The 120,905-nt window shown below is 48.3% G+C and overlaps 15 protein-coding genes across 15 annotated transcripts; 5 read left to right on the forward strand and 10 right to left on the reverse strand.

Moving 5' to 3' along the window:
- Positions 1–1,950: 1,950 nt before the first annotated feature.
- On the reverse strand, positions 1,951–7,769 carry LOC112892861 (probable RNA-dependent RNA polymerase 3). The gene is made up of 10 exons (XM_025959965.1): positions 7,501–7,769; positions 7,138–7,270; positions 6,469–6,552; positions 5,343–5,532; positions 3,962–4,178; positions 3,504–3,591; positions 3,291–3,432; positions 2,943–2,984; positions 2,772–2,843; positions 1,951–2,479 (listed from the first exon to the last, which is right to left on the reverse strand). Exons 1-7 carry the CDS (start codon positions 7,767–7,769, stop codon positions 3,355–3,357), a joined length of 1,059 nt encoding a protein of 352 aa, XP_025815750.1. The 3' UTR covers positions 1,951–2,479; positions 2,772–2,843; positions 2,943–2,984; positions 3,291–3,354.
- LOC112894886 (probable RNA-dependent RNA polymerase 4) lies at positions 7,730–9,906 on the reverse strand. Its single transcript, XM_025962723.1, has 2 exons — positions 9,471–9,906; positions 7,730–8,072 (listed from the first exon to the last, which is right to left on the reverse strand). The coding sequence occupies exons 1-2, from the start codon at positions 9,547–9,549 to the stop codon at positions 7,786–7,788; spliced, it is 366 nt and encodes a 121-aa protein (XP_025818508.1). The 5' UTR covers positions 9,550–9,906; the 3' UTR covers positions 7,730–7,785.
- Positions 9,907–11,560: 1,654 nt separating this feature from the next.
- LOC112894017 (casein kinase 1-like protein HD16) lies at positions 11,561–17,962 on the reverse strand. Its single transcript, XM_025961573.1, has 16 exons — positions 17,462–17,962; positions 15,834–15,968; positions 15,676–15,749; positions 15,477–15,546; positions 15,241–15,296; positions 15,086–15,157; positions 14,905–14,999; positions 14,739–14,805; positions 14,520–14,649; positions 14,200–14,418; positions 13,545–13,687; positions 13,299–13,473; positions 13,039–13,129; positions 12,413–12,570; positions 12,032–12,220; positions 11,561–11,932 (listed from the first exon to the last, which is right to left on the reverse strand). Exons 1-16 carry the CDS (start codon positions 17,549–17,551, stop codon positions 11,873–11,875), a joined length of 1,824 nt encoding a protein of 607 aa, XP_025817358.1. The 5' UTR covers positions 17,552–17,962; the 3' UTR covers positions 11,561–11,872.
- Positions 17,963–19,110: 1,148 nt separating this feature from the next.
- On the forward strand, positions 19,111–25,014 carry LOC112892108 (coatomer subunit alpha-3-like). The gene is made up of 4 exons (XM_025959185.1): positions 19,111–19,496; positions 20,172–20,666; positions 20,843–23,808; positions 24,553–25,014. Exons 1-3 carry the CDS (start codon positions 19,289–19,291, stop codon positions 23,785–23,787), a joined length of 3,648 nt encoding a protein of 1,215 aa, XP_025814970.1. The 5' UTR covers positions 19,111–19,288; the 3' UTR covers positions 23,788–23,808; positions 24,553–25,014.
- A 2,678-nt stretch (positions 25,015–27,692) lies between these two features.
- LOC112894391 lies at positions 27,693–29,060 on the reverse strand. The gene has a single exon (XM_025962088.1). It carries the CDS (start codon positions 28,865–28,867, stop codon positions 28,058–28,060), a length of 810 nt encoding a protein of 269 aa, XP_025817873.1. The 5' UTR covers positions 28,868–29,060; the 3' UTR covers positions 27,693–28,057.
- An 8,853-nt stretch (positions 29,061–37,913) lies between these two features.
- On the forward strand, positions 37,914–38,901 carry LOC112891380 (lachrymatory-factor synthase-like). Its single transcript, XM_025958222.1, has one exon. The coding sequence runs from the start codon at positions 38,034–38,036 to the stop codon at positions 38,637–38,639; it is 606 nt and encodes a 201-aa protein (XP_025814007.1). The 5' UTR covers positions 37,914–38,033; the 3' UTR covers positions 38,640–38,901.
- A 16,250-nt stretch (positions 38,902–55,151) lies between these two features.
- LOC112894116 (monoacylglycerol lipase) lies at positions 55,152–59,438 on the reverse strand. Its single transcript, XM_025961727.1, has 7 exons — positions 58,782–59,438; positions 57,213–57,251; positions 57,030–57,100; positions 56,638–56,702; positions 56,472–56,561; positions 56,147–56,239; positions 55,152–55,730 (listed from the first exon to the last, which is right to left on the reverse strand). Exons 1-7 carry the CDS (start codon positions 59,213–59,215, stop codon positions 55,314–55,316), a joined length of 1,209 nt encoding a protein of 402 aa, XP_025817512.1. The 5' UTR covers positions 59,216–59,438; the 3' UTR covers positions 55,152–55,313.
- A 3,376-nt stretch (positions 59,439–62,814) lies between these two features.
- On the reverse strand, positions 62,815–63,851 carry LOC112894444. Its single transcript, XM_025962165.1, has one exon. The coding sequence runs from the start codon at positions 63,619–63,621 to the stop codon at positions 63,055–63,057; it is 567 nt and encodes a 188-aa protein (XP_025817950.1). The 5' UTR covers positions 63,622–63,851; the 3' UTR covers positions 62,815–63,054.
- Positions 63,852–68,138: 4,287 nt separating this feature from the next.
- Positions 68,139–74,597, forward strand: LOC112894377 (phosphoribosylaminoimidazole carboxylase, chloroplastic). The gene is made up of 16 exons (XM_025962068.1): positions 68,139–68,528; positions 68,629–68,844; positions 68,946–69,057; positions 69,426–69,488; positions 69,567–69,705; positions 69,884–69,939; positions 70,424–70,497; positions 70,613–70,760; positions 70,837–71,010; positions 71,151–71,238; positions 71,312–71,425; positions 72,194–72,291; positions 72,399–72,516; positions 72,885–72,979; positions 73,620–73,726; positions 74,252–74,597. Exons 1-16 carry the CDS (start codon positions 68,344–68,346, stop codon positions 74,340–74,342), a joined length of 1,878 nt encoding a protein of 625 aa, XP_025817853.1. The 5' UTR covers positions 68,139–68,343; the 3' UTR covers positions 74,343–74,597.
- A 1,108-nt stretch (positions 74,598–75,705) lies between these two features.
- On the forward strand, positions 75,706–82,121 carry LOC112892862. The gene is made up of 2 exons (XM_025959966.1): positions 75,706–75,825; positions 81,555–82,121. Exons 1-2 carry the CDS (start codon positions 75,706–75,708, stop codon positions 82,119–82,121), a joined length of 687 nt encoding a protein of 228 aa, XP_025815751.1.
- A 2,099-nt stretch (positions 82,122–84,220) lies between these two features.
- On the reverse strand, positions 84,221–85,609 carry LOC112894431 (cytosolic sulfotransferase 5-like). The gene has a single exon (XM_025962146.1). It carries the CDS (start codon positions 85,467–85,469, stop codon positions 84,393–84,395), a length of 1,077 nt encoding a protein of 358 aa, XP_025817931.1. The 5' UTR covers positions 85,470–85,609; the 3' UTR covers positions 84,221–84,392.
- Positions 85,610–91,278: 5,669 nt separating this feature from the next.
- On the reverse strand, positions 91,279–99,038 carry LOC112893362 (homeobox-leucine zipper protein HOX29-like). The gene is made up of 18 exons (XM_025960651.1): positions 98,920–99,038; positions 95,320–96,155; positions 95,052–95,211; positions 94,843–94,952; positions 94,625–94,715; positions 94,444–94,539; positions 94,251–94,364; positions 94,072–94,155; positions 93,823–93,978; positions 93,662–93,736; positions 93,470–93,576; positions 93,187–93,379; positions 92,909–93,094; positions 92,738–92,815; positions 92,456–92,590; positions 92,008–92,360; positions 91,827–91,935; positions 91,279–91,735 (listed from the first exon to the last, which is right to left on the reverse strand). The coding sequence occupies exons 2-18, from the start codon at positions 95,520–95,522 to the stop codon at positions 91,430–91,432; spliced, it is 2,556 nt and encodes an 851-aa protein (XP_025816436.1). The 5' UTR covers positions 95,523–96,155; positions 98,920–99,038; the 3' UTR covers positions 91,279–91,429.
- Positions 98,987–105,900, reverse strand: LOC112893363 (thioredoxin-related transmembrane protein 2-like). The gene is made up of 11 exons (XM_025960653.1): positions 105,655–105,900; positions 105,504–105,548; positions 104,782–104,838; positions 104,527–104,596; positions 103,688–103,729; positions 102,580–102,653; positions 100,978–101,048; positions 100,392–100,477; positions 100,135–100,235; positions 99,373–99,430; positions 98,987–99,287 (listed from the first exon to the last, which is right to left on the reverse strand). Coding segments are annotated over exons 1-11 (816 nt in total). The 5' UTR covers positions 105,865–105,900; the 3' UTR covers positions 98,987–99,285.
- Positions 105,901–106,092: 192 nt separating this feature from the next.
- LOC112896004 (nuclear pore complex protein NUP35-like) lies at positions 106,093–109,950 on the forward strand. The gene is made up of 3 exons (XM_025964038.1): positions 106,093–106,712; positions 108,139–108,250; positions 109,336–109,950. The coding sequence occupies exons 1-3, from the start codon at positions 106,186–106,188 to the stop codon at positions 109,663–109,665; spliced, it is 969 nt and encodes a 322-aa protein (XP_025819823.1). The 5' UTR covers positions 106,093–106,185; the 3' UTR covers positions 109,666–109,950.
- An 8,587-nt stretch (positions 109,951–118,537) lies between these two features.
- Positions 118,538–119,811, reverse strand: LOC112895014 (ethylene-responsive transcription factor ERF035-like). Its single transcript, XM_025962876.1, has one exon. It carries the CDS (start codon positions 119,784–119,786, stop codon positions 118,710–118,712), a length of 1,077 nt encoding a protein of 358 aa, XP_025818661.1. The 5' UTR covers positions 119,787–119,811; the 3' UTR covers positions 118,538–118,709.
- Between the last annotated feature and the right edge of the window lie 1,094 nt (positions 119,812–120,905).

Genomic DNA, 120,905 nt, shown 5'->3' on the forward strand with positions numbered 1-120,905 from the left:
TCGATCAGGATCATGCAGGGATAACTACTGTCACTGTCCGGCCGATACGCTTCGTCCAAGATTCGCGCGTATCCATCTGAATTATCCTGGCTTGTCGATCTAGCTAGCTAGCTACCTCTCTGCTAGCTAGTAGGTCACGTCTGCTATCTCCAACTTGGGAGAGAGATCGATGGATCTAATCTCTGTTAAACCTAAAGATAGGGCCAGTGTTACCTCTCATCCTCGTAGAGCCAGGATCGATGAACTTAATTAAGTATATATGAAGCAATCTATATGTAACTGGACGAACCATTAGTATAATAACTAGCTGCCGATTCAATTCGAGTTGAGTGACGCAGCTGCAGCAGTTGATTATTCAAAGACGACGATGGATAGATGATAGAGATAGACGATGGCCGTGCATGCACGCCACAGCCGACAGGTTCCATCGGTGATCCATGTGTATCCTACGAGGAAATCTTGCCAAGATGCTGAGAGATCCATCGATCGGTCGGTATCCAGATCGATCGCAAAAACGATGGCTGCTTAATGCTGGACAATCCAACAATCTCCATCAATCCATTGGTGTCGCCTGTTTGGATCCTTTCCGGCTAATGATCAGCTAGCTAATTGATAATAGTCTCTTTTAGCTAGCTAAAGTATTAAAATCAGGATGGAGAAGTGATTCTGTGGCTGAAAATGATTCTCTCTAATTCTCTTTAAAATCAGGATGAAGAACCACTTAGAAGCTAGTTTTTTCAACTTCATAGTATTTTAATTCATTTCACAGAATCACTTCACAGTATCAGTAGAGAATCATTTCTCTCTGGAAAACCGTTTGGCAGAGTTTCTGCTGAATTTAGCAGAGAATTAGCCATGAGAGCTCTGCCAAATGCATCCTTACTGCTGGACAATCCAACAACCATCAATCCATCGGTGTAGATGTAAGGTAATCCTTGTGTTCATCTAGGTTTCTCCTAAGTCAGTTTTAACTATGGATGTCTAAGATTTTATATGGGTTATTGGTGACATATAATTGGCATTAGTAGATTTATTAGAAAAACACCTTCATGATACACAGCTACGACAATATATTTATTTTTACAGATTCTGTTACTCAAAGTGTCATGCCGATATCCTTATTAACAGACTTTATTTCAGGTCGGAAGAAGTAGTTCGTTCGGTCGCTATCTTTATCATGGAGTAAGTACCATTCCCCTTCCGAGAGATGTTAATCGAACTATTAGGAGTGTGCGGTTTCTGAGGTAAAAGTACACGTCGCCTATCGGATCCGACCATGATGTTTTCAGCTAGCTGTCGATTTGCGTATCTTGTGCGAAAGCAACCCGTGCCAGCTTGTTGGGGGATCCAGGAAAAGCTATCCTGCACTTATGTACAGTTGACGTTGACGGCGCACAGGCTGCTATGTCGCTGAAAGTGAGGTCAGTGTTAAAATTGAATTCCTGATTCCTTTGCTTATTGTGCATGATTCATTCATTGCATTTGAAGAAACAAAGTTTCTTGAAATTATTTAACATTTTTTTATGAAAAAATTATTTAACATTAACCCGTTGTTGAAGAAGCAAGGTCAAGACATGGTCCGTCGACGAAGGCCACCAAGTGGTAAATAATTGGGCTGCCAATTTGAAGCACGAACTGGGCCAAAGCGCTAATCCGGCCCTTCTCTCATGAGAATCATAGCAGAACATTTTGACGTGGGATTCTTCCTTTTTGTTTCTCTGGCCGTGACCCCGCTAGAACTTGCCATCATCAGGATTTCCATACGTATTCTAGTGCCTGGCCCCCCTGCTAGTGTGAGGTCCAAGTGGCAAATAAAACTTTGAAGATGCAAAATAAGATGCATGCCGTTATTAAGTGTCAAACGGCTCCATTTCATTCAGATTACAGAAGGTGAGGCTACAACTTTACTTGGTTAATTCCCGACCGAGAACAGAGGACATGGACATGTTCAGATTCAGACTAGTATATACATACACCATCAAGATCTTCCAGGAGCGACACATACCATACATACAGACTAGTTCAGATTCAGACTAGTATATACATACACCATTAAGATCTTCCAGGAGGGATACATACCATACATACAGTCCTCTGCAACAGATGCAGGTGAATTGTAGCCAATAGGTCTGCTGTGCATCGCCTAATAGCATCACTACAAAGTGCTGCTCCCACCATCAGCTTGACACACAAAATAAGGCATTCCCACTACGCAAAGCGCTAGGCGCTATGGGCGGTGGTTGTTCTTGAAAGCGCCCTCAAGAATGGAGAAGGAGCAGAGCACGGTGTCGCCGCTGTGCTTCAGCGTGTACAGCTGGCACAGCGCGCGGCCGGCCACCTTCCAAACGAAGCCGCACTTGCTGACCTCGTTGCAGGATGTCGCGTGCTGGTACACCACCTGGTACACAGCACAGGCCTCGTTGAAGAGATCAATGCGCTCCCTCTGGCTGTACTCAAACTCCTCGGCCTTGTACAGCATCTGCAGAATCCCACAAGCAGCAAAAAAAGTAACACCAGTAAATAGAATTTGAAAATAATTTTGGTGGGAATCATTTTATTGAATATTCCGATACATCAATAACACCAGAATCCAATCCTAATATACTGTGAAGACAGAAGTATCAAATTAACACAAAAGTTATAGCCAGCAGACCTGATAAATAAGCAAGATCTAAAATAAGGTAAGGCCCAAAGCAACCATTTCCTAACTGCTAAACCAAGACAAGCCTACTAAGTTAAAGGTCCAACCATGCAAAATTGATAAAACATACCCTTTTATCAGCTAGAACGGTTCCCTTTACTGCATTTCCATTATAGAACATACGGAACTGTATTAGAAGAGGCTAGAATAAAGACAAACAAGAGAAGAAATAAGAACTCATTAGTTAAGTCGTAGAGCACTTAAAATAACAGGTCATTCTATTATACAGTTCAGGGAATACATATGAGATGAGATATCGATGCTTCTCTGGATCCACTGTATCCTGTGAGGGCATAACCAAAATAAATAATAAGTACACAAGACTGATGAAATGCCAATGCTAGATTGAAAAAGGTCGGTGTTTAACTAGAGATAGCAGACATAAGTGTCAAAGGTGATAAATCTAATTACTTATTAGGGTGCAATATTTGAAGTAATTCCCTGCCTTATAATGGATAAATAGGTAACTGCAAAGCAACTGAACTGAGGAAAAGAGGTAGGACCAGAACACTATCAGTCTTCATACTAAGTGACACAAGAAGAGTGGGTAGCAAATTGATGAAAGTTTATGGGGATAGGGGTGAGGCACCTGCAGCTCCTGTCCCTTCAAAAAGTTTCCCTTGAAGACACTGGCCAGGCATTTCATAGCTAAATCAAATGATTAGGCCGGTCCCGTCAGTGTGTATTAAGGGCTCCCCATCATCATTAGTAACAATGTTACCATGTTCATCCTAAAAATTGTGCCAAAAATAAATAATATTTTTGAGAACCCACCTTAAACATCAGAGGAAAAGATGCATACCTTACAAGGTTCATCTTCAATTATTATAACATTAACCTCCGAGAAGTTAACATCTAAGGTGATAGTTTTGGATAATATCAAAGAAAACCTGTATCATTCTCATAAAAGAGCACATAAATTTTAGTAAAAAAAGTCGACAACGGGGAATTAGCGACAGCCAGAAACTAGGACAGAAGGATGTCCAACATTGTAATATTCCACATGCAGTAAAAGTGTAAAACTGAGAGACATAAACATAAAAAATGGTTTTCTCACTTGAACAAATGTTAAAAGTATCACCAAATCTAATCAAACTTCATGTTTCCATTGCAAATCACTTCTTTTCTCTGCAAGTCAAGCTCCAATCCACAGACTGATAGAAGCAGCTTACTACCAACAAGACATCTCCTATAATAGATCCCTAACAGTATCCATCAATTACAAATTACTTGGTAATAAGAGTAAATAAGAAGATTAACCTGGTCAGATATTTCGACACAGTGGGAGCAGTGTGTATGTGCATAAAGCGCCTACGAGCTTGATCAATTGTGCAACCAGAGAGGATATAGGGATAATCCCTGTCCCATCCAGACTCGGTGTGAACAAAAAAGCACCTAACAGAAGGACTGCATTTCTTGTTTTTTGCTTTCTTTTTTTCCTCTTTTTGTTTGTCCTCCTTCCCTCCATCTTTGCAGACTGGTAAAAAGGCAGACCAGTCAATCAAAACAACTCATACAACAGAATCAGCGAGCAGCTACTTAACATGAGACAGCAGTTCTAAAACAAACTTAGCATTCACTGTATGTAAAGCCATAGAAACTTGGTAACTAGTTCACTGCCATCTCGTTATCTAAGTTTGTATGTGGCTTCTTCCAAAACTCCGATTCATCAACACAGAAATATATTTCTCCCTGGAAACAGTACAGAATTTTTCTTACAAGAAAACAGGGCGTGCTACAATTTATTCCTTACTATGGTTTACAAGTAAAAAGGATGGGCTCACATGAGAACGCATTGAGATTGACCCAGAGAGAAAGAGGGAAGGAGGTAGAGAGAGAGAGAGAGGAGGGAGGGAGAGGGGAGGGGAAGAGGGGGGGGGGGGAGACTACAATAGCATGCATTTTGTGTTCTTTTTGTCACCGTGGCATCAGAAGATTGGATGCTACATATGATCACTGAACAAATTGGATTGTTTCATCACTAAACTTTCATAATGGATCACCCAAGGTCACTTGCTTGCTAACTTACTAATCACATAGACGTAGACACCACGTTTTGCGCCACTGGCAATTGGTTCACGTTAGGGTAGTGGGACAATAGTTTATGATCTTTGCATTTAACCTCCTAAGATATCCACAAATTAACTCATTTATTCAGCATTAGCATGACTAGGGTTCTTCTACGAGAGCTTGGGTACGCAAAGTGGCACACTTAGAACACAGTAACAAGGCCTAGAAACCTATTTGAGCGTAGAAGTTCGGTGACCTCCAACACAATTTACTCTTTAGACAATATAAAAAAAGTGATCGGTGAACTGTAGTCTGGACAATATTTAAACATTATGGTTCGAACTAAAAGTTATTCTATGGCATGCCATTTTTTTGTTAGCCTACAACTTCTCATAGGCCGTATTTCCAGTGGTTGCTGCTCACTGTAACTGTAGTAGTATAGTACTGAACCCGTTTTGCCCCTAATGCATACTGTATTTCGGAATAATTCGTTTCTGAAAGCTAGGAACTGACTTTAGTGTGCTTTCATGGCAGTGGTGCATTAAATGTGTCAGCAAAAACTAAGTAGTTTCCATTGAAATGGAGCTAAATAGATTATGCATTCCAAGAAAGAGCAAATTAACAAACTTACTCAAAAAGCGGTACCGACGCAGACCCAAAAGGATACCATCTTCAACAACCTGATGGTAATAAGTGCAGTAGATACCAAAGTTGTCATCACTATTCGTAAGCCCAGGTATATCAGCAAAGTTCACGATAAGAACATTGTCGTCACTAACAATCTTTTGCAGATAAGTTCTTGTATTGTCAACATATGGTCCCTAAACACAATCAAACAATATGAAGTCATAAAAACATATGGATATTGAAATTTAATGCTTAACATGAAAATTTGAGTAACTCAGCTCCAGTGGGTTGTAGAAATTAAAATGAAATGTTCAACAAAAGAAGCAAAACCTTTCAGTCCCAAGCATAGTAGGCTAGAGATTAAACCCGACATGAGCCAGCAACAAATATTTTTTTAAACAAAAAAGAATGATAATAATCGTTCTACCAAGCCTGTCTTTTTTTTGCGAAACATGCCGAAAATCTGATAATGATTATGTTCCAACATTCAATAAGTGGGAAAGAAATGATATTTAAACGTCACCCTCCAATGCCTTTTGCAAATGCCCTGATGACTGAATATGAAAAAAAGAGTGGTTCAAAAATTATTTGATGTGGCTAAATTGCACTCTTTTGGCTGTTTGAGGATGAGCCAAAAGATGTTATATATGACAATAAAAAAAATTGTAGAATCACATACAACAGTACTATGCATAGGGATGCAATTTTGTGCAGTTTCCTTTTTTGAAAGGTGCAAAATGCACAGTTCTAGAAAGAACTATTTGAAGAAAAACAAATCAAGTAATGAAGTATGTGATGTCAATTTGACCAGCAAAATATCAAATTGCTAAATTCATGTGCTGTATCGCAAACCAAAAAAGACAAGTAGTACATGAAGTGTGCAGGAATAGTTCATGGGGGACTACTCCTTTTTACAACTGATTTAACAATGAATTTATGTAATTATGTACCAAGTCTACGAATTTTGGGCCTTTCTGGAACAGTCCATTTTGCACTTTCACAACAGGCTTCTTGCACCCATAGGCCCCAACCAAATCTCCAAACAGAAGTTCAAAATAAATTGAAGAGCATGGCAGTACAAAAGAATATCGCCGGGAGGCGCTGGTAGAAGAGATAGGAAACTCACTAACCTTAAAAATTGTTACTGTGGAATCATGTCTTTTCTCAACAATGCAGTGGTACAGTCTTGTCTTGCTTGGGTCCCGATCAAGGTTCTGCAGGTATCAGTCAGCAATCAGTTCCATGATATACCTGCTAGCATTCTCTATGAAGGTAAAAAAGGGAAAGACAACACAGATATAATGATATGATTTGATTTATCCAGATGAAAACCCAGATTAATGCTGATCCTACACAGATTAAGCCAGGAGATGCACAACCAACGCTTACACGTTACAAGTAGGAACATCCATATTGCAAGAACGTTTATGATCACATTTCGTGAAATGAAGAAAGTTTTGGTGATCTCTTTTGTTCCCCTATAAGACAGCGTGAAACTGATGAAGACTTTCTAGAAGATAACAAGATAACATTCTCTTATAAATTGTTGGAGATCCAGTGGCATTACTGTGCCTGTGGTAGTAATAATGCCTGATGCTATTTCTTGTAATCATTAAATTAATCAAATAGACGAGGATTATGCTATACATATGCAACAGCATTTCATTAACAAGCATGTCATGCATGTATCTATATAGTTCGAGATGAAGCTAATTGAATCTGTATGCAACTACGAAATTGATTTTTATGTGTAGCCGTTGTTCCAAGGTAATGCAACCAAAGTTCCAAGGTGATATAACCTTTCTTCTATCTGATGCTGGTAGAGACTCGTGTCCAAATCTGCTCCAGATTTCTGGCTCGAAGCAATCCATGGGCAGAGACTTCAAATACCTTATGTAGTTTACATCCTCTATTACTTCCTCTAACTTCTTGCTACATGAACATAAAGAGGCACAATGGATTAGATCAATAGAGACTAACAAAGACAGGACAAACAAACAGAGCAAACATTTCAGAAAATGATAAAAAATAGTGTCTTTTTGGTCAATTTTATTCCATTGGATATACGAGTGCCAATCAAGTACCCCCTTAGAAGTTGAAAGCAGTAACTTATTTCTAACGATTATGTAGGGAAAAAGAACATAAACCCAATCAAGTCTTACCCTGCAAGGTACACATGAATGAGGAAAATCTGATCAAACTCTAACTCCCCCAGTGCTATCACTTGAGGGCTCGGATGGCTGACACGCTCCTCGGTTCTGGAGTCAGTTTTCGGTGGCGGTGACTCTATTGCCCTCAAACCATCCCCAGTAGCAAGAGAACGTGGTGTTGTGACCCCTAAGCTTCCTGATGGGCCACTCATTTGTTGAACACGCCTTGTAATATCCCTAACAGGGCTCGGAGTGTCACCCCGGGCAAGAGTATCGGGCATCTCATTCTCGTGGCATCTAGCTTCGGTTCTTCGACGATTTGCCACTGGTGAGAAAGGAGGCTGGTTCTGCAAGCCGCCGTGAGAGGTCCAAATCCGGCGGGCTCTCAACCTCCATTCCATCCAGGTCTGGAGCAATACAAGTACCTCTACTCTGCTCATTCTGCAATCTGCAAGGCATCTTCTGGACAGAGCTCGCAGGCTCGATCCATGCATGGTTTGAAAGACCGAGGGCAATTTCACGATCAGCGCTCTGAACCTCCATTTGACCATCGTTGTCGTACAGTGGCCCCGATATCGAATCGTCTGTTAGACGAAAAAAGGTATTGACGATTAGGAAAATGTAAGCAGTATAGCGCGAAATACACGGAAAAGTCACATGTGCAAATTACAAAGCATCAATCACACGAAAATCATAGCTGACCAGACATAGACGACGAGATCAATCACAATGGCTACCAAAATCATAGCTGACTAAGAACACGAACGGCAACCTCAAAGCACCCCTCATCGTCAGCATGGGCGGACGCAGCAGGGGGGCAGCCGGGGCGAGCGCACCCCCTACGCGCAGAAAGTCCACGGGTACCCCCCGTCGCACCACCTCCCGCTGGAACGTGTATTTGCCCTGGAGACTCGTACAGCTCCTGCTACTTTGTTTGTTGGGTCATAAAAATTGTATTATTGCTTGTTGGGCCACAGCCCACAGGCCAAGCCCCCAAAAGGCACTAGCCACGATCAGCCCAGCGGCCAGCCGCGTATAAGCGTATTCGATCCGTATTCAGCCACGATCGCACGACTCTCCGGCTCCCCCACAACGCACGATTGATCGGTTCAGTACTCTGGCGGCGGCGCGGCGCCGGGCGGCAGGATCAGGAGAGAACCCTACGGCTACAGGCTACGGCTGCAGATCGGCGGGCTCACGAGCGGCAAGACGGCGGTGATGTTGCAAAACTAGCTGAGAAGATGGTTGAAACAGGGAAAAATAGGACTTTCCCATTGGTCTATCGTCTCATTGAGCTAACATTGATTCTACCAGTGGCAACAGCATCAGTTGAAAGAATCTTTTCAGCGATGAATATTATCAAGACTGATTTAAGAAACAGAGTTTCAGATGAGTGGTTCAATGACTTGATGATATGCTACACCGAGCGGGAAATATTTCGAAGCCTTGATGATCGGATGATAATGGAACGCTTTCAAGCCATGACTAAAAGGAGAATGGCATTGCCCACTATTCGTATTACTACTACTTAATGATAGCAACTTAGTGAAACACAGGTATATTGTGTTTTTCCATTGTTTGCCACTATATATACCATTTTAAATGAACTTAATTTTTGTCCACTAGCACCCCCTCAATTTTGTTCCTGCGTCCGCCACTGGTCGTCAGCGGGAGTACACAGGAATGAGCAACGAAAAGCAGAGGTTTATCTGACAACGGAAAAGAGATAATGCACTTTCCACAAGCGAAGGAACAGCGTCATAATGCAGACTGATCAGGAAGAGAGCCTCCAAATAAGGGAGAAGACCATTCTCATTCCCCAAATTAATGCGATTGAACATGCGAAATAGTACTGCTTCACTGCAGACAAACTCACCGCAACTGAAACTCTGAAACTGAAAGTGAAAAGACCTCGAACTGACCAAAACCAAAAAAGAAAAAGAGCGTTGCCGCCACAAGGGTTGAGAGCGAGCGAGACAGACCTCGCGAGGCGGCGCGGAAGGGGGCGAGGCTGCAGGCGGCGCTCTCGGCGGTGGGGATCCCCGCGGCGGTGCGCTCCATGGCCTCCTGCTTGGCGAGGTACTTGATGAAGGCGGACAGGTTCCGCACCCTGGCGCCGGCCTCCGCGACCTTCCGGAGCACCCTGCCCGCCGCGGCGTCGCCGAGCTCCGCGAGCTGGCCGCGCGCACACCGGTCGTCGTCCTAGCCCAGGCGCGCCTCGAGGCGCGCGAGCTCCGCGGACACCGCAGCCGGGAGGAGCCCAAGCTGCGGCGGCTGGTGGCACGGCTAGGACTCCATTGTTGGAGCCGGGTGCATGTAGGGTTTAGGGTTCAGGGCACGCTCCCCGCCTTCCGCGGCGGTGGCGAGAGAGCTGTGTCCCGGCGAGAAGAACGGGGAGGGAGCGAGCTGGCTTGCTAGGGAAGCCTCTCCCGTCTCCCGTTGGGACTGGGAGACGAGGGAGTCAGGGAGACGAGGACGATCGAACGGGGGGTTTGCTGGCCGCCCGATGGCCGCCCGATCAAATAGGCACGCGAAGTGGGTACAAGTGTGCGCGGGGCCCGCATGGCAGCGGGAACCGGCATTGAGCCGTTGGACAGGTGGCGGAGTTGCCGTCGTGGCGCAGTGGCGCTCCCGTCCCGGCCGCGTGGCGCGGTTTCGGTAGGCTTCGGAATGTGCGCCGGCTTTACGACATGAGTTGGTTGCCGAGGCTAAAATTTTTAACCCGTAAAAAAAATTATTATTTAGAAGTATTAAATAAAATTTGTCTAAATTTTTTTTACGGATGCATGCTAATTCGCGAGACGAATTTAGTGAATCTAATTAATATATAATTTGCAACAGTGATGTTACAGTAACCATCCGCTAATTATAAATTAATATATTTTATTAGATTCATCTCATAAATTAATATAGAAGTTCTGCAATTTAAACTTTATTTAATACTTCTAAATAATAAAATAAAGTTTAGCGCAAACACCTTCGTTACTGTGCTGTCTCATCAATCGATCGTATCAGTACGGAGTATTCGTGCAGGAGCAATACTGTGACGGAGCGCTGCCTATTGCCGTGTAGGACACTCTTTGCAATTGCAAGTCAAAAGCTACTCGAGTAGGGAGTGTACTGGGGGCTCTCGGGCCTACTCACGGCACAGAAGCTTTGGCTAATTGGTTTTCAAGTTTGAAACAAACGAGCAGCGGGCGTTTACAACCAAACCAGCTAGGAGTGCTCGCTCACAAGCGTGCATCAGAGATACTCTGATGTCCATGGTTGGCTATTGAGTGTTGAGTTTAGGAAAGCTCCGACCGGCTGCGGTTCCTCCTAACAAAACGCTCTCCCAAACGGGTTCTTCCTGTGCACGGAGTAGTTCATTCCACGATCGATTGTGCTGTAACCAGCGTACAGAGACCCTTTTCACCCAAACGGGTAAACCCCGAATTTCACATACTATAATAATGGAATTAAATCACTGCGACGGCCAGTCCGGCTCCGGCACCGCCACTGCCTCGCCGACGTCAAGCGGGGGCCAGTACGAGAGGCGGTAGTCTCGTCGACGTCAAACGGGCCAGAAGGCAGGAGAACTGGGTTGCACCTGCAAGCCCGGTGGCAGACGGCATGGCAGCATGGGATGGATTCCTTCTGCTGACTCATGCGTCAACTCAAAGACCCATACGTAAAGTGGAAGGGCTACAAGTCAGCTCAGATTCAGAGTAGGGCTCCTTGTGAGTTGTGACAATTCAAGCTGTGCGTATGTTCCTTCTAACCAAGGCGGTCATTGGTTACTGCTTCGCGTTTCCCCTCGTACAGTCATAATTGCGTGACCACCGACCGATCCATCCGTGTCGACCCCGCGCTTAATCTTGCCAGCTTCCTCTTCTAACCAACATCTTCCAGATCTGATGTTGAACGAACGCAACACCAAACCGGCTGGGAGTTTCACAAATAAACCACGATCTGGACACATGACGGCACAACAGGCTGTATCTGTAATTTTGTAGCGCAACACAATTGTAACAAGGATAGACGAACCCAGGTGAGTGCAGCAGCATGAACAGCAAGGGAGTCGGCACGTCGGGGACTTGGGAGCCAAACAACCTTTAAAAGCTAACTTTCTGTACATGGCAACGATTCAGCAAGTACACCTACATTCTTTACAACATACTCTAATGCTTTGGATAATTTATACACAACCGAAAAAAAAAACAGACCACACTGTTCTTTGCTGCATGCTAGCCAAACATAACCAGCTTTACTTTCTCATATAGGTTACCTTTTGTTAGCTGCGGGTAAGTAGGTTAGCAAAAGTTTTGAGCTTCAAAATCCCCCATCTCTTATCATAGAACCACCTGTGGTTCATATTAGTATATCTTACTTGAGAAAACAGGCATCACGATACGGATCTTCCATAGCAAATGGAAGCAAGGTAGAGGTTCTTGGACCATTTATCCTGTAAACAGATTGATCAGCAGGTGGAAACAAATACAAAACCCCCTCCATGTATGGAGCTCACAGTTTCAAATAAAAAAAGAGAGGATCGTGGAGCCACCTTCACATGCTGGCTGGGGAAAGCAGATGTTCTCAGGGTCTCCTGCGTTTCATCAGTAGGCTTTCTCCTAGGGACACTCAAGATAAAGGCCGCCTGGTCCCACGTGGCAGCCGTTGCGGTGATGCGATAACCATTGTCCCAACGCATGTGGATGCCCTCACTTGGATATAAGAAGTCAAGCTCCACTACCTAAAAAAGAAATACGTCTGTTCAGGTATTTGCTTCAGGATTGGATCCTTTGTAATTCTCAATAACAAAATGTTACATTCTTTCCAGATTGTATTCAGCAACCAAGAATCAAGCAGATCAACCTCTGAGTTTGTTTGTTCTTTTCCATTTAAGGTTTCTGGACACCAAAATCAAAGAGACACTAGCGCATACCTGAGCACTGAAACCAGCATTGCGGGACATGACAACTGCCCATCGGCTCCCAGCCGTTGCCATAGCAGTAACATAAAAGCCCTCCTTCCATTTTTTGTTTATCCATTTGAAGGGAAATGAATCGCTTACTTTGTAGGACTGCTGCGCATATTGCGTTCCTGGAAAACCACACTGAGTCATTTCTTATTCATTTATACCAACAGAAAAAACAAATGTTCCAATACCCTCGTGTTTCCACTTTGGATAGTGCATCCAAACAAAAAGGAAAAAGAACATCTACAACTCTTGCCCATATTTCTAGATATAGCTTATTGATTATGTCAAAAAAATTATGTACAGTAGCTTATAGTGTTGAAAGCTTAAACACATCTCCATAGTGATTCATGAGGGAGTAGCGAGCGTGGCTCTTACAGTAGATGCTAAAGGATTTTTTTATATATAGTTTATATGCTAAAGGATTGGAAAAACAAACTGGAGCTAAAAAGTTGAGGGGGAACATGTGATGTCATATTTGTCCAGGAGATTCCTGAGATGAACCTTGTCACTAGATCATCATGCAACGATGATCCAGTCACCAAGTATGTTCTGAAGTCCAGGTGTCAAGCTGAAACATTGAGATTAATTACCTCTTGACATGATCACCAGAGAGCTGCCATTATTTGCACCGGCCAGTGCAGTGATATAGAAATTTCTCTCCCACTGCTCCATTATCCATTCCTAACATAGCACAGGCAAGTTAAAGCTCTAACAGCATAAAACAACAACATGCAAATGACAATGAGATATCACCAAGGATGTCTAATCAGTGACGTGTTGATATCCAACCATAAACAGAGAATAGTAATAAACCCAGTAATGTAACAAGAATTGATATTATATTGTTTACCTTGTGAAGAAAGTGATGAGAGAGTTCGTATACTTGAGATGTAAAACCAGTTCCAGCATCCATAATCAAAGCCCACAGATTTGAGCATGAGGCAACTGAACTAATAAACAAGCCATCTTCATTTCCCTTTTGAATATGCTGTAGTAATCTATTATCAGCTACATTGTAGTGGTACCTGATAAACAAATGCAGTAAGAAAATGGGAAATCTCTACTGTTATTGAGCAGATATATGCATCCAGCAGACCTCTGTTTCATAGGTCGACGGGCATTGTACACGCTAATCCACTGAGTTGCTGGCATCCCCATTCTGATCTTCTTCTTAGGTTGCTCATCATCATTTTCATCCACTATTAAGCGGCCTCTCTTCTGGCCAACCTGGTATACTAGCTGGAAATCCAATCAAGCATTAGTTATTAAGCAGATGACTTTTTATTACATGCATGCAAAAGGAGATAATTTATAACCTGCAGTCGAAAATTGAAAAAACATGGGGTCAACTATTGTACTTTTGCCAATTCATTATCTTTTCCACCGCATCCGTTAGGCACTGAAATCTCATTGCCCTTTACCCTAAAAGACAAATGCCTTAATATGGCCTATGATAGCATAACACAATATTTGTATTCTCATGTAAGCCATAGACAATATTTAGCACTTCACAGAATGAACATGAGAAAAGTGAGTTGATATCTATGGTATAACAGATTCCCCCAAAGTTTAAATCACAGGGTCACCACAATTCAGTGAACAAATATAGGGATTCCTGGAGCATAACTATTGCTAATATAAGCAATGGCTCCAGAACCAATGGAATCATAAATTACTTGGCGAAGACAGAGGACATGGATGCAAGTCCTTGGAGCTAATAAAAATAAACAAATCACGTAGGAATAATGTACCTTCTGAGCACCGTCTGTGTTTATCGGTCTTATGTCTGGATTTGGGCCAACAATGCCATCAAAAAGAGAAATGCACTTCGCATAGTTTGGTTCTTCGTCAAATTTCAAGTTCACGACATACTCAACAAAATGCCGGAAAGGTTGTGGGCAAATTCCACACAGAGACTCTGGGGATGTCGCCATCTTTTTCTTGCAGACAAGAAAACCTTTGTTCTCTCCCTAAATTGATTGAAGAATGGAACAAGTAATACAAAAAATTAAGAGTGAGAATAAATAAAGAATTGTGAGTCAGAATAAAAGTGACCTGAACATCGACTAACCTGGTATCCTTGCCAAGGGAGGCGACCACGGAGAAGAAAGATAAGTGTGTATGCGAGGGATTCAAGGTCATCTCTCCTGCTCCCAGTTCTTCCCAAGTGGGCATGCACACTAGCATAGCGAACAGTACCCCTGTTTATGAAGCAAAAGCATATGACAAAAGTATTACAATGAAGCAATGTGCGCAGTAAAGGACATCATACAAATATTTCCAACCAAACCTAAAGATATCAGGTCTCTGATCATATTCGACATGGTGCCCCGAACCAGCATCCTTCCATTTAGTTGCTGCACAAGTACAAAATAATATTTTATGAAGAAACAACATAAATAACCAAAAAGAACAACATAAATATTCGACATGAGTTGCATCTGATTACGGCTTACCCAGTCCAAGGTCAACAAGAAAAAGCTTCTTCTCATCTGGGGTACCAGGAGGACCAAGCAAGAAGTTCTCAGGTTTCACATCACCATGGACATACCTGCCACATACGCATCTTATAAAATACAGTTTCAAAACAACTATACAAGACACATAGTTCCATCTCAACAACAGAAAACGAATTACCCTTTAGAGTGCATCTTCTCCAGTATGGAGATTGCCTCTATGCCTATGCAAGCAACCATTTCAACAGACATTCTATAAAATACAACATTGGAAATGATGGAAAGGGTTAAATACAAATGGTAAATATTAATTATAAAAAAAGTGCAGATACCCACGAGTGGGAATTGTTATTCCAAACATCCCATAGGCTTGGTCCCAGCATATCCATAACCTGCATGCAGACCGAGCCAGATTAGTAAGAACAAAATTTTATTGATATTATTAAGCAAATAGGAACAAAAGAAGATTCCACAAAGCTACGAAAATACATGAGAAACTAAACTAAAAATCCTTTGATGCATATAATATCTACACATGCAAGTGAAACAAATATAAGTTCATTGTCCAATACCATGATGTAAAACTCAGCCTGCTTTCCTTTGTAGTGTACCCGTGGGACACCATGGTTTCCACTAAGGGTGCTGCGCCAAAGAGAGGTTTCAAATAAACAAGAGAGGTTAAATGTAAAACAAGAAATAACTAACACCAAAAAGAATACACAGAAAAAATATCAAAAGATAACTAGTCAGAATTCACGAATCAGTACGTACTTGTAAACTTGCCACTCATAAGGAGCTCCATAGTTGCAACCTTTGCTGGTTTGATGTTCAAATTTCAGCGCAACCTGACAGATATAGAGGTAAGAAAATTGATGGGACTGCACCTTTTCAGTTCCAACACCATGAAGCATTTATGGAGATGCAGTGACCTCTAAAGCATTTGAACCAGGGCTCCGATCACTGAGACGAGGGGCAGAAATACGTCGACCAACATATACTTGTCCAAATCCTCCCTTTCCAAGCTTCCTTTCAAGCTTATAGGTTGGTGAATTTCCAATTTGTACCTGTTTCAAGTGAGCATGTGAGCATCCGAAATAAATATGCAGATAGCAGAACAAATCATGCAACCACAAACACAACATGCCTGAAACTTAATTCTGTACCCCAGATGTACATCCAGGTAGTATTATAATAGCATGATGCAAAATACAATGAAGATGTAGAATGAATTGAGCGTATATTAGATAGATCATAGGAATCCTTAACTAATATATTTAATTTGTTCCTACAAGAAATGCTACAGTAGGCCAAACCCATTTAGCCATAAAACACCTTCTAAGATCTACCAGCGTGCTAATGGCTTTGTCTTGTTTGAAACACAGGAATTTCAAAGTGCAGCATAGTTCTCGCAGGGATCACAGGAAATTCTGTAAACAGAGTGAAAGAATTTAACGGAGCACTCTATTTACGTACTACTGACGATAAAAACGTGGATTCAGAAATGTAAGGAAGATCCATCACGGGAAGGGCAGAAAAAATAGTAATTACCGACTAGGGGAACCCAGGCTCCAACAACAAGTGTTTTTAATGCATGGTAATGAAGAATGTTCATTTTATTAATCTAATTTTACATGGTACAGATATGTGTGAGAACAGCTAGGCACAGCATCAACACCTATACAGCAGGATCAGTACATTTGTTGGCATGTCCATTCAACCATGTTTAAATGCATGGACAAGGTCTTGAAAGTACGAATAGAAAAGAGCATTTATTGTTAGGACGTTACTACCACCTGGGTCTACTAGTTGTTAGCCATTTCGCCAATCATTTCCTTGAAAGTCATGACAAATGCTAAACTCCATAATCCATATATGTCCACAGAAAGTGGCATGCCGACAATATTAAAAATAGCGACGCATTGCGACAATAATAAAACAGAAATTGCCTCACACAACACAAACTAAAAGCACCAAGTAACGACAAAAAAAGTCCATGCATCGTACATATTTGCTTCCAAAATAGCTAATTCATTATCCATGTGAATAAATATCTCCTACAACTTGTCAAACGCCAAATATGACGACAAGTATCCTGTTACACTAGCAAATATATGTTGCACTAAACCCAGCAGCTCCAATCTGAACTCTCATGATACACCATACATCACCAGCCAGATCTCTAGTGTAGTTCAGAAACTTGAATCCTACCCTAGGTTTAGATTTGTTACTTACAATAAAAAATATCAATTGGAGAGATCTTAAATATATATTCGTTATCTTTTGCAACTTTGTGTGCTTCTTAGTTCTTGTCCTAGATTCTCATACAAGATGGTCTCCCCCCTAATCCACCGCTAATTTGCCGTAACAGCCATCACTAACCAACTCAGTGTGCGACAAGCATAACATCTCACCGCCCTTGGGTTATCAATCGAACAGAAATTCGGCCGCGACCCACAATCGGCAGCAGTTTAATCAAGCAACACAACACTAAGTGCCACGCTATTTCCATAAGCATCTAAATTACGTCGAGAGAGCCCTGAAGGTATTTCGAGCTTACCGTCTGGGGCAGCGGCGGGGCGCCCCCGTCGTCGCCCGCGCCGGCGCCTGCCTTGTCCCCGCTCCGGCCGCCGCTGTCGAAGTCGTCCATCCCTTCGCCTCCCCCTCCCTCCTGCTGCTCCTCCTCGCGCTGCTGCTGCTGCTGCTACCGCGGCGGCGGCGGCGGCGGCGCAGCTGCTACAGAACCGGAGACCTCGCGGCTCGCGGCTCGGCGACTGGATTCCGCTGCCGCTGCCCTCCACGGCCTCGGCGCGCGCAACCGCGGGGCGCTGGCATCCGTCACGGGCTCAGCCCCACGGCCCCGCGTCCGGAGAGGAGATCGGGCGGGGAGGCGAGCGGATATCGGTTGAGGCGCGGTTGCACTGGGTTAGGGTTTGGCCCCCGGCGTCGGATGAGATGGCCGGCGAAGACGGGGGCGGTGGTCGGGGATGGGGAGAGCGAGGAAGAGGCACACGGCAGACGCCTCGGCAGCACGGGGAATTGGGGAAAATGAAAAAAAGATTGTAGAGTTGCAATACGAACTATTCCACGCGCTGTTCATGCTTCTGTAAACTCCGCCTACCCCAGGTGCTTACGTAGATAGAAAGTTTACGTCTTCGAGTAAGAGTTTCGTTCGCGAAGTCTACGGGTTCTCATCGTTCTTTCCTTTTTTGTTTTGTTTATATGAACCCAAAACAATACGAAGAATCGAAGATACAGCTTTCCAAATGGGGAAAGCAACGAGGCAATTCACCATTCAAGTTCTAGGCCCCTTCCTTTTTTTTAAGATAACTAGGATGTTTTTGGAAGTCGGGCTCAGCTCGGTTGGTCAGTCCGCGTGGGTGCGAGGTTGGCAACGAGAGTTCGAATCCCGCAGGTCGCGTTTTGTGAGGCGGATCGCCCGGAATTTAAATCTCGAGCCCCATGCCACGTTCCTCAGGGTGATAGGAAAGTAATGTACCCTCTGGTCTCAACTGGAACCCTGTTCTCTTAGCAACTATAAGTACATAATTTGAGAGGTTTCAAAAGAAGATTATGCCTCCGATGTGCCTTTTTGATTAGTATACAATGTGCACCTAAAATTCCATGGACTAGATCCTTTAAAAATCAACTGATGCAGTGGCGTGTTCCACGGTCTTAAAACAACTTTGGCATAAAAGTTGAAGCCCGATCTCATGAAAGCAATGTCTAGTCATTCTGCACCAATGCAAGTTATTGTGGCCCTTGTTTTTCAACCAAACAAAATCACTCGCATAGCTTCCATTTTCTCAGCAATTCGTTTCAAATCTTCCTTTTAAATCCTAACAAATTTGAAAAGGTACACGAATCTAGTAAAATCATAGAGACAATACGAGTAACCCGCTGAAGATGCTATTAGTCACCAAAGGATAAGAGGTGGAAATTAGTTTTGTCGATCCACCCAAGTTTAAAATCAAATGCGATAAGTTCAAAAAGAAAACACACATTTACGTTCAGAAAAAAAAAAGAAACACACGTGCGCAATACAAGGAGCAGTGTTGCTGGAGGAGTGAAGGACTTGAAGGAGCTTGAGCCTATCCGTGTCGCGTCAAATTCGTGCATGGGCCTGGTCGGGCCTCGGTCCAAGTCGCGTCAAGGCCCAAGCTTAGGCGAGCCCGATCGGCGACCAACTAACTAAGCGAACCTGCAAAGGAAAGCGGAAAATGCTAATACGTTCCCAGATCTCTCCCCTCCTCCGCCCCTCTTCTTCCGCGTCGCCCGCCCCCGACGCAGATCCACCCGCCACCTCCGAGGGGAGATCCTCCTCTAGTCCTCCCCTATTCTCTTCCGACTCCCCTGCTGACTGATCGTCTCCGGGGGAGCAGGGAAGATGCTCACCAAGTTCGAGACCAAGAGCAACCGGGTCAAGGGCCTGGCCTTCCACCCGCGGCGGCCATGGATCCTGGCGAGCCTCCACAGCGGGGTGATCCAGATGTGGGACTACCGCATGGGCACCCTCCTCGACCGCTTCGACGAGCACGACGGGCCCGTCCGCGGAGTCCACTTCCACGCCACCCAGCCGCTCTTCGTCTCCGGAGGTAACCCGCTAGATCCCTCCTTGCCGCGCCCGCCTGGTGCGCGATTCGTCATGGGCGGCTGCATTGTTGCGGTGCTACGAGTGTCTAGCCCCATTCTATCTCTCTCCCTCCCTCTGGTTGGGGCCGTACATGGCCTTAGATGTTTGTGCGATCCGGCGATTGTGTAATCGTGGGCACTTGGACTAGACTTGCACCTTACAATTTCTCTTCGATTAGATCTCGTTCAGTGAGAAGTGCGGTGGTTGAGAAAAATATAGTTTGGTAAAAGATCTGGTCCTTGTATATCATCTGTGCTTACGTTGACCTGTTTGATAAATAATTTCCTTAGTGCTTGATTTTCCTGTGACTGTAGTCTCAGTGAATCCAATAATCTTTTGAAACATGAGGTAGAATGCATAATGTCGCAAATACATTCTCATTAACATGCTTTTTTAGCAGAACTCTATATTTTGTTGAATGTTTGTGAAATAACGTGTACTACATGGAGCCCATAGGAATTGTCCGCTCAAATTGGAATATCAATTGCTATCAGAATAAACCCTGAAACGCATCCTAGCATGCTCTTGTTAACAACTACTCCGCCAGTATTTATCCCTGTCTACTTCACTTCACATGCTTATAATTTATGCCTTCCTTCTTAATGAATGCTTCCGATCTTGCCATGCATTACAACAGGTGATGACTACAAAATCAAGGTGTGGAACTACAAGACCCACCGCTGCCTCTTCACGCTCCACGGCCACCTCGACTATATTCGCACCGTGCAGTTCCATGCTGAGTATCCTTGGATTGTCAGTGCTAGTGACGACCAGACGATCCGGATCTGGAACTGGCAGTCACGCACCTGTGTCGCCGTGCTCACTGGTCATAATCACTATGTCATGTGTGCCTCCTTCCATCCCAAGGAGGACCTTGTCGTGTCAGCATCTTTGGACCAAACTGTGCGGGTATGGGATATTGGGGCACTCAGGAAGAAATCAGTCTCACCAGCAGATGACATTATGCGTCTCACCCAAATGAACACTGATCTGTTTGGAGGCATTGATGCAGTTGTCAAGTATGTCTTGGAAGGCCATGACCGAGGGGTCAACTGGGCATCATTTCATCCCACATTACCACTTATTGTTTCTGGGGCTGATGACCGCCAAGTCAAACTGTGGAGAATGAACGGTAATGCTGCAAATCCCTTCTGATATTTATGATTTTTTGTCACACACTGAGAATTCTATATAGTGATGTGCAAGCATTGTCTTTCTGTTAGTACTCATATTTTAATTAACCCTTAAAGATAGAGATGTGCAAGCATTGTCTTTCTGTTCCCTAACATTGGTCTTTTTTTTGGACAGACACAAAAGCGTGGGAGGTTGATACTCTCAGGGGCCACATGAACAATGTGTCATGTGTCATGTTCCACGCGAAGCAGGACATCATTGTGTCCAACTCAGAAGATAAAAGCATCCGCATCTGGGATGCCACAAAGAGAACTGGCATCCAGACATTCAGACGGGAGCATGACCGCTTCTGGATTCTTGCTGCGCACCCTGAAATGAATCTTCTTGCTGCTGGTCATGACAGTGGCATGATTGTTTTTAAGTTGGAGAGGGAACGCCCGGCTTTCAGTGTGAGTGGTGATACAGTTTTCTATGTTAAGGACCGGTTCCTCCGGTATTACGAATACTCCACACAGAAAGAGGTCCAGGTAGCTCCGATTAGAAGGCCCGGAACAGTCAGCTTGAATCAGTCACCAAGAACATTGTCGTATAGTCCAACTGAGAATGCAATCTTGATCTGCTCTGATGTGGATGGAGGCTCGTACGAGCTATACATTGTGCCCAAGGACTCGGCCGGCAGGTCTGATTATTTGCAGGAGGCAAGGAAGGGAGCTGGCAGTTCTGCGGTTTTCATAGCCCGCAATCGGTTTGCAGTGCTGGAGAAGAGCAGCAACAATGTTTTGGTTAAGAACCTTAAGAACGAGATTGTGAAGAAAACCTCTCTTCCTATTGCAACAGATGCAATTTATTATGCTGGGACTGGCAACATATTGTGCAAAGCTGAAGACAGGGTGGTAATCTTTGATCTGCAGCAGAGGCTTGTTCTCGGCGAACTCCAGGCACCTACTGTTAAGTATGTAGTTTGGTCCAGTGATATGGAGTCTGTTGCACTGCTGAGCAAGCATGCCATTATCATTGCAAACAAGAAGCTTGTCCACCGCTGCACACTTCATGAGACCATACGTGTGAAGAGTGGTGCCTGGGATGAAAATGGTGTATTCATATACACCACTTTGAACCATATCAAGTATTGCCTTCCTAATGGAGACAGTGGCATCATCAGAACGCTTGATGTCCCAATTTACATAACCAGAGTTATTGGGAACAACATCTTCTGCATAGATCGTGATGGAAAGAACAAGTTGGTAACAGTTGATGCTTCTGAATACATTTTTAAGCTTGCCCTTTTCCGGAAGCGCTATGACCATGTCATGAGCATGATTAAGAACTCGCAGCTGTGCGGGCAGGCTGTGATTTCTTATTTGCAACAGAAGGGGTTTCCAGAAGTCGCCCTTCACTTTGTGAAAGATGAGAAGACAAGATTTAACCTGGCTCTTGAGAGTGGAAACATCCAGATTGCTGTTGCTTCAGCAAAGGAACTTGATGACAAGGATCACTGGTACAGGTTGGGAATTGAGGCTCTGAGACAGGGAAATGTTGGTATAGTTGAGTATGCGTACCAGCGGACTAAGAATTTTGACAGGCTTGCTTTTCTGTATCTTATAACTGGTTACTTGGACAAGGTGGGCTTTATGTGTAAGATTGCTGGGCAGAATAACAATTTCATGGGCCAGTTCCACAATGCACTTTATCTCGGGGATGTGCGGAAGCGAGTTGAAATCTTGGAGAACACAGGGCAGTTAGCTCTTGCATATGTAACAGCTGCCACTCATGGGCTCACGGAAATCACTGACAGGCTTGCTGCTGAGTTGGGGGAGAATGTCCCTTCTCTACCAGATGGAAAAGCTAGCTCACTTTTGATTCCCCCTGCTCCTCTTATGTCGTGCAGTGACTGGCCTCTACTGAGGGTGATGCGTGGTATATTTGATGCTGGTCTAGATGCTACTGGGAGGGCAGATCAGGATGAAGACTATGACGATGCTGGTGGTGATTGGGGTGATGAAGACCTAGAGATTGTTGATGTGAACAATGTGGTGGAAAATGGAGATGTTGTTGACCACAGTGAGGAAGATGAGGTAAATGAAGAGGAAGGTGGCTGGGACCTAGAAGATCTGGAATTGCCACCGGAGACAGAGACACCAAAAGCTGCTGGTCCGGCCCGCTCCACTTTGTTTGTGGCTCCAACGCCAGGTATGCCCGTCAGCCAAATTTGGACACAGAAGTCATCCCTTGCTGGGGAGCATGCTGCAGCTGGCAACTTTGACACTGCGATGCGGCTGCTTAGCCGCCAGCTTGGAATAAAAAATTTTACTCCTCTGAAGCCATTGTTCCTTGATGCACATATGGGCAGTCATACCTTCCTGCGTGCATTTGCAAGTGCTCCAGTTATACCTGTTGCTGTTGAGAAAGGGTGGAGTGAATCTGCCAGTCCTAATGTGAGGGGACCACCTGCACTTGTGTTTAATTTCTCACAGATGGATGACAAGCTTAAGGCTGCATATAAAGCCACAACCGAGGGTAAATTCCCAGAGGCACTGAGGCAGTTCCTGAGCATCCTGCACACTATCCCACTCCTTGTGGTGGACTCGCGGAGAGAAGTGGATGAGGTGAAAGAATTGATTGAGATAGTGAGGGAGTATGTCCTTGGTCTTAAGATGGAAGTGAAAAGGAAGGAGATGAAAGATGACCCCATCAGGCAGCAGGAGCTGGCTGCCTACTTCACTAACTGCAAGCTGCAGAAGGTCCACATGCGGCTTGTCCTGACTAGCGCTATGGGGCTTTGCTTCAAGGGTGGGAACTATGCTACTGCAGCGAACTTTGCGCGGATGCTTTTGGAGAACAGCCCTAACGAGGCCCAGGCAAAGAAGGCTCGGCAGGTTGTGCAGGCCTGTGGGGATAGGAAAGATGGACGCCAGCTGAACTACGACTTCAGAAATCCATTTGTGGTGTGTGGGGCAACCTTTGTTCCGATATACCGTGGACAGAAGGATGTTTCGTGTCCATACTGTGGATCTCGGTTTGTGCCCTCGGTGGAAGGTGAACTGTGTAGCATATGCGAGCTCTCAGTGGTTGGAGCGGATGCTTCGGGCCTCCTCTGCTGCCCTACACAATCGAGATAAAGTGGCCTTGAGTCTTGACAGGTATGGTTTATTCAATCATCAAGGAATGTTTGCTTTTTGTGTGATCAATTTTGGTCTGGTGATAAGGTTTTGGATGCCGTGTGGGATTATATTCATTTGGGGAACAACACATTCAAATAATTTCTAGCTCTGCTTGTATGAAAAATATTCAGAACTTCTTGCGTGAAGTCAGTGAATGACATATACTGATCTGCCTAGCACTTCTGAGTTTCTAATTTGCTTAAAACACCTGAAAAAGAGTGGGCAAAAAATCGTGTGTTTTCATGTTGCCTGACACAATTTCTGCTGGTAGTAAATTTTTTAATGAATTGGAGTCTCTCTGGTGCATAGACAATGTGAAACTGATATTCATACATGCTCTGGACATTGTGCTGATAGTAATATTTTTATTCAATTGGAGTCTCTGGTGCATAGACAATGTGAAATGGATTTGCATACTGATTACTCAAGTTTACCTTGTGTGTTCAATCACCTCTTTGTATGGCTGCATGGAGTTGGCCGTATGTTGCTTTAATCTTGTACGATTCTTGCGCCTTTGGTTCCTAATTATTGCTGGTCTGTAATGGGATAATAGGGGAAGTTTTGGAGATTTGGATTCTCGTTCATGCATTTGATAATCCAGTTAATTGACAAGGTCCAATGGCTAGATAGTTTAGCATTTGATAATCATAGCTCTCTCTTAAGGTAGATCTTTGAATGTTTTGTTTCTGGTGAAAGTAATGTGTGTGCTTCTTGTCCCAACAGGTTGGTGACACCTACCACAAGCCTGATATTACCAAGCCAGCTGTGATGGTGTTTTTGGTATGGTGATGGTGATGCAAGAACTAAGGACTGGGTCAATAAGTTGCGAAAGGAACATATTTTTGTATTTAGTCGATTGAGAATTCCTCCACATTTTATGATGGTGTACCATGTTGGACTTCATTTTTGGTAACTGATTAGTTGGTTTTCTCGCTGCACATGTACGGGGGTGTTGTCTTGTGAGACTCTTGAGTTGTGACAGTATTTGGGTGGGCATTGGGCCGGTCTGGCTTGCAACTGCAGACTTTTAGGGCAAATTCATTCCCAAAAACTTGTTTCAATAGTATGTAGGCTAGCGAATGTGTGATGACCGGCTCGATGCTCCTGTACCTTCTTCCGTGTTTGAACAATAGTCCATGTGATTTTGATCACGACAAGAGCATGTATACATACATTCCTGGAAAATGTCTCCAACCTTGTTAATGCTCGAAATTGGCAACTGATTGGCCAAGCAACTAATTAGTTCATTTGGCTGTCGAGTATGCTGGTGTCTAGAGCAAAATGGTTTGAACAACTGATTTGATTTGGTTGGTTGCATGGACGGACCTGCTCTGTATGGTCGTGTGGAGCTTTACTCTAGGCTTTTAGCTACTAAACTAGACCCTAAATATCTCACCAGCCTGCATGTTCTGCTTCCCCTCCCTCTCCGGCGCCGGAGACGGAGCTGTGGCCTGCGAGCGCCCTGTCTCGCGTGCTCTGATCTGTAGCAGGGGAAAACGTCTGCTGCTGCTGGTGGGAAGGAGCCCGTGTACAAGTCGCGTCATGGGCCAAGTTTGGGCGAGCCTGATTGGCAACTGAACAAGAGCACCAAAAGGCCGAAAAGGCAAGCAGGGAAGGGAAGGGAAGGAAAGGAAAGGAAACCCGGCAGCTGCTTCTCGTCATCTCGTGCGCGCCAGCCAGCAGCCTCGCGCTCGTGCTCTCGCTCCACGGACCACGGCCGGCCGGGCCGGCGAGCCGTACGGCGAGGAGCCCCCATGGCGGGTGGCGACGTACGGCCCGAGGCGCATGTACACAGCAGGCAGGCAGGCAGGCAGGCGAGGCGAGGACACGCGAGGAAAAAGGCAAAAAGCGAGCGCGGTGGGGTCGCCAGGCATGACGGCTGCCTCGTGCCGGCGCGCCCGGGCCGGGTCACCAGAAAGGCGACCACGCTTGCTTAGCATGGGAGGTAATCGCCTCCCACCCTCTTGCTCGTTGGTTGCCCATCGGCGTCAGGGCGCTTGCCGTCTGCATGTCCGTTTGCTCACTACCTTCTTCTACTGGAACTGGACCAAACAATCATGGCAGCGATCATATCGACCCGACCACGCACGCACGGCGATCTTGACCTATCTACGTGTCGCAGCTCTAATCCACCAGCCAGTCCAGTATCAATTTACCACCGGCTCCCATCATATATTTCCTTCATATAATAGTATATATATTTTTCTCTTTTTTCTTAAGATTACACAATACAGCTAAGAGACTCATGAAGCACGCGCATTCACCCTCTATGAGCAATGTACGCAAAGTCTACCCTTATGAGCATCTTCGAAGATTGAGCCAGCGAATCCTTAAGATTGACGAAGTCACCACAGACGCCTCGCTGTCGACGGGAACGTCGCCTACCACTCAACACCGTTAAATCCTAAAAAATTCGCTCCCACGGGGAGTCGAACATATAAGAATGAGTAAAATCGGTCCTTAAACTTTCAAAGTGCACATTCATATCCTCAAACTTGCTAATCGTACCACGTGAATCCAAATCATATTTTTAAGTCATAAAGTGAGAGTGCTTCAACTTATGTGGAGCTTACATATGGGTCCAAATCTTATTTTAAAATTTTCTACTCAACTCTTATGTTTTTCTATTTTTTTCCAAAATTTTGTTTCAAAACTTTATGCCAAAATATTTTCTTTTCCAATATTTCCTCCAAAATTTGTTATTTTTTATTTTTTACAAATTTGCACATATGATTTTCTTGTTTTACAAATTTTTATACAGATCTTTTGTATTAAATATATTTGTATAGGTAAAATAGTATGAACTATTTTTGTGTGTATATAATTTTTTATTTGAACAAATTATATAACTTTTGATTTAGCATAAATAACTGTGATTTGGACCTCACATGATATGATTAGCAAGTTTATGGGTTTGAACGTGCATTTTGAAAGTTTAGGGATCGGGATGAAATCCCGAGCCCAGTTCAAGGATTGAAGGTACATTTTACTCTATAAGAAGAGTCAAAAGGCGGTGGAATTTACCCAACCTGCCAGACGGTGAGGTTAAAATCGATTTTAGACATTCAGGACCGGATAAATTTCCATTCAGTCCAATTTCTAGTATTGTTCTTTTCTATGAATTTTTTCAAGTATTATTGTATTGAGATTGTATTCTTCATGGAATGCAGGGAATACTATATAAAATTTCGCAACGGGTCTCCTATCATCACTATCTATATATATAACGGGCGATAAATCACTACTAGTATTCGTGTGTGGGGCCATGACGTGTCGGCAACTGGCACGAGTTAGTTACAGATGACGCTTAAACTTGATTAGCCTCTCATATAAAAAACCTTGATTAGCCTTTGCCTTACGTGTCCATCAAACATAACATTTCCACGATGGCAATTGGCAGCCCTAGAGCGATGCATATCCATCTATCCACAGCTTTAGTTTTACCCACCGTGTGTTGCATACGTGAACCGTACCTAAAACTGGGCCAGCACCTAACGCTGCATGCGCCAAAGAAATTTTTTTGTTTTGTTTTTGTGACATCACGTAGCTTGGCGTGACCCCTTTCAAAGAGGACGGAGCGACGACATCAAAAGTGCATTATTACTATTATTACTTACTCCAGTCAGATACTCGATGATCAATGATGTGACCAGCCGAGTTAATTAAGATGCTGCAACAGCATGAGTGTTCGAGTTGACTTGAACATGCAGGTACGTTCATGATCACGCATATAGGGCTTGCTGGCCTGCAAGTTTTTTTATTCCTAAGAAAAGGTGCAGTGTGTTCTTAGCTTTCATTTCCGGAAAACAAAACATCAAGTTCAATTTATCTGGAGAAAGTGTACCCAACTCAGCCGCAGCACATTGAAATGTGCAAAATTTACCATTTCATCTCGATCATATTCATATTCATATGCATATGCAGATACATAGTGTGACAGATCCACAGGAGTTCAGGGCTTATTAATTAGCTGCAACAGCACGCTAGCTATACTAGCCCTTGTTTATCTCGCTCGTCTCCTCACCGACCGACCAGCTTATATATCGAGATCGATTATCACGGACGAGGAAAGTAATGGAAAAGAAAGAAAAATTACACATGCAGGTGGTAAAACTCGAAACCCACATGACAGTGAAACAGTCGTCGTTGACACTATTATGTGTGGTGTGCATGGTGTGGCCACTTGCTTGGGACTTGGGAGCGCGCCCTCGTTGGGCAGCGGCGGGGGCTAGCCACGGCGGCGCACGCAGTTGTCGGGGGTGGCGTTGGCCGCCTGCAGGCGGAGGTTCTCGTAGAACTTGTTGATGAAGGCGTCGAAGTTGGAGTTGGCGCGCTCGTCGACGCCCTCCGGCTCGAGGGGGAACGGCGAGTCGGTGACGCGCAGCTGGCGGGCCCCGGCGGGGCTGCGACCGAGGCTGAGCGCCAGCATGGGCGACGGCGTGGCCCCGGCCGCGGTAGCCGGGGGCGGCGTCTCCCCGCCCGCCGCGCCCCCGGCCCCGGCCCCGGCCCCGGCGGCCTCCGCGGCGCTCATCATCTCGAGCGCGCGCGCCACCTGGGCGAAGTCGAGCCCGTCGCAGCCCCGGGCGGCGCCGCCGCCGCGCCCGCGGATCCTGAACGGGAACAGGGCGCGCACCGGCCCCGCGTACGAGTACGACGGCGTGGTCTCGCAGCTGAACTCCACGTCCCTGGGGTTGGGCGCGAACGGCAGGTCCGCGGCGGAGGCCGAGGACGCCGCCCCCGCGGCGCCGTTTCCAGTTCCTGCGCCGGCGCGAGCGGCCACCAGGTGGTGGTGGTGGTGAGCGCCGTGCGGGTGGTGCGCAGCGGCGACGAGGTTGCGCAGCGCCTTGCCGGCGAGCTTGCCCCGGCCGAGCAGAAGCTGGAGGTCCATCATGAGGCGCTTGCGGCAGAGGCCTCGGCGCAGCATGTGGAAGACGGCGCGGAGCACGCTCATGAGGCGCTTCCCGAACCCGGGGGGCTCCATGCCGCTGCCGCCGCCGGACGGCTGGATCCGCTTGTCGGGCTCGACGGCGAGATCCATGATGGTGCCGGGCTGGGAAATGCGCAGCGGGCGGGATCGCTCACGAACGAATCAGCGAGGTAGCTAGCTAGCAACCTCCGATACTCACGTGACACGAGCTCTGCTTCGCTTTCGCTTTGAGAGAGAGAGAGAGAGAAAAGCTTGGTGCTGAGCGCTGGGTGGTGGTGGAAGGAAGGAAGGCCGGGTTGATTTGCTCGGAGGCGGATGGAACGAATGGGATGAGGAGGGCGGGGGTCTATTTAAAGGCGGGAGCGGGTATGGTGGTGGTGCTGGTGGTGGTGGGCCGGTGTGGGGCCCACTGGCAGACGGGACTTAAGAATTAAGGAAAGGGAGAGGGAGCCTGAGCTGCGTGATGACAGGCTGATGAGCGAAGAGAGGGGCTCGCTCGATGCGCGGCGACTGACATGCGGGCCCGCATGCCAGTGACCAAGCTGCGGCGTGCCGTCGTTAAGCCAGGGGAGGGGAGAGCTGCGTGGTTCTGGAGCATGCTACGTCGCGCGCCGCCGCCGCCGCTGCCTGGTGAGCCGCCATTAGCCGGCCGGCTGACACTTTCCTCTTCGTGGCTAAGAAAGTGGTGGCCGGCCGGAGGCGCATGCAGCTAGCGTGCGCGTTTCCCCTCTCTCTCTCTCTCTCTCTCTCTCTCTCTCTCTCTCTCTCTCTCTCTCTCATCCAAAGGCGCTAGCTTTCGCAACATTTGGAAAGGTAGCTAGCTAGCTCGATCATTCATCCTAATTATTTACGTGAAAGGATGTTTAACCATTTTGCATACCCTGCTGCTGGTCGGAGGCTAGTGTTAATAACTAGCGATTAAAGTCGCCTTCGAGGAAGCTTCCAAAGACGACGGTAGGTATATATGTACTACTAGCGCGCAGTGCTATAGTAGTATACGTGTGCATGCTACTACACCGAGGGTGAGCCTTTGCAAGTTGCTAGTTCGACCCATCTTCTTTGCAGCCTGCATGCTTGAATCTTTGGAGATGCAGGCCGTGGTGGCTGTGCAAAACTTTGCTCCTGTGGTTCTGTCGTGTAAGCAGTCCATAGTCCACACGTTTAGGTCTGCACCAGCTCCTATTACTGAGTTAAACAACAGCGCCCCAATGCACAAGTGGTGAGAACGAAGCGAGTGTCAACTGGTCGAGAAGGCGTTGGAAAAATGAATCCAGCGAGTGAAAGCGGCTGAGCCGCAGGCCTAAAGCACGCACCAGCCACCAGCGTGCCGGCTTCGCCTGGCCAGCTCGGAACAGCACCCAGCTGCCAAAAAGAAAGGCGCGAAATTACCACCGGGATACGCCATTACAAACTTCAGCTTCAGTCATACACATGCCAGCATGCCGGTTGCCTCCGGAGAATTTTATTTTCCAAAGGCAGAAAGAAGTATGTAAACAAGTATAGGATGGTCGATCAGGGCTCAGGAAAGGGCATGCTGCCTGCTGCGGATGCTGCTGGCACGGACAGAGTACCTGCAAACTGGTTAGCAACACCGGCGTGTCTCATGGAGTAAACTATTGGGAGGAACATCTGTACGTACAAGCCGATAAGACCCAGCTTTATTAGGGTCGTAGAAAAGTAATCAAAGTATTGTGTCGTACACGCACCTGTATACGGAAGTTTCCATGCATGTTTAAATACTTTTCTTTGAGAGAATGGTTAAATGATACTTCTGTCATCAGCAGGAAAAAGGAATTGGGTTGAGGGGAGAGAGAAAAATATGAGGCATGCATGTACCTGGCAAACAGAAAGAAGCTTTGGAGAGAGAGAGATTGAGAGATGTCTTCCGCGTCCCTGTTTCCTAAGGCGGCATGCCGTTCTGCAGAATCCGCTTTAGCTTCCCTGTAACACACATGCAAACCTTTGATTCAGAGAGGAACAATACAACACGCATTGCTTCGACATCACATCTCAAGCCTAGACAAAATACAACAAATACAAGATCTAGACGTGCACCCGGCCCTTAGCTTTTCATTTGCATTTCCTATCGGCAGAGAAAGCAAAACACTATTCATTCGTTCCCGGTCTGCAGAAAGGAAGAAGAAAGATAGCTATAAATTCCGTGGCACGCAAGTGAAGAATATCTACATATGTTTATTTTCTTTGGCCGTTGTTCTTCACTTCTTCCCTTTTGCTTGTAATATAGTTGCATACAGCTATGGCGGCTTTGGGCAAAGTTGGAGGCACTCATGAGCTCGGAGCTCGAAGAGCAAGGGGACTAGCACTCTGCTTCTGCTGTTTTCTTCTTCCCCCTTTTTTCCCTACCCTCTTTCTTGTTGGGGTTTAGGGAATTCGTTGCCGACTTTTCTGGCTAATCTAGGGAGACCACTGTTTGGAGTGGATGCTAAGGAATGCATGCATGGCTCGTGAGTGCCTTTTGGCACCTGCTGTTAATCATGTCAGGCTTCAACATCAAATGACTGAAGAATAACATTTTCATGAACACAACAGCAACAAGATGGTCATTAAAACAATGCATACAATTAAGCTATTTAGTCAGACAAGCCTCTCTTAGTATATACCTGGTGCACCAATGCAAATATCAGCTCCAGCCTAATCAAGTGTGGGCTCTAATTTGAGTTCATGTGTTTAATAAACAAATCATAAGTTCATCTTCTATAATCCATTTCTGTCAATGCCAGTGCCAATTTAGAGTGTGACGCAGAAAAGATTTGGAAGATATTAGTGACGAAATTAGATGTGATGTGTAGCAGGCCTGGTGGGCAAGTGGGCTGGTGCTCCCCAACATGTGTCCCCTCATCATGGTGGGAAGTAGAGAAAAAAAGCAGCTCCGATCCATCAAAGACACAAACAAAAGCAACCCTAGTTTAGGACTTTAGGCACTTTGGGCCCTCTCAAAAACCAGGCTCATTTGCTTTTTCCTTCATCGATGTGCTCTTTCTTTCTTTCTTTTTAAATTTTTGATCGGGTATATAGCTAGTGCGGTGTAGTACTGCTTGATGGTAAACAATAGATACTACACCAAAATCCATTTTTCTTTTGAGAGACTCAAATAAAGCACACATATAAGTAGAACTTCTAAAAATCTAATGATCAAATGAAAAAGGAAATAAAGCTCTTGATGATTTTTTATGGGAAAAACAGCAAAAAGGAAAAGAAGTATAAAGGATTAGTCAAATGATGACCACTCCCTGAACGGCTGAACCCATATCAGGGATGGCTAGCTATATAAGACTTGAGTTTCAGATCTTTTCCCCTGTTTTTGAGATCACAGTAATGTAGTTGACATCTTTGCTAATTAAGGCCTTCCCTTTCATAATCTATCAGACAGTTAGTCACATTCACACATGCTTTGGTAAGAAGCTGCGACCGTGCAAGTACTAGCCAGAGAGTCCTCCTGCAATTATTGAAAGGCCCGGATCGTCAAACTGTAAGCCACTATCATCTGCGCCCCTTTCCAAAAGTCCCGCCATGAAACAGCGCAGAGAGCGGGATGGCGCCGCCGCCGTTTCCCTTGGACTCGCACGCACAGCCTTCCACGCTTGCCGTTCCATGGAAAACTCCAAGCAGCGGCCTGTGATTTTGTCATCTTTTCTCGAGAAAGAAACGTCCATGGTGGGGCACGCGTGCAGCATAAGCGCAGGCTGAAACAGGTAGCTTCACTGCTAAGAATGCCGGCCGGAGCAGCTAGCTACTGAAGCAGTGCGATCGAGTTAGGCAGGTCAGCAACTGACGACCTGTTACCACAAGAGCCGAAGGTGCTGCTGGAAACGTTAGCAAACAACCAGCAACGAGTTCATGCCTGATAGATTAATCAAGGTTAATTACCATCGCCTTCCTTTCTGAATGAACTTTGGTTTTAAAAGGATAACTTTGGCTGATCAGGCAGAGGTGAGAAAGGAGCTAGGCTGATACGCTAGCGTGGCTGTGCAGCAAGTGCAATCAGGCCTGTCCAATGCAGCCGCGAGCTTTGGTTTCCTCTTTGATAATAAAATCGTAACCGGCATGGCCAGATGACTTTATTAGCCTTCTCGTTTTGTAGTATGTGCAAGTGTGAGTATTCTAGTGGCACTTTGGTCCCTGTCTTGCTTTTGACTTTTTGAGGGAAAACCATTTCCATGCATTGAACCATCACCTATGCTGTGCTCTTTGATCTGCCTCTGAACCTATCGTGCTGTACGTGCAGGATTCTAGACTGGCGTGTTGCTATGCTGCAGATCTTGCTCGGTGAAGATCAGACTCCTGTAGTCCTGTATCTTGTTTGATTTTGGCAGCTAATGATTGAAAATAAGTGGACATAAAAACGTTAAAAACATCAGCCCAATGCTATGCAAGTATCTTCCTGTTGCTTGGCTCTGAACAGGTTATCTCCATTTGAAGAAAGGATCATCACAATACTACAGTGGGAAATTACCGAGAGACTGAACAAAAAGTAGCTGCAGAGTGGAAGTTGCATCGCAGGGATGTAGAGCAGGAGCGGAGCTACGTTGAAGGCTGTGGGTGCGGCTGCACCCGTAAAATTTCCATAATCACTTATAATTGCTAGATTTTTACTATGTTTTCTTCAGTTTCATAAATGTACTATGAAGTGCCGCACCCCCTTCTATTTTTCTCTAGCTCCGCCCCTGATGTAGAGTGAAGATGGTCGGTGGATGAATCACCGGCCACTAGAACACTCAGCTGGGACCCTCAGCACCGAGCACGCCATGGCCACCGACAACGTCACCGCACCGAGCACGAAGGGCCCGCAGGCGCCGGCCGGACGCCGGCGACGTGGCCTCCTGTCCATGTGCGAAGCTACAGTAGAGGCCAAACGGACTAAACGTAACAGAGCAAAAGCAATGCAAAGAAAGGTTTGTTACGAGAAAAAAGAGTATCATATAGATATTCAGATATTTTGTGTGGCCGTAACGACCGTACGTTCCGGTAACCTCTCATCAGTTGGGAGTGGACGACACGGGAACCAAACCGACCGTAGTGCCCTGCAGCCATCTCGCTGAATCAGCCGGCCCGCCGGCCATGGTCCACGCCGCTGACGGCTGACCGGAGATGGGGCCGCCGGCCGGCCGGGGACACGGTGGGAAAGGGCGAACAGGCTACGCGACGCCACAGACCACTGCGGCAGCGCCAAGAAGAAGGAGGCCCCGCCCGGGAAACTGAAAAGCGCGCGCGCGCGGGAAAGCCACGGGCGCGCGAAAGCTCCGCCATCGCCACGGCTGGAAAGCTCTCCAATAATGCAGACGGCTTCAGATCTCGCGCCCGGCCGGTCCAACTCTTCTCTCTTCACGTGTGTGTTTTGGGCTCCAGAAAAGGGAGGAAGAAGAAAGTGGGAGGAACGGATCGGAAAGCGGCGCGTACGGTCCTCATCTCCGTCTTCCTTCCTTTCCTTTCTATCCCCGGAGGAGGGAGGGGGGCCAGCCATGGCCATGGCGGCGGCTCACGAGTCACGTCGCAATTCAACACGAACAGCGCACGGGGGGCGGGGAGCTCCTTGATCCCCACGAATATTCCATCGCTGCTGTCTCAAAAAAAAATTCCATCGCTGCCACACACAAACTACTGCCCCCACAAGGCCACATGGGCCACTTGGCGATCCACCACGGGCCTGAAGAGCTTCTGGTCCACAAGCCTGTCCCAATAACCACTCGATCCATCGACGAATACGAGCTTCGGCTGCGGACGGCCCACAAAAGCGTGCAACAGTAGAAAAACAAGCCGCCTTCTGAAGTTCTGGTCCTTTCTGTTGCTGCTGCTTCTCCTTCCTTGAGCAGGGCGCAGCAGCAGCCAGCAGCCGGCCCTTGAATCCTCCACAGTGCGTTGCCTCCTCAGCTGCCGCCTGACTGATCCTACCACCAGGCACTAGGGTTTCCTAGGCAGGCAGGCTCCTAGCATTATCACGACAGCTGCACTGCCTGCGTGAGTGGCTGATGAAGACACGGTGCCACCACCATATGTCCTGATGTCCACATCCATATGACAGCCACAGCTAGCGATGAACAATCCAGACCGACAGCCATCCGCCGCTCCCAAGCAAGGCCGGCCACGCAGCGCAGGCCGTCTCCACTCCACCGCTGCCAGCGAGACGCCATGGCCAAGCAAGCAGGGAGATTTTTTCACCGGCGCCGGCGCCGTCGATCGATTTATTGCGCGTGATCAGCAACCGCAGACAGGCTTCGGCCCAGCAAGGCAATGAATGAGCTAGCCCACACGGGGCTGCGCTCTACTGCTCCAGAGATGGAGCGCGCGTCGAGCGGTCGCTAGAACGAGAGGGAAATGGCAACGGAGATCGGCAGCAGCGGAGGCGCCGGTGTACGCGTCGACAGCAGCTAGCCTGACGTTTTGTTTGCTCGTCGACTTGGCTGTCGAGGGCGATCCGTGTCGCCGTCGAGAGGCTCAGCAGCGGCTGTGCCCTGACGCCGACGCCATCGATATGATCTCCTTGCTGCGCTCGGTTAAGATAAGCTCCCACCCTCAAACCGCCATGGATGCCCAACGAGGTATGCCACAGGAAACCTGCATCTTCTTTCGTTCCGCCTGCGACCAGCTTAGCTTCTCTGAAAGTGAAAGCCTGTTTGGAACGATCTCAGTGTGAACGAATTTCTCGCGAAGACTGACTGATCGGCGGGTAGCTGGATATAGGCGATCTTGCTGGCCTTGTGGTCTAATAAACCAGCATGTACATGTGGTTGCTGCTGCTGCTGCTGCTGTTTTCAGACTTTGATTAGACGGGGACGTGGCAACGAGATGACTGGCCACTTGCTGTACCTCTCGAGGGCGCCCCTGTCATCTCCACGAAGCTCGAATCGCACGGCCAGATCCCAGCACAGTGGTCTCTACACTGCCAGGTCAGCAGCTGAACAAAGGCTTGATTTGAAGCCGTCCCGTATGGGCGCGAGCCCGTGCGCGTCGCCGATCCCCTGTGCCGAAAGGGAAGCGCAACCAGGCGTCTGCAGGGATCGCGAAAACGTCGCCCGGCCTGTAAACGTCGCGGGCCTTAAAGTTTTCAGTTGCGACGTTCCCGTTCGAAAATGACGGTCGCTGTACTGCACGCACTGTCGATCTCGCCGAGTGCGTTCTGTGCAGACGGTGTTCCCGTTTGGCAAAGCTCGCAACTTTGCAAGGGCATGACGATGGTGGCTGGCTGCTGTTTTTACTCCACAGTGAAACTGAACATTCATCCCGGTAGGCCAGTGCGTGAGCTGGTGATTGTACGGCGCCGGTGAGGTCATGCGTGGGAGCTCTGGGGATGTCAGCAATGGGCAGCGGCAAGCCAACAAGGCAGCAACCCAAGCGTGCGTTCGTTTCCTACCCTCTAAATTTTAGACCCATCGTATAAAAGAGAATCTTATTATTTAGAAATATTAAATAAAGTCTAATTATAAAACTTTTTGCACAGATGGATGCTAATTCGCGAGACAAATTTAATGAGCCTAATTAATCCATAATTTGCCACAGTGATGCTACAGTAATCATCCGCTAATTATGGACTAATATACCTCATTAGATTCGTCTCGCGAATTAGCCCTGAAGTTCAGCAATTAGTTTTGTAATTAAACTTTATTTAATACTTTTAAATGATAAGATTCTCTTTGATGTGACATCTCTAAACTTTAGACCCAGTAAACGAACACACGCCAAGGCCGCCCTGGCCTGCCATAACTCGCGCACGTTACTGCCAGTGCCAGTAGCACTGAAACGGTTGCAGACAGATTCCCGGTAATGAAATGGCCTGGACCAGCAAAGCTCGCAGCACTGCTCATCAGGACTGTGGCGCCGGCGTGCCACGCCATGGTCCAGCCTCCCCGTACGGCGCCGCCGCCCATGCCGGGCACCACCAGCGCAGCGCAGCCGTATGGATGAGTGGCCTGGACCAGGACCAGCGCGCCGTCGCGCGCGGGAGGCTTCATGGCGGCGGACTGAGAGAGGCCAGGCCGGCAGTACTAGGGGCACCACCGCACCAGTAGGCCACGGCCCACGGGCCACGGCTACGGGTGGGCACGCACACCACACCTGTACTGTAGCTTTCCCAGCGCCGCCCGCGACGCGCGGCGGCGATCGAGCGAGTAGATCTTGCAGCAGCGCAGTAATAGAGGCCGCTTCAAGCAAAACCCCGACGGCGCTCCACAGGCTACGGCCAGCTCGCCGTCGCTGCCAGCCGGAAACGGACGCCGGCCGGCGACGTCACGCCCTTACCGGCGACGAAGAGAGATGGGGATGGGGGGCGTAAATGCCGTCGCGGACGGGCGCTTGTGCGCTGCCGCCAATCAATGATTCCTTCCGGCGACCTACCGAGCCGGTTGGCTGGCCCAATCGCCGCATTATTATCGCCGGAGCAGCTCCGGGCAGGTCCTGGTTAATCAGCGATTGGGTCGATCCACCGATCGATCACCCGGTCGCGATCGGGTCGTGCTCGCCGACGTGTGATGACAGAGACGCGGGTCCTAGCTACCCCGGGCGGGCAGCGCGGCGCGTACAGCGACGACAAGGACGGGCGCGCTGGCTGGCTCGCTCGCTCGCTCGCTGCGCGGGGAGGGGTAGGTCCGCCCTGGCCGGGCCTGTCCATCTTGCCGCCGGAACAGGCCAAGCCAGGGGCGCGCCTCGCGGCGCGGCCACTTCGCCATGGCCCGTGCTGTCGCCGCGGGGCTGGGTGTGGTGTGGGTTTCACCGATCGGATTCAAGCGGGGCCTGTGCTGTCTCTGCTGCGCTGAGCTCACCGCCCCGTGGGCTCGGTCGGTCGGCCGGCTGCCCCGGCCCCGTCCTCTCCGTGCCTAGTGGTCGGTCGAGAGGAGCAGCAGTGCCCGCTACAAGTTCAAGTTCGTCGTGTACATGTCACCTTATTGTACCCATGACACAGCCACGTACGGACCGGACCGTCCGGCAGTACGTACGTGCAACCGCAAATCCGGACTGCATGTCCGTACGGACGGTACAAATGCAAGTGTTCGCGCCGTACAAACCATAACCAACCAACGTTTGTGTTGTACAAAATCACGGACCCGTGACACGTCGAACAACCCGACGTCCCGACCCGGGTGCCCGAGCGATCGACCTGAACCCAAACCCGAGCTGCACGTCTATAAATTGTGCAGCTCCAACACCAGTTCCCAAGCCGTGGGCGACCGCGCACACCCCACACGGCCCGACACGTACGTGGTTCTGCGGCCAGTGCTTGCACGGCGCAGCAGAGAGGTCCCAGCTCTAGCCCGAGCCCCCTGCGATGGCGGCAGCTGCCGACTCGTCCCCGCCCGCCGGCGCCGCCGCTAGTGGGGCGTGGGAGTGGGAGGGGAAGGTGGTGTCGCCGGTGGCCGCGGCAACGGCGGACGAGGCTTGGGCGCTGCTGTCGGACTTCCTGGCGTTCCACCGGTGGCACCCGCGCGTGGCGGCGTGCCGGCTGGCGTCGGGCACCCCGCGCTTGCCCGGGTGCGTGCGCTACTGCGAGGGCACCGTCCCCCTGGCCGGCGACGGCGCGGCGCCGCCAGCCGACTGGGCGCACGAGACGCTGCTCGAGTACGACGCCGAGCGCCGCTTCTTCCGGTACGAGATGAACGACAACAACATGGGCTTCGGCCTCTTCTTCGCCACGTTCCGAGTCGTCCCGGCCGCCGCGGGCGCGGGGTGCGAGCTGCGGTGGGAGTTCGAGTGCGAGCCCGTGCGCGGCACGCCCAGGGAGGCGCTCGTGGCGCGCCTGCAGGCCGGGCTCGACGGCATGGCCGCCCGCGTGCGCGACCACGTCCTGGCCGCGCGCGCCGCCGCAGCCTCCGGCACGGCCGCCGTGGCGCCGGCCGCCGGCGAGCTCAAGCTCGACAACTCCATCGCCGTCTGATCGATCGATCGCGCGCCCGTCCGTTTGTTCGCTGCCGGTGCTCACGCTCACGCTGTCATCGTCGTGGTTAAGTTGCTGTTCCTGTTTCTCTCGTCCGCTCCTGCATGTACGATACGTGAGCGTACGGCTAATCTGCTACTACCTTATCTCACCGTATAAATGTACGTACGTGTAGTGTGTGCCGGGAATAAATGTAGCAGCGGTTTTTAATTACTGTGCCCCTCGTATTGTGCCAGACATGGAAGTCGATGCCTGTTCCTCTCGTACGGAGTATTGCTTGTTCTTAAACAGAGCAGCAAAGTGTGTGTACTTGCAAAGCATGTGCGAGGCATGTGGCGTGCTGCCCTGTTGCCGTTGCCTGCTCTGCGACCATGATCGATCCACTGCTAATCCACGTCAAACGAAACCAAGCAAAGCGCCAAGAAACTAAATCTCACCGTATCCTTTTTACCCCTACTAATCGGGTAATTACCCACCGAACATGAGGTCCCCGTTGCTCACAGGTTGAGAGATGAGAGCATCACATCCGTAGAGTTGGTCAGTTGGATGCAGGGGGGTTGCGTTGGAATGTGCTGCTTCTGAACTGTTGAGCATGTGCTGATGATGGATCATGACTAGGATGAATAAATCCATTGCGTTGCGCAGTTTAAAATTTGAGCGGTCAACTACTGAGGCGACGCATGGTGCTTTGGCGCTCTTGACAATTTGGCGTTTGTTTCCTTCTGATTTTTTATTCGCTTGGTAGCCTCAACATGCGATGATGCAAGGAGAACACGATGGATCAGGATCAGCTCGACAGGGCTGCCAACATTTGCCGCTGCCACGATCACTCAGCCGGTTGTTTTTCTTAACGTGCTCAATTTTTCTCTTTCTACTTCAAAAAAAACAATATTTTATTTCTTCAAGGCGCGTACGCAACTTATAAACATTCAAGCTTTCTGATGTTTCGCAGATTATACCAAACATTGATATTGCCACACGCATATCTAGAGCACGAGCACTGCACGTATTTTGGGAGGTTCCGTAAAATTCGATCAATTTTATTTATCTCAAAGAAAAAATCGATCAATCTTGTCCTTCTAGAGCGAGAGGCGTGGCCGGGCGGGGTTGTCAGATCGACCGACGCGACGGCAACGACAAGAGCGCGGCGATCGCTTCACATCCCATCCAGAGGTCCAGCCTCCAGCGAGTGCCTCGTCCCGCGAAGCACCACACATGCGCGCGTGCTGCCAGCCAGCCAGCCTTTGGCGTGGCGCGCGTCGTGCCCACCGCTCGCCGCCGGGCAGTCGCCGTCGCAACTTGCGACGCTTGTGCGCGCCGCGGCGGCGGCGGCGGTAGTGCGGCTGGCGCACGGACACGTCTCCGTCTCGTCTCGCTGCCGGCCATCACCGGTTCACATTTCACCTACTGATCCTGTGATCCATGAGCAGATCGCCGGCCACCATGGGCGGCGGCGAGGCGTGAGGGTGCATGTCAGTAATCATCCTGGGCTGGCTGCAGTCGCTTTTAGGTCGATCGATTCGTCGTCTTGGGCTGCTGGATTACGTTCGCTCTTGGGCCTGAAAACATGTCCGTTTTGTTCAGTCCATGGCATTCTAAATCTCAGAAACAAAAAAGTTGGACCTAAATCTCAAAAGAAAAGGTGTGTACTGTGAGAGAGACCGACCATGGCTGCTTCTGAAGCAAATAATCCCTCTTCGTGTGTTAAGTTTTCTGTTTTCTTTTCCCTTTTCCTTCCATTCAGTTAAGTTCAGTTGGTCTTTGTCTTTCAGGTTAGTGTTAAGCCTTAGGGATCAACTAAGTGCTAGATAGCTCGGTGATTAACTAAACAATGATGGTACTTAGGACTAACCGAGAGTGAAACAGAGAGAGGGAGAGAGAGAGAGATATGGCGTACCTCCGGTCGATGAGCCGGATACGCCATTGCTGGCCATGGCGGATGTGAAGCCGAGCCGGAGTCGAGGTCGAGGATGAGATTGCGGCGGCGATGTGGTGCAGAGGCGGCAGTGCTTCCCGTCGCCTCAGCGCCCCTTAGATCGGATTGGGTTAGGGTTTTTGGTGGGGCTACAGGCGACGCGGTGAACCTCGTACCTCGTGCCTCGGCCCCCCACCTCTTGCTTTTATTTGGCGCTGCGCGACGGGAGCCCACATGCCATTGGCTTGGCTGTGCGCCCCCGATCAGGGCGCGTAACGGACTCCGGATCGGTCGTTGGACCGATCCGGGATGAGATCAAACTAACATTCTCCCCTTTGATCTCAACTCACTTACTCACTTCTTACGTCCGATTTCATTCAGATCAGTGCATCGAGCATGCCTCGTCTCAACAGTTATTACTGTTGGATTAACAGCCACAACACACTTTTCTGTTTGAAACAGAACCTTATTTTTGGGCCCTTACTGTCCACGAATCATAGGCTTTCCCGTAAACCCATGCCGACTAAGTGTTCTCTGAACACATTGGGTGGTAAGCCTTTTGTGAGCGGATCCGCTAATATTTTCTTTGTGCTCAAATACTCAAGGCTGATTATATGATCCTGGATTTGCTCTTTAACAACATAAAACTTTATGTCAATATGTTTGGCAGCTCCACTTGACTTGTTGTTGTGAGCGTAAAATACTGCAGGCTCATTGTCGCAGTACATCTTTAATGGTTTTTCTATGCTATCAACCACTCTTAATCCAGGTATGAATTTTTTTAGCCATTTAACCTGCCCCGATGCCTCGTAACAAGCTATGAATTCTGCATACATCGTAGATGATGCAGTGACTGTCGGTTTGGAGCTTTTCCACGATATAGCTCCACCTGCGAGAGTGAACACATAGCCTGACGTGGATTTTCTGTCATCCTTATCTCCTGCAAAGTCTGAGTCTGAATAACCCTCTATCACTAGGGATTCAGATCTCCTGTATGTTAGGGTGAGGTCTTTCGTTCCTTGCACATAACGCAAGGCTTTCTTAACCATTTTCCAGTGTTCTATCCCTGAATTACTCTGGAATTTGCCAAGTACCCCGGTGACAAATGCTAAGTCAGGACGCGTACATACTTGAGCATACTGTAGGCTTCCGACAGCTGAAGCATATGGTACCGCTTTCATCTGATCGATTTCATACTGATTTCTGGGACACTGAAATTTCCCATAACTATCGCCCTTGACTATAGGAGCAGGTGTTGGCTTACTCGCATGCATACCGTACTTCTTTAGTACCTTTTCTAGATACGCTTTCTGCGATAATCCTAAAACCCCCTTACTTCTTTCTCGGTGAATCTCAATTCCTAAAACGAATGAGGCTTCACCTAAATCTTTCATATCGAACTTTAAGGACAAAAATTTCTTTGTCTCCAATAGCAGATCAATATCACTGCTAGCAAGCAGAATATCATCCACATACAGAATAAGAAAAATGAATTTTCCATTCTTAAACTTTGCGTAAATGCAGTTGTCCTCCTTATTTTCTTTGAAACCAAACTTTCTTACGGTTTCATCGAATTTCAAATACCACTGTCTGGAGGCTTGCTTTAATCCATAAATGGATTTCTTTAGACGACATCCCATCTTTTCTTTTCCATCCACGACAAAATCTTTTGGCTGTGCCATGTAAACATTCTCATAAAGGTCCCCGTTGAGTAACGCCGTCTTTACCTCCATCTGATGTAACTCTAAATTATAATGTGCCACTAACGCCATTATAATTCTGAAGGAATCCTTGCATGAAATAGGAGAAAATATTTCATTATAATCTATCCCTTCTCTTTGCATGAAACCTTTCGCCACAAGTCGCGCTTTATATATTTCTATATTCCCTTTGGAATCACATTTTGTCTTGTAGACCCATTTACAGCCAACTGTTTTGGCTCCTTTAGGAATTTCTTCTAGATCCCAAACATCGTTGGTACTCATCGATTTCATTTCATCTTTCATGGCTTCCAACCATTCAGATGAATGAACGCTTCTCATGGTTTCTTCAAATGAAGTGGGCTCACCCTCCATCTGAATTTTCTCGCTATTATAGATTTCATAATCGTTCGAAATAGCGGGCTTTATTGTTCTTTGAGACCTTCTCGGTGCCTCAGCTATCGGCACCTCTTCTACCTGGGGCTGCTGTTGCTCCCCCTCATGTGCGGCTATCGGTTTTGTCGAATCCTGAAGGACAGGTTTCTGATTCTGACTCGTCGCCGCAGTTGGAGAACTAACAACAGGTGCTGACACCGTAGATGAAGCAGCAACAGGCAACACGAAAAATGGATCTTGGATCATCGGAGTAGGTACAAAAATCCGCTTCTCCTCAAGGTCAATCTTTCAAGCTACCGTGCTCCCCCTCATCATCTGATCCTTCAAAAAGACAGCGTGTCTCATTTCTACGAACTTTGTATATCCATTAGGACAGTAGAAACGATAACCCTTTGACTTTTCTGGATAGCCAATAAAATGGCAACTTACTGTCTTAGGGTCTAACTTTCCAATACTTGGATTAAATACTTTCGCCTCAGCTGGACAGCCTCACACATGTAAATAATTTAGTGTGGGTTTTCTTCCTGTCCATAACTCATACGGTGTTTTAGGCACCGACTTACTCGGTACGCGATTAAGAATATGAATAGCGGTTTTTAACGCCTCCATCCATAAATTAATCGGTAACGTGGAGTAGCTTAGCATACTTCTCACCATATCCATTAAGGTACGGTTACGTCTTTCAGCGACTCCATTTTGCTGAGGCTCGCCCGGTGTAAAGTACTGAGCTACTATTCCATTTTCCTGTAGAAACCTTGCAAAGGGTCCAGGAAAATTTGGCCATACGGGGTGTGTCGACCGTAGTACTTACCTCCACGGTCAGATCTTACTACTTTTATCTTAATATTTTGCTAATTTTCTACTTCAGCCTTAAAAATCCTGAATTTATCTAACGCTTCTGATCTTTCTTTAATTGGATAAATATAGCCATAACGCGAATAATCATCTGTAAACGTTATAAACGAATCATAACCGTCTATAGACTTTATGGGAAATGGACCACAGATATCTGTGTGCACTATCTCCAAAACCCCTGAACTGCGTTTGGCTCCTTTCTTTATTTTCTTAACGTACTTTTCTTTAATGCAATCGATGCAATGTTCTTCATCTGAAAAATCTAAGGGATGGAGAATATTTTATTTAATTAATCTCTCAATTCTCCCCTTCGAAATATGGCCTAAACGACAGTGCCATAATTTCGCTGAATTTTCGTTATCGCATCGTTTGCGCTTATTGCTTGCGTCGTTGGTCGTACGTTCAATACTCGTAGTATTGCTAACAGAATTCACAGTCTCATGCATAGGCAACATATAAAGTTTGTCTTGTCAGATGGCAAGACCAACACACTGACTATTAAATTGAATCTCACATTGTTCTTTGCCAAAATGGCAATCATAACCATCATCTGCCAAATATGATACTGAAATTAAATTTCTAGACAAAGAGGATACATAAAGAACATTATGCAACTGGAGTCTAAAGCCGTTCTCTAATTCTAACGTGAGTTAACAAACTGCTTCAACATCGGCTCTAACTCCATTGGCGACTTTCAGCCATCTATCCCCTCTTTGCAGCATCGTCCTTGTACTTATACCCTGCAAGGAATTAGCAACATGAACAGTTGCACCTAAGTCAATCCACCAAGTAGATTTAGAATAACTTACGTGCAGAGTCTCATCTATAAATGTGATAACATCCTCAGCTTTCTTAATTAAATGCTTTAGAAAGTCTGGGCAGTCTTTCTTGTAGTGTCCTGTCTTGTGACACCACATGCATTGATCTTTCTCAATGTGCGGTTGATCTTTCTTTGCACCCTTGCCTGAGTGAGTCGAAGAAGAAGAAGAAGTGGAACCTCGTTTGAACTGAGGTTTCCCTTGTGGCCTTGTGTATTTATCAGAAGAGTTGTTTCTGTTGTTATGCCTAACATAGTTGAGCGTGTCACCATGCGAGGCCTTAAGTCTTTCCTCTTCTTGCACGCACATTGCGATGAGCTTCTTTAGGTCCCATGTCTCTGGGCTGATGTTGTAGTTAACAACAAAGGTTTCAAATTCTTTTAGCAGGGAGGCCAGAACCAAATGGACAACGAAAGCATGAGGAAGCTCCATGTCCATAGGTTTGAGCTTAGATGCCATGTTGCTCATCTTCAGTATGTGCTCTCTCACACCACCGCCAGTGTACTTGTCATTTACTAACCTCTGAATCAGAGTTTGCGCATAAGCTTTTGAAGAGCCAACAAATTGACTCTCAACTTTCTTCAAGTACTCAACTGCGGTGGCGCAATCTGGGATTACTCCCCTGATACTGTCTATAATGAAACTCTTGATGACCATCAAGCACTTTCTGTTCGAAGAGTTCCATTTTGCTCTCTCAAGATCATACTTCATTTGAACATTTGCATGTTCTCTCTGGCGAGCTTGCCAAGCGGTAGAGCTCTCATCCGGGTCCCTGACCAGTTCCCCGGGACTAACGGGACACGGTGAGATGATAGCTAAGTCAATATCTGACAGTGCGAGAGCCACTTCTAGCTTCTGTGCCCATATCCCGTAGTTAGAACCATCCAACGGCGGTATAGCATTAATGAAAGTCATTGCATTAGATCCTAAAATTTAATCAAGAAAAGTGAGAACTACTTTATAAAATAATAATTGCATATCTCAATTCAACGTTGGTCAATATTAAGACATACAAATAACTGGCTGCATTAATTCTAAATCACCATTGGGCAGAATTAGAACAAATGCATGGAAACTCACTAAAAAATTATAATACTGCTATTATCAACGTTGGTCAGAAAATAACAATATTATAACTGAAGAAAACAGAAAACTGACTCCTTTAATTATAATGTCCCGTTGGTTCTAAAATAATTAAAGGATAGAACTTAATTAAATTTGTAGCGGAAAAATTAAACTATACTTACTTTCAAAAACTTTCTGACTTACTATCTCTCTATAAAATTTATCACGTTGGTGCAAAATAAAATAGAGATGAAACCATACAAGAAATGGCTAAAAGGGTTTCTGAAAAATTACTTAATTGGAAAAGCTACTGTTCATCTGGTCCAGCCCACATGGTGGCCTATCACGGCCCAGTGCGGCCCAGCCCAAACGCGATCAACTGCGTGTGGGGCGCTGACCTGCGCACCAGGCCGCAACCTGGGCCTGGGCCGGGAAAGCGGCGCCCCGCCTGGGCCAAAGGAAGCCCAGCTGCGCTCCGAACTCCCTTCGGCCGTTGCGGCCGGAACAAAATCCCGGTCCGCAGCCCGCTCCCCTTCAAACCCTAGATTCACTTCCCCCGCTCCCCTTCGGCCTCTCCTTCTTCCTCCTCGTGATGGCGACCGAAGGCGATGGCGCCGCCGCGGGCCTCCTCGCCGGCGAGTGCGCTCGCCTGTACGTGAGCGCGCCGCCGTCGAGTGGGCCCGAGGTGCCTAGCTGGCCCGCGCGCGACGGCACGGTGGAGATCCGCGAGCCCGACAAGCTCGGGATGTCTTGATCCTTCGACGACGGTGGTCCGCCGGGGCTTCTGAGCCTCGGCGTTGCTATCCCGTGGAGCAGGGAGCTCCCGGTGGCGAGGTAAGTCTCATTTCTTGCCCGGTTAGGGTTAGGGGTAGGGTTAGGGTTAGGGTTTAGCACGGGGTGCTTGGGTTCTTTCACCCCGAAAGGGGCTCAATCGTTCTGTTCTTGCCTTCTTGCGAGTTGATACGAAATCCTCTCCTTCTAATTGCTGTTCAATGTTCTTACCCGAGCCTAACTACACTTAGTTAGGCCTACTGATACCATTGTTAAGCCTTAGGGATCAACTAAGTGCTAGATAGCTCGGTGATTAACTAAACAATGATGGTACTTAGGACTAACCGAGAGTGAAATAGAGAGAAGGAGAGAGAGAGAGATATGGCGTACCTCCGGTCGATGAGCCGGATACGCCATTGCTGGCCATGGCGGATGTGAAGCCGAGCCGGAGTCGAGGTCGAGGATGAGATTGCGGCGGCGATGCGGTGCAGAGTCGGCAGTGCTTCCTGTCGCCTCAGCGCCCCTTAGATCGGATTGGGCTAGGGTTTTTGGTGGGGCTACAGGCGACGCGGTGAACCTCGTACCTCGTGCCCCGGCCCTCCACCTCTTGCTTTTATTTGGCGCTGCGCGACGGGGGCCCACATGCCATTGGCTTGGCTATGCGCCCCCGATCAGGGCGCGTAACGGACTCCAGATCGGTCGTTGGACCGATCCGGGATGAGATCAAACTAACAGTTAGCAGTAGCTAGTTCAGTTAAAAGTTGTTTGGAGCCACCATGGCCATTAGATTCCGGTTGTTCAGGTCATGTAATTCCCCCTCCATAAATAAGAGAGCAATATATAGAAAAGTTGTATCTTTACAGTGCAAACTTCAGTTGAGAGCTTACAGCTTCTACTGGATACCGCAACCTTTACTACTTCATCGATTTGGAGAGAACTCAACTGTCTGTGATTTAAACTCTGAATGGCCTCCTGTCAGAGTCACTAGCTCAACAGCGACAGTCTGCTAAAACTAGCCCCAGCAAATCGGCAGATGGGTTTTGGTTGCACAATTGGCTCGGAGGAGCCTCAGGTAACTGGAGCCCAAAATGAACAGCTGATGCGATACGGCAGCCGGAGCATTGTGGAGCCTCTGCCGGGCTCGTCATGCTACTCTGAAAGTGGTTCATTGACACATGTCGTTGCCATGGCAGTGCTATTAGTCAGAGATCTCCTTCTGGTTCGTCCAGTAGCACCCGTGTCTTCAAGCTGATCATGTTAGTTTGATCTCGACCCCGGATCGGTCCAACGACCGATCCGGAGTCCGTTACGCACCCCGATCGGGGGCGCACAGCCAAGCCAATGGCGTGTGGGCCCCCGTCGCGCAGCGCCAAAATAAAAGGAGAGGTGGGGGCCGGGGCACGCGATACGAGGTTCGCCGCGTTGCCTATAGCCCCACCTAAAACCCTAGCCGATCCGATCTAAGGGGCGTTGGAGCGACGGGAAGTTCCGCCGCCGCTGCACTGCATCACCGCCGCCGCCCTTTCACTCTCGTCCTCGACTCCGGCTCGGTTTCTTCATCGCCATGGCAAACAATGGCGATGCCGGCTCATCAACCGGGGGTATGGCACATCTTTTCCATCTCCCTCCCTCTCTCTGTTACACTCTCGATTAGTCCTAAATTGCTATCTTGTTTAGCTAATTACCGAGCTGGCTGACACTTAGTCGATCACTAAACTCTAACAATGGTATCAGTAAGCCTAACTAAGTGTAGTTAGGCTCGGGTAAGATTCTTGCACAGCAATTAGAAGGAGGGGATCTCAAATCAACTCGAAAGAAGGCAAGAACAGAGAGATTGAAACCCTTTCGGGGTGAAAGAACCAAAGCACCCCGTGCTAAGCCCTAACCCTAACCCTAACCCTAACCGGGCACGAAACGGGTCTTACCTCGACACCGGGAGCCTCCAGATCCACGGGATAGCACAGCTGATGCTTAGCAGCTCCGGCGAACCACCGTCGTCGATGGGCCGCGACATCCCGAGCTCGTCGAGCTCGCGGATCCCCACCGTGCCGTCGCGCGCGTGCTAGCTAGCCACCTCGGGCCCACTCGACGGCGGCGCGCTCACGTACAGGCGAGCGCACTCGCCGGCGAGGAGGCCCACGGCGGCGCCATCGCCTCGGTCGCCGTTGCGAGGAGGAGGCAGGAGAGACCGAAAGGGAGTGGGAGAAGTGCATCTAGGGTTTGCGGGGGAGCGTGCTGCGGACCGGGTTTTGTCCCGGCCGCAACGGCCGGACGGCCATCGGATCTGATCCGACGGCCGCAGAGAGTTAAGGGGAGCTGGGCTCCTTTTGGCTGAGGCGGGGCGCTGCTTTCCCGGCCCAGGCCCAGGTTGCGGCCTGGTGCGCGGGTCAGCAGCCCCGCGCGCGTTTCACCACGTTGGGCTGGGCCGCACTGGGCCGTGTTGGGCCAAATGAACAGTAAATTTTCCAGTATTTTCTCAGAAACAATTTTAGACATTTCATATATAGTTTCATCTCTATTTTATTTTTTACCAACGTGATAAATTCAATAGAGAGATGGTAAGTGAGAAAGTTTCTGAAAGTAAGCATAGTTTAATTTTTCCGCTGCAAAGTTAATTAAGTTCTATCCTTTAATTATTTTAGAACCAACGAGATATTATAATTAAAGGAGTCAGTTTATATTTTTTCTTCCATTATAATATTGTTATTTTCTGACCAACGTTGATAATAGCAGTATTATAATTTTTTCAGTAAGTTTCCATGCATTGTTCTAATACTGCCCAACGGTGATTTAGAATTAATGCAGCTAGATTTTTGCATATCTTAATATTGACCAACGTTAATTTCAGATATGCAATTATTGTTTTATAAAGCAGTTCTCACTTTTCTTGATTTAAATTTTAGGATCTAATGCAATGACTTTCATTAATGCTATACCGCCGTTGGATGGTTCCATCTACGGGATATGGGCACAGAAGCTAGAAGTGGCTCTCGCACTGTCAGATATTGACTTAGCCATCACCTCACCGTGTCCCGTTGGTCCTGAGGAACTGGTGAGGGACCCGGATGAGAGCTCTGCCGCTTGGCAAGCTCGTCAGAGAGAACATGCAATTGTTCAAATGAAGTATGATCTTGAGAGAGCAAAATGGAACTCTTCGAACAGAAAGTGCTTGATGGTCATCAAGAGTTCCATTATAGACAGTATCAGGGGAGTAATCCCAGATTGCGCCACCGCAGTTGAGTACTTGAAGAAAGTTGAGAGTCAATTTGTTGGCTCTTCAAAAGCTTATGCGCAAACTCTGATTCAGAGGTTAGTAAATGACAAGTACACTGGCGGTGGTGTGAGAGAGCACATACTGAAGATGAGCAACATGGCATCTAAGCTCAAACCTATGGACATGGAGCTTCCTCATGCTTTCGTTGTCCATTTGGTTCTGGCTTTCCTGCCAAAAGAGTTTGAGACCTTTGTTGTTAACTACAACATCAGCCCAGAGACATGGGATCTAGAGAAGCTCATCGCGATGTGTGTGCAAGAAGAGGAAAGACTTAAAGCCTCGCATGGTGACACGCTCAACTATGTTAGGCACAACAAAAGAAACAACTCTTCTGATAAATACACGAGGCCACAAGGGAAACCTCAGTTCAAACGGGGTTCCACTTCTTCTTCTTCTTCGACTCACCCAGGCAAGGGTGCAAAGAAAGATCAACCGCACATTGAGAAAGATCAATGCATGTGGTGTCACAAGACAGGACACTACAAAAAAGATTGCCCAGATTTTCTAAAGCATTTAATTAAGAAAGGTGAGAATGTTATCACTTTTATAGATGAGACCCTGTACGTAAGTTATTCTAAATCTATTTGGTGGATTGACTCAGGTGCAACGGTTCATGTTGCTAATTCCTTGCAGGGTATAAGTACAAGGATGATGCTGCAAAGAGGGGATAGATGGCTGAAAGTCGCCAATGGAGTTAGAGCCGATGTTGAAGCAGTTTGTCAACTCACGTTAGAATTAGAGAACGGCTTTAGCCTCCAGTTGCATAATGTTCTTTATGTACCCTCTTTATCTAGACACTTAATTTCAGTATCATGTTTGGCAGATGATGGTTATGATTGTCATTTTGGCAAAGAACAATGTGAGATTATATCTAATAGTCAGTGTGTTGGTCTTGCCATCCGACAAAACAAACTTTATATGTTGCCTATGCATGACACTGTGAATTCTGTTAGCAATACTACGAGTATTGAACGCACGACTAACGACGCAAGTAATAAGTGCAAATGATGCAACAATAAAAATTTAGCGAAATTATGGCACTGTCGTTTAGGCCACATTTCGAGAGGGAGAATTGAGAGATTAATTAAAGAAAACATTCTCCATCCGTTAGATTTTTCAGATGAAGAACATTGCATCGATTGCGTTAAAGGAAAGTACGTTAAGAAAATAAAGAAAGGAGCCAAACGCAGTTCAGGGGTTTTGGAGATAGTGCACACAGATATCTGTGGTCCATTTCCCATAAATTCTGTAGACGGTTATGATTCGTTCATAACGTTTACAGATGATTATTCGCGTTATGGTTATATTTATCCAATTAAAGAAAGATCAGAAGCGTTAGATAAATTCAAGATTTTTAAGGCTGAAGTAGAAAATCAGCAAAATCTTAAGATAAAAATAGTAAGATCTGACCGTGGAGGTGAGTACTACAGTTGACACACCCCGTATTGCCAAATTCCTGGACCTTTTGCAAGGTTTCTACAGGGAAATGGAAAAGTAGCTCAGTACTCTACACCGGGTGAGCCTCAGCAAAATGGAGTCGCTAAAAGACGTAACCGTACCTTAATGGATATGGTGAGAAGTATGCTAAGCTACTCCACGTTACCGATTAATTTATGGATGGAGGCGTTAAAAACCGCTATTCATATTCTTAATCGCGTACCGAGTAAGTCGGTGCCTAAAACACCGTATGAGTTATGGACAGGGAGAAAACCCACACTAAATTATTTACATGTGTGGGGCTGTCCAGCTGAGGCGAAAGTATTTAATCCAAGTATTGGAAAGTTAGACCCTAAGACAGTAAATTGCCATTTTATTGGTTATCCAGAAAAGTCGAAGGGTTATCGTTTCTACTGTCCTAATGGATATACAAAGTTCGTAGAAACGAGACACGCTGTCTTTTTGGAGGATCAAATGATGAGGGGGAGCACGGTAGCTCGAAAAATTGACCTTGAGGAGAAGCGGGTTTTCGTACCTACTCCGATGATCCAAGATCCATTTTTCGTGTTGCCTGTTGCTGCTTCACCTACGGTGTCAGCACCTGTTGTTAGTTCTCCAGCTGCGGCGACGAGTCAGAATCAGGAACCTGTCCCTCAGCATCCGACAGAACCGATAGCCGCACATGAAGGGGAGCAACAGCAGCCCCAGGTAGAAGAGGTGCCGATAGCTGAGGCACCGAGAAGGTCTCAAAGAACAAGAAAGCCCGCTATTTCGAGCGATTATAAAATCTATAATAGCGACGAAATTCAGATGGAGGGTGACCCCACTTCATTTGAAGAAGCCATGAGAAGTGTTCATTCATCTGAATGGTTGGTAGCCATGAAAGATGAAATGAAATTGATGAGTACCAACGATGTTTGGGATCTAGAAGAAATTCCTAAAAGAGCCAAAACAGTAGGCTGTAAATGGGTCTACAAGACAAAATGTGACTCCAAAGGGAATATTGAAAGATATAAAGCGCGACTTGTGGCGAAAGGTTTCACACAAAGAGAAAGGATAGATTATAATGAGACATTTTCTTCTGTTTCATGCAAGGACTCCTTCAGAATTATAATGGCGTTAGTGGCGCATTATAATTTAGAGTTACATCAGATGGATGTAAAGATGGCGTTACTCAACGGGGATCTTTATGAGAATGTTTACATGGCATAACCAAAAGGTTTTGTCGTGGATGGAAAAGAAAAGATGGGATGTCGTCTAAAGAAATCCATTTATGGATTAAAGCAAGCCTCCAGACAGTGGTATTTGAAATTCGATGAAACCATAAGGAAGTTTGGTTTCAAAGAAAATGAGGAGAACAACTGTATTTATGCAAAGTTTAAGAATAGAAAATTCGTTTTCCTTATTCTGTATGTGGATGATATTCTGCTTGCTAGCAGTGATATTGATCTGCTATTGGAGACAAAGAAATTCTTATCCTCAAAATTCGATATGAAAGATTTAGGTGAAGCCTCATTCGTTTTAGGAATTGAGATTCACCGAGAAAGAAACAAGGGGGTTCTAGAATTATCGCAGAAAGCATACGTAGAAAAGGTACTAAAGAAGTACGGTATGCATGCGAGTAAGCCGACACCTACTCCTATAGTCAAGGGCGATAGTTATGGGAAATTTCAGTGTCCTAGAAATCAGTGTGAAATTGATCAGATGAAAGCGGTACCATATGTTTCAGCTGTCGGAAACCTACAGTATGCTCAAGTATGTACGCGCCCTGACTTAGCTTTTGTCACCGGGATACTTGGCAGATTCCAGAGCAATCCAGGGATAGAACACTGGAAAATGATTAAGAAAGTTTTGCGTTATGTGCAAGAAACGAAAGACCTCATGCTAACATACAGGAGATCTGAATCTCTAGTGATAGAGGGTTATTCAGATTCAGACTTTGCGGGAGATAAGAATGACAGAAAATCCACGTCAGGCTATGTGTTTACTCTCGCAAGTGGAGCTATATCGTGGAAAAGCTCCAAACAGACAGTCACTGCATCGTCTACGATGTATGCAGAATTTATAGCTTGTTACGAAGCATCGGGGCAGGTTAAATGGCTAAAGAAATTCATACCTGGATTAAGAGTGGTTGACAGCATAGAAAAACCACTAAAGATGTACTGCGACAATGAGCCTGCAGTATTTTACGCTTACAACAACAAGTCAAGTGGAGCTGCCAAACACATTGAAATAAAGTTTTATGTTGTTAAAGAGCAAATTCAGGATCATACAATTAGTCTTGAGTATTTGAGCACAAAGAAGATGTTAGCGGATCCACTCACAAAAGGCTTACCACCCAATGTGTTCAGAGAACACTTAGCCGGCATGGGTTTACGGGAAAGTCTATGATTCCTGGAGAGTAAGGGCCCAAAAGTAAGGTTCTGTTTCAAACGGAAAAGTATGTTGTGGCTGTTAATCCAACAGTAATAACTGTTGAGACGAGGCATGCTCAATGTACTAATCTGAATGAAATCGGACGTAAAAAGTGAGTAAGTTAGTAGAGATCAAAGGGGAGAATGTTAGTTTGATCTCGACCCCGGATCGATCCAACGACCGATCCAGAGTCCGTTACGCGCCCCGATCGGGGGCGCACAGCCAAGCCAATGGCGTGTGGGCCCCCGTCGCGTAGCGCCAAAATAAAAGGAGAGGTGGGGGCCGGGGCATGCGACACGAGGTTCGCCGCGTTGCCTACAGCCCACCTAAAACCCTAGCCGATCCGATCTAAGGGGCGCTGGAGCGACAGGAAGTTCCGCCGCCGCTGCACTGCATCACCGCCACCGCCCTTTCACTCTCGTCCTCGACTCCGGCTCGGTTTCTTCATCGCCATGGCAAACAATGGCGATGCCGGCTCATCAACCGGGGGTATGGCACATCTTTTCCATCTCCCTCCCTCTCTCTGTTACACTCTCGATTAGTCCTAAATTGCTATCTTGTTTAGCTAATTACCGAGCTGGCTGACACTTAGTCGATCACTAAACTCTAACAGATCACCCACCCAGAGCGAGTCACCCGGACTCACCGCAGTGTAATCTGGAACAAATCAATCGCGTAGATGACAACGGAGGTCCGCAGCAGCGACTTGGCGCGGTTCTGCGTGATGATGTTCACCGGGATACGCGTCGGGTTCCGGTCTGCAACACTGATGCAAAAATGACCTGACCATCACAATTGATTGGAAGATGATGCATGGCGACGTGCGGAGATGCGTGCAGATGCTTACTTGGAATTCAGGCGAGCTTGAGCGTGGCCATCCGGAGCACCTTGGACACAGATGAGCTCCTGGGGAGGAGGACGAGCGCGGTGCGGTTCACGGCGGGGTCAGCGGCCACGCGGAGCGCCTCCTTCGCCTTGCCGTCGATGTCGGCCACGGCGATGACCACGATGGGGTCGTGCCTCCGGAAGATGCCGCGCACCGCGGGGAGAAGAACGTGCGGCTCCGGGCATGGTAGAAACGGGGATACGCCCGGTGAAGGGTGATGATTCTGGCCGGCGGCGAAACCAAACAAGGTGGCCGCGTCCGCGATGGAGGAAGACACTGCGAGACGGTGGCGGCCGCCGTGGAGCGCAGTTGCGGCGAGGCGAGGCGCGGTTGCCTCCTAGGTGACGCCAAGGATATGCCGCAACGCTCTGGGGGCCGCCCAGCGGCGCTGATCGCGACGGCGCGGCGAGCAGCAGAGCGCGCGCGGGGAGGGTTCGGGGTGGACGGTATTCCATTTACCGTCCAGGCTTGGGTTACGGTAGACCGTTGGATCCGGAGTCTGCGGCCACGATTCGACTGGATAGTGATGAGCAGAGTTGCTTGGGCCAAGCGGCGGCCCAGTTACTTAGGCCCACCTTTTGGTTGAGCCCAACAGGGAGATCCGGTCTGACGTCTGCGTGGCTCCCCGTGGCCCGCCCGTGCGAGGTGCATGGCGGCGGCGCGGCCGTGCGAGAATGCAAGAGGTCGACCCCGCTGCGCAGCTTCCGTGCGGCCAACGGACAAGCTGTCCGCCGCCGGCGTGGCAACAGCCGTAGGTCCTTCTTTCCGGTCCGTGATCGAGTCCTTGCATTGGCTCGTGTTTTTCTCTGTTCTGATGGCCTTCACTGTTCCGATCGATTTGGAAAAAACCTCAACTGCCTGTGATCCAAACTCTGAACGGCCTCCTGTCAGAGCACTTCAACCACCTGCAAGTCAGAGCTCATGTCTGGCTATAATGTTGGACACAACGGTCACCAGCTCAACAGCAAAATTGGCAGAAGGATTCAAAAACCACGAATGCATGCTCCTCTTTCCGTTATTATACTGAAATAGTTACAGAGCACAAATTTGCATCCATCTAGGCACACAAATCACCCATAGATACCACTTTCAGAGAAACACCACCAATCAAGAACGCGAAAACCACCGCGCAGCTGGCCCACTCACACCGTCTGCCGCCGGAGCATCCCGTCCATCCAGCCGATGATCTCGGCCCCGATCTCGTCGCGCTCGGGCTCGAAGAGCAGGTCGTGCAAGAAGCCGTCGTACAGCCTCAGGTCCTTGTGCCTCGACGCGGCCTCCCTGTGTAGGTCCTGCGAGGCCAGCGGGTCCGTCACCCGGTCCGCCGTGCCGTGCAGGACCATGAACGGGACGGTGACCTTCTTCAGGTTGTGCAGCAGGTAGGAGGAGATGCGCAGGATCTCGTGGCCCGTCCGGACCCTGATCGGCCCCGTGTAGACCAATGGGTCAGAGTATTTTGCGAGCAGCGCGGCTGGGTCGCGGGACACGGGGATGCCCCTCTTGTTCGCTCCTTTGAACTGGAACTTGGGTGCTACTAGAGAGAATATCGGTGCCACAGCCTGCATGATCCATTGAAGCCTCGGTTAGTCTGAACATTCCGATGAAAACAGAACGTAGTACTGTGTCAGAAAATGCCGGCGCTGATGATGAAATCAGGATCAGAGCTTACTACTGAACAGTTTGTTTTACCCGAGGATGCGGAAAACTATGTACATGCCTTGCCTCAAGTGTTCTTTTAAAAACAGATATGTACATGCCTTGCCTCAAGTGTTCTTTTAAAAACAGAGTCATAGCGTATATGCTTGTGTTTTAGTGTTCAATAATCTATAACCGTCACTGGCCTTAATCAACTTTTTTCTTCAATGATGTATGCTGTGTTATTTGGGAAATGCACAACTTGTTGTTGATCTGAAGAGCGCTCATGTCATGTGTACATTAGTTGTGAACAAACAGGAAAACGGAGTAGTTGCATTACCCCAACAATAGGATGGGCAGGTTTCACACGCAGAGCCGGTGATGTCAGGATGATCCCTTCCAGTTTCTCTCTGATATGAGGGTACAAAGATGCCTGCCAAGTTGTGAGCTAGTGATGAGCACAATGAAAGAAGAAAGAAAACCAAGCGTGTAAAATGAGAATCTGCAGCCAAACCATTTTTCAACCAGGCTACTTTGTTAAGGTTTTGCACCATTTCTCTGCCCGTCATGGTATCCATTGTTCACAGGCCCAGAGAAATTGGGTCAGTGTCTAAACCTGGCCTAAATAGGGTAGATAAACACTGTTCAATTTCATAACTGCGTACCTTCAAGACCACAGCTCCGCCGGTGGAGTGACCAAGAAGAAAACAAGGGACCCCAGGATTCTCCATCATAATTTTGTTGAGAAGCACTTCCTGTTTGCAGGTAATAATGTCAATCAAGTATTACATCAGGAACAGAAATAAGAATTAGGCAGAAATAGAGACTCACTATGTCTTCGATAACATAGTCTAGTGAAGGCACATAGCCGTGCAGGCCATCACTTCCACCATGCCCTGTCATGTGTAGCAAGAGTTAGCCTGTTAACGTTTGATCCAGACACTAAATAGGCATTATCACAGGGCAAACTGATTGCAAAATGAACTGTTAAAGTTACATAGCTTTACAGCCTTGCTAGCAAGAGTGAATAGTTTATAAACATGGTGACATTAGCGATAAAAAATTAACAGTAAACAGAAAGAATCAGGTAAGGTCTCTAACTAGCTTTGAAGCTGCTCGATCTTCCATTCCTTGTTTCTAAGTGCAGCACCAATCTTTCACCACACCATACGTATCTCAGGTAGCATATGCATGTTCAGAATACCCAAAGCAGTGCTCCTTACCTATCCAATCCATGGCATATACTCCAAAGCCACATGCTGTCAGCTGTTCAGCAAAGTGCAAATACCTTCCACTGGAAATGCAGGATCAATGGTGTTAAATTATGCTTTTGAATACAAGGGAAGTAGTGCATAGAAGTACAGCACAAATCTATGACAAAAAGGGACTCAGCATGGTTTCCTAACCTGTGTTCATTCAGACCATGTATGATGACCAAAATGCCCCTGAAGTAAGAGAGGAATGGCGAATCAGTGAAGCTTCCAAAGGAAAGCAATCGCATAGATGTGTCACAATGGGACATATAATTAGCACTGGAACACACGTTCGAAGGTTCAAAATTGACATGTCCAGAACAACATTATCAGATGGTGCAATAATACCAAACAACCAAACATAGTTTAACCAGATACAGTACGAGTGGTAGATTACCTAAACTGGTTTCCTGCCTTTTTTTTTTCAATTCTTGTTTGGTGAACATTTGACTATGGTGTCACAAAATTGAGAGCAGAGATCATGCAACTAGGCACAGAGGCATGACAAGAACTAAGTTGCAAAGATGATGGGGATAAAAGATAGCATCACCCAGATTTTATTAAAAATTCTATGCCTTTTCTTGATAGCTAAGTTGTCCTGAGCCAGAAGCCCTTATCATTCTGGAAAAAAGCATGGACGACTGTGAGATATGATGGAGCAAAAGTTGCAGACTTGGAGACAAGGCACCGTTTTCATTCTGCTAATCCATTGCACTTTAGTTGGCCATCTAAATTCTAGAGTTCGACATGAATAAATCTTCTTTGTCCTCCTTTTCACTATTCATAAATCGCTTGCTGTTCCAGAAAATTCTATGTATTCGAGGTTATCACAACTTTAGCCAATATGCTCGGAATAAGAATCCATGACAGGTATATGTAGTCAAACAGTTCGGTTTTTAGGAGGACAACTCATGTGCAAAAGCATGACAACCAATCCATTTGACCTTAAAGCCAGCCAACAACCTAACATCAACAGAACTAGAATCAAAGTGAAGGCAAAGATGGCGTAATGAGCAACTTCAATGCAAGCCCAGGCGGTGCGATGAATGCAAGCGAGAACACTGACGTTGCGCAAAGTGGATGTACCCGACGTGAACTGCACGGCACGTCTTTATGCTGACTTTTGCCAGGCTAGGATAGAAGTAACCGCAGCAGAGCTCTACAGAGTTTGGCTAATGGCATCAGGTGTCGTGTAAAACACTCTTCTTTGGTGATCAAAACCCTAAATAGGTGTTCATCGCACTCTGCTATTTGCTATTTGTACATGAACAGCTCAAACTCAAAATATCGAGGCCCACAATAGCCAATTATCGTCACCAGAGGCAGAAAACCAAGGAGTAAGTTGAACAAGAGTCTTTGCTTTTCAATAGAAAATGATAAAAACTTCACTTTCTCCGGGATCATCGTCCATGAACAAAAATTCGCATAAAGTTCCCAATAAAATGCCGAAAGAAACTTCGATAATGTAAGGAACACACACGGACAGAACTGAAACGATGCAAAATATTCAGAGTGGGCGGCCAGTTTGGGTAAAATCACAGCCACAAAGTACCCTGCCCCCACCACCCAGCCAATGAAATGAAACAAAATAAAATTCAGAAATGCCTGCGGAGAAAACGAAATCTCCAGAAACAAACAAAAAAGGGGGACGGCCGGACGGCCAATTCCACAGCCGGAACCACCAAGGAAGCCAATTAATCGCAAACGCGGCGGCGCGCTCACCTCATCTCCTCGGCGGCGGGCGCCCAGAGGCGGCAGAAGAGCGCGTTCCTCCTGGCCCCGGCGACGAGGAACGTGCCCCACCTGGTCCCCTGCCCCGCGCCGGCGCCCTCCGCCATTGCCACCTCCTCCGCGAGCGCCCTGCGGCGGCGCACGTCCTCCTCCTCCGCGGCCTGCCGCCGCCGCCGAGCCTTCCAGGCCCCGGCCACGGCCCCAGCCTCCGCCGGCGACGCCGCCGCGGCCTCGGACCCCGCCGCCCGGCGCCGGCGCAGCCCGCCGGCGAGGACCAGCAGCCAGAGGAAGAGCGCGCGCAGCGCGACGGCGACGCGTAGCAGCGCGCGCCGCGACAGCACGGAGCGGAACACCGGCACGATCCGGCCCGTCGCGCCCGACGTCATCATCACCCCGTCCCCGCGGCCGGCGCCGCCCCTCTCCATTCTTGCCCGCCGCTGGTCCTAGTTCCCTTCGCTGTTCCTCCTCTCCTCCTCCGTCCTCCCTTTTACTTTTTCTTCGCGGGTTACGCGGTCGCGCGTATTTATAGGAAGGGTCGAGGGAGGAAGACGACGCGCGGCTGGCTTCTTCCTGGAATTCGGCCTCGCTTGGCTCTAGTCGGTTCGCCCTCTCCCGGTCTCGTCGTCTCCCCCGTTCGTTTCGGCTTTCGCCTTCCGTGGAAGCCAATTTGCTGGAAAAGCCGTCGGCTGGCCGGTGGGCCCCACACGCGACCACTGCACCGCTGCTGCTCGCTCATGCCACGACTCATGGCGACATGGACCCATGTCCGAGCTCGAACTCGAATTAAACCATAGAATTTTCATCGTATTTTGCAGAGAAGGGACAAAAAAGGAAATTATAGCTGATCATCCAGCAGGTGTCTAGTGACATGATGTGCAACTGTTCAGAACAAGAAAATTGAAACCGAGGTGCGTGAACCAGCGGCGTCTACAGGTACCAGTCCAAGCGAGAGGTCGCTCTCTCTCCGCCGGTGCCAGCCTCTGCCACAGTTATTGGCGCAGCACACCGCACCGATGCGCAGCTGAGCGCGACGCCGACGCATGCGACCGATGCCCTCGCCGTCTCCCTCTCCCTGGCGAGCGGCGACGACCGCCCAGCCACACGCCGCCGCCGGTCGGTCTCCAAGTGTCCTGGGCACCGACGACTCGGCGAGCCCGCCGCGCCGTGCGGTAACGATCAGCTCCGCCGAAAGCGAGGCGCGCGCAGCGGTTAACACGTCGTCGTGGGACCCGCGGACGATGCGTGGCCCGGTGGCCGCCCGCTCGACCCCTCTCCGGCGGCGAACGCCACGACCGGATCGGAGCGGAGGAAAAATTGGGTGCCGGATCGGTGGCGGTGGTAGATCCCGGACCGGGAAGCGAGCAGGGACCGGCCGGCACCGCACGAGGAGGGGATCTCGGGGTGATCCGCATGCAGGTGGAAGCGAAAGCAGCGGCACCGGCCGGGCGTGATGCCGACGGCACCGGGGTGAGCGGGCGGCCGAGGGGACGACCGGACGAGGCCACCAGCGGCGGCGAATCATTGGGAGGCAGCTAGCTAGCTAGGCATGTGCGACGCGGGACGCGAGTAATTGCAATGGCATGTCGCGTGCACCACCCCGGCCGGCCGCCCGGGGGGGGGGGGGGGGGGGGGGGCGGGGGCGTGCGGTGCGGGGGCCGGCCATGCGCCCTTCCTCCCATGCCTCGCTCGATCGCCTGATTCCTGGACATGGACGGACGGGCGCGCGTGATGACGTCGCCGCCAGATGATGATGGCGGCGGATGAACGAAGAGGCTAGGCACAGGCAGGCAGGCACGCCCGGTGCTCGCTGCAACTGGATCGGTAGCCGGTGGCGTGCCGGGTCCGATCCTCGGCGAGGCGTGCGGTCGCCAAGGAGCAGGGACAGTTGGCGGTCGCGAAGCAGCAATCATCGGCAGCGGATCAGCTGGATGGGCTACTCTACTTGTGAAGCAACTCCAGTTTCCAGGGGAGAGAAGGCCGGTTCGGAGAGTCCTCGCCGACGAGGATCCTGAGGATAGGATAAGATCCTCGTCGCGGAATAAACTTTCCTTGATGGCTTCATCCCGGAAGATGGTCAACGTGGCGGGTCGACGACGATGATACCGGCGGCACATGGACTTGCTCGCAGAGCCACGCCTTATTTGTACATGCTTCGAAGGCCGCCTGCAAATGATAACTGAATAGCTGAACGCGGTCAGGGAGAGGAAGGGAAAAAAAGAAAAAACAGGGTCGGAGAGGATTGGTAGGTAGCTAGTTGTACCAGTGCAGGGGAGGTGCCTGCCCATGTTCCTCCGTGGCTTGGCTCAACAACCGCGGCGGGCCTCGTGTCCTCGTGGTGGATCCGTCGCGTCCGGCACCGGCCACTGGTGAATTTTTTTAAAAAAAGGGTTAAAAAAATTTTAAATTCAAAAAAGAGGTGCCGATTTGGAAAATTTCTAAAAATGGGTACTTCCCGCTCATCCAACGGGCGGGAGGCGTGGGGCCGGAGGTTCCCGCCCATCCAACGGGCGGGAGGGGCCTGTTCGCGAATAAGAAAAAAAATTTATTCGCGAAGAGGGACCTCCCGCCCAACCAACGGGCGGGAGGTCCCTTTTCGCGAATAAGAAACTTTTCTTATTCGCGAACAGGCCCCTCCCGCGGCGGCAAAGGCATCCCGCCCGCCCAACGGGCGGGATGTGCCCTTTTCTTATTTTTTATTCGAATTTATATTTTATAAACTATTTAAAATTCATATTTTTTCAAATACAAAATTTTTATTCACCATACTCTCGTGTAAATCAAAGTTGTGTAAATTATACGAAATTAATCATGTAAATTAAAGTTGATTGAAATGATAATTATAAAGGACTTACAGCTCGAACTGGCGGCAGTACCGCTGGACGCTGCATGCGATGCTGCAGAGGTCGATGGGCCAGCTGAGTATATGTGGGCGGACGCATGAGATGAACTGGAGGCCCCCTCGTCATCTCTGCTGCAACACGCCAGTGCACGTAACGCTCGCGTCAAGTTACCATGAATCCGACGAAAGCTCTCTTTGTACTGTGCCTCCGGTACACGTACTCCACGGTCAAACAACGTGATCTGAGATGCAGCTTCGACCTCCGTGCAGTGGATCAGATCGATCTGCATGAGTAATGAGAAGCAGAGTAATATTGTTATTGATTTTTTTAAAAAAATTTATATGTATACAAAAGAGTATGGCAAATAATTCTTGTATTTGAAAAAAATATGAATTTTAAATAGTTTATAAAATATAAATTCGACCAAAAATAAGAAAAAGAGCACATCCCGCCCGTTGGGCGGGCGGGATGCCTTTGCCGCCGCGGGAGGGGCCTGTTCGCGAATAAGAAAAGTTTCTTATTCGCGAAAAGGGACCTCCCGCCCGTTGGTTGGGCGGGAGGTCCTTCTTCGCGAATAAATTTTTTTCTTATTTGCGAACAGGCCCCTCCCGCCCGTTGGATGGGCGGGAACCTCCGGCCCTACGCCTCCCGCCCGTTGGATGGGCGGGAAGTACCATTTTTAGAAATTTTCCAAATCGGCACCCCTTTTTCGAATTTAAAATTTTTTTAACCCTTTTTAAAAAAAATTCGCCACTGGTCAGCTGACCAGCCAACGCCGGACAAGCCAGGCCCATCAGGTTCTAGCCAGGGCCCATCAGTAATTTATTGTAACGTGGGCCGACGGCCTAACTCCGACCAAAAACCACAAACAATTTCGTGTACGCGCCCACGAGCCAGACGTGCTTCTCGTAGTGGCAGGCTGGCAGCCCGAAACGACGACGACGTCGAAGGAAAGGCAGAAGATAGCTAGGGGCGATGAGGAGCCGGATAAAAGCATTCATTCGAAGCCGATGTAGGAATAAGAAACGATGAGGTTTGCCTTTCTCTTATACAAAGTTGTAGGCCAATAGACCATCATTCGAAGATCCAATAGTTAGAAATCTGATAGATTTAATTCACAAATATGTTGGTAGATATCTAGACAAACACACAGAGTTTCTATACGATGGCATGAATAGATTGGATATTCACAATTTTTTTATCAGTATTTAATATTTATGTGTGTATAGTACAACCGAAACGTCTTACAAAGCCACGAAAAAAATTGTTCTCCTAATGAAAATTGAAAGATAACCGGTTATTCACCTAGCAAAATGCCAGAAACTGCAAACTTAACTAGCATGTTGATGCATGCTACTACAAAAGATACAAGCCCATCCATGCCCAGCTAGCTAACGAAGCTGAAGCCAAGAAGGAGCCGCAGCTCAGTTGAAGTCCTTGGTTATGGCCGGGATGCAGCTGGAGCTCCTGGCGAGGGCGCCGCCAGGGCCGTGGTCCCTGGGGCTGTTGGACCTGGACCTCTTCCTCAGGATCTCCCGCATGGCCTCCGTCTGCATGAGCACGGGGTTGGCGCGGCCGACGCGGTTGAAGCGACCGCACACGGCCATGTGCGCCGCCAGCGCCTCCTCCGTGCGTCCCCCGTGTCGGCTGTCGGCCTCGCCGTTGACGGCCTCCGCGCACAGCCCGCACACCCAGCGCCCGCAGTAGCGCTCCCGGACGCGGCGCACGTACTCGGGCGTGCACTCCTCCTGCATGCCGCAGCACTCGCACCGCGCGTCCTCCACCTGCTGCTCCGTGATCGCCGGCAGCAGCTGCTGCGGCTGCGGCTTGGCGTCGGCGGCCTTCCTGTCCCTGGCGAGCTCCAGGGCCAGGTCGGACATGGCGCGCTGCAGCCCCTCCATCGAGATCCTCCTCGGCTTCGCCTGCCGCCGCGCCGCCTTCGGGGCCGGCGCCGGTGCGGCCGCGACCGCTGCGTCCCCGTTAGGCGCCATTACTATCTCCGTCGATCTGGGTCACGCACCGAATCAAAGATTACTCGCGTATTAATGCGGAGAAAGATGTAGCTAGCGATCTCTTGTTCTTGTATCAATCAATACGGCAGAGAGAGAGAGAGAGAGCTGGCTAATGATGATGAGGTGATGGCTGAACAGCCAGTACGATTTGCTAGCAGTTTAGTATGATGGCACGAGCACGATGCTTTGCTCGAATGCAATGTGGATTATGGCGGTGTACAGAAGCGACCTTTATATACAGCCGAAGCTACCAGTGCACCGAAAAAGTGCAAGATTAGTGGAGGAGATGCGTCGTTAGCTCGTGACACGATCGAGCTGGAGATAAGAAGGAAGAGGAGGGAGAGGGCCCGGGGACGCCTGAAAGCCCTGGATCGCTCGGGATCTGCGGCTGGGATCGAATCTGCTGGCGGGCTGGTACGCATCTCATGTCCATCTCGGTGGGCTCGTGAGCGAGATGGTAATGTTTTGCTCGATTTTTCCTGTCCATGCATGTGTCGCAGTAATATTACGACCCTGTTGATTAAGTTATGGGGAAAAACATTTCATTAATTCTACTGGAAAAGGAGAAGGTGCTGTATGCTGCGTGGAAATAAATAATGGGGGCGCTTTGGTTGCTTCTCGCCCTCTCCGGGGTCATGCACACGAGCAGCAAGACAGTGATGCGTGAACCATGCCTGCTGTACCTGTACACAATATAATCAGACGTGTATACTTGTGCAAACGAAGGTAGATCAAATATTAATTTTATGGGAATTGAAACTGAAGAAAATTAATAAAAACGGCCAATTCCATGCCAAACAATTCACGTTTCTTTCTTTTTTCTTTTGCCAGGGCATCCATATTTCCATTCCCCCCTCATTATGAAAATATTAATATAGCCTTTTTTTTGGCTAAAAAATGACCATGCTACTACTCCACACATATGCGGGCCGGGAAAAAATCGCATCGAGGCCGGGAAAAGCAAGTTCTCTGGCCGGAGCCCGGGCAAGCACGGGCGCCGCCGCTGCGTCCATATGCCGTGGCACCGTCCAGTGCAACGACATCCACAAGCTTCTGCCGCCGGTGACTCAGCGGCGAGCCGGCGGCAAGTGCCCCGCACCGTAGCATTGCGCGAAAGAGATGGCGATCGATCGAGGCAGGCGGAGGCTCACGGGAAGTTTGGGCGAGGCGATCACTGCCGGATCGGGATGCGCCGGCCGAGCCTTTTCTTCCTCTCTTTTGGGAGGAGGTTGGCTGCACTTTCACTGTGCCGCCTGGCGGACTCGCCGCGTCCCTCTCATCTGATTTGAGCTGCCGTGCTTCATCATTGGAGGGCTCATCATTGAGAGCTCAAGCAACTTGTGCGCTACTAAAAGATCTTGTTGGTTAGGGTCTTCTCTTGCTTCTTCTTCCCCGTGCCTCTGGGCTCCTTCCTTCTTCATTTCTAAGCCTAGCTGGGCTAAGACTAATGCTATGTGAGGCCCGTCCAATCCTCTACTCTCTCTGATAGTCTGATCCATGCACGAAAACTGTGTGTTCTCGTGAATTCAACGGGAGAAAGTGGCCGTTTGGTTCCACGAGGCTAAACTTTAGCCTTTCACTTTTAGTTTTACTTTAGCTTTTTGAAGAACCAAATAGGAGGGCTAAAAGTGCAGTGCTTAACTTTAGCCCTTTAGCCCTTCACTTTTAGTTTTATTTTAGCTTTTGGAGAACCAAACAGGAGGGCTAAAAGTACGTTGCTAAACTTTAGCCTCTAGTAGCACTTTAGCTCCTCCAAGATGGGCTAAATGGGGCTAAAAGTGGTCTTGGATGACAAAAAACTCTCTACCTTTCCCATCCAAGACTTATATGGCATTAATTAGATGACATTAATTAAGGGCAAATGAGTCTTTTGTACACTCTAAGCTAAACTTCCCTTATATCCGAACAGCAAAAGGGGCTAAACTTTAGCCCTCCATTTGAGGAGCTAATCTTTAGCCCTTAGACTAAAGTTTAGCCCTTTGTATCTAAACACACCCGAAGTCATGACAAGCCGAAGTCATAACGAGAGTACTCCTCTCAGTTGGTAGAATTCGAGATAAAGCATAGCATATAGATCAATAAATACAGTAGGAATTTAAATGCCCCACCGCAAATCTCCTTCTAACTATATGCATCGCGTCCTAGAACCTCACTTTACAAAGAAAAAAAGCGAGAATGCCTACTAGAAACACGATTCTATACTTAGAGCATCTCTAAGAGTGCTCAAAATCTACTTCCACTAACTTAATTTTGGATGTGATCAACAAATATAGATTCCAAGAGTTCCTAAAATCAACTCCCAATTTATTCGCGCACCCAAAACACGCAGCACCAGGAGGCAAATTTCCGCCAGGTCCCCACGCTCCCTATCGCAAGTTCGCGCCACTCAGACACCAAAATCGACCGCGCACGGCATCTTCCGCCGCTTCCATCGTCCCTGCGCGCCATTTGCCTCTGCATCGTGGCCACTGTTGCATCGCCTCCCTCCGCAAATGCCGTGCTGGTCAAATCACACTCGTCCTGGTTCCCGTCGCCGCCTCACATGCTGTCGTCTTCTTCGCTCCCGTCGGCACCCAGCGTGCTCCGAAATCGCCATCCGGCCTTCAACGTGTGCTTAGAATTTGATCTTCTGGTGGCACGGTGTCCGCAGCGCTCTGTTTTTTTTTCTTCTGGAGCCGTGGAGTCCTCGGTCGAGGACGTTGTTGCTTGAGGAAAAAATCAAACAGTTGGGCCACGTATGGACGATACGGCAGGAATTCAATTTTTTAGGAGTTAATTATTAGGAACTGTTGGTGAGGAGGGTCTTTTTTGTTCCTACTAATTTTTAGCAAGGTCTAGGTACTAGACTGTCGGTACATACAGACAGGGGTACCCTTGCTAGGGTGTCCAGGTCCTTAAGAACTCACAAATACGTAATCTCCCCCTCGGCTTCTGGGGGACGTGGCATACGATCAGGGTCTGACAGCTGGGACCGTGGTCTCCGGACCCTCCCCGAGCTGCCCCGGGTCAGGGGTCTCCGCGTCCCCAGGAAGGTTGGAAGAGCCCTCGGGTAGCTCCTGTGGACACAGTCTCCTCAGAGAGGTCCGGGGGCGCCACGTGTGATGGTCCGCCCATCACAGGCCAGCCCGCTTCGACCGGCCTTGGGGGCCCGGACCCCCCTTCCCCCGGGAAGAGGTCCGGCGCTGCCATGTGCCGTCCTGCTGAGGGAACGGGGCTGGCCCTGCCGCGTGCCTGCGGCTGGAGGCCCCTTACGGGTCACCTCTCCACCTACCAGCATTTAATGCGGTAGCTGGGCCGGGCGCGCCCAAGTCAAAAGGAGCAGCCTGCCACTGACACACGGGACAGGTAGGCTGACACTACGGTAAGACCGTCTGTTTTCAAGGCGGCGCGTCGTATCACCGTGCACAGTGCGCGGACTGTGTACAGTCCCATCACGACGCTGCGCGCGTGATGATGGCCTGTAATAGGCGAGTCAAGGCGTGCGCTGTAACAGTACGCACACAATGGGTCAGCGCTGTTTCACCGCCTGGCGGGAGGTTCCATCCCAACAGTGACAGCACGACTTCACTGTTGGGCAACGCTGTCACCGGACGCTGTGCAAGATAAGGCTGTACACGGCCATATCCTGGCTGTGGATACGCACATCAACTTCTCGATCGAAGAGGACTACGGAGAGGAGCTCGAGGAGATGACCTCCGTATCTCTCGTAGAACAAGCTCCTGTTGGCCGGACCCACATGTCGGGGTCCCGCGCAGTGTAAGCACTCCCCTTGGACTATAAAAGGGAGAGTGCACTCGTTAGAAGAGGGGGTTCAGATACACAGGCACAAGTCCAGGCTAAGTTCCAGGCAGGCTTACACAATCAATACAACACCAAAGTGGACGTAAGGTATTACACTCCGGCGGCCCGAACCACTCTAAATCTTTGTGTCATTCCTGCGCTCATCTGTCCACCGATCGAGCGCCCCTAAGTCTCCTCCAAACCCATCCTTAACTAGGATGAGGCGGGTGCTTTCCGCTACCCGGCTGGAGCATTCCTCTGACATAGACACTTTTAGAGATGCTCCTAGGATCCATTGGATCTACCCAGTTTCATCATATTGGATGTTTGATAGCAGTTAGAAGTATTAAATAAATGTTAATTATAAAATTAATTGCATAAATGGTGGCTAATTCACGAGACGAATACATTAAATCTAATTAATCCATCATTGGCGTATGCTTACTTGATCAAAATACGGACTAATTAAGCTTAATGGATTCGTATCGTGAATTGGCCTTCATTTATGCAATGCTTTTGTAATTAGACTATATTTAATACTTCTAATTGGTGTTCAAATATACAATGTATGTGAGACTAAAATTTAATCCCCCTTAGAAATCACCCAGAAATTTACCAAGAACAGCTTTTCTCTCACTTTTTGTTTGAAATTCATGCAAAGATTGTGCGTCGCGTTTGCGTTGCGCAGGGAATCCAAACCGTAGCCCGTAGGGGGCGGACGCGGAAAAGCGGATGCCTATTTGTTGCGTTGCGTTGCGGAGCGAGCGGCGGCCACGCCCATCAAAAGCAACCTATCGCTTTCAGCGCCGCCGCCGCCGCGCCTGCGACCGACCGTCCCTCACCTCTCTCTCCCCCCGCACCTGTCCCCCTCCTAAACCCCCTGCTTGAACCCTACCCACCGGCCCGCCTCCGGCAGGGAGCATGCGCGCCAGGCTCCTCAACGCCCCGTCGGCCGCCTCCACCGCCTCCTCCCTCCCCTCCGCGGGCGCCCGCCCGCGCCGCGCGGTCTGGAGGCCCCGGGGCCCCGCCGCCGCGCCGCCGCCGCCGCCGCCGCTCTCACTGCGCGCCCGAGCCTCCATGCAGCCCGCCGCGCCCCTGCCCGAACGGTGAGTGGAGTCCCTCCGCATGGCACCAATTCGCGCCGAGTGCGATCGATGGCCGGTACGTGTGGGTGCGTGATGTGATGATGCTCGTGTTGTGTTCCAGGCAGGGCGTCCCGCCGGTGCACGGCGTGTCCAACACGGTGGTTGGGGTGCTGGGGGGCGGCCAGCTGGGGAAGATGCTCTGCCAGGCGGCGAGCCAGATGGGGATTAAGATGGTCATCCTGGACCCCCTCCAGGGCTGCCCGGCGAGCTCCGTTTGCCACGAGCACGTCGTGGGGAGCTTCAGCGACGGCGACGCGGTCCGGGAATTTTCTAAGAGGTAGGCGAAAGCTGCTATCCTATCACGCTTTTGTTTGGAGGTCGTATCTTATGCAATGTTGGTGAACTGCCGTGATTCATCCTTTTTTATTCTTCTGTTAGGTGTGGGGTCCTTACAGTGGAGATTGAGCATGTTGATGCCGCAACACTTGAGAAGCTGGAAAAACAGGGTGTTGATTGCGAGCCCAAAGCCTCTACAATCACGATTATTCAGGCAAACTTTTCCTGATTCTGCCAACCATCTGTTCATTTTTACTGCTTTGAGATTTTAAACACAAAATATATATAGCTTCATAAGATGCTGTATCTAGCTCGTCAGAGATGAAAAATATAATTGCAGCTGCACATTCAACTGATTTGCGCTATGCAAACTGTGAATGCTCTAGCAAATTATTATTGGTTCAATCTCTTGATCATTCAGAACCAGTCGTATCACACAATGTAGTTAGCTGTCGTTTGAGTTCTAGTTTAGTAGGTTCTATCTCCTGGAATTCGTTCTCTTCAGGATATCCTTTTGAACAACTTCATTTATCTGAACATGCAACGTTTGATCTACTGATAGTTCCATACACTCAATTGCAGGACAAGTACAGGCAGAAAAAGCATTTCTCAAAATTTGGGATCCCTTTGCCTGACTTCATGGAAGTAATGCACCAACTTCTAACGAGTTGATTTTATCGTAGCTTCTACTGTCACTATATAATTCGTGGTTTTGATTTGTAGGTAGATACTTTACACAGTATAGAGGAAGCAGGGGAAAGGTTTGGCTATCCTCTAATGGTAAAAAGCAAGAGGTTAGCATATGATGGTCGAGGCAATGCTGTTGCCCAAAAGAAAGAGGATCTATCTTCTGTTGTTGCTTGTAAGGGATTTAGGTTTCTTCTTTGAATTCTAAAAGCTGCACTGTTTCTCTGTTTGAACTGTTTACTAATTTTGAAAATTAGCTTATTTGGGATGCTAGTTTTGTGTCCTTGATTAGCCATTAATCCGAGGTCCATACTTTTTAATTTATTGTTTCTTGGCATTCTTACTTTTTGCAGCGTTGGGTGGGTTTGAGCATGGATTGTATGTTGAGCGATGGACTCCTTTCGTAAAGGTTAGTTAAAATTCAGTTTTATTTGGTTAAGTAAAAAATTGAAATCTTTGGTTGTCAATATTTCGTTGACATCCTGCAGCTATTTTGATTATCTTATCCTGCTTGATCCTAATGGTGCAACTCATCTGTATGTTTGGTAAATTGAACCTCTTATTTTTTGGCCCTCTTTTTGTATTGAAAGATCGTAATAGCTATTTCTCAAGCCATGCTAACTCCCTGGTAGTACCATGGTGGTTTCTGCATATGCACATTATTCTTGGTGCTTGTTCTCGCTCTTCCATATATTGATGAAATGAACACGAACATAGGATGTGTTCTGCAAGTTAGCCAGAAGATATTTGTTTGCTGAAAAATAAAATGTCTTAATGGATGTCATGTTAGGATAAGAAAGACTGGTTTAATTACAACATTTGTTGTTTTTTGGGCACCATAAGGTACTTATGCTAATTACTGTTTATTTGATTTTGTTGTCCTTTCGGTTTAGGAGCTTTCTGTAATCGTGGCAAGGAGCAGAGACGGTTCTACAGTCTGCTATCCTGTTGTTGAAACCATACACAAGTAAGATGTTCTTTTTGTAATGATAATTCGCCATGTTTTCTTGCTTCCTTTCGTTTGCAGTTTGCTCTGTCCTTTTGAGTTTTCGAAATACAACACGTTTGTTTGGAACTTCCAGGGATAACATCTGTCATATTGTTGAAGCTCCTGCTGAGGTATCTGCCAAAATAAAGAAATCAGCTACTGATGTGGCTGAAAAAGCTATCAAATCATTAGAAGGTGCTGGTGTGTTTGCTGTAGAGTTATTTTTAACAGAAGATGATGAGGTTTGTTGGTTCACCTACCTTTATTTCATAATTTAATCCTCCTGGAGCATTGTTGACATTTTTCTCCATTCACTAGATTTTATTGAACGAGGTAGCCCCTAGGCCTCACAACAGCGGGCATCACACAATTGAGTCATGTTACACCTCACAGTACGAGCAGCACTTACGTGCCATTCTTGGAATGCCCCTTGGTGATCCTTCAATGAAAGCACCTGCTGCAATAATGTACAACATCCTGGGAGAGGATGAGGTAGTTGATTCCATATTCTTTTGTGTTCACTTATCATTACATTTTGGACTATATTGAACATTGATTAGGCTACCTTAGCAGGTCTCAAGGTTCTTATTGTAATTATTGTAGTAATATGTTGGACTTTGGTTGTGCTATAGGGTGAAGCAGGATTCTTTTTGGCTCATCAGCTAATTGAGAGGGCATTAAGTATTCCAGGTGCATCAGTTCATTGGTATGCAAAACCAGGTTAGTTCAATCTACACAGTCAACTCCTAAGTCAAGAAGTCAGAAAGTGATGTTCAGAAATTTGTTCTTTCAGAGATGCGAAAACAAAGAAAGATGGGTCACATTACAATTGTGGGACCTTCAAAGGCGAGTGTAAAATCACGCCTGGACAAGTTGCTGCAAAGGGACACGTATGACCCCAAAAAAGGTATTACATTCACTGATAAAAGGTATCATTTCCACCCTATTAGGGCTCATGCAATGGTGGTAGGATGAGCACCAAACCTCCCAAGGGCTGGCACACTTTTCACACGAGCTACTGTTCACTTATGCCGTACCACGCTACTGTTCACGCCAGGCCCAGGGTGGGCTTGTTACATTAGAGATTAGATTCAGTCAGATTGATTTATTATTCCCCTTAATTCTAGAGATAGGTTTCTTAAGGGTACACCCCTTGCTGAGGTTGCAATTTCCCCTGATCCCTTGTTTGGCACTGTCATTGACACGCATGCCAGTGAGATACAGATGGCAAATAAGATATGACACATTTTGCAATGGCTAGTAAGGGATAGCCCCTTTCTTAAAGGTCAAGTCGTCCCCATTTATATATGGATGGGCTTAGATCCCCTTTCATCTGGCAATATAAATGTTCTTAGGAGATTCTCTTATATCCCTGCCATTGTGGTGTGCCCTTTGTTCGTCAGCATGGTTACATTGCTTGGGTAGGCCATCTAAAGGATGCCCACGATGCAAAGAACTCATTTGAATTAACGTGCATGTACGCAGCAAACCTTTATGACACTCGCTGTTATTGTTTAATCTGACACCATGTAATTTCTTTGCTGTTTATACTTGCCACCGTGAATTCTTCATGCTTTCTTATGCCATTTCCATATTCCTTTATTTTGGAACAATCTTTCACATTTTCATTCTAGTTGATTGAAGGAGTGCTGAAACAATGTAAACTTTATTGCAGCTAGCCCTCGTGTTTCTATAATAATGGGGTCTGATTCTGATCTTAATGTAATGAAAGATGCTGAGGTGATATTAAAAAAATTTAATATACCTGTTGAGGTTTGATTTCTGAAATCATTCTCTTTCTAAGATAACCTGCTTTCATACCTAGTCAAGTTTGATGAAAATGTAATTATTATAATATGATGGATATCTGAATATTGCAGACTACAATTGTTTCAGCACATCGTACACCAGAGCGGATGTATGATTTTGCTAAGTCTGCAAAGGACAGGGGTGTTGAGGTCATAATTGCTGGCGCAGGCGGAGCAGCTCACTTACCAGGCAAGTATCAGTTGACAGAAAAACACACTCCTGAATTCACCATGATATTTTGTTTAAACTTTCAAGGTCAAATCCTGTGTCTGTTGCTACACCTCTTTTTCTTATTGTGGCAATTAGGTATATGCGATATTTTAATTGTTCAGTATTCTACTGCATTTTCTTAGAACTAAGTAATGTGGAAGGATGGTATATAGCTGGAGCATTTCACCATTTTATATTCCACCAATTATCAGTTATGTGCTGGAGAGTCTGAAACATAGTATTTTTTCTGGATGAAATGGGTTTAACATTAAACTGTTTGACCTCCATATGCATAGAGCTTACGATTCGTCATGATAAATCAGATAACATCAACTGTGTTGTTGCAGGGATGGTAGCTTCGTTGACTTCTCTTCCCGTAATTGGAGTACCCGTCAAGACTCAGTCACTTTCGGGACTTGATTCCCTCCTATCTATTGTGCAAGTTAGTGTGTTACAGTTCTTCTATTTAAGATTCAAATTGAAGTTTGTGCCATAGAGATTTGATAATCGTAGCTGTTATTCAGTGCACACTCTTCTCATACATTCAGATGCTTTGCTTTCGCATTTTGTATTGTACTATTGTCTGGATTCTTCCATTTAAGGTCTGATCATTGAGGTTTTAATTTTGCATTTATCATTTCTCAATGCGGCTACAAATTTTCGGTTTTAATGCAAGCATAGAATGTTGGCGCTGCAGTCTGAAACATGTCTTTCTGCTTGGGACTTTCACCTCACAATGAAAGGTGTTAAAATTTTCAAGCCTGCTACATTCTTTTGTAGACTTGGACAGCACCATTTACTTTTATCGCACTGTTTGGTGAATGATGTTTGACATCTTGCAGCTAGGCTCTCACAGGGCCTCAATAGAGCAAATGACACCTAAGGGTGTCAGCATGCTAATGAATAGGCATTCCAGAGCACCCACATAAACGAATCACCAGTTTAGTTAAATTACTGTTGATCATTTAGTTCTATAGAATGATTAGTTTTGTCATCATCTTTTGTGCATGGTTGTCCTTTGTTTTTCACTACTTATTTCTTATGGATGAAGTTGATCGTTGATATTCTTACCACTTCCACAGATGCCAAAAGGTATTCCTGTTGCGACTATTGCTATTGGGAATGCTGAAAATGCAGGCTTGCTGGCAGTTAAGATGCTGGCGTCAAGAGATCCTGAGCTTACGGACAAGTATGGTTCTTTGTTACTATTGTTATTTGCATGCAAATTTGTAGTTCTGAATGATGCCAGTGCAACTGTCTGCAGTAGACCACTAGTAATATCTGCGTCGCGAGCCTGTTTGGGGTTGGTCTTGCTTACATTAATTCTTCAAATCTTTGCCACTGCCTAGTATAGTAGTATTGGAGAACTGCCTGCTATGTGGGGGCTATAGATAGTGTGATTTCCAGTTGATCAAGTTGCCAAACGCCACAACTAATTGATGTAATCAAGAAAATAGGCCAGTTAATTGTATTGGTCATTGATTTTACAAGAACAGTATCAAATATTGTGTCTACTGTCTACATTCAGATGAAAGACTATCCACTCGAAATTGGCAACGAGTTGATAGTTCTGCATGTGTTTACTGTTTGGGATTTCTCTAACCACCCTTTTCCAAATCCTATCTAATACTTGGTTAATGCGCACTATGAGTAGCAGTCATTTCTCCCTTTGATGCTGTTATGCTATACCATTCTGACCTGTTATTTCTTGCAGGGTGCTTAAATACCAGGACGATCTCCGGGACATGGTCTTGGAGAAAGCAGAAAGGCTTGAGAACATAGGCTGGGAGGAATATCTGAAGTGAAAGGGGCGAGGACCAGGGTTTCGAGGAACATAGCTGACGGCTAAATTCTGGTGGCATTCTTTCACATCCAATTTTGGCGGAGCAATATGGTCCGAAGTTGGGGGAGATAATAAAATCCTTTAGTTCGCGGTCTGCAATTCTCGAGCTAACTGTGCTATCTTCAGAACTTGTCCACCAACCCGTCAGGGAACGGATTTCTTAACAAAACGTGTGACTTGACTTTTATAGAGGGAAAATGGTTGGGGTGAAAGCTCAGAGTACGGCGCCCGACTGTACCTAGCAGTATTACGTCCTGCGTCCTGCCCAAGGAGAATGACTGTTGCACAGGCGTTTGGTAGAGCTGCTGCAGCATGAGCCGCGCAGCTGGGCAGTGCGGCAGCAGCCGGCGAAATACTGCATCTAGCATGAACTGGAATAACAGTAGTCTGGTGCCAACGGGGGGTGGCGCGGACGGGAGGGAGAAAGAGGGCGGGATCCATCTCGCCGGGCGGGAGCGGGCGCTATCGCCTCGCTCTCACCCGCGTTGGCAGGCGCGTGCGGGCGGGAGCCAGGCGGTGTGCTGGCGTCGGCGTGCGCGGGCGAGAGGGGTGGGGCGGGAGTAACGTGGCGTGTTTCGATTGGTCCACGCGGACTATCCGTTGAACTAGCCGTTATTTGACCGTTTGAACTCCAAAAAATTTGAAAAAATTGCAAAAAATTTCAAATTTCATCCCCAACCCCCCTATAAATACCCCACCCAGTTTTCACTCCTTCCACACCCTATTTGAGCTCATTTCTCTCCTCTGCAGTCCGAAATCTCTTCCACCATGATCGGTTGGTCTCCAAATTTCCATATCTTCACCGATCTCTTGCAGCCGACGGGTCACAAGCATCTCCCCAAGATGAGTCTTCTTTGATGCATCGCTGCTCCGATGTCAATTCTTCGCCGCAACCCCGGGCATTATTCCCCCTGCTGCACCTCCGGCTCCGGAGGCACCTCCATCGCCATATCATTATTCGTACGGTCCGTACTCGTACCCACCACCTCCATATGCTCCACCTCCAGGCACAAGGAGCGGGGCTGAAGGTCTGTACCCACCACCTTCGTACGCTCCACCTCCATACGCTCCACCTTCATATGGTCCATACCCATCACTCGAATGACTCTATCACCGGCAACAACCAGACCGATTTGAGTTTTTAGGGCCAAATAGCGGAGACCTTCAACTCTACCACGGATCCATCCCGTCATCGCACCGCGAAGCAACTGAAGGATCATTGGAACGTGTACAACCGCGAGGTGACCCTGTTTAATGGATAGTACATCCAAGAAGAAAGAGTACGTTAGAGTGGAGCAGACGATGCAATGGTCATGGAGGGAGCAATGGCGAGGTACGAGAACGACGCGAAAGTGATGACAGCATTCAAACGCCATCATTGGTGGAGAGCTGTTCGCCACGAACCCAAGTGGGCAGCGAAACATGATCCTGGCAGTGGATCCGATGTGAGTAGCAAGAGAACCCGCCTCGGAGTTTCGGGTGAGTACCAGCTCCGGCGGAACAGAAGACACCGAGGAGGATAATGAGACTCGTCCAATAGGCCGTGATAGGACCAAGGCGGCTAAGCGCAATGGAATATAATGAAGTCCCGATCAACCGCGAATATGGATGAAGCAAAAAAACATACTCATTTTAAGGCCGTCAAGATGGTGAGTTTGGACTAGATGAGGATTCGGAGGAGGATTAGAAATTTTTTAATTATTATGTATTTTTGTTATTTTTATTGCGATGTAATTTCCTTTTTTAATTATGATGTAATCGGTAATTTTTTTAGTTGAATAAAATTAGTTTATTAAATTATTTTGCGTACGCGAACAAAAGAGAAGTGAAAGCTAGCACCGTAACCTGTGCATTGGAGGGGTGGGGTGAGAGCTGACGTGGCGGGGAGATATCTCTCCCCACCACTTGACTCAACCTAACAACTAGCAACTTCTATAGAAACAAGTTGCTAGTTCATGTGATACTGGACATCATGAATGATTAGGACGAGCTGCGATCAACCGGACCTATAGAGCAGTAGACATCGCCACTCGATGGCTCCATCAGAAACACGGGTATATTAACACTGTGTCTTGCACGAACTGGAATAGCCACAAAAAGGAAGGCATCATGAATGACTAGAGCGCGCCGAGCTTGCCGTCGTCTCGGTAGTGGCTGGCGAGCTCGACCTTGTCACCTCACGAGGTTGCAAGGCTTGTAGCGCAGCAAGGGACTTGTCCTTGTCGACGATGACAGAGTCGCTGCACGCGCCGGCGAAGTCCAGCGCCAGCTCGTGGCCTCACAGCATGTTGAAGTAGTACGCCGACAGGTCGTCCACCACCGCCTCGTGCACGCGCCGCCACCCCACGCCCCGGCGGCGTCCATCACACACACGCCGTGGACGCCCTCGACGCCGTTATCTTGGAGCTCGATCTCTTCCATTTCTAAAATGTTGGAGCTCTCCTCGTCGCGGATGTGGAACGCGCACAGCCGGAGACGCCCGCCCGCCGACCCCAGGGAGGCAGGGATCGCCACACGCGCCCCTTGGAGTCCTCCGCCTCGGGCGGGTGGCGGACCACCGTCGCGCGGCCTCCTCTCGCTGGCACAGCCCGTAGAAGCACGAGGCGACGCGGATTCCCGGGGAGGCGACGCCGAAGACGTGTGTCGTGTCCCACCTTCCCATTGGGGACGACAAGGTCTCCACGCGCAGGCGACGGCGACGAGCGCGGACGAGGAGCACCACGGTGATTCGGTGAAGGAGACCCGCCCGGTCGCGCGTCGAGGTCGTAGTGGAGGTCCGAGGACGCCGTGTCCCGCGTCGGTGGGATGGGTGAGGATGGGAGCGCGAGCCAGCAGTTGGCGAGCCGGAGAGCACCGCGACGGCGACGGCAGGCCGGCGGATGACGGATGAGCCTATCCGAACCCGGGGGCATTTTTGCAAATAATCGGATCGCGATCCAAATAAGGGGTCTATTTGTAAAAATACAGGGGGCTAAATACATATATTCGGATCGCGATTATGAATCGAGATCCAATTTAGGGGTTTATTTGCAAAAAGGGGGCTATTTGCTAATATGCATATATGCAAAAATTCTGTGCCGGCGACATGGAAGCCGGCGGAGGTCGATCGCGCGGCCGCCGGCGACCTCCGGTAGTACAGCCACCGTGCTTCCCGCGCTCTCCTCCATCGAGTTTCTCCGGATCCCCTCGCGCGCTGACGCCGCTTCTGCCCAGGCCACGCAACGGACAACGGATCAAGCACGCCGCCGCCATGTCCGAACCTCCCTGTGCCTCGCCGTCGCCGGCTGTCCTGATCTCAAGCGCACGTGTGCCGCAGTCCGCAGATCGGTCGGCTAGGTGACGGTGGTGGAACCTGAAGCTATACTTTGGAAATCAACCAGGATCTGCCTCTGCGATTTCGAAGCTAGAAAATGGGAAATGAGATGGCCTGCTCGTCATCATCTATCCTCTTCCCCTCATCGCCCGGCGCCGACAGGCCCAGCCACCGTACGACGGTGAGCCCGACGCCAACCACACAAGCTGGCCGGCGGAAGTCTGCGTAGCAATCAATGGTGAGAGCGATTAGCGAAGGTAAAACAGCGACATCTGAAGGCCTGGTGAAGTTATCCTGATCCCCTCCAAAGTGTAGCACTTCATTAAGAATACAACCACACAAACACGCAATGCCTACATATGCACACAGTAAAGACAACATCAGTACAATGTTCTACGGACAAGAAAACAAATGAGAATGGCACAGGAATTATATGCACAGTTTAAATCAAGGAGATAGTCCAGGATGCAGATGAATTGTTAAATAATGACAACACAGCTAAACGGGACAAAACAGCAGTGCAATCCAGCAGGCTATTAGCCTACTACAAGCAACATGAAGTATATTGGAGAACAAATTAAACTAAAACTGCTACCATTGGAACAGGTAAAACTTGCACGAAATGTTCAGACAGGAATCTCGATCGAGTCCCAATCCAGGGCGCACAGAACGACCTCCTGGTTCTGGATAATGTCGTGAAAAACTGCATGCACATGAGCTATTTGTATTAATTTTTTTTGTCGAATACGCAGTAGAGTTGTGCATCTTTCTGTTGAAATGAGGAGGGGGGGGGGGGGGGGGCGTAATGCATGGACGATGGTTCATTTCAGGACATCGTTATCCTGATGCAAAGATGTGTGTGTTTGCACACTTGCGGTCTATGAGCGATGTAATTAGGATTCTAGATTACTTTTGCGCTTTTGTGACACTGCTTTCCAACTACTACTGGCCGGCTGCGTTGGGGTTATCTCTAGAATGTCCGGACAGTGTTAGCAACTGGCCACTTGATGTCATCATGATGATGATGATAGAGGCAGCTCCGTTGGGTAACGTTGTTCTCTTTTGCTCCACGAGTACGTTGTACACAAGCTTAACTAATTTCACGCGAAAGTCTGGTATCACATAGCCTTTGTGTTTTTTGGACTACTAAACCATATTGAAAGAAAAAATATTACACCAAAATGAGAAACGTCAGCGGAGTCCTGTGCCTGGAGTTGATGATATAGGAGAGCTTCTTCCTTCAGAGAAGATTTCAGGCTTCTGATAGTATTGGCTTCAGAGCAGATTTGGCAGAGTATTGGCTTCAGAAGTTCAGAGCAGATTTGGCATTAAACTTTGGGAAAAACGCGCACACCCTCTCACCTGCACAACCCCATTTTATTGCAGAGTATTGACTTTGACAGTGGTTTTGCTGTGACGTATGGAGTTGGATGTAATCTTTTGATGCTCTTGTGTCGTGCTGCGCTAGCAGCTGCTGTTGCACTCTGCGGTTTGCCACACCTTATAATATATCATTCAGGTTGTCCGCTTGCCCGCTGTAGTTTCCCTAAAAACTTATATCATTTGCACAATACACGCCTGCTGCATATCTACATGTGTCAAACATACAGGACTATATATCTATTGGCATAAAGTGATTAGGTGTACGTGTTCACGGGGGCGGTATTGCATATCATGGCCTCGATCTGCCCTCTGGTGCTTACTTGCTCTGGGGATGTAGCTGCCTTTGCTGCTGCATTGTGGGCGAACGAAGTGCACGTGTTATGGCGCGCCTGACATTGCTTTATTACATTACTACGTAGCACTGCCTCGTTGCTGCCCATTCCGGCGATCGATCGAGTGTGGACGCGACCTTTACATCTTTATCTCCCGTAGGCTGCACGGGAGCATCGTGCATGGCTGCTTGCCCCAATTGAGCACTTCATCTACTCTAGGAAAACGATTGAACGGTGTTGATAGATCGATTCGGAAAGTAGTAAAAAAAAAAAGATGGATTCGGAAAGAGAGCAGCAAAAGAGTGCATGGATGCAAGCATACAGAGTTGTTCTTCCTTTTTCCTAAATAAGAAAATGTCTAATTTGGACACATACGCACGTATAGGTGGTGAGCACATACGTATTCCTACGAACGTGTGTAAGTACATAGACCACACCCCTTATGAACATATCAGACAGACCGAGCTCAAAGATCTTAAAATTGGTGAACTCACCGTATAGCATACGTGCTTCGCTGTCGAGGGCACATCGTCTATCATTCAAAACATAGTATTGTTTACTTCTGAAATAGAACCATAGGATCATATGTGCTAAATTTAGAACTCGAATTCTAGTAGACAGGTACCACCATAGAGATTCTAACCGACCTGCCTAGAGCAACGCAGTTTGCAAGCTAGGCTAACCTAGCCACCTGTAACATAAACCACCCCACAAATATATATACACATGTTTCTTTTCTTATGAGCAATTATGTAAGCTAAAACAGTCCTTAGATATCCAAGTATGGACGATAGTTTAGCAATATGATTTATGCATACTCCCTCCGTCCTGAAATATAAGGCATTAAAGGACTTAAAATTTGTACCCAAATATAAGATATTCTAGGTTGTAGTTATTCCTAGCCGGCCATAAAATCAGCAAAATAACAACCAAATAAGATATTAAATAGAGATACATACGTCATTTTTCTCATCTCCTTAATCTATTATGAAAATACTAGAATGTCTTATATAGAGGAAGTATGCTTGATATGTCATCTTTAATATAACTACATGGCCATCATTAGATATTAGCACCACTTTTTTTGAGCGAACCTGCCTTAGCACGTATTTATATTAGCACCACTTTCTTTTCCTGGTCTTTTTACATGCATACGCCTTTTGCAAGATGCATGCATGATTGCCCATAACTCTGCTAGCTACTACTAGCTAGTGTCTAGTGTGATGGAAACAGCAGCTGCAGCCTGCAGGCTATAGTTTGTGTGGGATGCATGAATCCGATCCTACGAGCTTCGCTTTGCGGCGCCAGTTGGGGGTGTTGGACAGTGATGCATACTCACAAACTGGAGATCCCCTGCTGTCTCCCTCTACCGAAGATTTCTCTTTCACATGCAAGATGTTGCCCTGGATTAGCAGAAGCTGGCCGCATCTATCCTCGTCTGCAAATTTTCTTCTGTGGTGCAACTAGCTTGGAGCACAAGTTGCAAAAAGGCCATCCAAGTTGTGGTTTCTTTGGGCACTACTTGTGAGCAGACACTACCATGCATGCCATCTAATAAGCCTATAAATATGATCTAGGATAGCATCCTGCCACCACATACTGCTTCCATCCTAGAAACTTTTTTGTATGACAGACAGAGAGACACAGTGGGAAACCACAATCATCTAGACCGAAACGAGCGAGCTCCAGCCTGCGGCAAAGGTAAATTCTATCTTCATTCTCTCTTGCTGTCACAGAACCTGCACCATAAAATTAAACCTTAGTTGAACACCGATGTGTATGAAGCTAGATGAGTATAATTGGGGGCACATTAGATGATAAGATAACACAGGAGGGAGTATATACATGAAGCCAAATTGGGCTTTTTTAAGAGTTTATAAGACGCATGCGTATGATCATTACATTGCATAATTGCAGAGTAATTGCTGAAATTGCGAATGAAACAAGGTGAGAGCTAAGCAAGCACACGGCAATGATCACCAGTTTAGCCTTCCTTTAGCAGTAGTACGTTTCGGAGAGGCAAAATTATCAGAGTCGTTTGTGTTTGGAAGAGTTGGAGCTTTTTTTTTTCTGGAATTTGGCATAGATGAAATGGATAAACACACGAAATTTGATATGTAAACTCTTCATATTTTTTGTATTTCAGATGGAGAGCCAAGATCTGCGACGGGCCTGCTCGGAAATCGCAAACAAGCTGGAGAAACTCGTCACGGCAGGCGCTACGACGACCAGCAACCCACGCCCCGACGTCGCCGCGACCGCCTCAGCGGCCAAGGCTGCCGCCGGCTCCGATCAGCAGGGGGCGGTGGAGACGGTGCGCTGCGCGTGCTGCAGCGTGGGCGAAGACTGCACGGCGGCGTACATCCGCGGCGTGCGCGCGTCCTTCTGCGGCGACTGGCTGTGCGGGCTGTGCGCGGAGGCCGTGAAGGAGCGCGCGCGCCGCGACCCGGCCGGCGGCGTGGCGGCGGCGCTGGGCGCCCACGAGGCGGAGTGCAGGGACTTCAACGCGACCACGAGGCTGAACCCGACGCTGTCCCTGGCCGGCTCCATGCGCCGCATCGCGCGCAGGAGCCTGGACCGGAGGACGGCGTCGTGCCAGGAGCGCGGCAGCGCGACGGCGTCCAGGGCGGCGGCGCTCGCGAGGTCCGCCAGCTGCGACCCGCGGTTCCTGGCCGATGTGGTGGACGAAGCTTCCGGGGACCGGCGCATATGATCGATCGAGCTCACGGCCGGCGGCGAGCATGCGTGCGGCCTTCTAAGTTGTTACCCATCTATAGGCCTCGGCCCTTTGCTAGATTCTCCTCCTACCTTGGTTTGTATGAATTTCATGCTGATGCTTGAATGTACATGGGGCATGCATCTTCACTTTGTCTGTCGGTGCTCCTTTGAAGAGAGAAATCCATTGTATTGTGTAACACCAAATTACTCGGGCTATCACTCATTCACTCACACTAGTAAATAACTCACAATTATCTTTTGCTCTATGCATTCCAAGAGACCATCTGCCAATTAGTTCTATGTAAGAAAAAGGGGCCTAGCTGTAAAACAGACTCCTTTTTTCAGATCAAGCAAACAAGAGCTGTAAGATAAAATAGATGGAAAAGTACACCCCGGATGGCCATCAGCATTAAACGGCCCAGAAGTTGCCAAGCCCACTACTATTTCCTGCACAGGCCCCAACGGAAGTCTGAGCGCGCCCAGTAGCACACGCCCTTGAGCACGGCCTGCACATGAAGCCCAATAGCCCACGCCCTCGGTTGCTCTGCCTCTCTTCTTCCTCCACCACACGTCCACGCTTCCACACACTTCTCTCCCTGCCCGGTGGTCGGTGCGGCCGGCGGCGGGTCGCTTGGAGCCATGGATGGATGCCGCCCCCCACATTCCACGGTTTTGCCGCACAGGTCAGAGGGAATGGACGCGTCGTCAGCAATCGCCCTCGACGTCTGGGTGTCGCTGCTCCTTGCAGGTTGCGCGCGCGACACAGTGCCCGTATAGAGAGCGCTCCATGGCCGCCGCCGCCGCCATGCGACCCTCCCATCTCGTCTCATACTTTATCTGCCTCTCGTCGTTTGGGCGCACGGGCGGCGAATGGAGTGCGGTGTACGGCCGACTCGGGGCACGAGGTGGATGCCGTCTGATCACGGAGGCGGACCGCTCGGCCCTCGGGGGTGTATGGCCGGATTAGACCGCCATGGCGAGGTCGCGGCCGCGCGCGTCGGAGGGGACGATGTGAACTTATCAGAAACCCCCTAACTATATCCAGAAAACCCCCTACTGTGATCCTACATTTTACAGAAATCCTCCTAAATCGGATCGCGGGTTTTACGTAAAATATTGAATCGATTATTTATATAAAACCCCCTATTTCGTGCTTGCTATTTCCTTCCCCAATGGCGCCTGCGACGGCCGACCGGTCTTCAGGGCGGCGAAATGGCGAATGCACTTCCGGTTCCAGCTCTCCACGTCCCCTTCCACCGACGGACGTAGCCTCACCTCCTGCTCGCTCCCGAGATGCTGCTTAGCTCAGCGCTGGCCAGACTTCGATCGCTGGCGGCACTCTGGTGGTGGTGGATTTCTCGCAGAGGAGCTGTGGTGGGCTGGCCACAGGCGGGGGACGGGGAGGAAGCCAAAGTGGTGCTCGTCGGGCGGATGCTGCTCGGTGCTCGCCTGCTCCTGCCAACTCCTCTCTGCCACGCCTAGGTCTGAATCTCACTTGGCTCAGCGCTCGCAGGGCCGGCTTGGGGGGGGGGGGGGGGGTAATTAGTACATATTCTATTTAGTATAATAAGTTTTTAAAAGTCCATCGCAAACCTCGTGATGCCATAGTAATTTTTTAAAAGTCCATCGCAAACCTCATAATAGTTATTATTTTTTAATTTTTTATTACACTATTATTATATGTTTTATGAGCTATATATATTGTAAAGTAATTTTTATTATTCGTACTATATACTGTAATTTTGTAATTAAAAATTAGTTCAACAGGTTTTTATTTTTTTATATGTTTTATGAGCTATACAGATTGCAAAAGCAATTTTTATTATTCGTACTATATACTGTGATTTTGTAACAGTTCAACAGACCTTTTTTTTGGCTCAAGGGCCGAGCCGGCCCTGAGTGCTCGTCCATCGAATTCACCATTCTCGCTAGCTAGTTGCTGTTCTTGAGTTGCAGCACCGGTGGCCTGATAGAACTTTTGCCATGATTATGTGACTCCGACGTTACCAGAATCTACAACTTTGATGACCTTTGCTTCATCCCTGAATCCACTGCCAGATATCAGTTTCCTCCAAAAGCTTAGCGAGAAGAATGTAACCTGGCATTGTGGATGCCTGAATTTTTCAGGTAACTATTGTTTTTGCATATCGTACACCAGAGTGTTGTATGATTATGCTAATAATTCTTCTAAAGAGATCATAATTGCAGGAAGTTTATCAAACAAAAAAAAAGCATGAGCAGGACCAAGCAGTAGTAGCTCTCTCGATCACGCTGACCCGGCGAAGGCAAACCCAGATCCTCGTAGCGCATCGTCGACGATCCGATCCAGCCTCCGCGCCATCTCCGGCGTCATGTGGTTGCGCCAGTTCCCGGCGCCGCCCTTCCGGAAGAAGGCCTTGTTGTCGATGGGCAGCTTGCCGCTTCCACTCCGGTTCACCTCGGCGCTCTTCAGCCCGCCCAGGCTGCACAGCTCCACGATGGCGTCCACCGCCCCTCCCTCTTCCTCCTCCTCGCCGGAGAAGCCGCACCCCATGAACTCGGCCAGCTTCCTGAGGCTGCTCCGCGGCGCGAGCAGCATCTCCTCGTACCGGAGGAACAGCACCCCGCCGGGCCTCCGCACGCTCTCCTCCCAGTACTCGCGGACGTGCCGCCACTGCGGGCCGCAGATCGACCGGCCCTCGCAGAAGAGCTCGAACGCCTCCCGGAACGCGAAGCCCTCCGCGTCGGCGCCGAACGCCGGCGCCGCCTTCCTGGTGAACAGCCACGTGGAGACGAGCGCGTCCTTGGGGTCCCGGCAGACGTAGACGATCCGGCACTCGGACCTGACCCGCTCCGGCAGCAGGGAGTAGGGAAGGTGGGTGGCGAGCGTGCGCGGGGAAGGGAGCGCCTCGAACTCGTCCCCGAGGGCGCCGCCGGCGTGCTCTCCCGCGAGCGCGAACTCCACCTCGAGGAACCTGACGAGGTCGTGGGGGTTGCTGCGGCGGAGCGGGTGGCGGTCGGGGTCGGACGGCGGGTGCGCGGCGCGGTTCCGCGCGGCGAAGGCGAGGGCCTTGAGCCACGTGGTGCCGGACTTGGGGAAGCTCGCCAGCAGCACGTCCGTGGGCCGCGGCGTGAAGCGGGCGCGCAAGGCGGGGACGCCCGCCGCCAGCGTGATCTCGGGAAGCCAGAAGCCGTTGAGCTGGCGGAGCGGGAACGGCGGGCACCGGGTCTCCAGGGGCAGCGACTCCAGCGCCGGAGCCACCTCCTCCTGTGCGGGCGGGGAAGGCGGAGCCGCCGTCGCCGGTGCTGCGCCTTGCTGCTGCGCGGCGGCGTCCTCCTCCTCGTGCGCCGCCCCGGAATCCATCGTGTGCGTGCGGTGTGCCGTGTGCGTGCGTCCGTCTCTAGCTTCTTGCTGACTTGCTACGGACTTCCAGTTACGTGCTGCCGCCGCTCGCAGAAGTCATGGACCTGATCCCAATCTCTTTCTTTTTTAGAGAAAAAAAAATCCGATCTCAATCTCCATATCATGCATTTTTTTAATAATTATCTCCATGTCATGCGTTGGGACCAGGAAGGCCCTGGCATTCATTGTGCAGACGGGCATCGGTCATCATGCTGCCAACCATTCAGCACACCGCTGAATTTTGGGAGCTCCCGTACGGTCGTAGCCCTAGTGATCCATGTCCCTAATGATGCCATCCATGCCCCTAGTGATGTGCTGGGCAACTTCTGGGCCGTTGAATGCTGAACAACAGCTCCTGGTTGTTTCTTGATGATTAAAAAAGACGCTCTTCAGAAATAGAGTCTGTTTTGTCTTTCGAAAAAAGAAATAGAGTCTGTTTTACAGCTAGGCCTCCCTTTTTGTTACATACAGCTAAGTGGCAAATGCTCTCTTGGGAGGCACAAAGCAGAAAGAAGCAGGGGCGGATCAGAGGGTGCAGGGGATCGAGCTCTCCTACCACCGTGGTTCCTATGGAAGCCCTCACAAATTCTGAAATTTTGAGGAGGAAGAAGAAGGAAGAAGAAAATTTTGAGGAGGAAGAAGGAAGGAGAGGAGGGAGGAGAAAGAAGGAAAAGAGAGCCCCTAGTCTTTAATTCTGGCTCCGGCCACTGGAAAGAAGGTAACTGTGAGTTACTAACTAGTCTGAGTGACCGCCCAGGTAATCTCAGTACCATGCCGTTGCATTGCCACAAGTCGCTGACACACCTGGCAACTGAGCTCGATCAACGCGGTCGGTGACGTGAGCTCATGCATTTCGTCGAACACCCCGCTCCGCGTGCCTTCGACGCCACGCGCGGCGCCCAGGCTTCATGCTCTCGTGCCCCTCCCACGACGTGTTCCTGCGGCCACCGTTCTCTGCGCTGCTGAGCCCGCTCCCTCGTGACGATTTGCAGCATGAGAAGGCAGTTCCGCCGGGTAGTGCGCCTCGCCGCAAGGACACGCCATCGGAATCCGGGACGAGCACTGTCCGGGCCTGCCTTCCGCCGCTGGTGTCACGGCGCGGCGCTCGCTAGAGGTCGGGTCAGCGCGTCATCCAGGGAGGCGGATCCTCTGGCAGAAGGGGAGCGGGTGCGCTGGGCAGGGCGGCGAGCGAGGAAGAAGAACAGGAGCTTCGTGGCCAATCTCAGCCGCACAAGTCCGATCTGACGGTTGATAGGGGCCCAGAGGGTGGACGGTATCTCATTTACCGGCAACCCCTGGGGACGTTGTCTCGCTGGACGACCGCCGGGTCACCGCTGTTCCTCGCGCGCTCGCCTCGCTTCCCGCGTAATGGATGCCTGGTCGTGTTCCCGGTGAATGGAGCCTGTGCGGAGAAGGCCCTTCCCGTCCACGACCGCCGTGCTTCCGAGACGCGCGCTGCGTGTCGTTGCGAACTCTGACCAGCCCGAGATGCCATGCCACAGGATCGTGTTCCCGGAGAGGACAGTGTGATTCGATTCCAGCGGTGGCGCCGGCGCCGGCGACGCGGGACCTTCGCCAGTGTTTACTCTTTGCTGTGCCGAGTTGCTTGATCAGTGTCACATCTCTTCTTGTTTTGAGTTTTGGCAACGCCAGCTCTTGTGGCTGCACGTTTTTCGGAACAGGCGAACCATATCTTCGCCGCCTCCGCAGGAATTGATGCCGCTGTCTCGCCGGAGCACCGCCCTGCCCTGGTCGTTCCATGCGTGCACACCTCTCGTTCGTCCTACCGGAGGTCGGGCATCGGCACGAGGAGCCCATCTCCGGCCGCATTCCTCCAACCTGTGGACGGCCTGCCGTTGGGGACGAGAGGACAATGGCGACGGCGAAGAAACAGGCGCACCGATGCCTGTCCGGCAACGCATTGCCCGCAGCTTTGTGGCAAAAAACAGTGCCAGCCCGGTAGCCTTCCTCTGCTTTTCCTATGCTCTTCTTGTCGCTCGTGGATAGGAACAGAGAAGCCAAAGAAGAAGGGATTGGACAGTCAAGTTCTCTCTCTCTCTCTGTCTCTCTCTCTCTCTCTCTCTGAATCGTTCTGCAGTGCCGGCAAGGACGGACCATCGGCTGATAGACTGGTACACAGACTTGACACTTGATTGTGGACATGACCATCGAATTCTCAATTCTCTGACTGTTATACTATTTGGTTGTGGACATGATAATGGACGGACCATCGGCTGATAGACTGGTACACAGACTTGACACTTGATCATTTGGTCTCAACTCCCAACTGCAAAACCATCCGTGCAATTCTTTTACATGAAAATCTCAGTTGTGCAAAGCAGTCAGCAGAATGCCTGTGTAGCTGTACTTCGTTATGTTAGCATCGACATTTTTTCCCTCCTTCATTTTTACTGTGGAAGTTCTGCTTTGACGCTAGATGCAGTACCAACATCCCTGCACTCTTCCACAGTGATTGGGAAGATAACTGAACAAACCTCTGAATCTCTTGCTGATTCAGAAATTAGAAGCGGCTTCACTTGTTTAGCTTTGTACTCTGATGGCATTTTCATGACCTCATGCTCGAGCATGACCTGATGGCTGATGTGAGCTCTTCTTGAGGAACATTGGGTTGACGATGCTACGTTGTTGTCTGCAGTCTGCAAATAAGAAGAACTCTCATGTTCATCAGCAGCGTTTTACAATAAACATTTCGTTCAGGGAATAGGAGTTCAGCCCCATCAAACGTTTCATTGCAAGAAGTCGCTGACACACCTGGCAACTGAGCTCAATCAATGCCATCGGTGACGCGAGGTCACGCATTTCGTCGAACACCCCGCTCCGCCTTCGACTCCACGCGCGGTGCCCAGGCTTCATGCTCTTGTGCCCCCACGCGGTGTTCCGGCGGCCGCCGTCTCTCTTCTCTGTGCTGTTGAGGCCGCCGTCCCTCATGTAATTTACAGGCCAATCTCAACCGTACAATCTCGATCCGACGGTTGGTAGGCACCCCGGGGTGGACGGTATTTCATTTACCGTCCACCCCTGGGGTCGTCGTCTCGCCGGACACCGCCGCGTCCCGGCCGTTCCCCGCGCGCTCGCCTCACCTTCCGCGGATTGGAGGCCTCCTGGAGGTCTGGACGTCTGGTATCGCCTCCCGGTGAACGGAACCGGCGCGGAGAAGGCCCTCCACGACCGCTGCTCGCCAGCGCAAGACGTGCGCCGTGCGTCGCTGAAGCTCCGGCCAGACCTTGTGCCGATGCCGTAGGCTGTGCTTGGATGCGAGGCTGCTGCATCGTGTTCCCGGATAGGACGAATTGATTCGGTTCCAGCGGCGGCGGCGGCTGTTCGCCGAGCTTGTGCCTGGCTTGCTGTCAAGGTCTCCGCTAGTTTTGAGTTTTGGCACAACAGCGGCTCTTATGGCTGCTCGGAGAAGGACAATCGTGCGAAGCAACCGCATGTTCTCGGGAGGAATTGCGGCTCGCCGGAGCTCTTATCACCGCCGCTGCGTTCTTGGGAGGTGCCGCGGCTCGCCGGAGCTCATCTCAACGTGGCGACCGTGGCAACGGGGTCGAGCGAGGGAGGGGAAAGGAGGTGTTCCTCCTGTACGCAGTTATCTACGCAGATCCTGGCCGCACGTGGCCGATCCAACCGCCACGGAGAACCCAGGGTGGACAGTATTTCATTTACCGTCCACACCCTGGTCGTTATTTCGGCCGCAGATGGCCCCGGGCGCCGCTGTCTCGCCGGAACGCCGCCGTGTCCCGGCGTTCCGCGCGTGCTCCCCTCCCGTTCGTGCAACCGAAGGTCCGATCGCGCCGCCTCCGTGCACGGCGTCGGCACGAGGAGCCCATCGCCGCCCGCGTCGGGCATTCCTCCAGCCGCTGCCGAGAGCCTCCGAGAGGCTCATCGATGGTGGCTATTCGCTTGCGCTGCCAATGGGGACGAGGGGTCAACGGCGACAGCAAAGAAGCAGGCGCGCGCGTGTGTCCGGCCGCGCATTGCCTGTTGTTTTGCGGCGAAACACAGTCCAGCCGTTCCGGCTTCGCGCCTGTCTTCCACTATACTACTGTTTATTATTTTAGTTTCATTCTTGTCGCTCGTGGATTTGAACAGAGAAAGCGGAAGAGAAGAAAACCTCCACAGCATATGCTTCTTCTTCTTGCTCTGCTCGGGGAGGTGCTGAATCCCAACACGTTTTTTTGTTGGATCATTCACTTAGCCCATCGGCTAATGCTTTGGATAAATTTGGCCTTCTATGCCTGTATCCTCGTACTGATTCCCTGTTCGGTCTCTCAACTCAAACGGAACGTTTCTTCAGAAATCCCTCTCTTTTTTTTTAGTTTGTATTTGCCTTCATGATTTGCATTGTTCGTCCATCACCGCACAAATAAAGCTAAGTTGATATTCTCTCCATAACCAGATGCGTTGATGGCCAGGTCACAAGTACGCATGCTCAGAAGGCCGTACGAATGCTCGCCGCCGGCCGTGAGTGGACTCGATCGATCATCTGCGCCGGTCCCCGGAAGCTTCGTTCGTCAGCGGGCAGCGGTCCAGCAACCATGTTGTATGATCTGCAGAAACAATGGTTAGTGGTTACCTGAAAAATTCAGGCATCCACAATATTACAATCTTCGTGCTAAGCTTTTGGAGGAACTGATAATCATGGCAAAAGATCTATCCGGCCACCGGTGCTGCAGCTCAAGAACAACAATTAGCTAGAGAGAATGGGAATGGATGGTGAACTCGATGGAGGAGCCCTGAACCAAGTGAGATTCTGACCTAGGCGTGGCAGAGAGGAGTTGGCAGGAGCAGGCGAGCAGCATCCGCCTGAGCGCACCGCTTTGGCTTCCTCCCCGTCCCCCCGCCTGTGGCTAGCCCACCACCGCTCCTCGGCGAGAAATCCGCCGCCACCAGAGTGCCGCCAGCCACCAAAGTCTGACCACCGCTGAGCTAGGCAGAAACTCGGGAGCGAGCAGGAGGTGAGGCTACGTCCGTCGGTGGAAGGGGGCGCGGAGAGCTGGAACTGGAAGTGGATTCGCCATTTCGCCGTCCTGAAGAACGGTCGGCCATCGCCGTCGCCATTTGGGGCAGGAAATGGCAAGCGCGAAATAGGGGGATTTATGTAAACATTTGATCCAATATTTTACATAAAACCCCTAAATTTATGGGGTTTCTGGATATAGCTGAGAGTTTTTTTGGAAACTCCACATCGTCTCCTCCGACGCGCACGGCCGCGACCTCGCCGTGGCAGGCATGGCGGCTCTAATCCGGCCATACGCCCCTGAGGTCTGAGCGTCCCTCCTCGGCGTCCACTCCGTGTCCCCAGCCAGCCCGTTCACCCGAACGACAAGAAGCAGATAAATTAGGAGACGAGATGGGAGGGGTCCCATGGCGGCGGCGGTGGCGGCGGCGTGGGCGGCTATATGTAGAGACCGCTCTCTAGACAGACGTCCATCCCGTCTGGCCTCTGCGAAAAAACCGAAGAACGTGAGGGGCGGCGTGCCGGCGTCCATCCAGGTCACCGCTCCTTCTCGTCTGCTCCGTGCTGGCACCGGGCAGGGACCAGGGAGGATTGGAGGAAAGTATGGTGGAGGAGGAAGAGAGGCCAGCAGGGGAGGGCGCCGGCTACTGGGCTTCATGTACAGGCCATGATCATGATTACATGATTCCGATCTTAACAGAATCATGCTGTCGACCTTAGTTTCATCCTTCAGTCCACTGTCAGTACATCAGTTCCTCCAACTCCAAAAGCTTAGCAGAAGAAAGAAGAGGAGAAACAAATTGGTAACTGCATTGAACAAAATCCGTCTCCATTCGTGCAAAATACAGTACATCGCAGTTTAGATTCTTCAGCCATTTTACATTTTCTTCTGAAACCAAAACCATTTTACACCCCCACAATGTGTGAATCTAACGCGCGCGGCCTACATCGATGCGACGAAGGACCAGTTGACGAACATGAAGCAGATGCAGTGCGCGCCGCTGTCGTCGTCGAGCACCTTCCACGCCAGCGCCTTCTCGTACGACACCGGCCGGCCGAGGCCCGACACGCACAGCCCGCCGGGGATGCACGCGAACCCCTGCTCCATGACGCCGGGGAGCTCCGCGCACAGGTTCTTCCTCCCCTGCTCGTCGAACACCTTCTCCAGGGTGATGTCCTGGAGCGCCACCAGCGTCGTCTCCAGCATGTCCAGCCCGGACTGGTTCGCGAACGTGAACACCGGCATGGCCTGCGTGGAAGATGAATAAAACTGAGTCGAGAGGAGAGCGATCCTGAACGTGCAACGTCAAAGCAAGTTTTCAGATGGCGACGGAGCAAACCTTTAAAGAGCAGCAGAGTATAGCACTGGCATGATGCCACAGGGCTTTCAGCCCTGCTTCACAGCCACTGGCATCAGCAGATTTGATGAGCTCGGCCCCAAAATGAAACCTGCATGAGCAAGCAGCATCAGAACAAATTCGGGTATTCAAATCTACGCATTTGTGAGCACAAACCACAGACCTGTAACTCTGGCAGATCCATCTGGAGAGCGTTGCTGCCTCCGGAGTAGCGGCGGCGGCGGCGGCAGGAGCGTGGCTGATGCCGCCGGCCTGAGGAACAAGGCGCGACGATGAGAGTGCCAGCGCGATCCTCTGAACCGACGCGATGATGCTGCGCATGTACTGCCTCGCCATGGCCACGACGCTGTCCTGCAGGTGGCTCTCGAACGCAAACTGGAACGCGATCGTCATGACAGCCTTGGAGCCGGCGCAAGCAGCGTTTCCGGAACCACCAGCACCATGTATCCTTCTCCGAGGCGTGCCAACCTCGAGGGTGGAGGCCAGGTCCAACGTGCACTTGGGGCTAGGTGTGTCCTGACAGAAAGTTGCAGCAAGGTAAACGAATCAAGCAGAGTTCATTGGTATTTCAAGCTGATATGGTTCCATCGCTTTGGGTGAGGTATACTTACAAGAGGAGAGTCGATGGGAATGATGCGGAAACCAGAAGGCAGGAGAGGGGAGTCGTCGCTGAATGATGCATCTATAGGTGCAAAGATGAGCTCTGAACATGTGCCTACGGTGTTCTCATCTACACCGTTGTACATCTGCCAATCAGGTAGACAACACATTTTTACAAAGAAGAACAAGTGTTGCAAAGTTCAATCGGACAGATAAGTTTTATGACTCAGGGTATCTTGGTCAAGGTCAAAAAATAGTCCATCACAATGATGTAAAAATGGAACTAAAGGTACCTGCAACAGAAACAGATCACGATGCATGAGTGTATCTTGGTAAGTACTGGCATTTCCTAATTTGATGACTTCGAGGAACTGAAATAACAAACCAACAAATCAAACATTAAGAATAAGAACTTTGTTGACTTGGGTAGGAGTACTGAGATTGTAAGTAGCATAGGAGCTTACTTCTTCAGGGTCAAATGTGTGGGCTAAAGGAAGTATGACCTGACCACTGAATCCTCCAAGGCGAGACATAGGCAAATTGCAGAAATTAGGTTTCATTGCAGAAGCAAAGAATGCATCTAAATTACTGTCAGCCCATTGTGACCGCTGTTCCCTCATAAACCGTAGGAGCGCTGGCGGAGAAACATCCTAACAAACAGTAGTACAGTTGATGTAGAAAGGTCAAAATCCTTACAGTTCAAAAGGAAAAGGCAATTTCTCAACTGCAGGATGAAGCTAACCTGCAGCAGCATAGATGCCTTTGCACAGAGAACACTGCTACTGACTATGGGCAGTCCATTATTGAAAGCTGCATTGCAGTTGATAACTCTACTCGGGGATGAGTTAACTGAGATACAAACATCATCAACACCATCGCTTTCAATCACAGACCATCCATCATCAGCAAGCCCATTGAGAGCTTCATTGAAACCTCTGAAAAAGTGAAAAAAAGTGCAACCGTTACTTAAGAAGATTCATGGCAATAACCATCAGCTATCTGCCTGTGCTGTTCAAGAACTCAACCTGGTGAGCTTTTGGCTCAGAGCCCGTAAAGCAGCAGGCTGCCGTCCCCATCCAGTTATTACAGAATGGGTATCTTCATGTGCAACCTGCCTCAGATAGCGCAAAGCCTGGATTTGCAAAAAATAATGAGTCCATAATCTGATCTGCTATTTACAAGGGCAGCAAGGAAGATTGTTGTTCATGGTGCTGTACCGCCATAGACGTCTTCTGGGCAACCATTGGAGAGGATTCGTAAAGTGGGCGCACAACTTCAGGCACGCTCCAAGGCTGTGAACACATGAGTTATTTGTTTAATCATTTTTTTTGATGAAACAGGAGGGGTATTTCCCCTACTGGCTGTTTAATCATATTACCTCTAAGTCCATATGATCAACTATGTGTATGATACTGCCTCCACCATCGCTAGGCCGGATCAAGAACCCACTAGGAAGCATCTCACCCCTGATAAAAGGCTGGACAAGAGGCATGCTTGGGCCACCTTGCTTGCTACTGAGTGACCTTTCACACACCTTAAGAGCGACAAAAAGTCAAGCAGCTGGCAGATGGACATGTAAACATGTACGCACTAATTGCATATGTATGTTTGATACTCATAAACTCACCACTAAACTTCCATCATCAAGAATGGAAGTGTACCGCAGCAGCCAGAAGTCACGCGCTGGTGCCAGTGTCGTGGGAGCATAGAGCTAAATATGCAACAAATTCAATTTAAATCGAAGAACAGGATACCTAAGAACAAGGTTATTCTCTTCCTGAGTTTTAAACAAGTAGCAGTTCTTACCTGCATGTAGAGAAGCTCAATTGTGCCATTGTTACCGGCAGGCAGAACATTCACCACTTCCATGGAACGGCAATCGCGTAGCCACAACGGCCGATCCTTGAGGATTTCAGCAACCTGAATAGACACAACTCAACACTGAGTTCTATGTACTCAGCCACATGGGGATGCAGGGAAGTGAAGCAAAGACGCTTACTTTCGCAGGCTCCATGCCCACGAGGCCGCAAGCTCGCGCAGCGACACCCGCACAGCCATGCGAGATGGCAATGATTCCAATGGAATCCGGACCAGGCTGCAGGTGACCATGACAAGAAAGGCTGATCAAAATCTCAGATTCAAAGCAAGAAGAAACAGGAAATAATTCAGAGGTAACCGACCTTCATCCCAGGCATCTGGACCCACTCGACGGCGGTCCCGGTGGCCTTGGACAGAAACTCCGTCAATGTCTCCTCCGCTATGGACATCAACCTGCACAGACAACGAGCCGTCCATGTCGCATACTGGTTGCTAGGTAGGCGAAAGCGTGGCAAAGGCAAAAGGAAGGAGCACGGGCTGGCCAGCCCAGTAGACTAGTAGCCAAGAAAGAATGGCATACCCAGCAGGGCTCGCGTCGCGCGGCTGAGCCTGCGGTTGCGCCGCCGCCACGTTCTGCTGGCCGCTGGTGACTACTGACTCGCAGCTCGTGTCCGTCGTCGTCAGCCCCGCCTGCAACGTCACCGGCGGCGGAGGAGTTAGTGGGGACGAACGGAGAGTTGGTTTGCAGTAGGAAGAGGAGGTGAGAATACTCTAGAGAGAGACACGTACGCTCTGCGTCTGCTGGCGGTAGTAGCCGTTCTCGTAGACGAGCTGCGAGACCTGCTTCTGCAGGCGGTCGTTCTCCTCCATGAGCAGCTTGTTCATGGCCGTCAGCTTCCGGTTCAGCGCCTGCAACCGTGACGACTCCTTCCGCTGCTTCTCCCGGCACCTTCATGATGCCAGGATAATTCGGATCAGGAACTGATGATCGATGGCACGGGAAGAGAAAGAGGAACACGATGATGGGGTCATGGCCATGATGAACTAATTTAATTACCTGCGGTTCTGGAACCAGACTTTGATCTGCTTGGGGTCGACGTTGGCGAGGACGGGGCAGTCGCGGACGAGCTGCTGGCGGCGCAGCGAGCTCGGCTTGGGGCACTCGTAGTAGAGCCGCTCCAGCGCCTCCACCTGCTCCGGAGTGTACCGCACGTACTTGCTCGGGTCCATGGCCGCCGCGGCCTCCTTCGCCGTCACCATGGACGACAAGAAATCTCCCTATCTCCCCGGTCCCGGCCCGCCGGCGGCCGCCGCAATGCCAAGCCAAGAACTCAGGCACCACTCGCACCCGCCCAAACTAACAACCTCCTAGTCGTCCTAGCTCACCAAAGTCTGATCTCCGCTAGAGCTATGGCTGGACTAAACCTTGGTAGCTAGCTCTACCTGTGCGAGCTCAGAATAGCAGTCAGCTCTATCTAGTAGCTCATGCTAGCCCCCGTGCGCTGGTCGTGGCACGCGAGCATTGGCGACGTGGGGATGATCAAGTTGGGAGAGGAAGGACGAAGACGCATGTGGCTGGGGCGTTGGTAGGAGTAGAAGAATAGCATGGGGTCATGGGCGGAGGGGGCGAGAGGCCATGGCCGGAGCACCGGTGCCGCTTTCCTCTACCGCCCGGACATCGGCAAGCACGAGGAGGATTGGTGGCGCCTCTGGAAGCGGGCCGGACGGAGCTGGGGAGGGCTTCACACGATCGATGGAGCCGCTTCGTTCGCCTTCTTTAAACGAGAGGGGAATCGGCCGTGGAGCCCCGCTGCCGCTTCTCAGCTTCTGCTCCCAATAATTTTCTGGAAAACGATGGTTCCGTGCTGCCTCCTGCAACTTCAATTCTGCCACCTGTGGGACTCAACAAGAATTTTTTAGTAGCATTCGCCGAAAGCAACATTTTGGCGGCAATGCTTATACTACATGATAATTTTCTTTTACTCGTCAATCCGGGTGGTTTTTTTTAGAAATGCCCAATCCCGTTTAGAAGGAAGCAATTTCACAAGAAACCATTTAACCATTGCAGAATTTTCTTCAAAAATATCATGTGAAATTAAAAGTAGATACAGATGACGGTGTTTATGTTTGGACTAACTAATTGCAGAGATCAGGCGTGAATTTTCGGTTAGGGTTCATGACAGATTAGCGAAGCGGCGAGCTGGTTTGCCACAAATAATTGAGAGCTTTCTGCACATGCTTTAGGAGAGATTCGAAGCTTTTCTTTTCTTTTCCATTTCTTTGTTTTTCTATCGGTAGAATACAACCTGCATCTTTTCCTTTTTCCCGTCACGCCGATAGAGAGAGAGAGAGAGAGGAGGGAACAAAAATAAAAATTCAGCAGCAGTGCTTAAAGGAATCCCTTTCCCTTTTTCTTTTAGCTCTCCTTTTAATATTTTTACCAGCGTTGTACTCAAGACATTCCCCCCTGACTCAGGGCGTGAATTCTCGATCCCCTAAACAAATCTCCTCATAGAATTTCGTGAATTCGACAATATCATATTGCTCATCGCACGAGCTGCCCCCGGAATTGACCGACGTCCTCTCCTCTATGCATGCATAATCCTATAAATTTTCTCCTCCATTTTAAAAAATTTACTACTAAATTTTTCCAGTATAAAAGTAAACTCTTTATTCATAACTGCTTCGGGCAGCTGATTGATATAAGCAGGAGATAATATTTGGAGAGCAAAACCAAGCACCGAAAATGAAACCAAACGGTCGATGTGAATGAATGAATTGTTTTTGGGTTGAACTGGTTGATGCGTTGAGATTGGAGACTGCAGCAGGGCAGGTAAGGTTTCTTTGCGTTGGATCTTTGAAAGGCACGAGAGGGAGGTTAAAATACATCGGGTCGGGTTGCGCGGACGCAGAAGACCCGGGTGGTGAAAGCGGATTTTTCTCGGCACTTGGAGCCCGATTAAAGGCGGGGATCCGCACCCGCCATGCCAGATCCGCGCCTCGGTAGAAAACTAGAAATCCGCCCTGGCTTTCCTTTTTCTTTCCTCGCTTCTTTTTACTGACAGCCGTTTACTGCCAGGCTTGGTAAAAGAAAAAATGTTTCAGATTCACTTTCACAGTTTCACCTACATAGGGCATGGAGCCTGTCCATTGAGCTCACATTGCCGACAGCTCTATTATGAAGCGACTTCGAGGAGTGCGTACAGTAGCAGTAGCTGGTGCCCGTGACATTTTCCTGAAACGGATGTGTTGTTTTCGTTTGTGGCACACGTGTGGTATTTAGTAGGAAACATGGCCCCTCCAGCATGGATGCATGAATATGACTATGCAGAAAATTTTCATTATGAGGATGCGATTTTTTTTTGTACTGCATGATTCAGTGCTTGTTTTCGGCGGTTAGCTACTGGCCCCTCCAATACTTGGAACAGCATAGCTTGTTGTGGCAGACACTCAATCACTCACTCGGACTCAGATTATGATTCCATTTTCTTTTATTTGCAACTCCTGTGGTTATGATTCTAAACCATCACTAATGTCTTTCTAGTTTTTTTTGGAAAATAATTATTCTGCTGCTAGTATATCCTTCCTTTCATACAAAACTAAGGAGTGTAAGGAACATGTATTTCATAGCTGAAAACAAAATCAAGACTCTTCTAAAAAGAAAGCAAGATCCACTGTCAAGTTTCACTACCCATCCCCCATCATACGCAGTGCGAATATGCCCTAAATTGTTCCCCCTTTTTGTGAGCACACAGTTTCTCAGAAAAATACAATTCTTTCACAATAATAAGTGAACCTAATGATTATAGTCGTCTCCAGAACTCTCGACTAAAAAGCACTAGACATTTCTGTTTGTATCTAACAGAAAACACATTGACGTTCATTTACTATTTTGTGCACCTGCACAAGTATACTTGGCAATGATGAGGTATTGGTACTAGAAATACGGATACACCGTACCCTACATGTCGACCGAGACTGGACCCTGGAAGGAGGAAAGTTGCAGGCTATCAGCCTGACAGCTGCAAGCCAACCCACTATTCAATACTGGTCCACATGGCACTTGCCAAGACCACACACTTTCTCTCATATCAAAACTCAAAAAGGGATCCTCCATGTTTTTCTTTTCTGTGAGCAGGGGAGATACTCTATGCTTGCAAACATAAGAAAATGCAAAAGCTGGGCAAAGCTAAAAAGCTAGGGCTTGTCCTATCCCACTACCAACCACTTACCTGGGTCTGACGTGTCATGGCCTGGATATGCACACCTTTTGTGTTATTCTAAACCAATCACCTATCCAACCCAACCCCCAATTTGGCCTCCCCAGATTTGCTACACCGTCCCATGGTGACCTTATCAAGGGACCCCACATGTTGAACATCCAACTAACCTAGCTTTTGCGCAGTATTATTCTAAGTCCCCAACACATCACCAATCCCTCCTTTTACTGGGCAATCAGGCATTCAGGCTTTCTTAATAATAGCACCAAAATCAGACTTTTCCTCCACTTGATAATGGTGGCGGCCAAATCGAATGCTTTGGGTTTTTAATTAGGGTTATCAGAGAGCACTAGGTATATTTAAGGTGTAAATCAGCAAGGAAAAGCATAGGCATGGAAGATAATGAAATGGAATGGAGGGGGGCCAGGAAGACCTACCGTGCAGGCCACTAACACTCGGAAAAGGTGGGGAGACGAACAAATTCCAGGGCACCCCTGCTCAGTGGAAATGAATGGTGTCTGAATTGACTGTTGCTGCAGTGACAAAATATAGTCGGCAAATCATTACAGAAAATCTCTGCAGGGCAGTAAAAATTCCATAATTCAGTAGCTGACAGATGGTAAGATGCAAATCGTGTTTTTCACCACAAAACAAGGCCTTGATTAAGAGGGCATAAGTAAGCTCATCGAATAATACAAGCCTCAAGATACCCTGAAGTGATTGTTGCCACACATATGTCTGGTTCCACGACAAAAAGGGAAACGGTCCCGCATCCTTTTGAGACATCTGGGATAGATGATGGATCCTGTGACAGGATGTATTTGATTACCAGGTGTACCATAGTCGGTGAAGTGAAAAGGACAGTGAAAGTCATCTCTGACTGAACTTACAGGTAGATAGGTATTCAATCAATCGTCTGTCAAGATCAAAATGCTGGCAAAGAAGTTTCTGCAAGAAATACACAAGCACAGTATTAACCATCTTGCGCAAAAAGCGATACCACAAAGTAGGAACACGTCAACAATCCTTGATATAATCGAGAGTTTCATGCTGGGCCATTGAGAATGACTCGATAGCTAACTGAAGTTTCAGGAGTTCTAGCATTGGTGCGTCAATAAGTTGATCACATCAGTACTTTGATTGAAGTACAAAGCCAGATAACCAACCCAAATGTTCTGTGAAAACTAAAATGAAAATGAACTGGTGTGTCAGACTGTATTTCTTGTTGTTTTCTTGCACACAATTCTTTAGGTAGGCCACATTTCACAACTTCACTTTCACCCATTTCTTTTGTGTTTCCTTAAGCCCACCATCCAAACTAACTTATCTCCCTGCTACCTTTTATATTTCAGGATCATGGTTATCTGTTAACCACCAATTAGAATAAAAGCCACATAAATAGTATACTAATAACAAAACGGATAAGTTCTTCAAAGAACATATATGAAAAATAATATGTTTACAGCTATGCATATAGTTGCATAAACTGTAGAATAGTGTTAATAGTGTTAAGTCCCTTACTAAAGGAGTAAAGGACATGTTGATCAAAATGATAGAATTCCAAAGCAGTGTAAAAGTATGAAGGCTGATACAAAAAAAAGGATATATGATAAACTTATCAAACCATAACAACAAGAAGTGAGGAAAATAACCTTAGTAACTTTTGGCACAAATACTTTTGATTCACTTGTTACTTCCGGGAACCGAGCAACTTCAGTTGCCTTGTCAAACAATATGTAAGTGGGAAGATGATCTGTTCAATGAAATCCAATAGATGGAAAAGGACTAAGAAAGTGCTCAGTGCATAAGGTGAAGAATTAACAGAGCACGTATGACTGAAATGCAATCACTCTCCAAACCAAACAGATAACAGTAAAAACAAAGCTGACAAATGAACCAAAAAAATTACCCCACATGGATATGCCAAACTTTGCTGCAGCATTGGGAAAATGCCCAAGGTCAATTATTCCAAAAGAGATGTTCTTGTTGGAGTATCTGCATTAATATAATGTGAAATGCAATTAATAGAAAATATGAGGTATGCTATATTCAGGAGAAAAGGAAGGTATTGAATAGTTTATTAAACTAATTTGCAGATATTGACTAGGAAGCATGTCGGTAAAATGATGTATTTCTTTCTCAAATACTAAAATAGTGTATTTCGTGTATTTCAAGGGCAACTAATGGTTAGTAGCATGCTTTCCTCAATCTGGCAGGAGAACTGTCCACCCATTATGTTAAGAAGGAATAAGTGATCCAATTACATTCAAGAAAATAAACTAACTAGGACCACATGGCCCCTGAACAAAAAGAAAATCCGCCAAAAACTAAAGTAACAACCTCAACTGGTGGGGAAGATTTAACGCTTCCAGTTGAGTTTCAGACTCTCATCACACAAGGAGATTTTGCTGTAGGATCTCAATACTAATATACAGTACAGAAGAATGGAAACTCCACAAGGGATTGAACAATCAGAAAATTCAATGAATGCTTACATGATAGAGAGTTCAGGCAGAACACCGCTTGCTTGTATACACGTTGCTGAAAACGAAGTTCGGAATTCAACCTGTTTAGATTAAAATAGCAATATCCAGTCATGTACTCATTTACAGAAGACTTCACACTGATTTTTTTTGCTGGGGCCATACTACGGCTGTCAAACAAACAAAAACTGTAGTTTTAATCATAGGCACTAAGGTGCTGTTTGGTTCATGGAAATGTAACGTGATTCGTTTACACGGATAACAGATTGCGTTAATTTATGTTTGTTTCGGTCTAGCTGGAATTAGATCACCGCATGATTGGATACGCGCGTGTAGAAACTTGTTACCTCTCTGATTCGAGTGCAAACGGTTACCGCCTGGGTGTCCGCCTTCTCCGTTCTCCATCTTCTTCGTCGGCGTCCTCCGCGCCGCCGATTCTCTCCTTTCACCGTGCCCCACACCCCGGCGATCGCCAGCGGCATCGATCTCCAGTCCCCGTGGTGTTGGGCGCTGCCACCGTTGCCTATGTCGAGTATCGCAAGGTCCATTTACTTGAATAGCGCTGTCAGGACGGGATTCTGCTGCCGGATGTCCGGATATGGCTGTAGCCAACAGAGCGTCTGGCAGCCTGACGTCGGATCCATGCTACATGCTTGTGCCGCTGTCCATGGTCGCTGCCGCCTTGGGGAATGAGGGGAGTTCGTCCAAGATTAACTTGAGCATGGGCGCCGTAATCTTGGAAATCCATGTCCCATAATTTGATCATGGCTGGCACCATCACTGAAAGCTTCGATGCATCGGATCCTCTTCATTCTTGTTTTCAGTCGAGGTTCTCTAGTTGCTTGTGGCCATCATTAGGATACACATAACTACAAGAACAATGGCCAGAGGAGAGAGAAGGCATTCTAACAGCAATGGATCCCATTACATTTGCTCCATCCAAACAAAGTATGTATTCGCTTAATTTCTATGCGTTACCGTCGCATTCCATTCCCATTGCCATTTACGTTACCACAACTGAACCAAACAGCACCTAAAGTTATATAGCAACAACTGTATTTTTCAAATTTAGTTGCACATGCACATTTACCCAAGGAATTCAACTGATTGTCATCATTCTATATGAAATTCTTCCAAGGATCCTACCCACTTCATAGATGGAGAGCCTACAATTATACAGAAGTGTAAACGAACAAAAACTATAGTTTTAATCATAGGCACCAAAGTTATATAGCAACAAGTGTATTTTCAAATTTAGTTGCACATGCACATTTACTTAAGGAATTCAATTGATTGCCGTCATTCTATATGAAATTCTTCCAAGGATCCTATCCACTTCATAGGATGAGAGTGACACTTCTGTATAATTGTAGGTACCTACAGGCTACACGCCTTGAACAAATAACAGAGCAGGAAGAAAATTGCAAGTTAATGAAAGTGGGGAGATAATGACTAATAGATGAGAAAATATGTAAATAAATTACCAGCCAAAATCGTAATTTTAGGTACCTAGAGGCTACAAGCCTTGAAGAAATAACAAAGCAGGAAGGAATTTGCCGGTCAATGAAACTGGGGAGACAATGATATTAGATGAGAAACAAGTAAACTAATTACCAGCCAAAATCGTGATGTTGGCTCTTCAGTTAGCAGACTTTCAAGTTGCAATGGGGTCAAGTGACTTGAATGGCCTAAGCAAAAAATAAAAAAAATCCCAGTTAACAGAAAACGAAGCAGTATTTGAAATCAGAGTAGAAAACAAAGGATGAAAACAAATACTTCTGAACTAGGAAAAAAAATGAAAAGCTATTGATTTAACAGATGAGAGATTCTTTTCGCTTTCATACTGTCATATACTATTTCAGAGACTTTTAGATCAATAATATCTTAGAATGAATGTCTCATATATTATTATAAAGATTATCCAACTCTCGCATTTTAAGCTTTTAATGCATAGACAAGCGCTAATATAGGAAACAACTGATATTTACAAAAAAAAGTTAAACGAAAATAAATGCTCCAACATAATTTCAATCATTAGTACACACATGATCGCTCTCTATTCAGCTGCAAACTTTATTTGTAGTACCAAGGTTTGTAATTATTGGTAATTCCGGTTCAAACTCAATTTATTTAGAATAATACAGGGACTTCACACAAAAAACTGGTCAATCTAGTTGTGAACACATATGCCTTATTGACTGTACCCAAAGTTACAAAAAAGAAGAAATCATTGACCAAAGTCCAGTCCAACCACAATCTAGGACAGTGACATATTGTTCAATTAGTAAAGGGCCAGTCACCGCCAATGTCAGCACTGCATTAGTATGGCCAATTAGGTAACCAAATTCAGGACTCCAAAATTCTTCCTTGTACTAGAAGTGCTCTGAGAAAACTGATAATAGAATGCTCACATTCAGCAATTGCCTCATGATAACTTTGAAACCTCTTACTTAACCAGATTTACAACTTCTTATACTGTTACTAAATCTCATCACTGGCCATTTAACCAATTGATCATAGATAGCTTTACTCTCAAGGAATGAGTGAGTAAAATTTTACTAAAAGAGCAAGTTGCAAACGATTACACCAAGGGTGCATAACAAGGATACAATTAAAAATTAAAAGCACAGCATCGAATACTTTTCAGCCGTCAGAGATTTACTTATCTAAACATTCTAGTCATATCCATAATTAATATAGAATAAGAACGTATAAAAAATACCTAGGCCATCATAAGGTGGTTGTTGAGCTACAGCATATATAACTGCAGGAGGAAAAATATAAGCACAAGTTATGACAAACTCAAAGTATATAAACATTAGAAAAGGGGAGAAAAAGTGAAGCAGTTGAGAACTTGGGATTAGCAAGATCATTGCAGACAAGAGGTATCTCAAATGCTACCAGTCGTTTCTTGCCTTTACATGACATAAGCTGGGGGCACAGTACTCTACAGTTGTAATCTTAGAACGTAACAGCTGAAATATTGATAAGCTTACAGCTGAGTAAATCAGGAAAAATAAGGAGCAACAAGCTAATCTCCATCCAGCACGTCCTATATCAGCTATAAGAAGGTTGTATTATTGTACTTTCTACTTTCTAGTACGCCTAGCTTAAGGGCTCATATAACAAAATCATTCACTTCATATTATCTGGCAGTAAGCCAGTAACTGACTGATTGCAAAACCAGGCTACCAACAGTGCTGTTGTACAGCAATTGGTTCAGAAATCAGAACGAGCCAATCAGTAATGTTGGGGCATTCATCAGGCTAAACATCAAACTTCTTTACACAGCATATGAGATAGCAGGGCAAACAATATTTTCCATCCTGCTTACAGAGAAGTAGCCCAATCAGGGTTACTACCTTTATAGTGCTCTATGCATGTATAGAGAAAACAAAAGACACTTCAATAATTTGAGAGGAAAGGGGGGATAGGATATATTAAGATTGGTGAATCAACGCTCCAGCCTAAAATATACAAATTCAGATATGCTGGCCAAGAGTAATAATAGTTACATAGATAATAGATTGACAAAAATCATCTGTGATAAACTAAACATACCAACAAATCCCAGAAAGTAGCCAAGGGCCAACCAATAGTCAATAACCAAAGTAACTGCCAGCAATAAGCCCTACAATGCAGGGAAATTCAGGACAAGGAATCAGAATGTGAATTCGGCAACATTAACTACAGTAATGGGCCAGAATGCTGTAGTTACCTGATTCTATCAAAGAAAACTACAAGTAAAGATTCATTATTTCATATGGGGTCAAAGAACGATGGATAAGAAACCAGGATCATCCCACTTTAGCATACCTTTGCATAGAGCAGTGAATCAGCAATGGATGTTTCCCAGGTTTCCTCTCTCACGATCTGCCAAGCATCAATAGTTTAGTTAGCAAAAAGCATGTTCAGGAGATTTTACACGATTCATCATCTCATATCAAGTAAAAGAATGTGCTCCACTTCCAGGCTTCCAGCAACAAAAAGAATAGGTCTGAGCAAGCCTCTTTCCATATTTGCAATATGAGGAAGTATCCCACAACGAAAAGCACAACATTATCCTCACATCACAACCTGCAATGTTATAATTTCTATGGACCTTGCATACTTAATCTGATAGAAACTTACAGCATACATATCTAATTCCATTAATAAAAACAAACCATGTATCAGGCCCATATTAGGATATGGAAAAGTGGCCCATTTTCTTCAAATTTACCACACCAAGTTCAGCATGTTGAGTTGCAGAATAACTGATGTAAAATGCAAAATAACATATACGCAAAATGTTGCCTCGTTTAAAAATAAAACATATGAAGTTACACATGACGGCAATATGATCCAAGTTCGAATCACATGGCAATTCAATTCCACAATTTCATCTGTCCGTCTAGTGCTCTCCTATGACCATCAAATTACAATTTAGAACAACATTGAAGCTAAGACATACTCCCACCAATTTTATCACCAAATCTCAGCACAGAATTCAGGAAATAAGTTTACACAGGAACTCTAGTTGGCATTAACCATCGCACCTTCACTACGAAGAGCACGAGGAACACGAGCACTGCCTGGATCTCCTGCAAAAACAAGTACACCAACTCCGATTCGCATGAGCCAGCACAGCTTAATCACCAACCAAATGACACGATCCAGATCGAGCACTCGGGGATCTCTGAAGCTTACCCGGCGGAGTAGGCGGTCGTGTAGCTCCCCTCCGTCGGCGGCGGCGAGCGCCGCACTGCGGGCCGCGAAGTAGGAGAAGAAGGCGAGGAGGTGAAGGAAGTAGTAGGGCTCGGAGATGGCCGCTTCGAGCCACGGGAACGGGTGGTTCTGCCGCGCTGCGGCGCCGCTCGCCGCCGGCGCCGACGCCTCCGTCGCCGTCGCAACCTCCATCTTATTCGAGAGAGGCTTCTCTCTACACTCCACGAAACGGGTCTAGGCCTCCGTTTGAAGTTTAAAACCCGACAAGAAATACGCCTCCACAGCAAGCTCGCGTATTTCTTTTCTACGCCTTCTGCGTCGGGAATCAACTACACTCTCCGACTAGTGGGCCCTATTAAGTTTTGGGCCCACATGTTGGTGAGAAAACGTTCTGCTTGCCATTGCCTTCACACGTGACGCTTCGCTCCATACCCCAAGGCGGCAAGGCGCACTCCACTCCGCTCGGCGCTCGCTCTCTTCTCTCTCTCTCTCTCTAGGGTTTCCGCCGCCGCGATGAGCGCCGCCAGGCCGGACCACCGGCGCCACCACCCGCCGTTCCTGCGCGACCTCTCGTCCCCCATATCCTCGTCGTTGCGGTTGCCTCCGGCCTCGCTCCGGCGCGAGACACAGGCCTCCACTCCGCCGCCGCCTCCCCCGCTGCTCTCCCTCGATGACCTCTCCCACCTCTCCCCTTCCCCGCAGCCGGCCACGCCTCCTCAGGCGACGATGACCCCGTCGCCTCCGCCGCCGCGTGGCGCCGGCCTCTTCGCATCCCCTCTGCGTTCCAACGGCTCGCCCGCGCCCTCGGCTTGGTGGTCCCCCTCGATGGAAGAAAAGCCCAGGGAGGGATCGCCGATGGATGGCGTCATTCAGAACCAGCAGCAGTCCCCAACGACGCCGTCGGGGCAGCAGTCGCAGCAGCAGAAGGTTGCGCTGATCACGCTGCCTCCACCCCGGGAGGTGGCGCGGCCAGAGATGCCCAGGGATTCGGCGCCTGCTGCTGGCCAGGTTGACGAGGAGGAGTGGGTCACCGTTTTCGGGTATGTGGCCTCGCCCTAGCTAATTCGATGGAATGGGTGTGTGAATTATTGTAGAATTTATTGCATGTTCTGTGTTGGGAATACATTAGATATACTTCTTAGGGTGGTTATGGCTAAGCGTATATGGAATTGGGAATGTTTCTTCTTTGGATGTAGCAAGTCTATGCGGTTTGTGAGATCCATGTGATGGTACAATTGTCAGCATACATGTTTATTTGAAATTCATTTGTTTTGTTGAGTTCAAACTCATGGTGTTGCCAAAGTTGTTCCTGTTATTAAAGATTGAAATGCAGATTTCTAAGAATTTGTACTATCAGGATATAGACATTTGACCAATGTAACATAGCTCCAGAGAACATAGTACAGTAGGGTCCAAGATTACTGATGCCTACTTAGAAACATGGCCTTAACTGGAAACAAGAGATTGGAATTAGCATCATTTTGAATATTTAGGTTGGATTTTCTTTGTTAATGCTTGAAGCACACAATCAGTGTCCAAATATGATATACCTACTAGCCAACTATATTGACTAATTGGCAATTGGCAACGCGGAACTTTAGAGATCATTTGTTGGAAATTGGAATGTTTGCAGTGGAGATTTGTTACCCATGTTGGAACATATTACATTAATCTTTCCCCTCGAGTGAATTTGTAAATAAATGTGGTCTGATTTACTTTTGGTGAGTTTATTGATCAAAATAGAGTGTAGTATTTAACTTGATTGACAAGCTTAATGGCAATTGATAGAGTGGTAGCGTCATCTGCTGAAAGTTAACATTTGGAAAGGGAATCATGCCCAGATGGATATCAAAAGGAATTAATATAGTAGAATCTACTAGTACAGTTGTAAACCGGGATACCTTATATTTGATGATGTATGTTGATGTACACTCCCTCGGATCATATTCTGCTAAGCCTATGTGATAGAGTTGTTTAGTGCTCATAACCAATGGATTGGTTGCCCTCACCCATGATGATTATTGCCTTTTGTTGTTGTCATACTAATAAAGTTGGTTACACGTTGCTGGGAAGTGGGAACATGAATGTATGAATTTTATGGTTTTGAGTTCATGATTTTGGAACTGAGGAAAGGAAATCTAAACAAATATTGATTAAGCAGTGTTAGAATCTTCTATTTTACTGATTCAGTATGTAATTTAATTTCTCACCTACATTCACATGCACTGCTGCGCTATACATTAAGACTATGTTCGGATATAGATGCCTATACTTTGGTTGATCGTTTATTCGTTTTGTTTCAGAAAATCATGACAATATAAGTCAAAGTGTACCCTTGTGTGTTTGATGCTTTGAACATCTGTTGAGCTTTCCATAGTCTGACTTGAATGGGATTAAATAAGGTTGGATGCCAGTGTTTTTAGGATGTATTTGATTTTTATTAATCTTCCATCCTATTTATGCCAGATTTTCGCCTGGTGATACTAACTTGGTGCTGCGAGAATTTGAGAAATGTGGGGTAGTCCTGAGACACGTGCCTGGTCCAAGGGATGCGAACTGGATGCATATCTTGTATCAGGTAACTACTTACCGTTCTACTGTTTGAGCACTGACAGCACACTGAATCTTTGTTCCTTACATTTTACAGAATTATCATAGGACAAGCCTAAATCAAACCAATGCAGTAGGTGTCATTGTTATATGCTGGACTAATTAGACTTCTACCAATGAAGTAGGTGTCATTGTTATGTGCTGGACTAATTAGACTTCTACCGATGAAGTATGTGTCATTGTTATAAGCTGTACTAATTAGACTTCTAAGGTTTTGTTGGGAATATCAGAATATGTTGAATGGAAGTGATACCTGATCTAGGGTATGGATCCTGAAGATCTGTTGTAAGTGTTAAGCTGATTGAACCTAGTAATCACAATGTATGTTCTCCAGACATACTGTGTAATTATAGAGAGAAAAATAGATAATGGGATTAGGGGGTTCTTTTCCTTCAGGAATGTAGTGATGTTAATCTGGGCTGCGTAAACTTATTTGAACTACAATATCCAATACGTGGTGTGCATAGGATATCATTGGTGTGCCTATATACCTTGATTAGGGGTTCTTTTCCAACATTTAACTCTTTCCCCTGTTTCCCTTTCTTTTTCTTTCATTATCTTGATAGTTGCCTACATTAATATTGTTCTTGCATGATAATAATAACAGAATAGGTCATTTTATTATCTTAAAAAGCAGCTAACCACGCCAAGATGTAATGGTGTAAACATCTCTTTGGCATAGGACGGAATTAAGACTAAGTGGTTAGAGCAAAAGAAGGTTGACAAAATAGTTATTTTCTTAATGTGTCTCATATTTATGTATAAAATGGCACAAATTTCCATGTGTTGGGTGGTTATGCTAATATTTTTTATCATCATGCGATCTGTGTATTTTTAGATTAGATTGCAAAATTTATGTTGTGTTATGGTGCAGTAGCACTACCACACAATCGTTTTCTGCCAACCAGCAATAATGTTCTCATGCTGGACTCACATGCTTGAGATGAATCATGGACAAATTATTTATCAATACAAAGAAATTAGCTAGAAGTTCTTGTTCTATCACTTCTACTTAGTGCAGGCTGACATGTATTCTATTGTTCTTATGTTTAGAGCCGGCATGGTGCACAGAAAGCACTTGCGAAACATGGGCAGCAGTTAAACAGTGTTCTTATTATTGGGGTGAAGCCAGTGGATACATGGCAGCGACTGTACCTGAATGAGAACACCAATGAGAACTATCAGGGCAGTGCAACAGTCCCATTTCCATCACAGCCTGTAGCACCAAGCAGCTTTGCGACGAGAAACTCACTAGCACCATTGCCTGGCAACTCGATGCCAAATGGCAGCTGCAGTAAGAGCGGTCCTGGTGCCTCTGGAGCCATTGCTTCACCTTCAAAGTCCGTCTTGTCCAAAGTCATGGACTTGATGTTTGGCCTTTAAGTTCCACTGTTAACTCATATGGTGGCTACCTTTTTTTGTTATTTTGGCAATTCTAGGCCAAAATGAGGATCACTTATCAATGTTACATCGATATTTTTTGTCACTGGCTCGCATTGGGTATCAATGCAAAGGTTGTGTATCGTGTGGCACCTGACCGTGGTGCAAACTGTAATAGGACTCGTGGTTGCAAATGTTGGTGGAATCGACTCATTGGTGGATGTTGGTGGAATCAACTCATTGGTGGCAAATGTTCTGGTCTTCTGGAGCCATTCTTCTCTGTGACAATACTTTACCCTACCTGTTGTGATGCTATGGATCTTTTCCTCTGAGAAAAAAGGTCTTAAAGTGATGTGATGTTGCATAGTCTATTCGTCTAACACGCTAGCTGAGTAGCAAAAGTCAAATGGTTATACTGATGCAGTGCAAGGTCAGTCAGATGGGTTCTTAATTTTGAACTCATATGAGGTCTAATGATTCTGACTTGTTTCTTAAACGTGTGTTGCAACCTGTTATAAAGGATTTGAGCTATGGAATGATATCCTGTCTCATAAAGTCAAACTGGAAATGGAATATGAATTGTTCCCCTCCAGGAAACAACGAATCTGGGTCCTCTTTGCTCCGATGTTCTCTGTATCTTTGCTCGAACTAAAAGAAAAGCGGGTGTGTCCTCTTGTTTTTGTCAGGTCGGCGTAGACTTGTCACAGACATTCTCAAAAGAAATATGAAACTGTGATGATTGAAATAAAGAGGTCAACGGTGAGTTGGGAAGACTCGTGGAAAGTAGTCTTGAAACGCTCAACGTGCATAAGTCAAATCACCTCACTAATTAACATTACAAGTACTAAGTATAATTAGAAAAATGTATAGCACTCAATTGAGGACACACCTTGCAATTAACAAATTTCAAGTACGTCCTGTGCTTCCGAGTCTGAATGCCAACACGTTGTTTGGACAAATCAAGTACAAATAAATTACGGAAAATGTCAAAATAAATTTTTCGTTATATAAAACCTCCTCCCAAACTGTAGCCTTTGCTGCTGGAAATAAAATTAGATGTCAACGGATAAAGTGTACCTGTTTGCACAAAAAAAGAATATCTTTGCACATTAAGTACTAATCGAAGCAAAAAAAAAAAAAAGTCCAAAGCTGGAATACTTCCCAATATGCATACTTTGATCAGGAAGCCTGCCTTCCTCGGCTTCAGATACCGTACACGACAGCTTGTATTTTTACAGGTTCATATGTTTGTCTCGTTGCCAGAACTAACATGATATGATTTGCAGTTTTTTAAACATGTGGAAACAGTTTGAGCACGTACTTCACTCCTTTAGTTTAGTACCGCCAGAGAAACAGATGTTTTTAAAATATGCACGACCATTATTGAAGTGTTGCTGTGACACAAACCTTCCAACAGAAATGGAACCACTACTTTCATGCTTCAGATTTCATAATCTCGTGATCAAGAGATTTGCCAATGGGGAAGTGAGAGGTGGACATTTTGTCTTTCTTAATCAAGTTTGTTTGGTCACTAATGCTGGACAATCTTTGTCAGGTAATGAAACGAACCGGATTCCCAAATCGAGGAATCCGACTCCCTGTATCATTGTAATAGTCCCTGGATCAAGCGCTATCACATACAGAACTCATTCCAGGCATAATATCATAGTCATGTTTCGCATAAAGTCAAACACGGGTTTAATTATTACATAAATCCAAAGGATCTGTAGTACGGAATTTATTACAAGCCTCTCGGCTAGAACGAACAAGCAGAAAGCGCAAAGCGGTAGCTAGATCTTCGGTCGTCCTTCATCTTTGGGATCCTCCTCCACAGGCGACTTGAGCGTAGCACGGGCTTCAGTCGTACCATCCGTCGTCGTTGGGGTCGAACTTCGGATCGGATCCTGCATCGTACCAGACTATCCCCAAGGAATGGGATAGGTTCACGTCACCATCCGAATGCAAGCTTTATCATGGTCTATACTATGGAAATGACAAAGCTCAAGAGGTAAAGCTGAGGTTTTCCCTATGCATGCAATATATATATATATATAAAAGTATACACATCTCCTTCCATCCTCGACTCGAGCCCTTCCGGCATTCCGAACTCCCGGTCAACGCACACCTTTCAAACCACCAAGTCGATGCGAGGACTCCCTCTCCTCGCATCTCAGCCGCCCCCTGGCAGGGAGTTATACTAGAGGGAGGTAGAATTCATGATTAACACTAACTAATAAGAACAACAGAGGAGTAGGGATGTCCATAACCGAGGACGCGGCTATACGTATAGTTTTCACCCTGCAGGGGTTGTACATCTGGACCCACTCGAATCGACACTAGCCGGAGATCAGCCGACTAGCATACGAAACACCGGTCTACTGAAACGGAACTAGGAGCCACGGCACCATCCGGCTTTTCCGGGTCTTGTGCGCATCCTCCCACGGGAGGTCGCCCCGGGACTGTGAAGCCTCCCATGCATCTCGGGGAACGTGAGGTTAGCACCTCCTCCCCCTGCACTGATACTCGATCCTCCCACCGGCTTGGTACCGCGCTTGCTAACCCCGGACCGGGCCCACCCTCATAATGGGTAAGTGGTGTGCACGCTTAACAGATTCCCACAAGTCATAGTTACTCTCACCCGGTCCTTAATTGCCGAAGTGGGCATCTTCGTCAAAAGCGTCTCCACCACGGTGGTCCGCGACTGCACCCTTAACGGGTGCCCCCAACACCTCAACCTCGTAACCAAAACTGTACCCGCCACAAGTACTCCGTAAGGTGTGCCAAGATACACACCCCAAGCCCTCGATCCATGATCGAGTTAGGTTGCCCACTCCCGGCTAAAACCCTAATCACCAACTCCTGAAGAGTATCACTTCACGCATGCCAAGACTATCCATCCATTCCCACACTTACACATTCAAGGATTTACAAGACATTTCATATAATAACAAGTGTGATAGGATGGCAAGGAGTAAGGTACGTAAAATAGGCCATGCAGGTTCATCTCGATGTAAGTACACATACAACGATAGCATATCTACAAGCAATGCCTAATAGGAATTCAAATCGTAGATGGGCGTGAATCTGGCGTCTCTTCGAAGTCCTCCTGGGCCTCCGGGTAGTCCTGGCCGTCGGTCAACTCCTCGTGGTCGGGTCCTATCCGTAAATACGAGTAAGAGTAGGGACCAAAGTGCAAAGATACACAAATCTCTACAAATAAGATTCAAATCACTATAAAGCCTACTCTAACGGGTGGTTTATGTTTTTAGAAGAATTATGGAACTGGTTTCATAATTTTCGGAAGTCCGGTTGAATTATTATGGATTTTCTAAGGAAAAATCTATTTCTGAAATTAATAAAGAATTTCAGAAAAGAAAATCATTAAACAGTGACACGTGGCAGCACCAGGGCGTGCCACGTGGCATGCTGACGTCAGCATGACGTCATCAGGGGGGTCCGGGTCTGCTAACGTCAGCTGTGGGCCCTGCTGACGTCAGCGTTGACCGGTCAACAGTCAATGGTCAAGGGGGGTCCACGGTCAACGGACCCCACTGGTCAGCCTCGCCCTGAGGCTGACAGGTGGGTCCCTTGGTCAGGCTGGAAAAGGAAAAGGGCTCGGTCTGGTTCTGGGCTCAATTTCAGTTGGGCCGGCTCGGTTAGCCCAACAAGGCTCGGCTTGGCACACGGATCAGCTTGGCCTGCGGCTCAGCAGGCCGGCTCGGGCAGTGGGCTGGCTGGGCGTGCAGGCCGGCTCAGCTTAAAGTCCTTCACGGGTGGCTCGTCTTGGGCCTTGCTGGTCCTTGGGCCGTGGCGGCAGGCGGCCTCCCTCCTCCTCCTCTTTGTCCTGCTAACTGGTTTGCTTCCGCTCCTTCCCCTTCTTGCTGACAGATCGGCCCCACGCGTCAGCCTCGGGGGGATCCAGTGTGGCGGGGCCCGGATCTGGTGCGGCAGGCAGGTGTACATGCGTGCGTGCGTGCGGGTGTCGTGGGTGTGCGAACAGATGCATGCGAGGTGTTCGGGGAAAATCCCCAAGGGCCGGCCGCGACGCGAACGCGACGTCGTGGCGGCGGTGCGTGGTCACGACGCACGGCAAGGCCGTGGTGGGGTCGTGGCGTGGCGACGGCGGTTGCGGCGCGGGGTGCGTGGCAAGGCAAGGCTAGGGCCAAGACAACGGGCAGCGGCACGGCTCGGGTTCGCGGTACAGGTGCGCACGCACGCGCGCGGGTTCTGGTCTTCCAGAGCCGCGGCGTGGCCGTGCCGTGCGCGGGGCATCGGCATCCCGGGCCCACGGCACGACGCGACGGCGAGGGGCGACGGCGTTTGTGGGGGCATGGTGGCGGCGCGGCGGGCTCCTGCATAAAAGTGGCACCAAGGCCCAAAGGGAGAGGCGGTCCTAGGGCTGGTCTACGGAGGGTTCTTCGGCGGCCCGTGGCTCACGCCGGCAGCAGGGGAAAAGGGAAAAGAGAGGTAGCGGCGGCACTCACCGAGGGCTTGCTGGCGGGGTCCTTGGCGCGGTGACGGGTTGACGTAGGCGGACCGGGGCTGTGCAGGACGGGCGGCTGCGTCGGGGTCGTTGTTCGGGCGCAGGCGTGGCGGAGCTCCGGCGGCGACGGCCTTCTCCTCCTCGCGCAGCTCGTCGTCCTCCACCTCCTTGCACTGCTCCTCCTCCTCCTTCTCTCCCTCTCTCTGGTGTGGCGACGGCGGGAAGGGAAAAGGGGCGCAGGTGGCTAGGGCTTCGGGCGGCGGTCGTGGGGTTCTTATGGGGCGGCCCTAGGGTTCGGGAGCGGCTGCGGCAGGGGCTTTTTGGCGTCCGGGCCAGGACGCGTGGCGGCATCGCGGCGGCTGCGGCACGGGGCTAGGGCTAGGGCTCGCGGCGCGGGCGGCCGGGGCGCGGGGGGAAAAAGGGGAGCGCGCGCGGGCGGTTACGCTGGGTTGTAGCGGAGCGGGGCGGCGCGCGGGGCTAGCGGATGACGCGAGCGAGCGGGGCCGCGGCGGGGGAGGAAAGGGAAAAAGGAGCGCAGCGAAGGGGGAAAGCAGGGGCGCGGCTGTTGGGCTCCCTGTCGCGGAGCGGGGCGAGCGGCGACGCGGTCGGAGCGGGGCGCTGCGGGATGGAGCAGGGCACGGGACGGAGCGGAACGCTGCGAGGCGGAGCGGAGCAGCGGGCGGAAGGTAGCGGAAGCTTCGGGTCGCGCCGGGAGAAGGAGGAAGGGGAAAACTGACAGCGGGGCCCGCTCGTCAGCCGTTCCGGGGGAAGGTGAAGGGTCGAGCGCGGGGGCGAGCGACGGACTGGGCTGGGCTGCGGTGGCTCGTGGGCCGCGCTTGCGGGAGAAGGGGAAAGGGGCGCGTGAGCGGGTGAGGCCAGCTGGTGGGCTGGGCCGCGCGGGGGAAAGGAGAAAGAGGAGAGCTGGGCTGCGCACATGGTTTTCGGCCCACAGGGGTTTTGAGGGAGAAGCAAATGAATTTGAATTTAAATGCCCTTTTCAAATTCAAATTCCACACATTGGAATCACACAAAATGAAAGTCAAACAAGAATATCCAACAACCAATTTCAAAACAAGGATGATCGCGATCAAATCCGTAAAGACTTCAAATAATCACACTAACATTTAGTGGTTCTTAGTTTCAAGTTAAATTTACTAAGATCTCGAGGTAGAGGGAGCTTAATCTTATATTTAGGTTCTAACTAAGGCACAACACAAGAAAAGTTTTTGAAATTCACAATTTTTGTATTAACATAACATTCCGGAAAATCCGGGATGTTACGGATAGGGTACTTAACAACCTGATCGAAACATACAATCATATAGTTCAGCTCAAATCTGCATACAATCATATAGTTCAGCTCAAATCTGCATGACCTACGGTATTAAAAGGACGCTTCAGATACTCTTAAGGTACAGCCAAAAATTGAGCACAGGTTATAGGTACATTTGCTGACATCAAGACCAAACTGTTCACGGTTGGTAGTACTATCTAAAACACTTTTGCGCACCACAATTCCCAATCACTCAAGTTTTCTAAAAAAAAAGATGAAGTTTTCTCATTGATGGGGCATTTGATCGTTGCAATTATCTATCAACATTAAATCCCTCTGAAGAAAGCTAGCTATCAAAGCTGAATCGGAAAATTTAGTTTAACATTGACATTCTTCATGACCCAAACGGAAATGCGGCTGGCGACAACACCTGTCCGGTATGCCTTGGCGCCAACTAAGCATTGACTGGGTCATGAGTCGCAAAGAATGATGATGCATGGCACGACTCGAAAACGAAAGAAAATGCAGAAACATGATCAAGCACATTAGCAGTTTCATTTTGTTAACCGTGTCTTTGAGATGAACATTTCCATTGTTCTAAACAAAGCACGCTTTGTCTTGCATCTAGGAGACAAGCTACTTAGAACCATCATTAAGTACACGTATAATTAGCTAGGTTGTATATATGTAGATACTTGCACGAGCTTGAGGGTGTGTACTATAGTATTATTATCTTCCCACGTCTTGCTGTTTATCTTAGTTAGCAAACCACAAATACCACCATTTGATCAGTTCTCATTGCATCTGTACTTATTACTACTGTGCTACAAAATAAAATAGTGCATCCGTTCGCAACTAATGCATTAGCTTAGTGTATATATGATGACATGCCTTCTTATATTTTATGAAAAACAAACTCGCTCAAAATGAACATCACCCTGTGCTTGCTTTGATGTCAACACCTTGTACTTTAGGCTCGCATTTTGTCAGTCTGGCATTGCAAGTCAATTGTGTTGAGTTGTTCATTCATGTACTAACTAACCTGCTCCAAAACACACACGTACGCTAGACCGAGAAACGAAAACTAAGTAAAAGCTTTCTTTAAGATTGAATATTTGCCCATTAATAAAAAGGTGAATATTTTTTAAGCCTTAACAATAAGGGGAACCTTTCAAGCATTAGCAACTCGGCTGTAGGTGATTTTGACTCTGCTTCGTCCCCACACGTGTCACAACTTGCATTTCTCGTTTTGTCCAAAACAGCAAGCAAAGAGAAATAAAATATGTATCACCACCCAGAAAAAATCATAGTGAAATCCTCCACCATCTTCCTGAGCTACTTACTCTATTCAAGTTAGTAGTAGGGATACGCACACTGAGACAGCCCAGGGAGGGCCTGCAGTTAGTGGCGGTCATGTAACAGGATCTGGGTAATCCTGAAGTAATCCATGGCCGGCCTCCACGTGTGCCCCAGATGCCAATCATGTTTCCTGTCGCCACAGGTCCGGTGCTCGTACCCAGCAGTAAATCTCAAGACCGTTACCACACGGAGCTTGCTTCGCAGTCACCTCCACAGGTGTGTGGCTTGCATGTTCCACGACGGGGGGAGGGGAGAGAGGGGCACTGTCGACGGCCGTCGAGGCCAGACCGCCCTTTTCGCTCCACGCATTCGCGACAGGGGGCGAGGCACCTGGCGCCCCGCGAAAGAGACCACGGCCCCTTCGGTCCTAGCCGAGCCAAGATCTGGTCGACCCATGTCGAATTCAGAACGAACACGGTAGCGTTCAGATGGCGACCAGGCACACGTAGTGTGTAACCCGGAGAGATGAAAGCGTTTCTGCGTCGCGGGAAACAACAGCAAGAGAGCGAGGAAAAAAATCAGTTTTGTCTCGTCCGTCGACGTGACATGCTGGATGCTCACAGCTATGGCACGGGACAGGACTCAGGAGATGGGGTGGTGTCCCCCTACTCCCGACCCCCTGAGCACGATCTGCTCCAGCGCCTCCGCACGGCGCCATTGAACGGTCTGGAGCCCCCCGGGCCGTCAGATGCGCCCGGGACAGGCGAGCACAGCTGGTGTGTTACATCGCCTCAATGATGCCGATGCTTCCAGCTCCTGTTGCGCACAAGTTCATGCACCCATGAACTCGTTCCCTGGCGCCTACGATTTACCTGGAGAGATCGGTTTGTTTCTTTGTTTGAACTTGTCTTCCAGGACAACTTCCTCACACAGTCACATCCATTCAGTCACCAAATCTCCCTGGGATCTAGTCCGAGCTGTACAAACAAATCGGTCAATGCTTCGAGGAATTGCTTCCCACAACGTTCAGAATCCAGCCAGAACCAATGATCCCATCTCCATGGCGAACCTGTTGCTTACCTGCTCCCCTTGCTAACGGTCTTCGTACCAACGAATGAACTCACAAGGTGATTAAAGTGGTGTGTTTGGCTTTCCATTGACTGGCGGCAAAGTATCTGAAGGTAAAGCAAAGGACGGTACGGTATGGTAAACTTGATTGGCACATCTGCCAACAGATTTAATGACTGGTTGGTGCTTGATCAGTCTGTGTGAGGTATGATCATATCAGTGGCAAGAAATGGATAAGGTGAACCTTATCTGCACCCCGTAAAGCGATAGGAACCCACACAAATTAGTCGAAACAGATAAAGGGGGAAGAAAGGAAAGGATCTCTCCATCTCCGAGTTGATGCTGTTCTACTATAGCTCTGTGGCGTCACAGTTGCGCTGTGAGAAGATTGTTCTGATCATGAAGTCATTCTGATAAAAACACTTGTGTGGGAAGTCCATAGCTTGTAAGGTAATACGGCCGGTTTCTCATCACCAGTAAAATAGCAGCAACGCTGTGAAAATAGATGGCGGCGTTGTTTTTCTAGATCTTATTGCTGTCAATAAAGGAGAGATTACTTATCATGCTGGATCAAGTAAATGTCACTTTCACGCAACTGGATTATCTCAAGCTAAGTGTGTTTGATGAGCAACTTTCTTTGAAAAACACCATGGCATTGCCAAAGTCAGCAATGTTATATCTCTAGCCTCCGAGTATCATTTTCTTCCGTCGATAGCCCATAAGATTGTGACACGCGCCCTTGTAAAACTCGCATTTTTTTTTAACATCAGTCTCAGCATTTTCACAAAGCTAGTATACCCCACATCAAACTCTCAGTCAAAAAAATCAAATGAAAAAAGAAGAGGAAAATCACACATTTAGAGGGAAAAAACAAGACCACACAAGCCAAAAGAAACAAAAATAGGAAGGCCATGTACAAAGCAGCTAGTACTCCCACAGGAGGGGCTGGAAGCCGACGGCGTCAAGCCCATCGTAGGGCGTCCACGGGTGATCGGACGGCCCGAACTCCACGACGTCCTCCACCCAGAGCGGCGCCAGCTCGTCGAACACCAGCTCGGCCACCTCCACCTGCCCCGGCTGCCGCTCCTCCCGGCTCGGCTCCGGCTCCGGCTCGTCGTGACGATGATCATTGGAGCCAGCTGGCCGTTGGGCGTCGTCCGCCGCCGCCGGAGCTGCTGCAAAACCCGCGGCCGGCGCGAGGACGGGGGAGGAGGAGGAGTCGGTGCCGGCGGCGGCGCCACCGGGTAGCTGCCTGTGCTTGTGCTGCATGAGCGCGGCGCGCGCGGCGGCGGCCTGGACGTCGCGCGGGGCGAGGGACGCGGGGCGCGGGAGCGCGGGCGCGAGGTCCGGGAAGTTGAGCACGGCGCGCGCGCCCTTGATGCTGAGCGCGGCGACGTCGTGCGCGCGCGCGGCCATCTCCGGGCACGGGAAGGTGCCGAGCCAGATGCGCGACTTCTTGCGGGGCTCCCTGATCTCCGACACCCACTTGCCCCACGCCCGCATCCGCACGCCGCGGTACGCCGGCGCGCCCTCGCCGCCGCCGCCGTCGTCCGCGCGTGGCCGCTTACTACTCTTGCCGCCGCCGCGGGAGCTGGAGGACGTGGAGGGGGAGGAGGAGTAGGACGACGTGGACGAGGTGTCCGAGCTCAGGTCGCTCATTGCCGCACACGCCGAGACGATCAGACCACGTCGATGGCTAGCTGATGATCGAGCTCGGTCAAGTCGTGTACGAGAGGAAGAGAGAGGCGTGGTGCAAAGGCGATGGTAGTGGTTGCAGATTGAGGAAGGGGGCGGGGGTTGCTGGCTGTATAAGTAGTAGCCGAGAGAGGCCGCCGCGGGCGGGGAGGGGTTAGGGGAGATCAGGGGATGGAGAAGCTGGGGATCGATGGACGGAACGGAAGCGCGCGGGCGTACGTAACAGTTAGGGTAACAGCGACGCGTGAGCGGACAGCAGAGCTCCGCTGCGGCGCTGCCCATGGCACCGCATGAGTACGCGGCCATTGCTGTCTCGACTTCTGGGTCTCGGGGGGGCGCTGGAGCAGCCGGATGGCCGGCCGGATGGCTGGCGCGCGGCAGCGGTAGTACGACGTGGCCTGCCGATCTCCGGCAGACCGATCCCGGCCTCTGCCTGTTTACCGCTTCTTCTATTTTTATCTACATGTCGTATTAGTTTTTTAAAATTAAATTTAGCTAATTTTGACAAAATATATTAAAAAATATAGCAACAACAATACTAACCAACCTACTCCCTCCATTCTAAAAGAACAAATCATTATATAATTTAAAATTTATCCCAAAAAATAAGTCATTTTACCCTATTTAGAAGGTGCATGTGCATATAAGAATCAATTAGTGCTAAATATAGGTAATAAATAGGGGACAAACATGATCATTTTACCTTCTTATTAATTTATCCTAAAATTCCTAAGGTGACTTGTTTTTTGGACAGAGAAGGTGTACACTATCAATATATATTTCATGGTAAATTTAATGAAATAAATTTGGATTTTGTAAATATTACTATTTTTAGTTAAAGTTGGATGAGTCTGACTTAGAACAAATCTAATACGACGTGTAAATAAAAATAGAAATATGTAAATAAAAATAGAGGGAATAGGAGGAGTAGTCAACTCGATCAATCCATCGGCCAGCACGAGGACATGCGAGTGCTCGAGCGCACGATCTCGCCATTCCGCCGCCATTATTCACCCATCCTTCCTTCCATCCACCGCCAGCCCATATGATTCACTGTTCGACCAGACGGGATATTAATCTATTGTGTTAGCGGCTAGGCGGTGTGACAGTGAATTCTTCTTAGTCAGGAAATAATAAACTGGAGTGCATGCATGATAACTCTGCAGATGTATGTGTCGATGGAAATGGCTTATATTTTAATGCAAGTCTGTTTATTTGTAGCGTCATTTTTAAGCATAAAAAAACTACCGGATTCATGTCCTTAGAATTTAGATATGCGTTTTAATTTCTAACCTGTGCAAACCTCAAATGATTTGAAAAGAAAAGAGAAAAAAAATCATGCACAAAGGTTATACTAATGCTGCGTCCGAGAAAAAAAAGTTGTGTTCCAAGCCGAGAAATAATCGGATGTTTTGGAAAATCATG

Source organism: Panicum hallii, chromosome 5, assembly GCF_002211085.1.
Source record: "Panicum hallii strain FIL2 chromosome 5, PHallii_v3.1, whole genome shotgun sequence".
NCBI classification, from domain to species: domain Eukaryota; kingdom Viridiplantae; phylum Streptophyta; class Magnoliopsida; order Poales; family Poaceae; genus Panicum; species Panicum hallii.

What these genes read in the sequence shown, in the direction of transcription:
- LOC112892861 (XM_025959965.1), bottom strand. Translation starts at nt 7,769, where the DNA reads ATGCCCGATACTCTTGCCCGGGGTGACACTCCGAGCCCTGTTAGGGAT. An exon ending in CAGCATCAGATAGAAGAAAG is followed by an intron (nt 6,553 to 7,137) that starts GTTATATCACCT and finishes TGATACCTGCAG; the next exon opens with AACCTTGATCGGGACCCAAG. An exon ending in GTGTCGAAATATCTGACCAG is followed by an intron (nt 3,592 to 3,961) that starts GTTAATCTTCTT and finishes AGAATGATACAG; the next exon opens with GTTTTCTTTGATATTATCCA.
- LOC112894886 (XM_025962723.1), bottom strand. Translation starts at nt 9,549, where the DNA reads ATGGAGCGCACCGCCGCGGGGATCCCCACCGCCGAGAGCGCCGCCTGC. An exon ending in CTTCCGCGCCGCCTCGCGAG is followed by an intron (nt 8,073 to 9,470) that starts GTCTGTCTCGCT and finishes TTCGTCTAACAG; the next exon opens with ACGATTCGATATCGGGGCCA.
- LOC112894017 (XM_025961573.1), bottom strand. Translation starts at nt 17,551, where the DNA reads ATGGACGACTTCGACAGCGGCGGCCGGAGCGGGGACAAGGCAGGCGCC. An exon ending in CGTCGACCTATGAAACAGAG is followed by an intron (nt 13,474 to 13,544) that starts GTCTGCTGGATG and finishes TTTGTTTATCAG; the next exon opens with GTACCACTACAATGTAGCTG. An exon ending in TCCCCAGCCAGCATGTGAAG is followed by an intron (nt 11,933 to 12,031) that starts GTGGCTCCACGA and finishes ATCTGTTTACAG; the next exon opens with GATAAATGGTCCAAGAACCT.
- LOC112892108 (XM_025959185.1), top strand. Translation starts at nt 19,289, where the DNA reads ATGCTCACCAAGTTCGAGACCAAGAGCAACCGGGTCAAGGGCCTGGCC. An exon ending in GCCGCTCTTCGTCTCCGGAG is followed by an intron (nt 19,497 to 20,171) that starts GTAACCCGCTAG and finishes GCATTACAACAG; the next exon opens with GTGATGACTACAAAATCAAG. An exon ending in CAAACTGTGGAGAATGAACG is followed by an intron (nt 20,667 to 20,842) that starts GTAATGCTGCAA and finishes TTTTTTGGACAG; the next exon opens with ACACAAAAGCGTGGGAGGTT.
- LOC112894391 (XM_025962088.1), bottom strand. Translation starts at nt 28,867, where the DNA reads ATGGATCTCGCCGTCGAGCCCGACAAGCGGATCCAGCCGTCCGGCGGC.
- LOC112891380 (XM_025958222.1), top strand. Translation starts at nt 38,034, where the DNA reads ATGGCGGCAGCTGCCGACTCGTCCCCGCCCGCCGGCGCCGCCGCTAGT.
- LOC112894116 (XM_025961727.1), bottom strand. Translation starts at nt 59,215, where the DNA reads ATGGAGAGGGGCGGCGCCGGCCGCGGGGACGGGGTGATGATGACGTCG. An exon ending in CATGGTCTGAATGAACACAG is followed by an intron (nt 57,101 to 57,212) that starts GTTAGGAAACCA and finishes CTGCATTTCCAG; the next exon opens with TGGAAGGTATTTGCACTTTG. An exon ending in GCGGAGCTGTGGTCTTGAAG is followed by an intron (nt 56,240 to 56,471) that starts GTACGCAGTTAT and finishes ACAACTTGGCAG; the next exon opens with GCATCTTTGTACCCTCATAT.
- LOC112894444 (XM_025962165.1), bottom strand. Translation starts at nt 63,621, where the DNA reads ATGGCGCCTAACGGGGACGCAGCGGTCGCGGCCGCACCGGCGCCGGCC.
- LOC112894377 (XM_025962068.1), top strand. Translation starts at nt 68,344, where the DNA reads ATGCGCGCCAGGCTCCTCAACGCCCCGTCGGCCGCCTCCACCGCCTCC. An exon ending in TCATTGGTATGCAAAACCAG is followed by an intron (nt 71,239 to 71,311) that starts GTTAGTTCAATC and finishes TTGTTCTTTCAG; the next exon opens with AGATGCGAAAACAAAGAAAG. An exon ending in AATTTAATATACCTGTTGAG is followed by an intron (nt 72,292 to 72,398) that starts GTTTGATTTCTG and finishes TGAATATTGCAG; the next exon opens with ACTACAATTGTTTCAGCACA.
- LOC112892862 (XM_025959966.1), top strand. Translation starts at nt 75,706, where the DNA reads ATGGCGAGGTACGAGAACGACGCGAAAGTGATGACAGCATTCAAACGC. An exon ending in ATCCTGGCAGTGGATCCGAT is followed by an intron (nt 75,826 to 81,554) that starts GTGAGTAGCAAG and finishes TTTGTATTTCAG; the next exon opens with ATGGAGAGCCAAGATCTGCG.
- LOC112894431 (XM_025962146.1), bottom strand. Translation starts at nt 85,469, where the DNA reads ATGGATTCCGGGGCGGCGCACGAGGAGGAGGACGCCGCCGCGCAGCAG.
- LOC112893362 (XM_025960651.1), bottom strand. Translation starts at nt 95,522, where the DNA reads ATGGTGACGGCGAAGGAGGCCGCGGCGGCCATGGACCCGAGCAAGTAC. An exon ending in TCCAGATGCCTGGGATGAAG is followed by an intron (nt 94,540 to 94,624) that starts GTCGGTTACCTC and finishes GGTCACCTGCAG; the next exon opens with CCTGGTCCGGATTCCATTGG. An exon ending in TTGATCATATGGACTTAGAG is followed by an intron (nt 93,737 to 93,822) that starts GTAATATGATTA and finishes ATGTGTTCACAG; the next exon opens with CCTTGGAGCGTGCCTGAAGT.
- LOC112893363 (XM_025960653.1), bottom strand. Translation starts at nt 105,864, where the DNA reads ATGGAGGTTGCGACGGCGACGGAGGCGTCGGCGCCGGCGGCGAGCGGC. An exon ending in ACGACCGCCTACTCCGCCGG is followed by an intron (nt 105,549 to 105,654) that starts GTAAGCTTCAGA and finishes TTGTTTTTGCAG; the next exon opens with GAGATCCAGGCAGTGCTCGT. An exon ending in GTTTGGCATATCCATGTGGG is followed by an intron (nt 100,236 to 100,391) that starts GTAATTTTTTTG and finishes TTCATTGAACAG; the next exon opens with ATCATCTTCCCACTTACATA.
- LOC112896004 (XM_025964038.1), top strand. Translation starts at nt 106,186, where the DNA reads ATGAGCGCCGCCAGGCCGGACCACCGGCGCCACCACCCGCCGTTCCTG. An exon ending in GAGTGGGTCACCGTTTTCGG is followed by an intron (nt 106,713 to 108,138) that starts GTATGTGGCCTC and finishes TATTTATGCCAG; the next exon opens with ATTTTCGCCTGGTGATACTA. An exon ending in GGATGCATATCTTGTATCAG is followed by an intron (nt 108,251 to 109,335) that starts GTAACTACTTAC and finishes TCTTATGTTTAG; the next exon opens with AGCCGGCATGGTGCACAGAA.
- LOC112895014 (XM_025962876.1), bottom strand. Translation starts at nt 119,786, where the DNA reads ATGGCCGCGTACTCATGCGGTGCCATGGGCAGCGCCGCAGCGGAGCTC.